This window comes from Pan troglodytes, chromosome 5, assembly GCF_028858775.2.
Source record: "Pan troglodytes isolate AG18354 chromosome 5, NHGRI_mPanTro3-v2.0_pri, whole genome shotgun sequence".
Classification (NCBI taxonomy): domain Eukaryota; kingdom Metazoa; phylum Chordata; class Mammalia; order Primates; family Hominidae; genus Pan; species Pan troglodytes.
The window spans coordinates 171,747,937-171,889,947 of record NC_072403.2 but is presented as its reverse complement, the minus strand read 5'-3'; the positions used below and the strand labels follow the sequence as shown (position 1 = coordinate 171,889,947).

The following is a 142,011-nucleotide window of genomic DNA, read 5'->3' as shown; positions in this document are numbered from 1 at the left end:
AGGAAACATGACACTGACAAAAGAACAAAATAATTCTCCAGTAACAGATTCCAAAGAAAAGGAAATATATGAAATGCCTGAAAAGGAATTTAAAATAATGGCCAGTTGTTACAAGAGAACACGGATAGATAATACAAGAAAATCAGAAAAATAATTCATAATCTGAATGAGCAATTGAACAAACAGATAGATATAAAAAAGAACCAAACAGAAATCCTGGATCTGAAGTGCTTCAACAATAAATTGAGCAGAAGAAAGAATTTTTGAACTTGAAGATAGGTCTTTTGAAATAATTCAGTCAAACAAAAGAAAGAAAAAAGAAAAAAGGAAAAAAAAAAGAATGAAGAAAGCCTATGTGACATTTGAGATACTGTAAACCAAACACATTTTCATAAAATTTGTTCTACAGGAAAAGGGATGGGAAAGAGCATAGAAAACCTATTTAAGGAAATAATCACTAAAAACTTCACAAGTCTTGGAAGAGATGAAAATATCCAGACAGGCAACTCAAAGAGTCCCAGATAGATTTAATCCAAAAAGGTTTATTGGAGGCACATTATAGTCAAACTGTCAAAAGTAAAAGACAAAGAGAACAGCAAGAGAAAAAAGTCAAGATATATTTAAGGCAATCCCCATCAGACTAGCAGCAGATTTCTTAGCAGAAACCTTACAGGCTACCAGAAACCTTACAGGAAAGAATGGGATGATATATTCAAGGTGCTGAAAGGAGGAAAAAAAAGGAAAAAAGGATAAACTTCTCCACACCCACTAAATCTATCCATTAGATATGAAGGAGAAATAGTCTTTCTTAGACAAACAAAAACAGGAAATTCATCACCACTAGACCAGCCCTATAAAAAATGCTTAAAGAAGAACATCTAGAAGAGAAAGGGCAATATCTACCATAATGAAAATACACAAAAGTATAAAACTCACTGGTGGGGATACACAAATAAGAACTATATAAAAACCAACTCAAAATGGATTAAATATTTAAACATAAACCTAAAACTATAAAACTACTTGACGAAAGCAGGGGAAATGCTTCAGGGCATAAGTCTAGGCAAAGATTTTATGGCTGAGACTTTAAAAGCACAAGTAACAAAAATAAAAATAGACAAATGAGACTATGTTAAACTAAAAGGCTTCTATACAGCAAAGGAACAATCAACAGGGTGAAGAGACTACCTACAGAATGACAGAAAATATTTGCTAACTGTTCATCCAACAAGTAATTAATATCTAGAATATACAAGGAACTCAACAGCAAAGCAAACAAAAAAACCACAAATAATCCAATGAAAAATGGGCAAGTGAGCTGAACAGACATTTCTCAAAGACATACAAATGGCCAACAGGTGTATGAAAAAATACTCAACATCACTAATCATCAGGGAATTGCAAACTAATACCACAATGAGATATCATCTTACCCCAGTTAGAATGGCTATATCGGCTGGGCATGATGGCTCATGCCTGTAATCCCAGCACTTTGAGAGGCCGAGATAGGTGGATCACCTGAGGTCAGGAGTTCGAGACCAGCCTGGCCAACATGGTGAAATCCTGTCTCTACTAAAAATGCAAAAATTAGCTGGGTGTGGTGGCACACACCTGTAATCCCAGCTACTTGGAAGGCTGAGGCAGGAGAATCGCTGAAACCCGGGAGATAGAGGTTGCAGTGAGCCAAGATCGCGCCACTGCACTTCAGCCTGGGTGACAGAGTGAGACTTGGTCTTGAGAAAAACAAACAAACAAACAAAAAACAAAACAAAACAAAAAAAACAAATGGCTACATCGAAAAGACAAAAAATAACAAATGCTGGCAAGGATGTGGAGAAAAGAGAACTCTTACCAGACTATTAGCAGGAAGATAAATTATTATGGACATTATAGAAAACAGTGTGGAATTTTTCAGAAAACCAAAAATAGAGCTACCATATGATCCAGCAATCCCACTACTGAGTATTTATCCAAAAGAAAGAAAATTGGCGTATTAAAGGAATACCTGCATTCCCACATTTACTGCAGCACTATTCACAATACTAAGATACGGAATCAACATAAATGTCCATTAACAGATGAATGAGTTAAGAAAGATTATATATCGGCCGGGCGCAGTGGCTCACGCCTGTAATCCCAGCACTTTGGGAGGCCGAGGCGGGCGGATCACGAGGTCAGGAGATCGAGACCATCCTGGCTAACACGGTGAAACCCCGTCTCTACTAAAAATACAAAAAATTAGCTGGGCGTGGTAGCGGGCGCCTGTAGTCCCAGCTACTCGGGAGGCTGAGGCAGGAGAATGGCGTGAACCCGGGAGGCAGAGCTTGCAGTGAGCCGAGATCGCGCCACTGCACTCCAGCCTGGGCGACAGAGCCAGACTCCGTCTCAAAAAAAAAAAAAAAAAAAGAAAGAAAGATTATATATCTAAGATAGATAAATAGGTGTGTGTGTGTGTGTGTGTGTATAATGGGATACTATTCAACCATAAAAAGAATGAAATCTTGTCATTCACAGAAACATGGATGAGCCTGGAAGACATTCAATTAGAGCACAATAAGAAGACATTATATTCAAGCAAAATTCTTGTACACAAGAATACCACATGTCCTCACTCATATGTGGGAGCTCATAAAAGTAGAAGGTAGAATTGTGGGCACTATAGAGGCTAGGAAAGGTAGGGGGCGAGGAGGATAGGGAGAGGTTGGTTAAGGAACACAAAATTTCAGCTAGATGGGAGGAATGAGTTCTGGTGTTCTGCAGCAGCATAGGGTAAATACAGATAACCAATGTGTTGAGTATTTTTTAAAAGCTTGAAGAGAGTATTTTGAATGTTCACAACACAAATGACAAATGTTTGAGGTAATAGATATGTTAATTACCGTTTTGATCACTCCACACATATACATATATCAAAATATCACTCTCTATCCCATACATATGCACAATTATATTGTGTCAACTAAAAATAAAAGGGAAAAATGAAGAAAAATGAACCTAATTAAAAATCAGGTCCACGTATATTGAGAAGATGGTGGCTGGATGGGACAGTGGTGTAGAGAGCAAAATGCTCATCCAAACTGGAAGTAGATAATGTTGAACATTCATTGTCAAAAACAGAAAAAGGCCTTGGAAGAAAAACCAGTGCCAGGCTTGAGTGAGAAAGTTGCACAAGCTTCTTCACCCCCAACGGCCTTCAGCTAGGATGTCCTTGGGAGAAGACTATTCTATGTCATCTCAGTGTGGGAAAAGATAACACTGTTCTGAAGTCACTTATCTATTTTCCTTCCTGGTAGCTCATCTAAGATTAAAAAAGAAATTCCTCAGTTCCTCCTAGGAATTAATAATTCTAACAATACCATACGATGTCCATGAGCTCTACTTTGCCATTGCTGGTTTTGCGAGAGCTGACATTTTTGAACACTTACTATATTCCAGGCACTGAGCTACGTGTTACATACGTTGTCTCATTTAATCTTCTTGACACTTGTGAGCCAATATTGTTGTTCTACCATGACATGAAGGAGTGAGGCTTAGAAAGGTTTAGTAAAGTTGCAGAGCATAGATGTGACGGAGCTATGCTAGGACCCAAGGAGTCTAACCCCCAAGCCCATGCTTACAAGCATAATGTCAAGGACAGTCCTTGAGAGGTAGCACTGTAAACTATTTTTCATGCTGCCTTTGACACCACTCCCCACTTTCTTTCACTTGTGTCTCCTTTTTAAATCTTGCACTGTTCATCAGAGGGAAACCATTTTTTTCCCCTTAGGAATAGGAACTATTGCTGGAGCACGAGAGTGCATATTAATAGTTATGGAAAGACTACAGGAATATCCTACAGAGATGTCCTTATTGTGCACTTGTTAAGAACTCATTCTGGGATGGAGTGGGAAATAGAAGAGATGTCCCAAAAGTCCTTTAAGAACGTCTCATCCTCTGAGGTGGGAGGATCACTTGAGCCTGGGAGGTCGAGGCTACATAAGCCATGATGCCACTACACTTCAGCTTGGGTGACAGAGGAAGACTCCATCTAAAAAAAAAAAAAAAAAAAAAAAGGCCTCCTATCAGAAGCTTCAAAAAGAATTATTGTAGCTTGACTTGAACATGGAAATTTTCACTTTTTTTCTTTCTGTTTGGTGTTCTTAACATGGAGTATGTATACATCCATGCATAAAATGTAAAGCACTGATAAACATTTTCTTTGCAAAATGTATAAAAAACAAAATCATGTATTTTTCTAGAGTATTTTGGCAAACAGCTATTACACAATCTCTCCAGCCCACCATCTATCATTCCTCAATTTATTACTGAGTAGCAGATTTTGAATGTTGCCAATTCTTTTTGGAATGAGTGCTTGATTTTTTTTTTTAATCACAAAGAAAACATTCTGCCACAGTCCCAAGGCACTACTGATGGACTTCACTATTTTAAGCCAGCTGAGTCCAAGGCACTTTCCAGGACTATTTATAGATTTTGCTCATTCTTCCATTTTCTTACTGAGATAATCTCCTGGTCCATCCTGATTGTCACATAATAAATCCTTCTTCAATTTAATTCTACTATGCTGGGTACAGTGGCTCATGCCTGTAATCCCAGAACTTTGGGAGGCCAAGGCAGGTGGATCACCTGAGATCAGGAGTTCAAGACCAGCCTGGCCAATATAGTGAAACCCTGTCTCTACTGAAATTACAAAAATAAAAATAAAAAAATTAGCTGGGCGTGGTGGTGCGCACCTGTAATCCCAGCTACTCGGGAGGCTGAGGCACGAGAATCACCTGACCCCAGGAGGCGGAGGTTGCAGTGAGCTGAGATTATGCTACTGTACTCCATCCTGGGCAACACAGTGAGACTCCATCTCAAAAAAAAAAATTTAATTCTACTCAACCAGGAATTTTACTGAATGTTCTATGATTTGGTGGTGTTTGGACAGTTCTAACACAAGGTGAGAATGTGCATTGTAAGACATAAATTAGAAAATATGACAATGGGTGAATATCCCTTAAAATATAGAATGCCCAATTAAATTAAGAAGAAAAACATTAGGACACCAACAGATTAAATAGGTAAAGGACATGGTAGGTAATTTATAACCCAAACGTACCACACAAACACACAAGCAAAACAAATGGCCTGCAAACATAAAAATAGTTGTAACTCACTAGTAATCAAAAATGTAAAATTAGAGTAACAGAACACAATTTTAACCTATACAAACAGCAAAGCCTAAAATAAACAAAATTGTGATTTTATAGCCAGCCAGAGGGTGGCGAGAAGGGCATTGACAAAAACTGCTGATAGGAGAATAAACAGCTACTTGGGCTGGTTCCTCTGTGTTGAGAAGAGAACTTTAACCTGCCTTTTGCCCGGCTGACAGAGTGAAGAGGATGTCTTCACAGCTACAGAGAATGTCCCCTCCAAACTCCCAACTGTGAATCCTACCTTGCACTCTCTGGAATCCCATCCTCGTCAATAAGGCAACGGGAGAAAGCAAAATCATAAATCCCCGCCAGAAGAACAAAGGCTCCATCTCTCTGTGCCTCCAGACACTGGAGATTTTACTCTGAAGGGAAATCAGGCCACTTCGGAGCTGAGTAGTCAGAAAGCACTGTGTCATTCTCTTGAAGGTTGCCTTTACAAAATTGCCCTTTGATGGGATGTATTTGGCTTGCCCTGAGAAACATGGTAAGAAATTGCCCTAGTAACTTTCCTGCTCTATTTGTCAATGAGATGGAGTTCAGAATGTCACCCATCACATCATGCGGTGTGTCATCTTTAAGAGATCTCAGGATCAGCCAGGAGCGGTGGTTCACACCTGTAATCCCAGCACTTTGGGAGGCCGAGGCAGGCGGATCACAAGATCAAGAGATCGAGACCATCCTGGCCAACATGGTGAAACCCCATCTCTATTAAAAAATATAAAAATTAGCTGGGCGTGGTGGCGGGCGCCTTTAGTCTCAGCTACTCGGGAGGCTGAGGCAGGATAATCGCTTGAACCTGGGAGGTGGAGGTTGCAGTGAGCTGAGATCACACCATTGCACTCCAGCCTGAGTGACAGAGCGAGACACTGTCTCAAAAAAAAAAAAAAAAAATCTCAGGATCAGGAAAATTATGCTTCTTCTGAATACCTATGAACCTATAAGTATAACCCTTAAAGCTAAGCATTTTTCTCTTTTTGCTTTGACTGCCAGGAAGCTCAGAAAGAAATTTATGAATTACCTCAAGTGACTTTACGTGACCATATAGTAATTGTGTTGTTTGCTAATATGGGTTTTAATTCATTGCTATAGTTACGCTTCCCCTGCAGTCTGCAGTTATTTATTTCAGCCTTCAGTATTCATCCTGTTTTGGTGAACCACGGCAATGATGGAAGTGGGTATAAATAAATGTAAGTTCACTAAAACGATTAAAAGAAACTCATAAGCTCCAACTGGATGTCAAAGGAGGCTTTTTGAAAGTTTGGAAATGAATTTTTGAAAAAGTTTGGAAATCCCAGATCAGATCTGGAAGCTCTTAACTGAGACTCTGTTCTTTTTCTAACATTCTATGTCATTTTTAGGTCAAATAGCTTTTGGGGGATATAAAAAACTTAGGGCATCTGGCTGGGCACAGTGGCTCACGCCTGTAATCCCAGCACTTTGGGAGGCCAAGAGGGAGGATCACTTGAGGTCAGGAGTTTGAGACCAGCCTGGTCAATATGGCGAAACTCTGTCTCTATTAAAAATACAAAAATATTAGCTGGGCATGGTGGCACAGCCTGTGGTCCCAGCTACTCAGGAGGCTGAGGCAGGAGAATCACTTGAACCTGGGAGGCTGGGTTGCAGTGAGTCAAGATCGCACCACCACACTCCAGCTTGGGCGACAGAGTGAGACTGTATCTTAAAAAAATAAATAAATAAATTTAAAAAACCTAAGGCATCTCTAAATGTATATTTTAATTTCTGTATAAGTAATTGCTTATTTAAGTAGCAGCTTCCATCCATAAAATATCTCTATTCCTTCTAGAAAATAATGATGGCAAACACTATTATTATATTATCGTTACATTTATATTTTTACTTATTCCACAAACTTATCTCAAGCACCTACTGTGAAAGGCATGGCTCAAGACTCCGGGAAGATGTCTAATAGCTTTGCAGGAGTCTGGGTCCCCTTGGCCCTGCAGGCTAGTGACCCTTGAGGCTAAGGCTATGTCTTACTCACCTCTGTATTTCCAGCACCAAGCAGTTTTGGGCACCTCAGAGGCATTCAGCAAATGTTATCTTATAACTCTTGCCTTCTTTTCCAAAATTTTTATTTTTAATTGACAAATAATAATTGTAGGCTAGGTATGGTGGCCATGCCTGTAATCCCAGTGCTTTGAGAGGCTGAGGCAGGTGGATCACTTGAGCCCAGGAGTTTGTGACCAGCCTGGACTACATGGTAAAACCCTGTCTCTACTAAAAATACAAAAATTATCTGGGTGTGGTAGCACTTGCATGTAGTCCCAGCTAATTGGGGGGCTGAGGTGGGAGGATTGAGTGAGTCCAGGAGATTGAGGCTGCAGTGAGCCATGATGGTGCCACTGAACTCCAGCCTGGATGACAGAGTGAGACCCTGTCTCAAAAATAAATAAACAAATGAATAAATAATCATATACATTTGTGGGGTATGATGTGATGTTTTGATACATGTATACACTGTGAAATGATTATATCAAGCTAATTAACATATCCATCACTTTACCTACCTATAATTTTTTATAGTGAGAATGTTTAAAATCTACTCTATTAGCAATTTTGACATACATAATACATTGTTATTAACTGGTCACCATGCTGTGCAATAGACTTTGAAAACTTATTCCTCCTGTCTAACTGAAACTTTGTACTGTTTGGCCAACATCTCCCCAATCCCTCCAGCCCCTGCCCAGACCCTGGTAATTACCATTCTACTCTCAGCTTCTGTAAGTTTGGCATTATTAGATTCCACATATAAGAATTTTGTAATTCCTGCCTTGCATTAGTCCGTTTTCATGCTGCTGATAAAGACATACCCAAGACTAGGCAATTTACAAAAGAAAGAGGTTTAATTGGACTTACAGTTCCACATGACTGGGGAAGCCTCACAATCATGGCAGAAGGCAAGGAGGAGCAAGTTCTGTCTTACATGGATGGCAGCAGACAAAGAGAGAATGAGGAAGATGCAAAAGCAGAAACCCCTGATAAAACCATCAGATCTTGTGAGACTTATTCACTACCATGAGAACAGTATGGGGGAACCGCCCCTGTGATTCAATTGATCTCCCACCCGGTCCCTCCCACAACATGTGGGGATTATGAGAGTACAATTCAAGATGACATTTGGGTGGGGACACAGAGCCAAACCATATCATTTCACCCCTGGCCTCTGCCAAATCTCATGTCCTCACATTTCAATACCAATCATGCCTTCCCAACAGTCCCCCAAAGTCTTAACTCACTTCAGCATTAACCAAAAAGTCCACAGTCCAAAGTCTCATCTGAAACAAGGCAGGTCCCTTCTGCCTATGAGTCTGTAAAATCAAAAGCAAGCTAGTTATTTCCTAGATACAATGGGGGTACAGACATTGGGTAAATACAACTGTTCCAAATGGGAGAAATTGGCCAAAACGAAGGGACTACAGGCCTCATGCAAGTCAGAAATCCAGCAGGGCCATCAAATCTTAAAGCTCCAAAATGACCTCCTTTGACTCCATGTCTCACATCTAGGTCATGCTGATGCAAAAGGTAGGTTACTGTGGTCTTGGGCAGCTCTGTCCCTGTGGCTTTACAGGGTACAGCCTCCCTCCCAGCCGCTTTCACAGGCTGGTGTTGAGTGTCTGTGGCTTTTCCAGGCACACAGTGTAATCTGTCAGTGGATCTACCATTCTGGGGTTTAGAGTACGGTAGCCCTCTTCTCACAGCTCCACTAGGCAGTGCCCCAGTAGGGCCTCTGTGTGGGGGCTCTGACCCCACATTTCCCTTCCACACTGCCCTAGCAGAGGTTTTCCATGAGAGCCCCGCCCCTGCAGCAAACTTCTGCCTGGGCATCCAGATGTTTCCATACATCTTCTGAAATCTAGGTGGAGGTTCCCAAATCCCCAATTCTTGACTTCTGTGCACCCGCAGGCTCAACACCACATGGAAGTTGCCAAGGCTTGGGGCTTGCACCCTCTGAAGCCATGGCCCAAGCTCTACACTGACTTTTTTTTTTTTCTGAGACAGAGTCTCGCTTTGTTGCCCAGGCTGGAGTGCAATGGCGTGATCTCAACTCATTGCAACCTCTGCCTCCTGGGTTCAAGTGATTCTCCTGCCTCAGCCTCTTGAGTAGCTGGGATTACAGGTGCACACCACCGCACCCGGCTAATTTTTGCATTTTTAGTACAGACAAGATTTCACCACGTTGGTCAGGCTGGTCTCGAACTCCTGACCTCGTGATCCGCCCACCTCAGCCTCCCAAAGTGCTGGGATTACAGGCATAAGCCACTGCACCTGAACTACATTGGCTTTTTAGAGCCACAGCTGGAGTGGCTGTGATGCGGGACACAAAGTCCCTAGGCTGCACACAGCTTGGGGATCCTAGGCCTGGCCCACAAAACCATTATTTCCTCCTAGGCCTCTGGGCCTGTGATGGGAGGGGCTGCTGTGAAGACCTCTAACATGCCCTGGAGACATTTTCCCCATTGTCTTGGGGATTAATGTTAGGCTCCTTGTTACTTATGCAAATTTCTGCAGCTGGCTTGAATTTCACCTCAGAAAATAGGATTTGCTTTTCTATCACATAGTCAGGCTGCAAATTTTCCAAACTTTTATACTGTTTCCCTTTTAAAACTGAATGCCTTTAACAGCACCCAAGTCACCTCTTGAATGCTTTGCTGCTTAGAATTTTTTTCTGCCAGATACCCTAAAGCATCTCTCTCAAGTTCAAAGTTCCACAAATCTCTAGGGCAGGGGCAAAATGCTGCAAGTCTCTTTGCTAAAACATAACAAGAGTCACCTTTGCTTCAGTTCCCAACAAGTTCCTCGTTTCCATCTGAGACCACCTTAGCCTGGACCTTATTGTTCATATAACCATCAGCATTTTTGTTAAAGCCATTTAACAATTCTCTAGGAAGTTCCAAACTTTCCCACATCTTCCTGTCTTCTTCTGAGCCCTCCAAACTGTTCCAAACTCTGCCTGTTACCCAGTTCCAAAGTCTTTTCCACATTTTCAGGTATCTTTTCAGCAACTCTACTGGTACCAATTAACTGTATTAGTCCATTTTCATGCTGCTGATAAAGTCATACCCGAGACTGAGCAATTTAAAAAAGAAGAGATTTAATTGGACTTACAGTTCCACGTGGCTGGGGAAGCCTCACAATCATGGTGGAAAGCAAGGAGGAGCAAGTCCCGTCTTACACAGATGGCAGCAGGCAAAGAGAGAATGAGGAAGATACAAAAGCAGAAACCCCTGTTAAAACCATCAGATCTGGTGAGACTTACTCACTTCCATGAGAACAGTATGGGGGAACCACCCCCATGATTCAATTATCTCCAATGGGGTCTCTCCCACAACACATGGGAATTATGGGAGTACAATTCAAGATGAGATTTGGGTGGGGACACAGAGCCAAACCATATCATGCCTTCTGGTATCTCCCATTACATTGCTGATTGATTTAGTTAGTGCCATATATTCATTTATTGTTTGCTTGTTGTTTTATGTGTGTTAGCACAGCCTCCTGGGTAGACAATAAGCTATTTGAGGACAGGAATCATACTACATCTACCTAGATGTCTATGTTTCTATCCAGCTGTCAAGTGCTAGTATCTGTCTACCTACCTGCCTACCTATATATCTATCACTGTGCTAGCAGGGGCACCACAAAATGTTACTGAGTGCTTTGTAAATATCTAACTCAGAATTATTAATAAACTTATTAGGCTCCATGAATAAATTAATTTCTACATCCAGTTTGTCACTACTAATGGTCATTAGCTCGTAACACTTCTGCGTTCACATATAATGAAGCAATAGTAATGTTTTGCATTGTATTCCCTGGAAGTCTCTGTCATTATTGCTTGTCTTATGTAATAGCTGCAGAGGGCAAGGACCATTTAACTTTCCTTTCCCCTCCCAGTGTGCACTTAACAAATGATTTTGGTGGCAGGTTACAAAGGTAAAGATGTTTCTAATTAGCCTTGCTTCTGGAGTCTGAAAAATACCCAGCTATAGCACCCAAAATCACACACCAACTGCAGAGCTCAGTAGAGGCCAATGTTCATACACTGCAGTTAGGAGCTACACTCAGAATCGATAGCCAACAATTGGATACACGTTCTCAATTCCAAAATTTCTGGAAACTATAGCGATGTAAGAGCTCCCATACAGATAAGTATTAAAATCATTGCATAGCTGTGTGCGGTGGTATGCGCCTGTAGTCCCAGCTACTCAGGAAGCTAAGGTAAGAGGATCCTTTGAGCCCAGGAGTTCAAGGCCAGCCTGGGCAACATAGAAGACCCTGTCTCTAAAAATGAATAAATACATACATAAGTTTAACAAAATACCATAGGAGATAAAAATACTGTCAAGTTACCACAGTGCAAACAAGGCACAGCACGTTAAGTCAGCATTGTGATTTTGTACCAGCCTGAATCACTGTCTTTCTGGATAAACTCACTTATTCCAACTGCCTAACCAGTCCTTGCCCCTCCTCCCATCTTTTTCCTCACTTCCACAATCCTATGCCCCAGTGGATACATGGTAGATTAGACAGAAAACATGACACCAACCCCACCGCCCTTGCTTTTCCCTTTATGAGAAGGTGCTGGCGGAGAGGTTGAACTACTGACCAACTGTTTAGAGAGTGTTCAGCACTTTTCAGATGTGCCCTCCTGCCCCCAACCGGCATGGGAAAGGAAAGAGCTGGCCTGGGCCTGTGTGGGTACTCCTCAGGTCCCTGTCCCTGAGTCAGGAGACACTGGCTGTTCTCGGAGAGGGCTGCTCCTCCGAGCGGAGACCCTGAGATCATGGAGTCCTGAGATCGAGAAGGTTCGGGACTGAGCTGCAGGGTGGGCTCTCGAGTGCCCAGTGGAAGCGGGAAGCCCCCATAAGTGCCTCTCCCACAGCCATTCGTCCATGACTCAGCCGCAGATACGCATTGAGAGCCGACTGATGACACATGCCACCCTAAGCCCTTGGGACACAACGATAGACACAGCAGAAATCCCTGCTTGCAGAATGATTCAACTCTAGTGGAAAGACAATTAAACAAACAAAAAAAGTGATGTTTCAGGGGACACCTGGGGAATCGTGACCGATTCATTGCAGTGCCCCAGCTGAAAGCCTAGGGAGTTCCTGTGGACACAGTCGGTGCTCAATAAATTTTTGTTGAATTGGGGAAAAAATCTATGGAGGAAGATATACCAAAAAGAAAAAGAAAAAGAAAGGATTAGATAATATAGGCAGCGTTGGGCTATGGGAAAAGCTAAAGAGAAAAAGCAAGGATGGGCGTTAGGGGTGTGCGGGTGCAGAGACGGAGGTGCAGTCTCCAGGGAGCCAGGGCACTCCTGAGCTTCCGGGCGAGAAGGAGGTGGCGTGAGCTGGGAACACCAGGACACTTAACACCTCACCTGCAAACGCACTGCCCAGGCCAAGGGACCGCCCTAGTGACCTCATCTTAACCGATTACATCTGCAAAGACCCTATTTCCAAGTAAGGTCACATTCACAGAGGGGTGGGATCAGGACTTGAACATATCTTTTGGGGGACACAGTTCAACTCCTAAGAGGGGGCATCTGCCAGGAATGCAGGCGGTGATTTCCTTTCCAGAGCAGCCCAGGCAGGGGCACCCAGCGGGGAGGGGTAAGAGGACTGAGCCAAGCTGGGCACAGCACCCCCAACTTGCTGTAAAGGATGCCTCCCTTCCTCTCAACCTGGCATGGAAAGGCGCCTCCAAGGGCAGCTGGGCTGGAGCCAGGAGGCTGCAGGCAGGGCCAGGCCATAAGCCCAGGGCTGAGAGTGGCGCCACTGCAGGCCTCGTGCCTCCCAGGAGAGCCGGCACTGGGCCTCTGCCGCTTGGATGGCACCAGAAGAGCCTAGGGGACAGGAAGGAGGGCTCAAGGGGAAGGCGGGGTAGGGAAAGGGTGAAGCAAACTCCTAAGGATCCCACAGCCTCATAGGAGAGAGAAGCCAAGAGCCCAACCATCCCCCTCCCTTAATCAGAGTGACACAGACGACCAGCATGCCCCCATCCAAGGCCCTGGAGAGACAAAGCTACCACAGTCAGTGACTGCCTGACAGAGAACAACTTTTGATGGCCAGCCCTGGGTAGGGCTGAGTGGGTGAGGGCAGGTAGACAGTGGTTCTGAACTTGAGAGGTGGCAGGTGTTGGAAATGGCTGTGCCACCCTTTCCAGATTGACTGCGGGCTGAACTGGGAACACTGTGACACTTCAAATGTAACCTGAAGCCTGCTGTCCCTGTGACCTAGTCACATACAGCTGCACTTAAAATCTAGCCTGGTAGCTTGCTGTCCACATGATCCAGTCAATACAGCTGTGGGACTGAGACACCATGGACTGCCCGCTGGCGAGCCCCGTCTCAAAACCTGTCCCACGGCCCCACCCCACCTCTCGGCCTGGGGATGGAAGGCAGAGGAAGCAAAGAGCCCCTCATGCCCTCAGTCTGCCCAAGACCCCTCAGGATCATCACCCAGAGAGGGAAATGCCACCACGCCCTGTCCCCACGCACCAGGGCAGCAGGTCCTGGGTTCAGATCCTGCCCGGCTCCAGACTCACTGGCTCTGTGGCCCTGAGGAACTCACCCAAGTGTGCAACATTTCAGTCCCTCCTCAGTAGGAGGGGACACCAACAGCATCTGCCTCCCCCCACCCCCCAAACCCCAGCACAGGGATCACATTTCAGTCCCAGGAAGGACTTACCACAGCCACTGTCAGTGAAGAGAGCTACTGTTGTCAACAATTTGAAAAGTTTTAATCTAAGAGCCTTATAAGAATCACAAGTGGTGGTTGTTTTTTGTTTTTTGAGATGGAGTCTCACTCTGTCACCCAGGCTGGAGTGTAGTGGCGAGAGCTGTGTGCCACAGCATCTACTCACTGTCCACCCAGGGCCCTTCTATCACCACTCCAGGCCTTGGCTTTGTACTCAACAGAAAGCAAAACCATTTCAGTAGTAGCAGAAGCATTCTGCATGGGTGGTAATGAAGGAAGGGACAGTGTTAATGGAAATCAAATGTGCCAAGTGCAGTGGCTCACACCTGTAATCCCAGCACTTTGGGAGGCCAACGTGAGAGGACTGCTTGATCTCAGGAGGCTGAGATCAGCCTCAGCAACATAGAAAGACTGTGTATAAAAAAATTTAACATTAGCCAGGCATGGTGGTACACACCTGTAGCCTCAGCTATGCCGGGGGGCCTAGGCAGGAGGATCACTTGAGCCTGGGAAGATTGAGGCTACAGTGAGCTATGGTTGCACCACTGCACTCTAGCCTGGGCAACAGAGTGAGATCCCATCTCAAAAAAATAAAAATAAGAAAATCAAATGCAAAGAAAAGTCAAATGGAAATGATTGAGGAGAAAGAAAGAAAATAATTCTGTTCTGTTATCTTTCTTGAAGATAATCTAGAAAGAAACCAGGCAGGAAAAATGAAACTTTGTGACATTAATATACCCACTGAATGTTTTTAAGAGGATATTGCTACAGAAAAGGTCTATAGAGGTCAGGAGGGGTGGCTCACGCCCGTAATCCCAGAACTTTTGGAGGCCGAGATGGGTGGATCACTTGAGGTCAGGAGTTCGAGACCAGCCTGGCCAACATGGCGAAACACCATCTCTACTAAAAATACAAAAATTAGCCAGGCGTGGTGGCGCACATCTGTAATCCCAGCTACTCGGGAGGCTGAGGCACAAGAATTGCTTAAATCTGGGAGGTAGAGGCTGCAGTGAGCCAAGGTCACACAATTGCACTCCAGCCTGGACGACAGAGCAAGACCCTATCTCAAAAAAAAAAAAAAAAAAAAAAAAGGCTGGGCGTGGTGGTTCACAGCCTGTAATCCCAGCACTTTGGGAGGCTGAGGTGGGCGGATCATGAGGTCAGGAAATTGAGACCAGCCTGGCCAACATGGTGAAACCCCGTCTCTACTAAAAATGCAAAAATTAGCTGGGTGTGGTGGCATGTGCCTATAATTCCAGCTACTCAGGAGGCTGAGGCAGGAGAATCGCTTGAACCAGGGAGTCACACGTTGCAGTGAGCCGAGATCGCACCACTGCACTCCAGCCTGGTGACAGAGTGAGGCTCCGTCTCAAAAAAAAAAAAAGGTCAGGGTGGTGGTGGCTCACGCTTGTAATCCCAGCACTTTGGGAGGCCGAGATGGGCAGATCACAAAGTCAGGAGATCAAGACCAATCTGGCCAACACAGTGAAACCCTGTCTCTACTAAAAATACAAAAAATTAGCCTGGCGTGGTGGCACGTGCCTGTAATCCCAGCTACTCAGGAGGCTGAGGCAGGAGAATGGCGTGAACCCGGGAGGCGGAGCTTGCAGAGAGCCGAGATTGCGCCACTGCACTCCAGCCTGGGCGACAAAGTGAGACTCCGTCTCAAAAAAAAAAAAAGGAACAAAGGAAAAAAAAGTCCTATAGATAACCCAAAAGAGAAAATAATTGTGTTTACAGCGACCGCAACATTGATCGGTGGAAACTTGCTTTTAGTTCTTTATTTTGGGTGCTATTATATGTCTTTTTTGTTTCTAATAAGTGGTTCTAATGATTATATTCATTACTGTATATATTGTTACCTTTCTACTCCTTCTGGAAGTAAATGAAATTACCTTTTCCTAAACTTTGATCTTAAAAGCACAGAATTTTTCTAGGAGTTAGCTATTTATTTTAGGGGTAGAGTTGTCATATGTTTAACAAAAATATTTGGTATACATTATACAAAGTCATCAACCTACTAGATTTTTTAAATGGCATTTCATTATTTGTTTCTTAGTCAAAAGTGCAAACACCAGAGTGCCTGATTCCAAGTCAGACCTACCTGACCATTCAATGTGGAGAGTCGTCAAAGTCTCCCTTTCTTTGTGTCCAGAGGGTTCTGGAACCTTCATGCAAATAGGCCGCCTAGTGGCTAGTTAAAATAGGTCATCTAGTGGTCACTCCAAAACCAAATGGTGAGAGTGGTTCTTTTCTGTCCGACTGTTGAAGAGGAGTAAGTGTTTCACCTGCCAGGCACATCGTAAGATAATGGGGAAGATTGAAGGAGGACATTGTCTGTAGGCATCTCTAAGGAATGTCCATAGGTGTGTGTTTGTTTCTTTTACTTGCCTTTATTTCACAAAGGATGCAAAGTGGCTAATACAAATAAATTAAATGAAAATGTGGATAGAGATAAAAGTGAAAAGCAGAAAAGCATAGGTAGAACGGGAGACGAAGGCTGTGGGGAAAATATAGGAGTAAATACGCAGACCATTGCACCAGCCTCTGGGCTCTAAGCTTCCTAGAGTCAAAGCAGAGGGAAAAACACAGCAGTGCTGGTGACTTGCATCACTATGGGCCCAGTCATTCCTGACCAGGAGACATAGTAGGAATAGGGAGGAGACACACAACTTCAGTCGGAATAGAATTTCTACGATGGATCTTCCTAGAGATGTAGTGAACAAAGCCTTCAAAATCAACTTTACAATAAGTGCAACTCTGGAGTCATCAGATGGTGTTTCTTTTTCTTTTTTCTTTTTTTTTTTTTTTTGAGCAGCAGCAAGATTTATTATGAAGAGCGAAAGAACAAAGCTTTCACAGCATGGAAGGGGACCCGAGTGGGTTGCCTGAGATGGTGTTTCTTATGACTCTTTTTTTTTTTTTTTGAAGACGAAATCTCACTCTGTTGCTGAGGCTGGAGTGCAGTAGCGCAATTCCAGCTCACTGCAACTTCCACCTGCTGGGTTCAAGCGATTCTACTGCCTCAGCCTCCCAAGTAGGTGGGATTACAGGTGCCCACGACCACGCCCAGCTAATTTTGTATTTTTAGTAGAGACAGGGTTTCACAATGTTACCCAACCTCAGATGATCCACCAGCCTCGGCCTCCCAAAGTGCTAGGATTTGGGATTACAGGCGTGAGCGACTGTGCCCAGACCTTTTTTTTTTTTTTTTTTTTGAGATGGAGTCTCGCTCTGTCACCCAGGCTGGAGTGCATTGGCATGATCTCGGCTCACTGCAACCTCTGTGATTTTCCTGCCTCAACTTCCCAGGTAGCTGGGATTACAAGAGTGTGCCACCATGTCTGGCTAATTTTTGTATTTTCAGTAGAGACGGGGTTTCACTATGTTGGCCAGGCTGGTCTCAAACTCCTGACCTCAGGTGATCCACCTGCCTCCACCTCCCAAAGTGCTGAGATTACAGGGGTGAGCCACCACGCCCAGCCTCTTATGACCCTTTTAAACATTTTTACTGGAATATAATTCACATATCATGAAATTCACCCATTTAAAATGTATAATTCAGTGGCTTTTGGCATATTCACAGAACTGTGCAACCATTACCACAACCTAACTTTAGAACATTTTATCATCCCTAGGAAAAAGCATGTACCCATTAGCAGTCATTCCCTACTCCCTGACCACCACACATTTCTGTCTCTATAGATTTGCTCATTCTGGAAATTTCATATAAATGGAATCATACCATATGTGGTCTTTTGTCACTGGCTTTCACTTAGCACAGTGTTTTCAATCCATGTTTTAGCATGTGTATACTTCATTTCTTTTGATTGCCAAATAATATTCTACCATATGGATTTATCTTATGTCTCTTTTAAAGTTACACAGAGAATACACTTCTAGGGGGGTCGGGGTGGGTAGACTTTCTGATAATCCAGCTGGGTCCCATGGAGTTAACAGAATATCTAAGAGATGAGATGTACAACAAATTCTTCAATTATGTTCCTAAACTTTTCCAGGGGAATATTTAATCAAAATTGAGTAGAGAGCAGCCCAGGTGTATACTGACTAAAGGCTTGGACAAGCAAGACACATGCTTAGCCAGACTGAAGGTTGACTCACAAACATCAAAAATTAACTGATCAGATGAGATGAAGAAAGAACCTTTTGTGAAAATTAAGAACCCTAATGAAGATTTATACTTAGAAAGACAACCATTCCATCTGTGCATGAAGGTAGGTCACGGGAGCCCTGGCAGGTCGAGACAGGGATTTACTTAGAAAACTGTTCTGAGGACCAGGCATGGTGGCTCACGCCTGTAATCCCAGCACTTTGGGAGGCTGAGGCAGGCGGATCAAGAGGTCAGGAGTTCGAGACCAGTCTGACCAACATGGTGAAACCCTGTCTCTACTAAAAATACAAAAAATTAGCCAGGCGTGGTGGCGGGCACTTGTAGTCCCAGCTACTCGGGAGGCTGAAGCAGGAGAATCGCTTGGACCAGGAGGTGGAGGTTGCAGTGAGCCGAGATCATGCCACTGTGCTCCAGCCTGGCGACAGAGCGAAACTTATCTCAAAAAAAAACACACACACAAAACAAACACAAAAAACAAAACAAAACAAAAAAAACCAACACACACACATACACACAAACAAACTGTTCTGAGTCTTCCACGGCTTGTGAATGAAAAATAAATTTGCACGGCTTAAAGCCCCGCTCAGATGACTTTGATCTTGAAGACTTTCAGAGCAGCAGTTAGCAGTTGCCTACCACTATCATAGAAAAACATTAACGCACCCATGAAAAGCTGGAATTTGAGAATGTAACTTCCAAATCAACCCACTAAAATGAATAGGTTGCAAATGAACCTCTCAGTGAATACATTAGTTTACTTACTGGATGTAGACTAACTAAATCTGGGCAAATGACCTGCCAAAATAAGCCGAGAAAGCTATTCAAAGCAAAATGGGGCCAGCTCACTCCTGTAATCCCAGCACTTTGTGAGGCCGAGGCGGGTGGATCACGAGGTCAGGAGATCAAGACCATCCCGGCTAACATGGTGAAACCCTGTCTCTACTAAAAATACAAAAAAATTAGCCATGCGTGGTGGCGGGCGCCTGTAGTCTCAGCTACTTGGGAGGCTGAGTCAGGAGAATCACTTGAACCTGGGAGGTGGAGGTTGCAGTGAGCTGAGATCACACCACTGTACTCCAGCCTGGGTGACAGAGCAAGAATCCGTCTCAAAAAAAAAAAAAAAAAAAAAAGCAAAATGGGAATTTGGGGCCCTCGTTTAGATTGTAATATAGTTAGGCCCTTTCTATGATCCTTCTTTAGATGGATACTCCAGACTTTAGAGAAGAGACTGCTGTCTTCTCACCTTAACTCTTATCACGGAAGTCCTAACTATGAGTCATCCCTATGAGTTGGACTGATGATATAGGGTGATTCAGAAGAATAAGATAATTTGAGGATCTCTTAATTTCTTTTAAGGGCTTTATGTTATCCAAGGACCCTTCGAATTTTCATACTGAGCACACAGTAGATCTAATAATCATGGCTACTATTAGGAAGTACTTGTGTGTGCTGTGTGGTGGTCTACCGGATTGTTTCACTTCATCTTCACAGTATCCCTATTCCTCCACTCATTCATTTCTTCCATTCAGCAAATATTAGGCACCCACGCTGTGTCAGGCCTGGGCTAGCACTGGGAATAACATGAACAACAAAATCAGCCAGGTTGCCACTCTCATGGGGCTTACGGTGGCAGGACAGGAGGGTGGAAGACAAACATCAAACAAACACACATGTCATTTCCAACACCGTGACAAACGCGGTGAAAGAAAAGCACAAGGTGCTGTCACAGAGTAGGATAATGGGAGTAATGCTGACCTGGGGAGGAGGGCAAGCCCTTCTGGGGAGACGACACTTAGGCTGAGACCTGGAGGTTGAATGGGGCTTTGCATGCACTGACTCTGCCTGGAGAGAAAAGCATCATAGGCTGTACTTGAAATTGAAACAGGTCCAATCTTCCAATAAGCTGGATGCCCATAGAACTGAAGCTTGAGAAACTTACATTTGCACAACAAGACACATCTGCTGCCTGTTGACCAACTCTTCCTTACTACTCCCTAATTCCTGATTTCCTACAAGTATCTACCATGAGAGGCTAGAGCCCCCTCCCCCAACCCATTCAACCACCTCCTACCTGTTAACCAACTCCTTTTCCTTGCCCTGCCTGTTTTTCTTCCTGGCTGTATAAACCCCTGACGTTAGTTGGGAGGGAGGGATGGATTTGAGGTTTGGCTCTGGATTCTACAGCTGGTATCATCCATAATACATTAGAGCCTTCTTCCCTGGCAATACTTTTTGTCTCAGTATTAGCTTTCTGTGCAGTAAGCAAGGTGACCTAGACTGAACCCCTGGTGTTTAGTAACAAACTCACACATGAAATATATTTTTAGTTGATTAGAAAGGGATAATAATTACCACTGTATGCACCTGTGCTGAGCATTTTTTTTTTTTTTTTTGGAGACAGGATGCCGCTCTGTAGCCCAGGCTGGAGTGCAGTGGTACAATCATAGTTCATTGCAGCCTGCTCCAACTCCTGGACTCAAAAGATCCTCCCACCCCAGCATCCCAAGTAGCTAGGACTACAGGCATGCACCACCACACCCATCTAATTTTTAAAATTTTTTGTGGAGATGGAGGTCTCATTGTGTTGCCCCGGCTGGTCTCAAACTCCCTGGCTCAAGCAATCCCCCTGCCTCGGCCTTCCAAAGTGAGCCACTGCACCGGGCCACTGTAAGCATCTCACATACACCATCTCACCAAACACGAAAACGGCAAGGTTGACATTAACACTACTGGCACTACTTTCACAACCACAGACTTGGATGTGAAGAAATGTCCCTTCATAATTTCTCCACGATTAAAAATAACTCCATTTCCTAGGTCGTGAGGTCGAAAATATTCAGTCCTACCAATTCAGAACTCAGTTTCTCAGGAGTCCCTTCCTCCGACGCTTCCCCGTCTCCCTGGAGGTGATGGCAGCCCTCTGGGGAGGGCTGATGGTTCCTGCTCCTGCCACAGGGAAGGAGCACCCGGTCCTCTGGCTTCCTCTGCTGGCTTCTGTGAAATCTGTTTCTTGCTGGTCCTCACAGTCATGCACTGCCTCCTTGCCGAGATCCTACGTCCTGGCGTGGGCTCCTGCTCGCGTGGCGCTCCCCTCCTACATCGTTGGTCCCCCAGAGCTGATATGGTCCCCTTGGGGCGAGCTAGTTCTGCGCCCTGAGAGCCACACCTCACTTTTCTCACGCTCTGTCTCGAGGCCCCCCGCCCCAGGTGACTTGCCAGCTACGGTCAGCTGGATTCAGTCAGTGGGATGCCCTGCGGGGAGGTGGGGGCAGGAGGAATGGGGGAGCCAGCTGATGTCATCCATTCTCACCCAGTCTCTTGGCTTCTCAGGCAGCACCTGCAGGACCTCCACAGCCCCCGCAGCACCCGCCTCCCTCCCAGCCCTCCCAAGGGGCCATGGGGACTTCGGGTGTTACTAAGCTCTGGGGCACCTCTCGTTCCCTGTGCAGCCTTTTGGCTCTTCCATCGTCTGTAGAACTGAAACAGCGCATCCAACTCCCTAAAGTGGGTTATGGTTTCCTGATGCGAAGCTGCCTGATAGAAAGTCGCAGGACACTTAGCAGCTCCTGCCCTCGCCCCACCCCCCCGCCACGCCTCGCCGTTCCTGTTTGTTGTGGGGTCTCACTCACTCCCTGGGAAGCACCCAGTAGCCTTTCTGCTCCGGGGTCCCTCCAGGCTTCTTTTCTACAGCTCCTCGGAGACCCTGGGCCTTCCAGCCCTGGCCTCCCCCGCGCGGCTGCTCGAGCACGTATCTTTTCTTGGATGGAAAACGGCTCCTTATCATCGTGCATTTTTCTACCCATGACTTCCCTCACAAACTGGGCAGCATCCAGGAGGCTCTGCGGGGGATACGCCATGCCAAGTTTTCAGCATTGTGAAAAACATGAAGTAAAACCTCTCTCAAGAGTCAGCTTTGCAAATCAAAAGCACTCTGGCTTTCATACAGTTGCCTCTGTTCTGTCTTCCAAAATCCTACATAGATTAATTCTTGGCTCAGAAGCCAAGAATTTGACTTTTTGGTAGAGGCTATAGCCTACCATCCCCCTGGGACAGTTAATATTCCTGATTATGGTGGATAAAGAGCTGTGATAGGAGGAGCAGGAACCTCAGCTTTAAAATCTCCAAAATGGCCAGGCGCGGTGACTCACGTCTGTAATCCCAGCATTTTGGGAGGCCGAGGCAGGTGGATCACCTGAGGTCAGGAGTTCTAGACAAGCCTGGCCAACATGGTGAAACTCCGCCTCTACTAAAAACTAAAATAATAATAATAATAATAGAAATAAAATCTCCAAAATGTATCCTGTTACATTATTGCCATTTTACAAATAAAGAAATAGAGAAAAGTTTTTCTTCTCTTGCCAACTGACTACTGGCAAATCAACAACCATTTTCTTTAATGTTTGAGCAAATTGTATCCCAATTCCTGATAAAGACAGTTGGGCATTCAAGAAAATTCCTGGCCAATGGCAATGAAATTGAGAGGAAAACAGACTGCCCAGGGCCTTCTCAGATACAAATCTCATGTATTAGCATTATGTGAAGATCCATTGATATATTCCTTCTCTCATGTGTTTACTGTAGGCTCCCCCTACCCCATCTGGGCAGCCAGGCAGGGGAGCAGCCATGGGATAATAAAGTGGATTATTCCATATTGAAGGCCTTTTTGGACAATTGTATGGTGGCCTTGAAATGTACTTTCTCATTTAGACGTGGTGAGCAATGGGCGAAGCAGAGAAACAAAGAAATCACTTATTGGCTTTTAGGCTAAAAATAAAACAGGAAAGATTTGCAAGTCTGTCCTATTCAACAAAACTGCTTTCCCTCCTCCTCTCCTCCAGGCCTCTTGGCTTCTCAGGCAGCACCTGCAGCACCTCCACTTCAGGTGGAGGAAAAAGGAGCCAGGAAAGAGTTAGGAAAACTTGGGTTTTTGTCTGTTGCTGGATCCCTGGCGTTGGGCAGGGAAGGAGTGAGAATGAAGATAGGTGCCTCCAGGCCTCGCAATAATGATGGGAACCAGTTTAAAGGGGAGGTGAGAGACTGAAGTGTGAATTGGTAAGTGAACAAAAACAACAAAGAGAATGCTAGAGGGAAATTGCAAAGCTACATATAGACTGATTAGTGTCCTATAGGACAATAAAACCACAGGTTTTGGGGTTATCGTCTCCTATGAGCAAGAACTATTTTCGTTGTTATTGGACAAGAATTATTTGTATCTTATCAGTTTTCAAAAAGTCAACACCTAACTTTACAGGATTGTAAAATGTTTGGCCTCTAATCGGTAGAAACTAATAAGCCAATCAAAGTTACATTGGCTTAAAATAAAACGACTCCAGGTGAGCTTGTTTGTATGACAATGAAAGTCATGTGGGTTGGGCGCAGTGGCTCACACCTGCAATCCTAGCACTTTGGGAAGCTGAAGTGTGAGGATTGCTTGAGGCCAGGAGTTTGAGTCCAGGGGTTCAAGGACAGCCTGGGCAACATAGACCTCATCTCTACAAAAAAAAAACCTAAAAAATTAGATGGGCATTGTAATGTACATCTGTGGTCCCAGCTACTTGGGAGGCTGAGATGGGAGGATTGCTTGAGCCCAAGAGTTTGAGGCTGCAGTGAGCTACAGTTGTGCCCCACTGCATTTCAGCCTGGGTAACAAGCAAGAACTTGTCTCCAGAAAAAAAAAAAAAAAGAAAAAAAAAGTCATGTGGCTTGTTTTTGCCTGACATCCGCATTTTGGATAATTTTTTTCTTAATAGATTCTCACGCAGAGCGTACCTGTCACCTGGTTGGTCTTTCTAGAACTCAGGTAGTTGACATGGCAGCCTCACCAGGGTCCCTCATGTGACATTCACAGAGAGGCTACAAGAGGTATCCAGAGTGAGCTGTAGGGGTGTGCAGGAAGCCAGACAGCCCTTCCACCTGCCACAGGAAATGGTGGGGGGTGGGGGAGGGGCGGCAGTGGGGAGGAGGGGAAGAAGAGAGAATATGAGGGACCTGAAGCACCTTTGGGGGCCTTTCAGCTGAGATAAGGGCAGCCAGTGGCAGAGACTGGGTGGCCCATCGCCACAGAGATCACAGAGGATGCCCCTGCCTCCCAGCCCACGTACAGGTGGGAGCATATGAAGGACACCCAGGTAAGTCACACCTCAAAGGCTGCTGGCTTAGAATCAGGACAGAGAGAAGTCCAAACTGACCCCCCACCCCTCTCCCCCCACTTCATGCCCTTTGCATCTGCCTCTCAGAGCTTAGCCTCTGTCTTAGGGTAGGGAGGAGGGTGGACACCAAAGGGAAACAGCCCTGAATGTGCAGCGTTTATCTGGCATTGCCTAAATTATGGGTTCTGCTTGGGCAGAATGGGAGCTTGCAGCAAGGAATTAAATTGAGTTAAAGGAACTTACACGTGCACATTTGAGCTCATGGTTTGTGAATTCATTTTGGCTGTATTTATAACCCTTTAAATCTCTAGAGTGAAGCTTTGTGGAGGTTCTCAGACTGGCCACTAGAACAAGCAGTGAGGCAAATTTCAGAATGTGCTTCCCATGGTAGAAATCTGGTGAGCAGGATCGTGGAAGCTTGGACTCTGACTAACCGCTGGAGATTTGCAGCTCCAATTTTTATAGAGCTGGACTTCCTAAGTTCCAGGGCCCTCTCCAATTAGGTCCTCAGATAGAACTGATTGAAATCTTATATTAAATATAAGTACTTTGGCTGGGCATGATGACTTGAGCCCATAATCCCAGCTCCTTGGCAGGCTGAGGCAGGAGGACTGTTTGAGGCCAGGAGTTTGAGACTAGCCTGGGCAACATGGCAAGATTCCATTTCTAAATTTTTTTCAAAATTAATAGGGAGCAGTGGTGGGTGCCAGTAGTCCCAACTACTAAGGAGGCTGAGGCAGGGAGATCACTTGAGCCCAGGAGTTGAAGACTGCAGTGAGCTATGATCATGTGCCTGTACTCCAGCCTGGGCAACAGACTGAGACCCTGTCTCTAATAAAATAAGTGAATAAATACTTTGAATGCTTTTTTCACGCTAGGAGTGTCCAACTCTGCCTTCTGATAGGCTCCAATTGTTTCCTGCCTGCTTGCACTGATTAGGCATGATGAGTGTGCTTTATGCTGCAGAGGGCCTTCCTTCCCTTACTGCCAGCCAAAGAAGAGAGGCACCAGCTGTGAAGTATGTGCAATTTCACCCGCCAGTTAAACCTCTTTTCTGCTCCACCCAAAAAATAGCTGAAGGGAAGACGGCCAGGATTGAGGGTGTCCCTTTCAGGAGGTAGCGTCAGACTTCATCAGATCTTGAAGACATTGTGCCTACAGGTCTGGGTGTGGCTAACCATGGACCAGCCTCCAAGGCTTCTCATAAATCCCTGTCAAACTCCTCATGTTGATGTTGAACCCAGGGAAATTACTAGAGCAAACGGTCTCCAAACTATTTCAATCCTGTTTCCTTATCACTGAAACAAAGCTGAGGACAAACCCTGGCTATGCACATGTATTAATAAGGTACATACATGTATTCCATGTACTAATATATTGCATACATGATAAAACACACAAAATAAGAAATTTACTATTATTACATTTTTAGACATGGAGTCTCCTTATGTTGCCCAGGCTGATCTCGAACTCCTGGGCTCAAGCAATCCTCCTGCCTCAGCCTCCCAAAGTGTTGGGATTACAGGTGTGAACCATTATGCCCATAAAATAGGAAATTTAAAGGGAGGGGTGTGCATTGTTAGGGAACCCAGGCACCCTGGCCCTCAGCCTGGCCCTGCAGCTCTGGATGAGGCTCTCATCTCCTTCTTCCACCTTTCTGCTTTCCGTTATCCCCAATAAAGGAGAAACAACAGCATTGTGTCATTCACAGGCACAGAGATAAAACAATTTAGATACAACCAGATGGCAACTCTGATGCATGACAGGTGAAGCCCAAAATTGGGACTTAGCCCGGGAGGGTTCTTGGCTTCCCCCAGGAAAGAATTCAAGAGGTACCCAGTGGTGTTCAACAGCAACTTGTATTGAAGCCACGGCATCCAGGAGCAGCAGAGGCACTGCTCCTTGCGGTACAGGGCACTCTCCAGGAAGTGTGTCCAGAGGAGCAGCTCAGATTTAGGGCTGCACTAATATTTATACCCACTTTTAATTATACATGAATTAGGGGGCGGTTTATGCAGAAACTTCTAGGATGAGGGTGGTAACTTCCTGATCACTAGGTCATTGCCATGGAAAGGGGCAATAATTTTTGGGTGTTGCCATGGCAATGGTAAACTGACATGGCACACTGATGGGTGTGTTTTCTGGAAAACTGCTTCCCCTATAACCTGTTTTAGCTAGTCCTCAGTTTGGCCCGGTGTCTGAGCCCTGCCTCCGGAGTCAAGTCCCACCTTCTACCTCAACTCCACACCTTGGCTCAGGCCAAAACTTTATCATTCTTGACCCCTCTTTCTCTTAAATCCACATTCACTCTGTCAGGACATCATAACAGCTCCACTGTCAAAATACACCCAGATCTAGAGCCCCTGCACACCTCCCCACTGGGCCACAGCCACCTCTTTGGCCTTCCTCCTTCCCTAGTCAGCCAGACCGTATCACCCTGAGCTGGCAGCCCCTCAATGGCTCACACCTCTGCTGAGAAGTCAAAGCAATCACCAGTGCCTTCTGTGCCCCACCTGACCGGCCCTCCACTTCTTCCCTGGCCTTGGCTCCTGCCTCACCCACCCAAGTTCTCTCAGCCATCCTGGTGGCTGGAGCCTCTTTGCAGGGCCAGGTGCTTCCACTGGGCCCTGGGCCAGACAGCGCCTGGAGCTCTGTCCACAGCCGGGCAGGTGTCTCAGCCCTGATCTCTGCCAGGTCTCTGCTCAGGCATCCCCTTCTCTGCGCACCCTGCCTGAGCACTGGAAGGCAGCACCTGACTTCTCCTCCAAGTTTCTCTGTAACCAGCACTTGATCACCTCACAGGCACTCTCATCTCGTTGCTTGTCTAATGACTCCACACAAATGCAAATTCCTGAATCTTTGCTTTAATGGCTGCAGCCGGGGCATCTGGAACAGTGCCTGGTACAGAGCAGGTACATTTGCATGGAATGAAAGCCTGCGCTCCAGGGTCTTCCAGTATAAAACACATGCAGATTTTAGAGACAGGAACAAGCCCAAATTGATCAATAAGGGAATGGGAGAATGAGTGCTTCCCTTCCTTTTCTGTTTTACACAATACAATATTCCTTTTTTAGTCTTTAAAAAACTATAACCTCTGGCTTCCAGGAGTTCAGAACATCCCATCTGACTACGAGCACAGGTCTCAGCAGGGTCACGCAGGCAGCGGCCACTGCTGCTGCTCCACTGGGCTGAGGACACGGCCTCAGCGGCGAGGAAGGTTTGGGCAGCTCCCTGGAATGGGAAAGAAAGCATCTTTACAAGCTCACATGTCAAAGCCTCTGTGCCCTCCACAAACCCAGCCAGAGCCAACTTGAGAACAACTTTATCTGGCTTGTGCTGCCCAGAGAATACTTGTTTTTGGATCTCCACTTTCTCACGATCTTTGTCAGAGCCACATCACACACTGGGGGAGCTCTTCTGAGGATTAGGACTAAGTCTACACCAGGGATTCTCTCCCAGGGGAGAGTAGGGACAGAGTAGGCAGCTGTGTGCCAGAGAGCTCTCCTACTATCTTGCGCTCAGAGCAGGCTCGGCCCGCAGTTCCCCTCACAGTGTCTCCCTCAGAAACACTATTGCCGGCAGGCAAATGTTTGAATCTGGTTCTTCTTGTAGGAAAAAGGGATAAAGGCAAACAATAGCAAGAGCTGGGGCAGGGATGGGGCAGAATGAGGGACCTCTAGGGGAGCTTCCGAATGCTGAAATCGGGCTGAAGCCATCCAGCACCGCGGCAGAGCTTCCAGAACAGCGACGCAGGAGACTGTGTGGATGGTGGGTGCTGGGTCACCGTGGTGGCCACGCAGTCTGCAAGGCCTGTAACCAGCTCAGCCGCATCAGACCCTGCTTTCTGGGCAGGGCTAACCCCACTCACTGCGCAGGGCTAACCCCACTCACTGGGGAGTACGAGGTAGGAATAGCACTTACCTGGGCAGGTGCTTCATCAGTGTGTCGCTGGAGAATGTGGCAGGCAGAATAATGGCTCCCCAAAGATGCCCAGTGCCCACAGCCTAACCCCAGAACCTGCGAGTATAGCACCTGATGTGGCAAGAGGGACTCTACAGACATAATTAAGGGCTTTGAGATGGGGAGATTATCCAGGGTCATCCGCGGAGGAGGGTCCGCCTAATCACACGGGTCTTAAAGCATGGCAAAGCATTCCCTGCTGTGGTCAGAGGAGACGAAGCTACAGAAAGATCGATCAGAGAGATTCCACATTGCTGCTGCTGAAGATGGAGGAACAGGGCCACGATCCTGGGAATGTGGGTGACCTCTAGAAGCTGGAAAAGGGGAGGAAGCAGCTTCTCTCTGAGGCCTCTGGAAGGGCACACAGCCCTTCCGCCCCGACGTCTTGATTTTAGCCCCGAGAGCTGTGTTGGACTTCTAACCTCCAGAAATGCAAAATGGTAATTGTGTGCTATTTTAAGCCACTACATTTGTGATGACTTGTTACAGCAGGAAATAGGAAACTAATGTAAAGAAGTAGGCGTGACTGTGTCCAGTAAAATGCAATTAAATAAGAACTAAAAATATTTCACAGGGCTGTTCCCACAAGCAGGACAAGAGAGCTCTATTTTCAACAAAAAAATTTTAATGCATTTTCATGTTTAAAGTGATAGAAATACATCCTCATTGTAAAAAAAAAAATGGTAAAAAGATCCCTAAAAATACAGAAAATAAAACCATATGGTCCACCTACTCTGGGTAGCCCCCACCAAGACTTCTGTGCATTTTCTTTCAGCTTTAAGTTCACTTTTTTTTTCTTTTTTTTTGGAGACAGGGTCTCACTCTGTCAGGCTGGAGTACAGTGGTGCGTGATCTTGGCTCACTGCAACCTCTACCTCCCAGGCTCAAGTGGTCCTCCCACCTCATTCTCCTGAGTAGCTGGGACCACAGGTGGGTACCATGATGCCCGGCTAACTTTTTGTATTTTTGGTAGAGATGGGGTTTTGCCATGTTGCCCAGCCTGGGATGGAACTCCTGAGCTCAGGCAATCCAGCTGCCTCAGCCTAAGTGCTGGAATTACATGTGTGAGCCACTGTGCCCGGCCTTTAAGTTCACTTTCATTTTTTATTTTTTGAGATGGAGTTTCACTCTTGTCGCCCAGGTTGGAGAGCAGTGGCGTGATCTCAGCTCACTACAGCCTCCGCCTCCTGAATTCAAGTGATTCTCCTGCTTCAGCCTCCTGAGTAGCTGGGATGACAGGCACTCACCACCACACCCAGCTAATTTTTGTATTTTTTTTTAGTAGATACGGGGTTTCACCATGTTGGCCAAGCTGGTCTTGAACTCCTGACCTCAGGTGATCTACCTGCCACGGCCTCCCAAAGTGCTGAGATTACAGGCGTGAGCTACCACGCACGGCCAATTTCACTTTTAAAATATAACTGTCGTCACTCAGATGCTAAGTTCTGTGTACTAATTTTTTAAAAAGAGTACATTTCTGGTTTTGAAGGGATGCACACTCAAGATTTTTATAGTACAGAAAAATATATGACAAAGAAATTCGAAATCACCAGGAGCCCCTCGAGAGATAACATTTTAACATATTTTATTAGTCTTTTTAAAGGGTAACTGAGAATACCTTATATAGTACACCTTTTCTTGCCTACACAGGAATAATCACAGGTGTTAGAAGAGGGGAGAGATGATGGATTACAGGTTATTAGTGTTTCCTGCCAACCACCACCATCCCCCAGATTCCATCACAGAACAACAGTCCAAGTTATTTAAAGGTCAGCAATCCAAAGATCCAGATCACTCGAGTTCTTTGGCCATAAAAACAGGCAGCAGACGATGCTTGATATGGTTTGGCTCTTTGCCCCGCCCAAGTGTCACGTGGAATTGGGATCCCCAGTGTTGGGGGAGGGGCCTGGTGGGAGATGATTGGATCCTGGGGGTGAACGGCCCCCTGCTGCTCTTGTGCCAGTGAGTTCTCTGGTTGTTTAAAAGAGTGTGGCACCTCCCCCTTCTGTCTTCCTCCTGCTCCAGCCATGTAAGATGTGTGGGCTTCCCCTTCGCCTTCTGCCATGATTTTGTTTCCTGAGGCCTCCCCAGCCATGTTACCAGTACAATCTAGGGAACCGTGAGTCAAACCTCTTTTCTTTATAAATTACCCAGTCTCAGGTATTTTTTTTTCTTCTTTTTTTTTTTTTTTTGAGAGAATCTTACTCTGTCGCCCAGACTGGAGTGTAGTGGCACGATCACAGCTCACTGCAATGTCCGCCTCCTGGGTTCAAGTGATTCTCCTGCCTCAGCTTCCTAAGTAGCTGGGATTATAGGCTCATGCCACCACGCCTGCTAATTTTTACATTTTTAGTAGAGACAGGGTTTCACCATGTTGGCCAGGCTGGTCTCGAACTCCTGACCTCAAGTAATCTGCATGCCTCGGCCTCCCAAAGTGCTGGGATTACAGGTGTGAGCCACCGTGCCTGGCAGGTATTTCTTTATAGCAGTGCAAGAAAGGACAAATACTCTATAGCTCTGTTCCTATGGAGAAGAGAAACAGTCTTTTGAGAACCACTCCTCCCTCCATACCTGGAGTGCTGCAGCAGCTCAGCACCAACTGTGGTTTCAAGAGCTGGACGAGTCTCAAGATGACAGGTGGGACACAAGAGCCACACGGCTGCAGCTGGAACAGAAGCCGCAGCCAAAGAGCAGCCCGGGAGAGCCCCAGGGCCCCACTCCGCCAGGAGGCGCCGGGGCTGAGCCTGAGCCTGAGGCACGAGCTGCAGTCCTGTGGATGCTGCCTGACTTGCCTTGTTTTTTTAAACCAGTTTGAAATTACACCATATATATTCACGATAGACAACTCCAATATAAAACAAAAAAAAATAAGAAAATTGAAATAACTCATGACCCTGCAGGCAGTGTGGCATCAAGAGAAGCTGCCCACCGCTGGCCGGGGCGTGCCAAGGCCAAGCACCCGCCCTGTGGGTGTCAGGCGTCTCCGTCCTATGCGGGCACAGTGACAGTACTTGGAAGGTCACTGGGCAGTGAGAGTACTTACTTGGAAGGTTACTGTGAGGAGCACATGAATTAATAACTGCAAAGGACTTTATTCAGCATCGGGTGTGCAGTAATTGCTCAGCAATGTCATTCCCTAACATTTTGGGGTGCGCCTTCTCAGGTTTTTCCAGTGTCCTCATGACCACACTGTACGTGGTTGATACAGTTTGGATATTTGTCCCCCCTCAAATTTCATGTTGAATTATAATCCCCAATGCTGAAGGTGGGGTCTAGTGGGAGGTGTCCGGCTCACGGGGCCAGAGTTCTCATGAACAGCCTGGGCCATCCCTTGGGTGATGAGTGAGCTCTGGCTCTGAGTTCACCCGAGATCTGGTTGTTTAGAAGTGTGTGGCACCTTCCCCCTCCGCCTCCTCTCTTTCTCCTGCATCCACTATCTGAAGCCTGTTCCTGCTTCACCTTCCGTCATGAGTAAAAGCTTCCTGAGGCCTCCCCAGAAGCAGATGCTAGCACCACACTTCCTGTACAGCCTGCAGAACTGTGAGCCAATCAAACCTCTTTTCCTATAAATTACCCAGTCTTGGGTATTTCTTTATAGCAGTGGGAGAACAGACTAACACAGTGGTTTTCCGGTGCTCATGACAAAAACATCCTCCCTGTCGCTCATCCTTAGGAATTGTTCTGGATTAGGTGCCCTTGGCGGGGACGCCCCAGCCCCTCCCTAGCCAGGACATGCTGACCTTTACAGCCATTGCTTGTGTACTGTCGCCTCACTAGACAGTGGGCAGGGACTGGGCCAGCCCCAGGCCCTCAGTGGTGCTGCCAGCCCACATGAGCAGGAGGCACCCCGCTCTGGAGAGAAGCTGCATTGTAGGGAAGGCACACTGGGGAGTTAGGGACACAAATCTACCTCTCTACATTATGATAATCACTTGAAAGTACAAGGGGACAGAGGAGGGCCGATGGCTCTAACCGACGTGAGGAGGCGCAGGAGAGGACGAGAGTCTGCAGACCACCCGGCCCCAGCGCCGGCTCCTGCTTCTCGTCCACCACCACCAGCAGCATCCTCGTAACCCCCTCAGGGTAAACTGCCAAAAACTAGAGTAGCAGTTGCAGTGGCAGCAGCAAGGCCACCCCAGTTTTGCCAAAACGGTCCTGCAACTAACCCACCGTGACAATGCTTGCTTCCCATGTTCATGTAGTTTTGGGTGGTTTTTAGATTTTTGGTTGTAAGTAAGCGTATTTTTCTGTATTTCACCCATTCCAAGACGTACTTTCCCTCCATTTCAACATCTTTGAGATCAGGGTGTATCTTAGGATGAGGGACAAAAACCTCCCTGGCAGCATTTATCCCTTAGTGGAACACAAAACAGTGGTCACTCTCCAGTGAAGGATGTCTCAGACAACATGAGACATGGTTGCACCAAATCAATCAACTATTTAATTACCACTTGAAGCTTTTGTTTCATGCTTAGAAAGCCCTTCTTCATCCCAAGATTAAATCGTTTTCATTTCCTTTTATATGATTTGCCTTTCTTAACCTTAAATATATGACATGTCTAATTTATTTTGGTGTAAGGACTAAAGAATTGGCTTTTTTTCCTAAACGGCTCTTTGTCCCAGATTTAATATGGTACCTTTATCACAGCAAAATTCCCAGATGCACTCAGTCTATTTCTTACCTAGATTCTATTACTATGCCAATCTCACAATGTATTAATTATAACTTTATGCCATAGTCTTATCAACATGCAATTACAAAGGCACCAATTTTGTGCACATTAAGAAAACACCAATTAAATTAACACACACCATTGACTGTAAGAAATAACCCAATCTCAACGATGTGAAAATGGTAGAAAATGCACAGCTTGGATCAATGTACTCCCATACGGCAGGTGGGACAAGTCATCTTGGTCACTTATCTTTTTCAGAAGTTTCCTGATTGTTACATTTTCCCAAATAATTTTTTTTTTTTTTTTGAGATAGAGTCTCACTCTCTTGCCCAGGCTGGAATGCAGTGGCACGATCTTGGCTCACTGCAACCTTTGCCTCCCGGGTTCAAGCGATTCTCCGGCCTCAGCCTCCTGAGTAGCTGCGAGCACAGGCATGCCCGCGCCTGGCTAATTTTTATTTTTATATTTATTTATTTATTTTAGAGATGGAGTTTCTCTGTTGTTGCCCAGGCTGGAGTGCAATGGCGCGATCTCGGCTCATTGCAACCTCTGCCTCTTGGGTTCACCACGTGATTCTCCTGCCTCAGCCCCCTCGAGTAGCTGGGATTACAGGTGCCCGCCACCATGCCTGGCTAATTTTTTGTATTTTTGTAGAGACAGGGTTTTACCATGTTGGCTAGGCTGGTCTCGAACTCCTGACTGCAGGTGATCCACCCGCCTCGGCCTCCCAAAGTGCTGGGATTACAGATGTGAGCCACTCCACCTTGCTTCCAGCTAATTTTTGTATTTTTTGGTGGAGATAGGGGCTCAACATGTTGCCCAGGCTGGTCTCGAACTCCTGACCTCATGTGATCTGCCCACCTCAGCCTACCAGAGTGCTGGGATTACAAACGTGAGCCACCATGCCTGGCCCCAGATAATTTTTAATTTGGCAAGTCACCACCATACAACAAAATGAGGTTTTAATTAGTCTTACAGTGGATTTTCAGACAAACTTATAGAAAATTACACAAAGGATTTTAGTGGTTAGAAAGTAACAGCCTTTTTTTCCCCTTAGAAAGTATCTCAAAATTTACAACCTCTACCACATACTTCATGCCAAGAAAATTAGTATTGCTGTCTCATGAGCTAAAAAGACCACAGAGAAAGAGAAAAGCTTTCTGTAGTAACAATAAATGATATGAACCTCTGTATCTTTCAGAGAAAAGGAAAGATACTTGCTATGGACTGAATGTTTGTGTTTCCCCCGAATTCCCAGGTTGAAATCCTAACCCCTAAGGGGATGGTCTTAGGTGAGGCCTTTTGGGAGGTGATGAGGTGATGAGGGTGGGGCCCTCTTATTGGATTAGTGCCCTTACAAGAAGAGACGTGAGAGAGATGTTTGCTGTCTCTGCCACGCCAGGATGCATCAAGAAGGCAGCCCTCCACAAGCCCAGGAAGAGAGCACTCTCCAGGAGCCAGTTCAGCTGGCGCCGGCTCTCAGAGTTCCCAGCCTCCAGAACTGTGAGAAATAAGATTCTGTTTTTTAAGCCACCCTGTCTATGGTATTTTTGTTACGGCAGCCTGAACTTAGTACCTGAAGGATGTAAAGAGAAAGATTAGCTAATTTTAAGATCATTTAAGGCTATTTCTAGTCACTTTCTTTCTCATACCAAAAATCTCACAGAAATAATTTAAACCACAAACAAGCACCAAAATTGTAAGAACAAGGACATGAAATCACATCACTTCTAAGTGATCAGGTCGTGTGGGTCAGTGAGAACACCCTGGGCTGGGCAGATTCGGAGGCTGCCATTTGTCTTTTCCCTCTGCTGCAGAAGCACATCAGTTACTCAAGGCCATTTTCAAAGCACCTCACCTGAGCAGCAGCAACAAACTCAAATCCCTGTCGAAAAACACAGCAGAGCCTCCAGCCATGGGGAGCACTGGCTTGTGAGGATACTGAGAGCCCCTGCAGGTTCCAGAACTCCACTGCCCACCTGTGCAGGGCCAGGCCAGGGGACACTGCCACACAGCACCAAGTGCTCTAGCAGGGACAGGCAAGAGGCACTCAGACAGGTTGAGCCCCCGACACCTGACAGGTACAGCAGGCAACAGTGACCTAGAACCTAGAGGAGATGTCCACTGAGCTGGGTCAAGTGGTGAGTGGCTCAGAGAAGAGGAAGAGAAACAGTGATCCCAAGGACAGACACCCGTGGGGGACCAGAGATACAGCAGGGCCCCAAATACAGAGAGAAAGGGCTTGTGGACTTGGGGCAGAATCCACAGAAGGAGCTTGGGCAGGAGAGATGACCAGATTTGCCTTCTGGAGCCCACTTATGTCCATGAGGGCCACAGCAGAAAAGGGAGAAGAGGAGGCAGGCAGGGCTCTCCCAGAACTGAGGAGACCCTGAAACTGTCTAGGTAATGTGAAGGGGGTCTGGACAGCCAGGAGGACTGCACGAAGACAGAAGCTGCCAGTGAGTGGCTGCTCAGAGGAGGGGCAGGGATCGGGGAGAGTCTAGGAGCTGCAAGTGAGTGGCTGCTCAGAGGCGGAGCAGGGAGGTGGGGAGAGTTTAGGAGCTGGAAGCTACAGCTGGGGAGGTGCTCACAACCTCCATCGAGGCAGGTGAGTTGGAGGGAAAGTGATCCATCCTGCCTGTGTGGAGCTTGGCGTGTCTGTGGGAAAATCTAGAGGCTCAGTAGGTGAACTAGGACCCAGGAGAGAGACGTTAGCTGAGAACAAACTTCAGAGTCATGCTGGGGCCCGGCACTGTCACGGCGGATGGTGCCAGGTCCTTGAACACCAACATCTAAAGGGCCAGGGGAAGAGTTGAGGGCAATCGAGAAGAGAGTGACCAGAGACTTGGGGAGAGCGTCCAGAGGAGCTGCACCACCCAGGGCCGTGGAGGAGTGAGAGGGAAGCCAGGGAGCCCTAATGACTGGCTGGGCCCCGGACAGCAGGGGCGGGAACGATGGAAAGCACGTGCTCGAAAGCCTGGGTGGAGAGGGAAAGACCAGCTGGGCCACAGGGAGAGGGGATAGAGTTAGGGAAGGAGAGAAGAATGGCTGGCTTTTTGCCTTGTTTCGGTTTTATTCATTTACTGATTGGAGGGAGACCTGCAGGTAAAACACAGCCTTGAAGAGCTAGGGGAGCGGGGAGAGCACCTTGGGAGAGACTCAGAGCCTGCCTCGTTCCCTCACCGCCATCTAGGCAGGGCAAGAGCTGCTAACGGCAGGAGGCCCCGAACCACTCAGCATTTCTGAGCAGTGCCCTGGTCAGCAGCGCCTGAGCACTGCTCAGAAAGTAAACTTGATCAGCAAAGCCTGGCTGTGGCACAGCTTCCAGCTCTTCCAGCTCAGGGCTGCCCTAGGCAACAGCAGGCACGACACAGGGCTGTGGGGTCAGCCAGGTCACCATGGACATGAGGACCCTGCCCATAGCATGGTGCACCGAAGGGCATGCACCAGGTGCCCAGTGAAGACACGCTGAACAGAGAAGAGGTGAATGAACAAGGCCTTACGAAAGTGCTGTGTGCCTCCAACTCCAGAGCACTGTGGAACAGCTTACAGCGCCCGGCCCTGCTCCACCGCTGGGATGCCAAACAGCCCTCAAGACAGGCAGCTGAGAGGGGCTCGCAAGAGTACTTAAAGCAGGGCTTACCCAAACACAGTCAAGCCCAAAGCCCATGAAAGAAAAGTGGAATTCTCAGCGAAGTTACGTTCAATCAGCCTGGCGTGGTGGCTCACGCCTGTAATCCCAGCACTCTGGGAGGCTGAGGCAGAAGGATGGCCTGAAGCCAGGAGTTCAAGATCAGCCTGGGCAACATAGGGAGACCCCATCACTACAAAAACAATTGTTTTAGATTAGTCATGTGTGGTGGCATGTATCCGTGGTGCCAGCTACTCGAGAGGCTGAGGTGGGAGGATTGCTTGAGCCCTGGAGGTAGAAGCTGCAGCCGCAGTGAGCCACAATTGTGCCACTGCACTGCAACCTGGGCGACAGAGACCCTGTCTCAAAACAAGTTACTTTCAATGAAAAAAAACCAACCAAACAAACAAAAAAAATACCCAACACCCTGACACTGCCCTGACAATGCGGTTTGAGCAGATGAGGAAACAGCTGCTGTTCCGAGTGTGGCGTGGCCGGTCAGATCATAAGTCGCAAAGGATCCTGTAGGGCCACTGGGCCCCTCACCCCTCAGGAAAGGGGTGCGACCTCTGGAAAAGCAGTTCCCAAACCCCCCTGTGGACAGCTACCACCACTAACGCTTGTTTCTCTAAAGGAAAAATGTCTCCCAGGCTAAATTTCAATCAGCTTTGCAGAGCCCGCAAGTGAAGCTCCAGGTTGAGCAAAGAGCCCAGCCGAGTCGAGATCCCCACAGAGAAAAGTTACCGAGAAAGCTGAGTGTAGTGCAGACCACTGCGGAGGACACAGTGTCCCATTGTGCCAACATCGAAGGTGCACACCGTGGCTGCGGGTCATTGTTTCTAAATGCACGTGGATGTCTTACGGTTTATAACACTTGTCAAAAATGTCCCCAGTGCACACGACTTCCCCTCTTCCAAGCTTCACATCCTTCCTTTACTAAACTTAGGAAGGCCATTTCTCAGAACTAAGTCAACAACAGCCAATAATAAGCCATTAGTTTTTCCCCCAGAAATAACGTCCCCTTTTCTTCATCTGGTGTCCAGCTCCTAGCACAATGACCTGCTCCTGAGACATTAGCTTAAATCTCGAGGTGCTGACTGCTCCGCCTGCATTTATAGCAAGAAAAGTTCTGACTACACATACAGGTACGATATCTAAGGACTGATTTATCATTGAGAGTGTTGACAGAATTTCACGTTCAGGACATAACAGAATTTCTAGAAAATACCAAACAGATCCATCTGCAAACAGAATCTGATTTACACGAACACACCCAGCACACCTCCCAGAGAGCATGGGGACCCGAGGGTGGCCGCAGGAGGCCTCGCTGCGCTCAGGGACCAGATCTTCCAAGGATGAACGCGAGAAGGGCCCAGGCAGTCACTATGCCACAGACTCTGCAAGACAATGACACGTGTCAGTGGCCGGGGCACCCAGCAGGCCGAGAGGCACCGACACAGGCTTGCCCCTCCTCCTTCCCAGCCCCGTGCACTCAGATGTTCTTTCTCTCTGTCACTCTCCCGATGACAACACTGAACTTCTGCCTCTCGAGGTCAGGCTGGCTCTGGGATGCAAACCGCAGGTTGAAAGAAAAAGGGTTTGCCTCGGAGCTCACTGTGCTTCCTCAGCAATGCTGTTTTCTAACGGATGTGCCCCTAACCCGCAAGCCAGAACCTCACCCAGCTCAACTGACAGCAACTCTGCCTTTCCAGCTTGTTCAGGACTCAAACCCTGGATTCGCACTTGATCCTTCTCTGGTCTGTCGCTGACTCCACCCCGCTGCCCCTGGCTGCACCGAGCTGTGACCCAGCTGAAGCATCTCCTTCCTGACTGCTCTCACAGCGTCTCGCCTCCACAGTCTACCCCAACACGGAAGACAACCTGAGTCGGGTTATAGACCTTCTTGCTGTAACTTCCGCGATTCCCTCTCTCCTGAGAGAAGCCCACGTCCTCCCTGGGTGGCCCCCAGCTGGGGGGCACTGGTTCCTTCTCCTGCATCCCCCTCCTTGCTGTTTTGCTCACAATGGCCTCTCCCCGTGACTCTCCGGGCGCCTCCTGACTGGAAGGCTCCGTCCTGCTGCCCCCTCCGCCTGGCTCACTCCAAGTCTCTAATGAGGACCCCCATCAGCTCCTTTGAACTGCAGCCTGCCACCCACTCCTGACCCTTCTCTCATTTTTAATAAACACTTGTCACCCAACACATTATAGGGTCCATTTGTTTATCCTGTTTGTCTCCCCCAGCACGTGAGCTCCATGAGAGCAGGGATTTTCTGCTTCACTGACGAGGCCCTAGAACTACGATGGTGCCCAGCACAGCAGGTGCTCGACAGACACGCGGCATCACTGAAGGACATTCAGGGCACCACACTCGTCAACACAACCCCCTTGGCAACACACACCAGCAAGTGAGCTGTGCTCGAGTCAGACCACGCTGGGATGCTGGGACCCCCGGCACTCCAGGACCCCAGGACAGGCAGGTGGCCTCAGCCTGTCACTTACTGGAGCAGGCAGTTGACGTTTGGGGAGTGCCTCCAGTAGCGGTACAGGGAGATGCACAGGGTCGGGTGGTCCCGGTACTCCTTCAGGATGTTCCGCGCACTGCCAAAACAAGTTTGCTGTGGTCAGCCAGGCAGCAGGATGGCGCTGCCTGCTGTGATCAGGCGGGTGGAGTCAGAGAGATACAGGGATGAACGCAGGAGGGGTGGGGGACGCGGACTTAGAGGCACCTACTCCTTAAACTTATTGGTCAGGAGTAAGAACTGGCTTCTTGTGAGTCGCCTGACATCAAACTTGCAGAGATTCTGAAACGTATGGTAGACTTGCTGCTCGCTGACCACAGGCCACCTTTTGACGCTGAGGATGAGGATGGGAGGTCGGATACTGGGATAATCTGGACCAGAAAAATTCTAGAAAACATGCAGAACACAAGAGATTTTCCACAGTTCTTCCTGACTTCTTATCCAGTCCGAAGATCTCAAAAGAAACTAGGAAAGGCTCTGCTTGGGGCAGGGAGGGGAAGAGAAGGAAGGATGAGTCCATGTTGGCTTTGGTGGAGAAACATGAGAGGAAAGAAAAACCCAGCTCTCATCTCAGCGACCACTGAAATCCCTCTCACGAGTCCCAGAGAGCACTGGCCGCTTCCCAGCAAAGCCTCTGAACTCTGAATGGGGTGAGGGGGCCAAAAGAGATCTACTCACGATCTTCGGGACCCCCGCTCGGATGAGGTTCACTTGGTTCACGTAAGGAGCCAGCACGTCAAGGTACTGAGGAAAGGATGACTTGGGCACGGGGTCGATGCTGCAAGGACAGAAAACCCCAAAGCTGTCGGGCGCACGGAAGTTCATCCACTTCCTCGGCCACAGCCAAGAATCCGGTGACAGAACAGGAGAAGGACACTCCCTCGGACGGCTCTCCCTCCCTCCTGCCCTCACAAGTCTTGGGGCTCTGGTTGGGTGCTTCCCCAGCTGGCAAGTCTAAAAGCATTCTCCGTGGCCACATAGAAGAAGAGCTTCCAGACAGTCACCATCTGCTGGTGATGGTTTGGTGAGGGTCCCACTGGTGACAAACAGCAATAGGCTCAGAGAATCAGCGCGAGGCCATTATTCAGAGAAAGCCCCATGCTGTCCCCCCTTGGTAAGACATTACCTTTGATTCCAAAAGGGCATCCCTCATCCCACAGCCTCCTCCCACTGCCAGTGCCCCCTCTGTCCAGGGAGCACACACACCTGAGCGTAGGGCCCCAGCAAAACCACGGGCCACACAGACAGGCAGGGAGGGCTTTTAGGCCATGAGGATTAAAAGAAATAAAAGATGTGTGACACCAGGCACTGAGGTGCCCCACTACTGCTAGCTCCTTCACTGTCCAGCACACACGTACTTACCAGGGGGCCCTTTAACAGTCAAACCACAAGAGAGGGGGTTAGGCTGGCACATTTAAGAAATAAGCTTCCCATCCATGTGTCACAGAACTTTTGTATTTATAACATCCACTGCTAAAATGGACAAATATAGGCAGTACCCAAGTTAATAGATTATAGTCCAAAAAGATATTTCTACATCAATCCCAAAGCACACATTAGAATTTTGATGGGCTCCTTCACCTGGCTGGCTAAGTCCTACTTAACTAACGTGCATGCCAAGGACGGTGCTGTAGCGTGCACGCTGCTAATGTGTTTCTGGTGCCTACGTGCCCAGGGCTGCAGGCATCAAAGATGGTGTTGCCATGGGGAAATGCACTGAAGATTCCAATGTGGGGTTCCACTAATCTCTCCCTAGCCTATGTGCCCCCAACAAAGGATATGTCATTCATTGACCTGAACACTTTCTCCTCATACCTCACTGTTGCTTACATGGCTATAAGAAAGCAAGTGAGAGACAATCAAGCACACACCAGGCTGGGAAGGACTGAGACAGGTGTCAGAACCTAAGCCTAACCCCACTGCCTTGGCCTCCTGACATCTGCGGGGATGAGGGGGCCAGGACCCATACAGGCAGGCACAGGGGTGGTAGGAAGGGCTACTCCTGTGGCACAGGGCCATTTGTGGGCTGCTGCCCAGTCAGGGACAAGATTTCTATACCAGTGACACCTCACATTCTCCCTCCTTTGGTAGAACCCTGGGACTGGAGAGGTGTTGGCTTCCAGCAAGGGCTCAATAAATCCTGACCACCAATTGAATAATAGGATGAAAAGAAAGAACACTTACTGGTATATCTTCTGTAGAAGCAAGTGTGCCACTTTCAAAAGAACTAGGAAGGAAAAAAGACAGAAATGCAATAGAGCTTATCAAAATGTGCATGCTTATGCTTTATCTCATTATGTGCAAGCCAATCTGAAATAAATGCAGAATCTAGGGACGGCAGGGGCATACTGCCAACAAAAAGTGAGTCTCCAGCTGGGTGTGGTGGCTCATGCCTGTAATCCCAGCACCTTGGGAGGCCGAGGCGGGTGGATTGCTTGAACCCAGGAGTTTGAGACCAGCCTGGGCAGCATGGTGAAACCCCATCTCTACAAAAAATACAAAAATTAGCCAGGCGTGGTGGCATGCACCTGTATTCCCAGCCAGGCATGGTGAAACCCCATCTCTACAAAAAATACAAAAATTAGCCAGGCGTGGTGGCATGCACCTGTATTCCCAGCCAGGCATGGTGGCATGCACCTGTAGTCCCAGCTACTCGGGAAGCTGAGGTGGGAGGATCACCTGAGCCCAGGAGGTAGAGGCTGCAGTGAGCCGAGATCCTCACCACTGTACTCTAGCCTGGGCAACAGACTGAGACCCTGTCTCAGGAAAAAAAAAAAAAAAAAAAAAAAAAGTGAGTTTCCTTTTAAAGGAACCGCAATCCTTACCTGACCCACAGAGGAAGGCATCATACGCGGCTTCGTGGGGGCACTTTGTCTCAACTGAGGCATTTTCCACCAGGAGGAGAGAGAATTGAGTAGTCATTAGAAACACGCCCCATCCTAGCTCACCATCCACAGTGGCTGCGGCTCATACAACCTCCCATGGTCCTGCATACCCTTCTCCAGGCCCACACACCAACTTCACCTTGGTCCTCCCCACGGTGGAGAAAGCCCCAAGATCAGAGCTGCCTTATAGACTAAGGACCACATTAAGGAGGAAACGGACAACTCCCAGGGCTCTTGGATGCATTCTGGGCTTGCTCATTTGGGGCAGGAGTTACATGGAGTAAGCAGAGTGAAGGAAAACCCCACACAAACCTCCCCTCCCCTGCTGTCTGGGGTGGGGCAGGGGGAGAGGTGGGGGGAAGGGGAGGGGTGTGGGGGGAGAGGGGAGGGGTTTGGGGGGGCGGGGAGGGGTGTGGGGGGCGGGGAGGGGTGTGGGGGGGCAGGGAGGGGTGTGGGTGGGGCAGGGGGAGGTGGGGGGGAGGGGAGGGGTGTGGCGGGGGGATGGGGAGGGGTGTGGGGGAACCAGGGTCAAGGACAAGCTCAGCTGAGCACCTCAGCACTCTGCCGACTGTGCAAGGATTATGGGCTCATGGGAACGTACCATATTTCTCACACCTGCTCGCGTGAACAATCTCTGGTCCAGAATTCTTGGTGGGATTCAAGTCACTATTGGAAAAGAAAAATAGAATAAAAAACAATTTGCTGAAAGTAATCCCTTCTTGTATTCCCCCTCAGTCCCTTAAGTTAATATAAATTTTTTAAATGTACTGAGGACATATCTTTAAGGTGCAAATCTAAGCATGGACAGGTAAGATCTTAGTAACTGGACAACAGGAAAGGGGAAAGAACAATGGTGCAGGAGGCCCCAGTGGAGTTACTCCAGGCATTTATCAAATGCTTCACTTGAGCCCAGGCACCAAGATAGACAAGATACTGTCTCTGTCCTCCGGAGCTGTCTAGTGGCCTGTCTAGCGACAACTACAGAGACAATTATGCCTGTCTCTTGTAAACGCAAGGCCTGAGGCATGACAGTCACGCCAGGACCCTGCAGGCTTCTGGAGGCAGACAGCACTCATGGAGAGTCCCAAACCACATGATCCAATGGAGTTCAAGGAATGGGGAGACGGCAGGCATTTCGAGCAGGCAAAGACAGTGAGGAAAAGGAGGAGGTCTGACCCCAGGAGCGGTGAGCTGAGAAGTGGGGCTGAAGCCTTTGTGTGAAGGGAGGGCCAAGAGGGTGGGGAGGAGCCCCTACAACAGGCAGGGGCTTCAGAAACCACAGAAAGACTGATCAGAAAAAAGAGCCCATTCAAATTCACATTCTAGATCATCACTCAAGGGGCGGTGTGGGGTATGAAGAGGGCAGGCCACAAGGCTGGGACACCACTCAGGGGCTACTACCACAGTTCCTTGGTTGGAATGAAAAGACAATAATCCTGAGAATGCAGAGAAAGGAGAGGTTTGAGAGACTTACAGGGTCAAGTCCATAAAACTTGACTCAATAGATGTGAGCAACTCAGCTCTGTGACCCCTTCTAGGTCTTGGCTCCAGGACCTGGGTGAATGGAGATGGCGTGTGACAAGGAAACCTTTGCTTCACTGGTTTTCAATAAGATGTTCTGGAACCTCATGTGCTTAGCCTCCTGACCCCTAATGTCCCCATCTGTAAAACAGGCATCGTCGTCGTGGGTGTGCCATGAGCTGTCCTTTAGGATTGGGATAGTTGTCAACAGCAGCTAAGGTTCAACAGACCTGGACTACATGCAAGGGGCTGTTCTAAGTCCTTCCACATCTACAAACTCATTTAATCCTCACAACAACCTTGGAGTTACACACTATTTTCTCATCTCACAGATAATCTCTCTGTGCCTCAGTTAAACTAAGTAATTCTCTCAAGGTCACTCACAGAACCAGTGAGTGGCAAAGCTGGGATTTAAACCCAGGAAGCCTGGAATCAGAGCCTGTGCATTTACAACAAAGCTCTCTCCCCGCTTTGCCCTCTCATGCACACACAGTCCTCAGTATCATGCCTAGTACCATCAAGACTTCTGAATTTGCAGGCACTAGAGTGTGCTTGAGGGACAGAGAGGAGGGTCAAGTTGAAGGTGCCCATAGGTCATGTAGGGTGGGAACATCAAGAAGACAGCTGGTAAACGCAGTGTCCTAGATGCTGAGGTCTGGACCGCAGCCGTACACAGGAGCTGGGAGTTGAAGCCCAGGGGTTGGACGAGGCCACATGGGAGCCTGGGAATGAGCAGGAACACGGTTGAGGAGGGGCCCTTGAGAGAAAACTTAGGAGACAGGTAGAGAACACGAATCACAAGGAATGGGTTTAAAAAAATCGCACACACACATCCAGAACAGGGTGCCATCCCTGTTCCAAACGCCTCTCGGGCCTCGTCCTGCTGACTGGGGACAGACCGGCGGCTCTGGGTGCCCCTGCGGAGAGCAGAGTGAAGGAGACAAGGCCCTGCCTGCCGTGGGCTGAGAGAAGAGGAGCGTGGAGAGTTCAGGAGGCTTTGTCGTTAAGTTGGGAGAACACTTGTTGATGTGGAAGGAAATGAGAGGGAGACAGAAAGAGGTGGAGACACCCCGGGAAGGGGCAGGTAGGGGTGGGGAGTTGCTGAGCAGGGGTGAAGGTGACGAGTAGGTGGCAGCTCCTCCTGCCTGGCCTTGCACAGGGAAGGTGCTCCATTTGCTGGTGACGGGGGCGAGACAATGAAAAAGGGGACAGTAATCACGCAACTGTTTGAGGGGCAGGGGTTGAGAGATTTCCTGTCTCTGGCTTCTCTCTCTTTGGAAACGGAGGCAAGAGGGTCATGGGAGGAAGGGGGCCATGAAGCAGGAGGAGCTGGAGGAGACCAAGCCCCAAGCAGGCATCACTGTGAATGGTGGGCGCGCCTAGAGAGCCCGAAGGCCTGCGGGGCACAGGGAGGCCACCAAGGCCGCTCCAGCAGTAGCGTCAGGAATCGCCGTCCTCACCTGTTCAGGACTTCATAGACTTCCGAAAGATTCGACACCCTCGGGAAATTCATCTCCTACAATGATGGAAAACAAACCAGAGGAAAACATTTAAGCTTTTGTTTATTCTCTGTTTCAGGCAGTACCAAATGGTCATTAAAACAGCCTGGAAAATGCTCACTCCTACAACCTCCTCTTTCTCTTCAAATGGTGCAACCATCCTTATTCCTTAGTTAGGATGTCAGGGTACGCAGTATTCCTGGGTTTCCTAGAAGGACTCTCAAAAACCCAGGCTAGAAAAAAACTCTACACACACTATCTCCCTTAGAAAATGTGTTCAACAGATTACCCATAAACACAGGAAAGCAAGGCACGAGGACAAAGGCCAGGGACATACATGGAGCATACAGGCATTCTAAGGCCTAGAGGGCTTTGGGGCAATGCCTGGTTACTAAACCCTAAAAGTTCATAGTAGCTGGAAATATGCCAACTACAAATAATAACAGCCTCTGGGCAGAGACAGACCACACACCCCACTCCCATCTGTGTGGCTCCCTTCCTGGATAATTCACTTGTAAGGGATCACTCTAAGGCTTCACAAGATTGATCTGATGCCCCCTTCTCTGTTCTTCAGTTGTTGTTTTTTTTCCCCTTGAGACAGGGTCTTCCTCTGTTGCCCAGGCTGGAATACAGGGGTGCAATCTCAGCTCACTGCAATCTCCACTTCCCGGGCTTTAAGTGATCCTCCCACTTACGCCTCCCAAGTAGCCAGGACTGGAGGTGTGCACCAACATGCCCAGGTAATTTTTGTATTTTTTGTAGAGATGGAGTTTCACCCATGTTGCTCAGACTAGTCTCAAACTCCTGGGCTCAAGCCATTCACCTACCTCAGCCTCCCAAAATGCTGGGATTACAGGTGTGAGCCACTGTGCCTGGCTATTCTCAGCTTCGTTTCTAAGCAGCATTTAAACCAGTCGGGTCGCTTTTCTCTACGCATAGTACACAGCCTCGACTCCACAACAGAATCACCCGGGGAGCTTTAGAAATACCACCTGGCCCCACTCTAGGTCAGACAAAAAGCTGCCAGTGCAGCCTGGCTATCAGCATTTCCAACTTTCCACCTGATTCCAACATGTTGTCAGGACTGAGAACCCATGACTGGAGGGCTCAATGAAGAAGAGGTTTTCTCAAGATTCTTCAGGAGGGAACCCCCTCCCCCCAGTGCTCTGTACACATGTTGCAAATATTCCTAAGGCATGCATCAAGTTCTAAAATAAGTTGTTCTGTTGTCTGATCTAAATAAGCACAAAAACTCTATACAAATAAGTCAAAATGTGGAAACTGGAGTGAGAGAAAGGGAATAAGTCATATATAAGCTAATACAATGATGCACAGGTGCCAAAATACAAAAGGAAACTGATACTGGTTTGAAGAGAGAAAAGCATTCAAGGAACAACTTTAAAAAACACAAGTGGCAGGCCGGGCGCAGTGGCTCACCCCTGTAATCCCAGCACTTTGGGAGGCCGAGGCGGGTGGATCATGAGGTCAGGAGATCAAGACGATCCTGGCTAACATGGTGAAACCCCGTCTTTACTAAAAATACAAAAAAATTAGCAGGGCATGGTGGTGCGCACCTGTAATCCCAGCTACTCAGGAGGCTGAGGCAGGAGAATCGCTTGAACAAGGGAGTCAAAGGTTGCAGTGAGCTGAGATCGCACCATTGCACTCCAGCCTGGCTTTGAGAGCAAGACTCCCTCTCAAACAAAACAAAACAAAAAAAACAAAAAAAACACAAGAAAAAAAACCCCACAAGAGAAAGCTAAGTGTTACTGGTATGGAAAAAGCAGTTCTTAACCCAAAGCAGTTCTATTCATTACCTTCCAGATATCCTTTGTTACGCTCTTGGTATCAATGAGAACAGGAAACAGGCTGTGGATATTCTGCTTAAACTGATTGTAGCTTTCTGAGGGGAAAAACCCAGGTAGTCAAGAGTGAATTTGTTTGTTGGCAAAAATGGGAAGGAACATTCTTGAACCTAGCTTGCCACTGGCACTGATTAATAAAGCAAACTGAAACAAAACAGGAATTGAAAACACCATTAATCCTAGCCACTAAGGATTTCTAAACTCAGATCAAGCTGCCATCACCACTTTTAATAGTAAAGGCCGAACGGTTTTCTATTAAATTCAGGATGCATTCTATTGCCAACCTTAGTTAATGTAGTTTTCGAAGCTCTAGCCGATGGGATAAGACTTAAAAATAGAAGTATTATCAGAAAGGCAGACATGATATCATTTGTAAATAATTGCTCAGAGAAAAATCCAAGAAAAAAAATCAAAAATTATAACTAGTAAAGTGTCCTGATAAAAGAAAATTTATGCAAGAACTCAGTTGGTAAAGTTATCAGTTATACCTGCACCTAAAGAGGTTTATTGCAAAACACACACACTAAAAACAAAACCCTGTGATCTCTTCCCGCTACTCTCCCATTTCCTACTCCCCAAAGGCAACCACTCGCAGTTCTTTTCCTTTTGGTATTTATTCCCATCTCTCTCGCACATGCATGGTGTGGTGTTAGACACCTCACTCCCGACCTCCCACCGGCTGAGAGGGTGATGACCCCTCTCATTCCACCTCCACACACATGCCCGTATCGCCCCACGCGCGTCATTCACAAAAGGCTCTGTGGTGGCTACAATGACTTCTCCTTTCTTGCACAGCTTTTGTTCTCCCAGCGCTTATTTTGTTGTACTTAGTTTTTTGGTGAATGCGTATTATTAATTTCACTGCTAATTCTCCAACTCTCTCAATATGCCCAAACTCAGGTGTTTCATTGTTTCTGGGGGAAATGGCTCCTAAAACTTTCTTACCCCTTGTAATCTAGACTAGTGTTCTTTGTACGTTTGTTAATTCATTTAATCTCACAACTCTGATATTGGCACTATTATCCCAATCTTACAATTAAGGTAATGTCAACTCGCTGGAGACTACGCACGTAGTGAGTGTGGGATGGATGAGATCACCAAGGCTCGAGGCCCCACTTTACCCACTAGGCTGCACCACTGAATGTCCAATAATGGAATCAACCATGAAACAGTAGGGGACAGCCAGAAGACAGTGTCACATGACACTGAAGCAGCATTTATTAGGTTTTTAACAACATAAAATAATGCTTTGGGTAAGTGGAAAAAAAGCCAAACAAAAATCAAATAGTGTAATCAAATATATAAAAATTCAGGATACTAGCTGATTAAAGGTGACTTCTGACTTCATGCATTTCTGATTTTGCCAAGTTTCATACAATAACTCTGAACAGCTTCAGTAATGGGGAGAGGGGTATCAATTCAAATTTAAATTTTTTCCCCCTTGACAAAGTCTCCTGGTTTTCCACTCTGGGGAGACAGTAACAGATCAGAGTACAGGCCTCTGCCCGAACTCTCCAGAAACCTGCAGACACTGGGGAGGAATGGGCATTTTAGGAGCTGCCTCAGGGGTATGATTGTGTACCAATCCCTCTGCCAGATGGCAAACTAGCGTGAAGGAAGAGAAATGACAGGTTTGCCCCTACCTGGGAGGGGTCTGAAGAACTTCTCATGGAGGTGCAGCAGGTCCATCATCATATTATGTCCCACTAAGGGCTACTTGGAGTAAATCAACAGGTGAGAGAAAATAAAAAAATGTAATCCAGACACTACAGACTAACAGTTTCTTGCAAAAGATATAGCGTTAGAACCCACTGCAATTCTCATCACTTGACAGTTCCATTCTAACCTTCCTTTGCCTCCGTGAAAGGTAGTTCAACCGCTTAAACGCCAGCAAAAAGAAAAAAGAAAACAATTCACAAGTAGGAGGCACGTAAGGCAGGGTCTGCACTGGAAACCTATACTGTGAAGCAGGCACTTGCAGTTTCCCCAGAGAGTCTTAGGTCAGTTAGTACTGAAATTCCTGTGTTACGGAAAGGAGCAGAGAAGTCGTACTGTTTCTTATGGATACTCTTGCCCCAAATTAACCTATCATGATTTGGTGAAAGCAAGGTTAGATCCAGGAAGCTAGTTATAAATGAGAGGGAAGGCCAGGTGCAGTGGCTCATGCCTATAATCCCACCATTTTAGGAGGCCAAGGCAGGCAGATTACTTGATCCCAGGAGTTCGAGACCACCCTGGGCAACACTGCGAGATCCCGTCTCTACCAAAAAAAAAAAAAAAAATTAGCCAGGTATGGTGGCATGTGCCTGTAGTCCCAGCTACTCAGGAAGCTGAGGTATGAGTTTCACTTAAGCCTGGGAGGTCAAGGCTGCAGTGAACCGTGTTCATGCCACTGCACTCCTTCCTGCCTGGGTGACAGGTGAGACGCTATCTGAAAGTAAAACATGAAAAAATTCATGAGAAGGAATCACTTATCTCAAAGAATTTTATCTTGTTGTTGAAGGAGCCTTTAGTATCTATGACCAGAAATACTAAAGACTGCCTTTAGGCCAAGAAAAGAGACATGTTTTCCTACCTTCTGGGCTTTCACCAGCATTTGGAAAAAGACAGAAAAACCCCTTGCTGAGAGAAGAATATTTTCCTTCCAACAGCTCTCTCGGTCACAAGAGGTGTTCTGAAGATACCAACGATGTTGTTTACTCACTTTCTTCACTACCACCTGAAAAGCAGGGACAAATTCCCTGAATCCTGGGTTACTAGGAATGAGGCCTAAAGAAATGGCTCTGCATCTCTAAACAAAAGGAAAGGGGGAAAAACTAGCAGCATGCAAGATAAAAGCTTTTCAGAGGCCAGATTTGGCCAATTATGAGAGAGAAACAATGGAGCCACTGATGCCCCGTTCTCAGTGAGAACTCACCCCCTCATCTTTCAGCACCGTCCAGATGTTGGGGAGAGCCTGCCTCAGCACCAGTTGGACCTCAAAGGCCTGGAAGCCTGCAGCAGGGAAACACAGGGGCACACAGCACCTGGAACCGTGTGGCATGTTCCCCACAAGAGAAGCCCCGGAGGAGAAGCTGAGATGGAAAGGTCAAGTGGAAAGGCAGCTTGAAGGGTGCCCAAGCCCATGAGCCATGTGGCAGGGCCTGGCCTGTCATGATGGGATCTGGGGCAGCATTCTAAGAGTTTTTTTTTTTTTTTTTTTTAATCTCAGGGCCACTTTTAAGTTGGGGATGCCATAGAGCTTGTGTTTATGTGAGTTACAGCTATTGATATTAAACATGTTAGAAATTAAAACTCTTACATTTAAAGAAGTTTTTTAAGTAACAAAAACCCATTATACATGAACAAAAATAACACTTATAAAAAATAACTATTTTCTAAAACAAAAACTTAGCGAGAAGAGTGACACTGTTCTACATTTTTGCAAATCTCTAACATTTGGCTGGAATGTTGTATCGGCATTTGCATCCAATCTGTTGATATGTTGTGATCACTGAAACATAAGAAAATCCAGCCTCACGGCTGGGCGCGGTGGCTCATGCCTGTAATCCCAGCACTTTTGGAGGCTGAGGAGGGCGGATCACCTGAGGTCAGGAGTTCGAGACCAACCTGGCCAACACGGTGAAACCCTGACTCTACTAAAAATACAGAAATTAGCCAGGCATGGTGGCAGATGCCTGTAATCCCAGCTACTCAGGAGGCTGAGGCAGGAGAATCCCTTGAACCTGGGAGGCGGAGGTTGTAGTGAGCCAAGATGGTGCCACTGCACTCCAGCTTGGGCAACAGAGTAAGACTCCTTCTCAAAAAAAAAAGAAAAAAAAAATCCAGCCTCAAGCAGATATGTAGGTGGAAAAGGGAACAGAATTACTAGCCTTATCAAATGACTTTGGATATTCTTTAAAACTGTACCAAACTCAACAAGTCGTAGTTTCTTAAAGATTAATTGCACTGTGGAATCTGAAACCATCATTAATGAGTTTTATTGTACTGCTACATTACAATCCACTGGCCTATCTCACACCTAGAATAGATCTCTTATCTATGAGATAAGATAGCGCACAATAGTAACATTATGTGCTAGTAATCTGGAAAATGCTGGTTGGCAGGGTTATGTAGGTCTCCCAAATGTTTGCACATTTTATTACACAATACCAACAGAAGACATTGGAAAATATGATCACTGATCTCATCAGAAAGGTTGTGGTACTGGGAAGCTGTCAAGCTTACGGTGGCACATGTAAATTCTTCAAAATTCCAGTTGATTGAAAGCTGTAATTTTATCACTAGGAAATACTGCAAGTTATCTTCCTTGAAGTGACAGGCTTTTTTTTTTCCTTTGAAACAGAGTCTCATTGTGTTGCTCAGGCTGGAGTGCAGTGGCATCATCTTAGCTCATTGCCTTGGCCTCCCAAAATGCTGGAATTACAAGCATGAGTCACTGTACCCGGCCAACAAGCTCTTTTCATTGAGAAAATGATTGTGAAACCTTCAAGTCTAAGCAACCAATCAGTTCTTTCCAGTAAAAATGATATTTCATGGGGCCGGGTGCGGTGGCTCATGCCTGTTATCCCACCACTTTGGGAGGCCAAGGTGGGAGGATCACCTGAGGTCAAGAGTTTGAGACTAACCCGGCCAACATGGTTAAACCCCATCTCTACTAAAAATGCAAAAATTAGCCGGGCATGGTGGCGGGCACCTGTAATCCCAGCTACTCAGGAGGCTGAGGCAGGACAATCACTTGAACCCAGGAGGCGGAGATTGCAGTGAGCTGAGATCGTGCCATTGCACTCCAGCCCGGGCAACAAGAGCAAAACTATATCTTCAAAAAAAAAAAAAAAAAAAAAAAGGCAGCTAATTCAGCTCTCAAAAGACTGCACAAGCACTTTTCCTTGACACTGTATTTTGGCACACACCTAAGGAATGTTTTATGCATACTTATTTTTTACATACCTATATTGACATATATTTAAAAGATGAGTAATCAAAAGATTGAGATTTAATACAACCAAGAATATTACTTTTTCATCAAGGAGGCTGCTAGTAAGATTGGCCTTTCCATTTTTAACTGAGAGTAAGTGGTAATGAAGAACACGGTATGATGCTCCTGCCTTAATGTGTGCTGAGATGCCAGCAGCTTTGTCCGACATCGCTTGGGCACCAATGCAAATGGCACAATGACAACAGCAAGTACAGCTGAGGGATACTTGGAAAACCATTTTGACCTCACATACCCATTGGAAAGGGTCCCAGAGACTCTAGGATCCATAGACCAGCCTCTGAGAGCTGCTAAGCTACGGCGTGTTCACTGTGGCTCCACACCACATGGTGGGGGAAAAGCTTAGTGATTAACAAAAGTCAAGATAATACAGGGCACCCAGGACTGAGATAAAAGGAATGGCTCAGGAATGGAACTTGACCTTCTCAGCCTTGAAACCCAAAGTATGTCAAAAGCCTTCAACGTGTGAATGCAGGTCAGAACTTTAACCACAAAGACTCTGTAACTGCCAAACAAATGCTGGCATCAGACTCAGTCATGAGGCACTTGGGACCAGGATCCCAAGAAAGGGTGTGTTTCCCCCAACTCCTGGCAGGTGACAGTGACCTGTCCCAATGCTCCTGCGTTGGGAGGAACAGCCCCTGCCTACCAGTGATCCCAGGAAGAGTCATCCAGTCGCCTTCCTTGGCCAGCTCCAGCCACCGCGTCACTTGGTCAATCACCACCTTGATTTGGTCTTTATCCGGAGAGCTGAAAATGGGCGCATGAAAGTGAACATGTCAGAGAAAAACACATCAGAACCGCAAGACTATGTTAACATGAGAGCAGTTTCTGAACCCTCTGGTTTTCATGTTGCAATCTACAAAGAAAATGGACCAAAAGAAGACGATTTCTTCTCTGAAGCTCTTATGCAATAGGAAGCCAAACAATTGGAAGAATAGCCCACAACCTTCCATAGGATCCAGGCATATATTCAATCCCCTCCTGCTTCACTAGGATGTATGGAGGAAAAGCTATTGGTATCTAGCCAATACCAAGCATTGCTATCAGGACCGTCTTCTTTATTCAGCTTTCAGGGGTGATAAAGTCTCTATCTGGGATAATCAGGAAAAGACAAGGACTTTGGTAAACACATTGCCTCTTGCATCAGAAACAGAACCTAATATCATTTTGAGATAAGGAAAGGCCTTTCTCCAACTCTTGAAAATGAAAGAAGGTTAAAAATTCAACTTGTTTTTCCCTTACAAAAAGCTACATTTTTATATGAAAACCAGCAGGAAAAATACAAAGAGACAAAAATTCCTCCAACATAACAGAATTATCTGGAAGAGATCATCACTCATCGCATTTCAGATGTTCATTTAATCTCCCCCTTTCCTGATAAAGGCAAAGAGCTTCCATACCTTGTTCAAACCCACACCTAGCTGACAGCACTTGGCTCCAGGTGAGGGTACCAGCCCCAAGGCCCCCGGTCCGTCTACCCACAATGCTGTTGCTCTCGCTGTGGTCACTCCTGACCCCAGCTCTACAGGAATACGAGGTTTTGGAGACTGGGGCTGGCACAGACAGCCAAAGTAAAAAGGCAGAGGTCCCGGCCTAGGGGAGCAGGGTCAGGCACAGCAGTGCAGACACAGCCTAACCAAGGCACACATCTGAAGTCAGTGCCCAGTATGACTGGCACAGTCAAGGTTGCCCGAGAGATATCCTTGAAAAATCCCTCAGAAGATCACATGGGGGATCAACATAACATCTCACAGCAAGTCCAACAGAACGATTTCTTCTCCTCTAGCACTGGAATGGAATTCTTGTTTCTTTGAGTTCCAAATTAGGAGTCAGTTTCTTTTTCTTTTTAAACACTGAAACTCACACTCAACGCAGTGAGAGGTTCATGAGGGAGTGGAACATGATGGAGACAGGTGAAAGCCATTCTCAGTTGGGGCACAGGGAGAGCAGTGCCAGCTGCACAGGCAGCTGAAGCCATCCCTGCCAAGCATGGATGGAGGTCACCACACTCCTGGAAACAGCAGGCCCGCCCACGGGAAATGCAGACAACAGCAACAAGGAAACAAAAAGGCACCTGGAGAAACAGGCCATACCTGCGAACTCTCCAGTTCCCAGTCAGGATATCGTGTCTAATTTTCTTCTCCTGTTCTTCATTCATATATGGGATTCCGTTTTTGAGAAACTTAAGACAGAAACAGAACAAGAAACAGAACAAGGAGACAAGTCAGAGGGATCCTCTGTGCCTGATTTCACGAGGACAGGTAGAAAGGGGAAAGGAGACGGGCTGTATAAGCCAGTTAGTCTAGATCACTTGTAAGACATTCCCAGGCCGGGTGCGGTGGCTCATGCCTATAACCTCAGCACTTTGGGAGGCCGAGGCAGGTGGATTGCTTGAGGCTAGGAGTTCAAGACCAGCCTGACCAACATGGTGAAACCCCGTCTCTACTAAAAATACAAAAAGAATTAGCTGGGCGTGGTGGCGGGTGCCTGTAATCCCAGCTACTCGGGAGGCTGAAGCAGGAAAATCACTTGAACCCGGGAGGCGAAGATTGCACCACTGCACTCCAGCCTGGGCAACAGAGCGAGACTCCATCTCAAAAACAAACAAAAGACATTCCCGTTCCCTTCCCCAATGCCATACCTTGTTATAGTTGAAGCCATACTGATTCAAAAACTGAACACTGGAAGCCTGGAAGGAGAATTCTGAGTCCAAAATCCCAAACGTTGTAGGGAAGAGATAGAAGTTACACGAATGGGCTATATACCTATAATAAAACAAACATACAGAGAAAAAGCCACAACCATTTAAAAAACTCTGGCTCCCAGGGCCGGCTTCAGGGTGGGCTCTTTCTTTTAGGCAAGAAGAATCTGAGTGTGCCCGAGTGTCTGCTGTGTTTCAGGAGCTATGATTGGCACTGGGGGTGCTAAATGAAAAAGGCAGAGAGCCTGCCTTCAGGGCCAGGGTCTACCACAGAGACAGTCCCTCCACAAGCTGCCCAGGGATGTCAGGTTAGGGCGTGCAGGCTGGCACCCTCAACTGCTCATGGGGGGTGGGGAGGCATCCTGATAGTTGGGGCATCCTTTCTGCCTACTGTGTCAGGTAGTTTAAACATCACTTTCATTACACCACACTGTGTCAGGCGCTTTTATTAATATAAGTGCACACTGGAGACAATGGAAATGGGGAAAGGAGCACTTAAGGTACAGAGTGAGGCTGGCGGGAAAGGTACTGCGCTTCCAGAGAGACATCAAAGACAAGCTGGAATCCGCAGAGGGCAGAGCGAGTGGAGGAACAGACACAGGAGAGAATACGGAACATCCAGGGCAAAAGTGATCAGGACACCTGAGGCAGAATTTGAAGGGGGCAGCTGTGGAACATAGGTGGGAAGCACCTATGTTTGCAGAAGCTCTTGATACGTACTTGTTTGCCTCTCCTTCAATAGCGGAAAACACAGACAATCCTGGAAGAATGACCGTAGAGGGAATGAATGCCAAGGAAAAGCAACCTGAATTTCACTACAAAGACAAAAACAATTCAAACAGTACTTTGCGCCCACAGATACTATGTGGGCTGTACAACAGGATAACATCTTTAATGACAAAAAAGAAAAGACAGACTGGAAACATGAGAAATGTCAAATTGTAATTCACACTGAATTTGCTAAAATCTAATTGTGGCCTGTTCTTCAAATACAGAAGTAAATATTAAAATGACATTCTCATAGTTTTAAAACTAACCACAGAAAATACCAAAAACCATTAAGATTTATATATTTAACTCATTTAAAATGTCTATTCCTCCCCCCTCAAAGAAAACCATATGCAAAGTTAAAAAAAAAAAAAAAAAGACTTCAGGCCAGGTGCGGTGGATTATGCCTGTAATCCCAACACTTTGGGAGACCTAGGCAGGTGGATCACTTGAGGTCAGGAATTGGAGACCAGCCTGACCAACATGGTGAAACCCTGTCTCTACTAAAAATACAAAAATTAGCTAGGTGTGGTGGCGCACACCTGTAATCCCAGCTACTCAGGAGGCTGAGGCAGGAGAATTGCTTGGGCCTGGGAGGCACGGGTGTTGCAGGGAGCCAAGATCGTGCCCCTGCACTCCAGCCTGGGCAACAGAGCAAGACTCTGTCCCCCTTCCCCCCAACCAAATTTGGGTACAACAATGGAAACATAACTACAACTGTTTCCTATACTTCTCAGAGAGGTCTTATAATTAAAAATAAACAAACGAACAAAAAAAAAACCATAACAGAAAAGTAGCAAAGGATCAGGATAGAGAGGAAAACACACACGTTCAGCATCATTCATAGTAAAAGCAGGGGTTGGGCATGGCAGCACTCCCAGCTACTTCAGAAGCTGAGACTGGAGGATCTCCAGAGCCCAAAAGTTTGAGCCCAGCCTGGGCAACACAGCAAAAACCCAATGGTGCGGGAGAGGGCACAGACAAACCCAGAAAAGTAAAATCTGGCCCAGGGTCTGTTTCTGTAAATACAATAACATTTTACTGGAATGGAGCCATGCTCATTTGTTCATGTATTCCCTATAGCTAATTTCACATTATAAAAGCAGGATTGAGTAGTTGTAAAAGAAACCGCATTACGCAACTGTTAACAGCTCTGTCTTGACCAGCCTGGCCAACATGGTGAAACCCCATCACTACTAAAAATACAAAAATTAGCCAGGCCTGGTGGCAATTGCCTGTAATCCCAGCTGCTCTGGAGGCTGAGGCAGGAGAATCACCCGAACCTGGGTGATGGAGGTTGCGGTGAGCCCACATCGCGCTACTGCACTCCAGCCTGGGCAATAGAGCGAGACTCCAACTCAGAAAATAAACTAATAACTAAATCAACAAATAGATCTGTATGAACCAATACAGAAAGATCTCCAAATCCCATCAAGGAAAAAAAAAAACTTTCTGAAACTGAGATGACCTTAAAAAAAATTATTTTTGTGTGTAAATTTTCTTAAGAAAAAAAAAATCACAGGCCAGGTGTGGTTGCTCATGCTTATAATTCTATCACTTTGAGAGGCAGAGGCAGAAAGATTGCTCGAGCCCAGGAAGTCAAGACCAGCCTGGGCAACATGGCGAAAACCCATCTGAACAAAAAATTTAAAAATTAGCTAGGTGTGGTGGTGAGCCTGTAGGCCCAGTTTACTCAGGAGGCTGACGTGCTAGGATCACTTGAGCCCAGGAAGTCTAGGCTGCAGTGAGCTAAGACTATGCTACTGCACTCCAGCCTTGGTGACAGAGCAAGACCCTGTCTCAAAAAATAAAATAAAAATCGCACACACACAGTTTTACTTGAAAGAGTAACAGTGAGTGTTCCTTAATACTGACTTATTTAAGCACGGAAACAATGCTGCTAAATTTGGTTTGCTCTGAAGTGTTGATTCCATATGTATAAAATGGCCCAACACAAAACAAGCATACAAAACGATACTCAATATCCTTGAAAAATCTCAGAGCTGTTTTTACAGTAGGAAATCCAAAGACAATAAAAATACCTTCTTGAAAAACTCTAACAGCTGGATATTAAACTCACCAATCTGACAGATTGTAAATTGCTGAACACTCTGACGGGTCTTCAGATACCACTCCGATGGCAAATCAAAAAGACTGTGAACAAACAGGCATCTCATTCCACGAGCAATGACATCCCATCCCGGCACTATGGCCTCCGCGGCAGGACCACCACTCGCAACGGGGGAGGATTTTTTCCTTGTTACAACAACTAGGGAGCACTACCATCATTTAGTGGACAGAAAGTAAGGTCCTCCAACACGTAGGAGCAAGCCACACAAAACGTCCTGCCCCCCAAATGCCAACAGGCTGCTGGCCAGAAACAGTGCTGGTCTGGCCAGGATCTTATACAGAGGGGACACAGCTTTAGTTTTACCTGATCTGCTGGGGCCCAGACAGGTTAGAACGAAGGCCCGTGAACTCTATGTCCAGACCTGCCAGGAAGGCAAAAAATAGCAGTCCTCGGGTGCAGAACATCGCCAGCACTTCTCACACTGTAGATCTGCAGGCGGCCAAGGCACCCGCGCTCACCTCTGCGCTCAAGAAGCCAAGTGAGGTCAGGAAGGGAAAATGGAGGAACCAAGGCAAGGAGCAGCCAGGTATCTGGGCGCACGGGGCTCTGGCCAACAAGGGACTGGGGCTCGGAGTGTACTTGCTGCTCAAAGTCCCACTGCCCCGGGGCTGGAGAAGGAAGCCCCCCTGTCCTTCCCGAGGCCCTCTCTGAGGCCCTGGGGCCTGGCAACCGTCCCGCCACCCCCTCCCCAAGCTCGCCCGGGGCAAGGGGCTCTGTCTGGCACAGCCGCGAATCCCAGGCTCCTCACCCACGAAGTCGGCCTCCTGGACGAGCTCCTGCAGCAGAGGGAGGCTCTCCTCGAACTCGTCGGCGCCCACGTCCATGGCCGCGCAGCTCCGCGGAGTCGCCCAGCGCTATCACGTGCTGCCCACGCGCTTCGGTCGCGCCGCCGGGTCTTAAAGGGCGCACGCATGGAAACCAGGCAGCTGCCTCCGCCCCACGTGCCCAGCTTCCCCGTGTGCCGCTGGCGTCGCCCACACCTGCCTGCGGGTGTTTTAATTGTACGATTTGCTACAGAGGTTTGATTGCAATTGCAATCAAAGCCTGTTTACCTGGCTCCTCAGCAATTTCTTTGCAGCCCTTAACGTGAGAATGTCATTTACATGGACTTAGAATGTTAAGAGGCGTGGCAGGAGAGGAAGACAGAGTCCCCAGAAAGGGTGAAATCAGAAAAGCGGAGCAGGAACAACACCGGACGCAACTGCAATAAGCAGATCCTTTGCTGCGGCTCACGGTCTTCTAAATCACCTCTTCCCAACTTCTCCATCACTGCCAGTCTGTCTGTCCCCATTCCCTCTCCCACGCCCCTGGACATCTTTTTCCTCATTCTGCTGTCCACCTTACCACTGTCTTCACACCTGCAATCAAACTTTGCAAAGCCTCAAGAACTGCCCATTAAATTGAAGGAATCCTTGTTCCCCAGGGATTATCTCGTGCACTCACTCCTTGCGGAAATCCCTACCTACACCATCACATACATGTGAGCTTAATTTTTACTTTTGTTACTGTTTCCAGTGCAACTAGTCCATGGTCTTCCTTACAGTGTCCTCCCTTGAATTCTAGGCTTCTACTTGAACAGCGTTTTGGAACTATGGTCCTCAAAGTGAGGTGCTCAAATCAATCTTTAAGGTTAGCAGAGAAAACATTACCATTATACTTTTTTATTTTTTCCTTTTGAGACAGGGTCTCACTCTGTCACCCAGGCTGGAGTGCAGTGGTGCCATCTCGGCTCTCTGCAATCTCCACCTCCTGAGTTCAAGCGATTCTCCCGCCTCAGCCTCCGGAACAGCTGGGATTACAGGCATGCACCACCACGCCCAACTCATTTTTGTTTTTAGTAGAGATAGGGTTCAACCGTATTGGCCAGGCTGGTCTCGAATTCCTGGCCTCAAGTGATCCACCTGCTTCAGCCTCCTAACGTGCTGGGATTACAGGTGTGAGGCACTGCATCCGATCTTCAATTATACTTTTAAATGCCTCTCCGGGACATTAATTAAGCAAAAGGGGACTATTAAGCCATTTGATTCTGAAGACCTCTCAGAACAAATCATACTTCATACAGATTTGTGTTCCATTTAAAATAACACATTGAATACTCAAATTGGCAGAAGTAACATATTTCACTTCTAAACAAACGTTTAATTGGGGTATACATTAAAAAAACTGGAAAACAATGCTCTAGAAGCCACCTTAACTGCCTACAGGTTTTTCCTCACATTTATCAAATAGCCAAAAATTAACACCTTAATCAGCTCCTTTCAGAGAACTGCCATGATTCCCATCTACCCAAGCTCAAATTTTAGATTAACTTGCATGCATTTCAAGTTCCATCTCCTATCTAATAAAATGTTCACTTCATGGCAAATTGAGCGCCCACTAACCCCAACCATTTCCACCTCTGCTTTCAGCTCCTGATGCCACCTCCTTCCTCTTTCAAATTTGTTTCTCTTACTGTTGGGAACCAAGAGTCCAAGTGAGGTTGGCATTTGGTCCTTTCATTTTCACATACTGACTGTTCTATAATAAGCTTAGACTGATACTGACATTTCCTATTTTAAAAAACACCCCACAATCTGAGCAGCAAACAACTGTCATTCACTGAGATCACTCGCCATGAACTAGACACAGTAATAAGTGCTTTACATCAACCTCATATGTGCTCCACTGCCACAGTGAGCTCAATGTCATATAACCAGAAAATAAGAGTTCATAATATGCCTTTATTTTGTAATTTATAAACAACTTCTGACTTGCCCTTTGAAAGTTAATTATAATTGATGACTGCTTTTCTTAGATGCTTCTGAAGCCCAAGAGAGGGGCAGAACGTAGTTCTTGATTTAAAAAAACAGAAAGGGGAGGAGGATGACCTTAACTACAAATAATATTCCACTGCAACATTATTGCTGTAAAACTTCCAAGCTGGCTGTTCTTCCAGATGCTCTCTTTTGATGGCTGTAGTGGCTGACAGATTTATATTTACATGTTCAAAACAATTAATGCTTCCATTTATTCATAGATTCTCTGAGGTTCCCGTAGAACCACACCACCTTCTGTCATGGCACTTTGTAGTCGTTTCATCTGGTTTTGAAAATCAGAAAAAAAAGGAAAAGATTAAGTCAGCAGCACGAGTAGGCTGAAAATACTTTCACCTTCCAAAAGACAGAAATAAATGGATTTGTTCTTGCTAACTTCCCAGCCTACAACGGTTTTTCAGAAAGTGATCTTAATTATGATGTAAGTAAAAAGGAAATGTAGAGATGTCAAGGTTCAGCAGCATTTCAAAATATTATATGGACAAGATGTCAATATATGAACAGGAAATACAGTGGCTGACATCATGGACTACAGAATCAGTCACCCTGGGTTTGAAATCCACCATACACTGACTCTGGGCAAGTAAGCCTCAGTTTATTTCTGTATAGAATGATAGTACTAGTCCCTACCCTATGGACTGATGTGAGGATTAAATGAAGTAACACTGTTGAGTACTCACCAAAGGGTCTGACACATGGAAAGTATTTGGTAAGTAAAAACTGTTATTATTATGTAAGTTATCTAATGCCAAGAATTAACACAATACCTTTTCAATAAGTACATGAAAGCAAAAATACCGAGTCTGAGGCTGCCTCCCACGGGGTTGGTTGGTAGACCATGAAGTTGATTCCCGCCTCTAAGCATCTCTGTGCCAGCACTCGTCCTATACTCTCACAAGCCACCACATTTCTGGTACTATAAAGGTGCTTTTTAATAGCCCACTCACGAGTGGAGGCCGAAACCACAACCTTGCCATTCTGATGCTCCACAAGTGCTTCTACATGATGCTGAGTCCTTATAACTCGCAACCTAAATGGGGTAAGAAGATAATAAAATCACAGAAGAATCTGTATCCTAAAGTTACATTAATTGAGGTGAATAAATGACTAAATATTTTTCAACAATCCAGTGTTTGGTTAATTTACTTCAACATATTTAACTTGGATTTTGCTTGGGAAAAGTGTTTTTCCTCCGCCTTTATGAGAATATCCTCAATAATAACAAACTAAATAGTTCAAGTATCATGAAGAAATTTGTTTCTGAAGAGCTGAGTTTTACTTACAGATCTACTTCAAAAAGAGATTTGAAGAGACAGAGCTAAGTTACTGAACATATGCATGATGTGGATATACTTACTCTTTGCTTTTATTTATAGCTAGCACCAAAATAAATATAAGATGGAGCAAAAATTTAAATGCAAAAACTGAAATCATAACAGTACTAGAAGAAAACATGAGAAATTTTTTTATAATCTCAAGGTATGCATATTTAAATATGACATCAAACCATGTCATATGGCTTTTATTATTTTTCAGAAACAGGGTCTCACTGTCACCCAGCTCGGAGTACAGCAGTGCAACCACAGCTCACTGTAGCCTCAAACCCCTAGGCTCAAGCAACTCTCCTGCCTTAGTCTCCCAAGTAGTTGGCATTACAGGTGCATGCCACTGCACCAAGATAATTTTTATTTTATTTTGTAGAGACAGGGTCTCCCTATGTTGCCAAGGCTGGTGTCAAACTCCTGGCCTCAAGTGACCCACCCTTCTCAACCTCCCAAAGCACTGGGATTACAGGCATGAGCCACTGTGTCCAGCTTCATATGGCCATTTTTTTTTTTTTTTTTTTTTTTGAGACAGGGTCTGCCTCTGTCTCTCAGGCTAGAGTACAGAGGCACGAACTTGGCTCACAGCAGCCTCTGCCTCCTGGGTTCAAGTCATCCTTCCACCTCAACCTCCCAAGTGGCTGGGACTACAGGTGCATGCCACTGCACCCAGCTAATTTTTGTATTTTTTTGTAGAGACAAGGTTTGCCATATTGCCCAGGCTCGTCTCGAACTCCTAAGCTCAAGCAGTCTACCCACCTCAGCCTCCTAATGTGCTGGGGTTACAGGCTGAGCCACCATGCCCAGCCCCTCATATGGCATAAAAAAATGATGGACAAAATTTGCTGCATGGTTAAAAAAAAAAAAAGTAAAATGAAGTCAAAAGAAAAGCAATGAAACAAAAAATATTTTAGGCTGGGCATGTGACTCATGCTTGTAATCCCAGCACTTTGGAAGGCTGAGGCAGGAGGACTGCTAGAGCCAAGGAGTTCAAGACCAGCCCAGGCAACACAGTGACACTCTGTCTCTACAAAAAATAGAAAAAATCAGCCAGGCGTGACGGTGTGCACCTGTAGTCCCAGCTACTTGGGAGGCTGAGGTGGGAAGATTGTTTGAGCCCGGGAGGTTGTGGCTGCAGTGAGCCGTGATAATGCCCTGCACTCCAGCCTGGGTGACAGAGTGAAACCCTGTCACAAAAATATAAAAAGGAAAAATATTTTAAACTCATATATTGTTCAAAGAGCTAATTTACACAATATGTTAAAAGCCTCCTATAATTAACAAGAAAATGATCAATAACGTGGGGAAAAGCAAGAGAGATCAGATTGTTACTGTGTCTGTGTAGAAAGAAGTAGACATAGGAGACTCCATTTTGTTCTGTACTAAGAAAAATTCTTCTGCCTTGAGATTCTGTTAATCTATGACCTTACCCCCAACCCCCTGCTCTCTGAAACATGTGCTATGTCAAACTCAGGGTTAAATGGATTAAGAGTTGTGCAAGATGTGCTTTGTTAAACAGATGCTTGAAGGCAGCATGCTCCTTAAGAGTCATCACCACTCCCTAATCTCAAGTACCCAGGGACACAAACACTGGAAGGCCCCAGGGACCTCTGCCTAGGAAAGCCAGGTATTGTCCAAGGTTTCTCCCCATGTGATAGACTGAAATATGGCCTCGTGGGAAGGGAAAGACCTGACCGTCCCCCAGCCTGACACCCGTAAAGGGTCTGTGCTGAGGAGGATTAGTATAAGAGGAAGGCATGCCTCTTGCAGTTGAGACAAGAGGAAGGCATGCCTCTTGCAGTTGAGACAAGAGGAAGGCATGCCTCTTGCAGTTGAGACAAGAGGAAGGCATGCCTCTTGCAGTTGAGACAAGAGGAAGGCGTCTGTCTCCTGCCTGTCCCTGGGCAATGGACTGTCTCGGTATAAAACCCGATTGTACGTTCCATCTACTGAGTTAGGGAAAAACCGCCTTAGGGCTGGAGGTGGGACATGCGGGCAGCAATACTGCTTTGTAAAGCATTGAGATGTTTATGTGTATGCATATCTAAAAGCACAGCACTTGATTCTTTACCTTGTCTATGATGCAAAGACCTTTGTTCACATGTTTGTCTGCTGACCCTCTCCCCACTATTGTCTTGTGACCCTGACACATCCCCCTCTCGGAGAAACACCCACGAATGATCAATAAATACTAAGGGAACTCAGAGGCTTGCGGGATCCTCCATATGCTGAACGCTGGTTCCCTGGGTCCCCTTATTTCTTTCTCTATACTTTGTGTCTTTTTCTTTTCCAAGTCTCTCGTTCCACCTAACGAGAAACACCCACAGGTGAGGAGGGGCAACCCACCCCTTCATAACTTAATAGGCAAAGCATTATCTGAACAGACTGTTCACAGAAAAGAAAAATATTAATGACTCAAATTCACAAAAATATGCTCAATCTCACTAACAAAATGCATGGACAAGACAATTTGATGCAACATTGTAATCATAAAAGATAATCACCCTCTAGGAGCGAGTTAAGTAAAATCCATGCAATAGTATTCCATACAGTTAATGAAATGAATGAAATAATGCTTTATAATGATGAAGATAATAGTTAACATTTACTGAGCACTTAGTATATGCCAGGCCTGTCTTAACGGTTTATAGATAAAGCTTATGTCTCAATTCTATTATTTTTTCTATATTTTTTTTAGCTGCAGAAACTAACACAGAAAGGTTAAGTAACTTGAAAAAGATTAAAACTAGTAAGTAATGGAGCCATGGTTTAAGTCCCAGTGTCTGGCTCCAGAGTCAATGCTCTTAACTGCCATGAAGAATCTCCAAGATGTATTTTTAAGTGCGTGCTTGGGGTGGTTGAGGGTGGTGGTGAAGAAAGATGCGGAAGTGTTTATCGTATGCTAAGATTTATTGTTTTTAACAGTTTTTGCTTATATGCACAGACAATCTTTAGAAGGACACACAAGAAACTGTACTCCCTTTGGATTTTATAACATATGTATATGTTATACTTTAAAAAGTCAAGTTTAAGTTAAAGAAAACACACCCAAATCAGAAGATTCTCACTAGGATTCTCAATGTGAAATAGAAGAGGCATTAGATTTGGAAATATGGAGTCTACTCCTGGTTTTCCTGGTGGCTCTAGTAAAAAATCACAATCTCTTTTTTTTTTTTTTTGAGACGGAGTCTCACTCTGTCGCCCAGGCTGGAGTGCAGTGGCGCGATATCTGCTCACTGCAAGCTCCGCCTCCCAGGTTCACGCCACTCTCCTGTCTCAGCCTCCCTAGTAGCTGGGACTACAGGCGCCTGCCACCATGCCTGGCTAATTTTTTTGTGTATTTTTAGTAGAGACGGGGTTTCACCGTGTTAGCCAGGATGGTCTTGATCTCCTGACCTCGTGACCCGCCCACCTCGACCTCCCAAAGTGCTGGGATTACAAGCATGAGCCACCGCGCCCGGCCAAAAATCACAATCTGTTAAACCAGGAGTCAACAATCTTTTTCCACAAAGTGCCAAATAGTAAATATTTTAGGCTTTCTAGGTCCAATAGCTTCTGTTGAAACTGTTCGACTCAGCCATTGTAGTGCTAGAACAGCCAGGTGATGCGTAAACAAATGAGAGTAGGTACAGCTATGTTCTAAGAACCTGGGCAACAAAATTTGATTTTCATTTAATTTTCCCAAGCCACAAAATATTCTTTTGATTTTTTTTTTTTAACTTAAAAAAGTAAAAACACGTTTTTAGCTCACAAACTACCTTTGGCCCACGGGCCGTAATTTGCTGACACGTCTTAAACCATTTGTTCAATGAAGGGCCCGATTCATTATGTCAAAGGTCATTTCCTACTATAATATTCTGAAATTCTCTACTTTTAATATTGCGAGTAAGGCAGACAGAGAAAAAATGAGGAAATACATCTTTAGTTATTTTTAATGATCCAAATATTAAATCAAAGTAATACGTTGGGGCCGAGTGCAGTGGCTCACGCCTGTAATCCCAGCACTTTGGGAGGCTGAATCAGGCAGATCTCTTGAGCTCAAGAGCTCGAGACCAGCCTGGGCAGCGGCGAAACCCCATCTCTACAAAAAAATACCAGAAAAAAAAAGAAAAAGAAAAAGAAAAAAATTAGCCGGGCATGGTGGTGTGTGCCTGCAGTCCCAGATGCTCAGGAAGCTGAGATGGGAGAATCGTTTGAGCCTGGGAGGCAGAGGTTGCAGCGAGCTGATACTGTACCACTGCACTCCAGCCTGGGTGACAGAGCCAGAGCTTGTCTCAAACAAAACAAAACAAATTAGCTGGGAGTAGTGGCATGCGCCTCTAGTCCCAGCCACTCAGGAGGCTGAGGTGGGAAGATTGCTGGAGCCCAGGGAAGTCAAGGATGCAGTAAGCAGATATCATACCACTGCATTCTAGCCTGGGCAACAGACCCAGACACTGTCTCAAAAACAAAGAAAAAAGAAAGTAATAGGTTGGGTGTTTCAAAAGATTTTTAGCCTTAAGATCCAGATTATTTAAAAAGTGAACTGCCTACTCCCTTTCTTGGACTCCCTCCTCTATGAGTAAAAATGTATCACAGCAACTGTAACACATCATTATCCCCATTCCACTTTCCACTATGAAACTTAAGACTTTTGATGACAGGGATAACATCTACTTTATCTTTGTAACTCCTGCCTCTAACACAATGCCTAGCAAGTGATACAGGTACGATGCTTGTTCAATAAATAAATAATACATCACACAATAATGATTTCCAATTTACTCTTATAACTTTATATAGTACTTAAGAAGTCCTTAAGAAATTCTAAAAAATCCTCACCAAGCAGATAAGCAGCAGATAAACCTGATAAACACTTACATGCTGTAGTATAGTGGTAGTAACTTAGCGTCCTGGCTCTGAGGTCAGTTAAAACATATGTAAATCTTAGCTCTGGCACTTACTAATCATGTCTCCCTAAACCTCAATTTCTTTGATCCTGTAAAATGGGGGAAATTATAACTGCTTCATGATGTAATTTTAAGGATTAAATGAGAAAAAACATATAAAGCAAGTAGCATAATTCCTGGCAAATATAAGTGTTCATTAAACAACCACCTTTATAACAAAGTATCTCAAATCATACTAGACTCCTAACTGGTCTTTCTTCAAGTCCTGCTCCCTCAAAAATTTAATCTTCCAAAAAGCAGCTAGAATGATTTTTTTTTTTTTTTGAGACAGAATTTTGCTCTGTCGCCCAGGCGCTCAGCTCACTGCAACCTCCGCCTCCTGGGTTCAAGTGATTCTCGTGCCTCAGCCACTGGAGTGTAGCTGGGATTACAGGCGTGCACCACCACGCCCCTCTAATTTTTATATTTTTAGTAGAGACGGGGTTTCACCATGTTGGCCAGGTTGGTCTCAAACTCCTGACCTCAGATGATCCGCCTTCCTCGGCTGGCTCCCTAAAGTGCTGGGATTACAGGCATGAGACACTGCGCCCAGCCAGAATGATCTTGAAAAACCAATTCGGGCTCAAGCTTTAAATCCTCTCGTAGTTTCCCACTATAATGAAAATAAAGTCTAAAGTGCTCATCTTGACTTACAAAGCTAATCATCTGTCGCCTCCTTACCCCTCCATGTTCATCTTGGGCCATTCATCCTCTGCCCATTGAGCTTCAGATCCACAAGCCCTTCAGTTCCTCACCCCAGCAGTTTCCTTTGCTAGGACTGCTCTTTCTGGCAGATGACTCGGCTTCTTCCTCTTTCAGATCTCACCTTCTTAAATGTCACCTCAGACAGGCCTTAGCAGGTATCCTGTCCGCTACTGTAACATCCTCTTTAAATAGCCCCCATCACACCTATTTGTTGTTTGTTCCAGCCCCTCCGCGAACCCTGCCTCTACCCGCCGCATGGCAGCTACCTGGGAGAGTGCCTGGAGTTGAATGAATGAAAATAGTCTGTAGGGTGCACTGCCTTTGTCAATCACAAGCAGATTTAATTACCTGTGCCAGAACTCACGGGAGGGAAACACCGTCCGCCAGCCCCGCTCTTTCCTGGCTACAGATAAAAGCTCCAGGTTCCGGGGGTTCCGGTTGGTGAATTCTGGGGCGACAGCTTCATTTTCCACAGGGTCCACTTCAGGTTTCGCTGCCGGCTCGGAGCTGGTTGACAGGGCTGCGAACCTGCACCCTGGACAACGGGAAACAACCGCACAGGGCTTAAAAATGACGGATACGGACAGCGCACGAACCCGCTCTAACGTCTATCCGCTTTTACACCCCCAATCTTTAGGCCCGAGGGGACGAAAAATACGTATGCCCACAGGGTGGAGTCAGCACTGACCCCGTCCTTAACTTCCTACTGTGGTCTTCGCAGTGCCGCGAGCTCTATTTCGATCCGGCACGTCGAATACAAAATAGAACCCGCACGTTCCAATGTACTGTGCAAGCCCTGGCGAGTGAGCTGGGAGAAGGGGGGCAAGACTAATTACCAGGGTTCCTGCAAACCGAGAACAACCCCCAAAACCGCGACCGAAGCGCCATCGCTGAGACGATCTCGGAAAAGCCTCGCCTCTTTTTCCTCACGGACGACTCAGTCGCTCGCCAGGCGCAGCCATATGAAGTCAGGGACAAGCCTTTGGCTGCTGTAGATCCCCAAACTCTCCACGCCAGACGCCGCCGACCCGGAAGTAGCAAGTCCCCTGCCACTGAGTGGCCAAGAGGGCGATCTGTTATCCTGCACCGCCAATCATCGCTCACGTCGAGGGGCACGCAGGCCCTGGAGCCCACCAACCACCTCGTAGCTACGCCCAAGACCACGCTTTTTGCTTAAGTCCGGGGTCAAAGGCACACACCCCACAAAACCATGTTTGGGTTTTCTACTCGGAGAGCTTGGGCGGTCATTGACTGGTCCACACACACCCCACCTGGGCACCGCGTAGGAATGAGGCAGGGCAAGATGCAGTTTTCTCCTTAAAAAGGGTGGTTGTCTTCCTCGAACCAAAAATTTTCCCGTATGGCCCGCTGGAAAAACTGCCCCGTCCCACCCAGGTTTGCGCCCTTAAACTTACACTCCTGAGGCCTGGAGCAAAGCCGGCCGATCTGCCTCACGCTCCCCGAGCAGGGACAAGGAAAAGACACTAAACCTAAAACGCACGACTCGCTCAGAACCCCAACTCTAACTTGGAGAAGGGCCCGCCCCTCCAGTTACACCCCAGCTCCAAGCTCCACCCTTCTTACAACCTTTTCTAGAAGGCACTAGAATGGCCCACTGCGTCTGCGCAACATCGTTTGAGGCGAAGGTTCAACCTCTTCCCAGCGGTCCAACATCCGACTTCCGTTCTCCGCTTTCGCGCCCTTCCCATCGGCTATCTAATTGGACAAAAATGCCGAGCCCGCCCCTTCCCCGGAGCCTCACTTCCGTCACAGTCCCGTTTCTCTCCCTGTTGCCCCTGCCTCTTTTTCCTTCCCGCCGTGCCCCGCGGCCAGGCCGGGGCAGCCGGGAAGCGGGTGGGGTGGTGTGTTACCCAGTAGCTCCTGGGACATCGCTCGGGTACGCTCCACGCCGTCGCAGCCACTGCTGTGGTCGCCGGTCGGCCGAGGGGCCGCGATACTGGTTGCCCGCGGTGTAAGCAGAATTCGACGTGTATCGCTGCCGTGAAGATGGAGGGGCCTTTGTCCGTGTTCGGTGACCGCAGCACTGGGGAAACGATCCGCTCCCAGAACGGTAAGGGCGGGCCGGGCCTGGGTCGGGTTTGCGGCCGGGGAGGGCCGAGTCCCACCGCGACCGGACCCCGGCTGCCCTCGTGCCTCTCCTTTACCTCCGCAGAAAGGGCCTCGGGGCCCCGCAGCCGGACCCAGCCCACCCGCCGTTCTCTGGGGCAGGGCGCTGTGGCCCCACTTTTCCCACAGCGAGGAGGAGCCCCGGAGCGCGCGGCAGGGTTTTGAGACCGGCAACGCGTGGATGTGGTGTCCGGGGCGGCGTTGGAAACGCGCCCTCCGCGGGAAAGCGGGCCACGCCTCGCACCCCTTTTTGTTTCAGGGCGACCCCCTGAGTGTCCATGTTAAACGCCAGGTTTCATTTTAGGACCATTTACCAGAAAAAGAGTAGGTCCATCCGCGCGCCCTCGGATGAGCCCGGTGCCCTGTCCGCCCGCAGCTGCATTCGAGGTCGGGCGCCCGGCGTCCAGCTGTATCCGGGTTGACAGCTTCTAACAGTAGAGTTAGCCCAGGAAACGCCACTCGAGTGCATTGACCCCAGGAGACGGCAGCGCTAACTTAGCAGAGCGTTTGCTGTCGGGCCTTTGGATACCTACAGAGCTTACTGTTTCTTGATAGATTCCTAATTTTTTTCGTAAACAAATCTGAAAGTCACCACCTTCCCCGTTGACTACCGATTTCTCTCCTCACAGATAAAGAGAGTTTTAATGAGCAAAAAACTTGCAGAATCTGAAGGAAAAGGCTGGTATAGCTGTACGAAGTGGCAGAGCATGAAATTGGTGGTTATTACTTTTTTTTTTTCCCCGCCATCAGATTCCACCCCGCATCAAAGCTGTGCCAAATAGGCTCGCTTTGTTTAGGGACAGGGTCCCACCTGTTGCCCAGACGAGAGTGCCATCATAGCTCACTGCATTCTCCAAGCACAGGCCCGCGCCGCCGCATCCGGCTTTGTTTTTATTTTTTGTAGAAATGGGTTTTGCTATGTTGCCCAAAGGGGTCTCAAACTCCTGGCATCAAGCGATCCTCCTGCCTCGGCCTCGCAGTGTTGGGATTACACCTGTGAGCCACAGTGTCTGGCCCCATTTACACTCTTAGTAGGTGGTTTTTAAATAATTAACACAGATTTGTAGATTTGGGAAATACGGGGGCTGTTGGATGTCATTTACCTTTAGGCTGAAATTACTGTCTTTCAGAGTTGTGGCTTATCCTCATTTCTTTTTTATTTTTAATTGATTGTCTACAGTTATGGCTGCAGCTTCGATTGCCAATATTGTAAAAAGTTCTCTTGGTCCAGTTGGCTTGGATAAAATGTTGGTGGATGATATTGGTGTAAGTACACATAACTGTTGTGTTAGTTTCCTTAAAGTAAAACTATCTTCAGTGTTTTGCTATGTTCTTTCTTTGACTTTATCAGAATCCACGTACTGGAAGGTGATATTAAAGGTGAACGTGTATTATAATGGGGCTGTGTTGATTTCTATAAGTGGTTCATATTTTTTCCTGCGAATTTCTTAGGATGTAACCATTACTAACGATGGTGCAACCATCCTGAAGTTACTGGAGGTAGAACATCCTGCAGCTAAAGTTCTTTGTGAGCTGGCTGATCTGCAAGACAAAGAAGTTGGAGATGGAACTACTTCAGTGGTAGGTAGACTGGCTAAAGAATGATCATTTTTCTAAAAACGACCGACTTTCAGAAAGTTGAAGCCATAAGTGGGTCATTTGTGCTGTGTCAGAAATAAGTTACATATTCTGAATGCCCAGAAGATTGAGCAAGAAGAAAAAACAAAAGAAGTTACACATTTAAGAGGGGAAATAAGCTTCTTAGGTACAGATTCAGAAACAAAATTTGTAAGTTGATAGTTACAGCTAGTTTGTACAGTTTAAGTAGGAAAGAATTTGAGTTCATTTGACATAGCCCCATTGTTTTAAATGTTGGTATTCACAAGTTTTGAGGGCTTATTTTTCCTTTTATGGCAGTATTCAGACATCACACAGATTTTTTTATGGTCTCTCAAAAGTCTTGTTTCCTCCCCCATCACCCCTTGAGACTTGGAAAGCTCTCAACTTTTCTGATTATTTGGAGGATAAAATGTTACCAATCTGGGGGAGAAACAATGTTTTTATATTATTATTTTTAGAGACCATCTGTAGCACAGTCTGAAGTGCTGCAGTGCTGTCATATCTCACTGCAGCCTGGAACTCCTGGGTTCAAGCAATCCTCCTGCCTTAGCCTCCCAGAGTGCTTGGGATTGCAGGCATGTGCCACCACAAGCAACTAATTAAAAACCTCTTTTTTTTTTTTTTTTTTTTTTAGAGACAGGGTCTCGCTATGTTGCCCAGGCTGGTCTTGAACTCCTGGCCTCAAGTGATCCTCCCTTCTCGGCCTCTGTAGTGCTGGGATTACACACATGAGCTGCATTCAGCCTGTTCTATTTTTTAAATCCTGACAGGTAATCTCAGGAATTCAAAATGGGAGTGTGAGAAATTAATAAATACATCATGATATGACAGTGTGATCTTACCGAGTCAGTAAATGTGATACACAGTATAAACTCTTCATAGATCATCCAGCATGCTGGTATAGTAGAAACACTATTGTTTGGTGAGAAAGATGTTAATTCTGGAGAAACTAGATAGTTTGTGGGGAAAATGTATTTCTAGATTAAACTTTAGCCATGAAAGAATGGAATCTACTCCTAAAATATGAATGTGATCTTTGTCTAACTTACAATAATGTGATTTAACAAATGTAGTTTTCCTCCCATAAGAAGCTGACAGTCTTTTTGCTTTAAAAATATTTCTTAGTGTTTTAACAACTTGAAGAACTATCTTTTTTAAATAAAATAATAGCCTAATATAGGTCATATGAATAGTCACACTCGGTTTAGCTTCTGTTGAGCACTGTCTCTAAAGGTAATAGATGTGTTGTCTTTTACGGTTGTATTGCTGAACTAGTTTCTTATTGCTGAACTAGTTTCTTAGAACATTTTTCTGGCTCCTACCCAGTTTTGGCCATTTGCATTTATAATACAATAAGACCTCACTGAACATCCACAGTGGCTTCATGGAAACTGACTTTAAGAGGAAAGATGATGTATAAAAAAACAAGTTTTCCTCCCCCCATCAGCGTTACAATAAACAACTGTATTTGAGAAATTGCTGTCCATTGTTTTGCTTAAAGTAGCAGTTTCCAAGAATTTATGAGTAACGTGGAGGACTTAGAGTGTTTTGTAGCGTTCTTCTCCCTTCACCCCCAGGTTTCTAATAACCAGTTAATTCATTTCATCACTACCATTTTGGTTAATAATATATGGCCATTTTAGTGTCATTTCATATGTATTGCACATGTTGAATATCCGGCACACTCAGATCAGTGAATGTTTTCTCAACAGGTTATTATTGCAGCAGAACTCCTAAAAAATGCAGATGAATTAGTCAAACAGAAAATTCATCCCACATCAGTTATTAGTGGCTATCGACTTGCTTGCAAGTAAGATTGTTTGCATTCAGAGAAATTTTTTTTGATGTAATAGTTGTAAACTGTGTTGTCTTAACGTTCTGATTAATAACTAAATTTTAATTTGAAAACCTTCAATTTAAATGTTTTAGCATTTAAGTAGTAATATTTGAAGTTAAAAACTTGGACCAGTATCTTTTTTCCCATTTGACTACCACATTTTCTCCTAATAATAGATTTTAGTGGCTATGCTTATGGGATAGATTAAACTTGCCATGATCTGAAGAGGGAGGGTTTTTTCATGTCCTCCTCCTATATGAAATGGCTGAACAGATATTATTACTTACGACATTTTGGCTCTGTGTTAAGCATGATGAATGCAAAGAGTTTGAGTAGTGACTTTATAAGCATTTTTCTCCCCCACACTTTTAAACAGGGAAGCAGTGCGTTATATCAATGAAAACCTAATTGTTAACACAGATGAACTGGGAAGAGATTGCCTGATTAATGCTGCTAAGACATCCATGTCTTCCAAAATCATTGGAATGTATCCTTGTGGTTGTCAGATAAAATTTAGACTTTTTAAAGCATAAGACTTTGAGATGGGCATGGTGGTATGTGCCTGTAGTCCCAGCTACTAAGGAGGCTGAGATAGGAGTATTAATTGAACCCAGGAGTGCCAGTCCAGTGTGGGCAACATAGCAAGACCCTGTCTCGGGAGGGGGTGCGTGTGTGCGCATGTGTTGCACGCACGCGTGCGTAGTAGCAGCAGTATCAGTTTTGTGAAATAAAATTTTGAATAACCAATTTTATGCAAATTGATATCAATAGAGAGGAGTAATGCTGTATTGAAATTACCTGTTGCCTTCCCTGCTTTTTTAGGGTGAAAAGGTGATAAAAAGCATGTCTAAAAGTGATATGAATTGCAGATAGTGATAATGTTATAACATTTTGGTGACAAGTAATGCTTGCTTCTTTAATAGATTAGATTACTAAAAGGAAGTCCCTTGAAATTACCCTTGATTTTTCACGTGTGTACCCTTTGTCCATTCCAAACCTGTTACTGTCCTTAACTTTTGGCGTAGAAATGGTGATTTCTTTGCTAACATGGTAGTAGATGCTGTACTTGCTATTAAATACACAGACATAAGAGGCCAGCCACGCTATCCAGTCAACTCTGTTAATATTTTGAAAGCCCATGGGAGAAGTCAAATGGAGAGTATGCTCATCAGTGGCTATGCACTCAACTGTGTGGTGGGATCCCAGGGTAAGGTTTGGGATTTGGTTTATAGAATGAGATTGCTACAGATTAAAACTAGCTTTTCTTTTGGCTGGGCGCGGTGGCTCATGCCTGTAATCCCAGCACTTTGGGAGGCCGAGTCAGGTGGATCACGAGGGCAGGAGTTTGAGAGCAGCCTGTCCAATATGGTGAAACCTCATCTCTACTAAAAAATACAAAAATTAGCTGGGCATGGTGGCACCTGCCTGTAGTCCCAGCTACTTGGGAGGCTGAGGAAGGAGAATCACTGGAACCTGGGAGGCGGAGATTGCAGTGAGCCAAGATCACACCACTGCACTCCAGCCTGGGCTACAGAGTGAGACTCCGTCTCAAAAAAAAAAAAAATGTTTTTTTGTGGATTATGTGCAGTACATCTTTTTGTAATTTAAAGCACATACAACATGGTAGAAGGAATGTGAATTAAAAGAAATTACGTGCATTTAATGCCATAAAATTTTTCTAAGATAAAATGCAATGAATTAGTCTAAATTTGTGTGTTTACATCGATTATAGGTACTCTTTATTATGCTTTTAAGGATAGACGTATTAACTTAATCTTATGTTCAATTGTAGGCATGCCCAAGAGAATCGTAAATGCAAAAATTGCTTGCCTTGACTTCAGCCTGCAAAAAACAAAAATGAAGCTTGGTGTACAGGTGGTCATTACAGACCCTGAAAAACTGGACCAAATTAGACAGAGGTATGTTGAGAGATTATTTTTGGCCTTTTCAGTGTGAGTGTCTTGGTGGACTTTAACATTTTTAGCCAAGTCAAACTATTTTACTTCCAGAAAAATTAGCCTGGTGGTGTTTTTAGAGGGATTTGGGGTTATACAACCTATATGAAAATCGGCCTTTTTGTGGAATTTTGATTGTATGAGTCTATTAATATTAAAGACGTAAAAGACAGGAATCTAATTTCCTCAAAGCAGTACAGAACTCAGCAGTATAGTATTGACTGTAACCTACTGTTTGCTAGATACTGGAGGTGCAGGTGATATTAGTGGTTGGCATGCCAGAAGAGCTAATGGTGGAGGTAGTGTGACCATTGCTATAGATTTGACTGCCTGACAGTCACTTAAAACAATAAATTGTTTAGGCTGGGCACAGTGGCTCATGCCTGTAATCGCAACACTTTGAGAGGCTGAGGTGGCAAGAATCTGAAGCCCAGGAGGTTGAGGCTGCAGTGAGCTGTGATTGTACCACTGCACTCCAACCTGGGTGACAGCGAGACCCTGTCTCAAAAAAAAAAAAAAAAAAAAAAAGAATAGTTTAAACAGTAGTTAAACCAGACCTACAAGAAAGCTTTGCCAAGAGTAAGAAATGTGCTGTCATCTTTTAAATCAGTCTGCACGGGTATTCTTTTTTCCTTCCTTCCTCATACAACAAAGTGTCCTTTCTTCCATCAAAGCCAGTCCCTCTACAGTAAGTGTTCTAGAGTCTGTTTCCTTCTGCTCTAGAGCCTTGTCTTTGATTCTTGTTTCATACTTGTATCTTCAACTAATTATGCTCTTTCCTGGATTCTTCGTGTGGCTCTTTTGTCCTTCAAGCTTCTTCGTACATCCTTGTGCTATAGGTACTCCCTATCGTACATCTTTTTTTTTTTTTTTTTTTTTTTTTTTTTTTGAGACGGAGTCTCGCTCTGTCGCCCAGGCTGGAGTGCAGTGGCGCGATCTCGGCTCACTGCAAGCTCCGCCTCCCGGGTTCACGCCATTCTCCTGCCTCAGCCTCCCGAGTAGCTGGGACTACAGGCGCCCGCTACCACACCCGGCTAATTTTTTGTATTTTTAGTAGAGACGGGGTTTCACCGTGTTAGCCAGGATGGTCTCGATCTCCTGACCTCGTGATCCGCCCGCCTCGGCCGGGCGCGGTGGCTCACGCCTGTAATCGTACATCTTTACAGGCAGATGTCATGAGTGGTTTACTACACAAAACTTCTCTGGTGCTTTTCTTCTCATCCCTTTTCAGCCCTGTTCTCCATTTGAGGGACTGCATGTTAAGGTCTCTAGTGTGAAATTCGGAAGACATTTTCAGCCTTCCTCTTACTTGACCTTTAGCAACCCTTTGATTATGTCCTTCTTGAAATGCTTTCGGGGATGGAAGGCTTTGTGATGCTGCTTTGTCTGGACCATGTCATAATACTCTCCAGGATAGCCTCTTTGTTCCCATGACTTCATGTATTACCTCTCTATGCCAGAGACTCTTTCAGCTGTTTCTCTAAGCTCCAAACACACATACCTCTATCTAGGAGAATGCTTTTCAAGCATCTCAAAGTGAACATGTCTAAAACTGAACTTGTGATAATACCGCAAATCTGCTTTTGACCATTTTAGTGATGGGGAGTCCTTCACACAGGCAGAAAACTAGGAAATGTCCTTAACTCCTCCTTTTTACCAACACTTTTTCTCCTAATCTGTCACCAAGACCGCTTGATTTCTACCTCCAAATTAAATTTACCTACTTTTCATTTGCTTGCCTAGACTGTTGTAGAAACACACCCAAGCTAGTCTCTTAGAGAAGCTTTTCTTTCTTCTTCAATCTAAATTATATTCTGTTGTAACTTCCTGTATTTTTTCTTCCTGGGGCTTATTACAGTTTTTACCATGAGTTTATATAACAGTGTGTAGCACACAGTACTTGTTTAGTAGACAAGCTGCTTTTGAGGTTGATCTGTAATTCATTTTACTTTAAAAATTCTTCGAATGATCTATTCACATGGCTTCACTCATATTGACTCTGCAAATCTGATCTCCCATAGTTTATGGTTTCCATGATGTAAGTGACTACCTCCTGGGAGCTTCACCTGAGTAACAGCAGAGACTTCAAACTTAATCTTGTCCTCAACTAAACTCTCATTTCCCATCCTGCCCCCAAAACTCTTGCTATTTATTTTACTCCAGGAGTCACCCAAGCCATAAAATTTGACTTTTCTGTTTAGGTTGTCTTTCAGCTTATATCTCATGTTATTATCTTCTTGTCTTCAGCCATTCAGTGCAATTTCCACATTGATAATCAGGGAATCCTTTTGAAAACACAGATGATATACTAGTCTTGCTTAGAGATATTAAGCTTAGTATCTAGATTGTTTGGTGTAACCTGCAAGGTTTTTCACTTTTCTGGTTCTACCTTCTTTTGTGCTTTCAACTCTGGACTCCTGTTTTTGTTTGTTTGTTTGTTTTTGAGACGGAGTTTTGCTCTTGTTGCCCAGGCTGGAGTGCAGTGGCACGGTCTCGGCTCACTGCGACCTCCGCCTTCTGGGTTTAAGTGATACTCCTGCCTCAGTCTCCTGAGTATCTGGGATTACAGGCGCCCGCCACCAGGCCCAACTAATTTTTTGTATTTTTAGTAGAGGTGGTTTCACCGTGTTGGCCAGGTTGGTCTCGAACTCCTGACCTCAGGTGATCTGCCCGCCTCAGCCTCCCAAAGTGCTGGGATTATAGGCGTGAGCCACTGTGCTTGGCCTGGACTCGTCTTCATTGTCCACCTCCTAGGCTAAATTTATGTCTTTTATGTGCTTGTAATCTCTGCATACCACTTTAGTGACACTTGCCCTGGAGTGTGATTGGTAATCCCTTTCCCGACTAGATCCTTGAAGGCAGGACCTGTGTTCCCTGTTTAACCATAGTTCTCAATTAGTAATTCAAATTTGGGTTGGGGAGAGCTAAGTGGTAATTTTTAATTCCTTCAAATTTTCCATGAATTGGACTAATTTAAATTCTGGTCAGAGATAACAAAGGATAATACAATTTGATCTATGATTATCTTGTGATAAATACTTAATGGAAGTTAAATTATTTTTAAAAATCACAGAAGGTAACTCAGGTTACAAAAATACTTTTCAGAGAATCAGATATCACCAAGGAGAGAATTCAGAAGATCCTGGCAACTGGTGCCAATGTTATTCTAACCACTGGTGGAATTGATGATATGTGTCTGAAGTATTTTGTGGAGGCTGGTGCTATGGCAGTTAGAAGAGTTTTAAAAAGGGACCTTAAACGCATTGCCAAAGCTTCTGGAGGTATGTCTTGTGCTGGCTGTCACATAAAATACTTTTATTATACCTGACCCCATCAAAGGTCTTTTTACATTGGAATATTGACAGAAAACAGCTCAAAAACATTTATATTCTCTTAATGCTTTGTGCTACCAACACATTTATAGAGCCATTTTTCATGTAACTGGAGAAATTTTGTTGGAAATTCATGAACTGAATTTGTTCATTTCTAAAATGACATAGTTCCATCTTAGGATAAAAGGAGTTACCGTGTGCTGCCTAACTAAATTCTAAACTTGTAATATAGCACTTTTATCACAAATGCTACTGAGTCCAAGGATATTAAAATCATGAAAGAGCAATATTCACAGATGCTTTGTAACTCTCTTATTAGCAACTATTCTGTCAACCCTGGCCAATTTGGAAGGTGAAGAAACTTTTGAAGCTGCAATGTTGGGACAGGCAGAAGAAGTGGTACAGGAGAGAATTTGTGATGATGAGCTGATCTTAATCAAAAAGTAAGAGCTACTTTCTAAAATTGTAAAGTTATACCGATTTTGTTAAGTAAAAGTAGGTTTTCTTCCCATTTATTTGCTGCTTGTAGTCTCACAGTGATACGAGCAGTTATACGCATGGGATAAAATAACATTGGGCCACTGTAAATTGAGATGAAGTAACCATTTTCATCTCTTCTGCATGGACTAGACATTGTTTCTGTATAGTATATCTAAATATCCTGTGTAGGCAGGACTTAAGGGAACTTTATGTAGACTTATTTTATTAAAATGCCATTTTTTTGAGAAATTGATGATCTTGGCAAAAAAATTTTTTTAAAAATGCTATTACAAAAATTGCACTTTTGTTTTGAACAGTACTAAGGCTCGTACATCTGCATCGATTATCTTACGTGGGGCAAATGATTTCATGTGTGATGAGATGGAGCGCTCTTTACATGATGCACTTTGTGTAGTGAAGAGAGTTTTGGAGTCAAAATCTGTGGTTCCCGGTGGGGGTGCTGTAGAAGCAGCCCTTTCCATATACCTTGAAAACTATGCAACCAGCATGGTAAGAACAGTCATTTCTTGTCTTAGAGGCCTGAGAGCAGTAGCTGTGGACTTTAATTTTTTTTTTCCCTTTTGTGAAGTCAGCTAATTTTCTTCTTTTCCTAGGGGTCTCGGGAACAGCTTGCGATTGCAGAGTTTGCAAGATCACTTCTTGTTATTCCCAATACACTAGCAGTTAATGCTGCCCAGGACTCCACAGATCTGGTTGCAAAATTAAGAGCTTTTCATAATGAGGCCCAGGTTAACCCAGAACGTAAAAATCTAAAATGGTAAGCATACAGTTTCCCGCTCTTTGTTAACTTCTGCAGAACAGGTTGCATTAAAAAGGATAGTAGTCAATTACATGTCAGCAAACATAAGTAACAGACTTGTCAAATACTTAACATGAAAAACTTCACAGCAAGCATTTGTTGTTCAGTCACTAATTCAAGGGATAATGACTAATTATTAGCACTGGTGTGTCTTAGTTAACTGTGATTGCTAATCTCTCCCTGCTTCTTTTGGTAGAAAGACTACACACAAGATTTCTAGTCTGATTTAAAAATCAAGCTTAATACTTGAATGAAATGCTGGAGTTAATAGGCCACCTAATGAAATTGTAAGCGGCCGTTTAATAATTCTTTCTTAATTGCAGGATTGGTCTTGATTTGAGCAATGGTAAACCTCGAGACAACAAACAAGCAGGGGTGTTTGAACCAACCATAGTTAAAGTTAAGAGTTTGAAATTTGCAACAGAAGCTGCAATCACCATTCTTCGAATTGATGATCTTATTAAATTACATCCAGAAAGTAAAGATGATAAACATGGAAGTTACGAAGATGCTGTTCACTCTGGAGCCCTTAATGATTGATCTGATGTCTCTTTTATTTATAACAATGTTAAATGCAATTGTCTTGTACCTTGAGTTGAGTATTACACATTAAAGTAAAGTACAAGCTGTAAACTTGGGTTTTTGTGATGTAGGAAATGGTTTCCATCTGTACTTTGGTCCTCTGATTTCACATATTGCAACCTAGTACTTTATTAGTTTAAAAAGAAATTGAGGTTGTTCAAAGTTTAAGCAATTCATTCTCTCTGAACACACATTGCTATTCCCATCCCACCCCCAATGCACAGGGCTGCAACACCACGACTTCTGCCCGTTCTCTCCAGTGTGTGTAACAGGGTCACAAGAATTCGACAGCCAGATGCTCCAAGAGGGTGGCCCAAGGCTATAGCCCCTCCTTCAATATTGACCTAAGGGGGAGAAAAGATTTAGATTGTTTATTCTTCTGTGGACACAGTTTAAAATCTTAAACTTGTCTTTTTCCTCTTAATGTATCAGCATGCTACCCTTTCAAACTCAAATTTTCATTTTAACTGCTTAGGAATAAATTTACACCTTTGTGAAAATTCATCCCTGCCTATCTTACCTCGTTCCTTTTATGCCAAGTAAGCTAATGTCTTTTTTTTTTTTTTTTACCTTGGGAAGTAATGAACTCAGTCCTAGTAACTAGTATTTCTTTAACTATTACCCACATGGCCAACACCTAGAAGATACTATCTTAAAATTGGATTGTGAAATTCACTGGTAAGCTCTCAGGGTTACTTGTGCATCTTTACCTTCTCTGGGTTTAATCCAAGTTCTTTAACTATTGCAGCAGAGACGGCTGCAAAGGCTTCATTGATTTCAAATACGTCAACATCTTCCAGTGACCAACCTGCTTTTGTAACCTAGAGGAAAGATTCATAGAAAACAGGTCTAAACTTGGGTGGAAAGGCTAAAGTTAAACCATTCTTTGTCAACATAAATATATGCTGCATGATACTGGTAACTGCTACTTTGGTTTGTTCTTAGGTTAATATAGTGACATTCTCACACATTTTTGCCTTAGTGACATCCATTCCATCCAAAAGGTTAAGGATGTGATCTAAAAGATCCCTTAGAAATTCTAAATTGTCTTAAATTTTGAACCAGTAGCATCTGTTATGTGTACCTAAAGCTAATGTAACAGAATCAGTTCCCCTAGAAAGCATGTGATCCAAATGCTCTCAGTGGCTGGGGGTAGTGGCTCACACCTGAAATCTCAACACTTGGGGAGCCTAAAGCAAGAGGATCAATTGAACTCAGGAGTTCAAAACCTGCCTGGGCGACATAGACCTTGTCTCTACGAAATGAAGAAGGCGTGGTGCACCTGTAGTTCGAGGTAACGGGAGGCTAAGGCAGGAGGAATATTTGAGCCTAGGAGTTTTGAGGCTGCAGTGAGCTATGATGGTGCCACTGCACTCCAGCCTTATCTCAAAAATAGAAATAAATGCTCTTGGTTACTCTTCTGGTAGGGAAAGACTAGAGCTAACTACATGAATAAGCTCATTTAAGGCTAACAGGAAGACAAATTTCATAAAAGGGAATAGGATTATACTCACAGCTTGCTTTATGGCTGGAATTGGTCCTATTCCCATAATGGAAGGCTCCACACCCACTTGGGACCAGGAAACTATCCGTGCTAAAGGTGTAAGCCCACGTTTATCAGCTTCTGACTTCTTCATAAGAACGACAGCTGCAGCACCATCATTTATTCCTGTAAAATATGAGTGACTTAATTTCTACCATGCTTATTAACCTCAGTTACATATCTGTGGCTTCTTTACCACCTGAAGACATGAGTTAAATGATTTTACCTGTTGGCTAAGGCATTTACTATAATTCAACAGACTTTACAGTATACATAGAAATTATGTTTGGCAATATATTGACCACAAAACTTTCCAACTAGAGAAAGTGGTAGGATTACAGTAGTCGGGGCTGGGCGTGGTGGCTCACGCCTGTAATCCCAGCACTTTGGGAGGTGGAGGAGGGTGAATCACCTGAGGTCAGGAGTTTGAGACCAGCCTGACCAATAGGGTGAAAGCCATCTCTACTTAAAATAGAAAAATCAGCCAGTGTGGTGGTGTGCGCCTGTAGTCCCAGCCACTCAGGAGGCTGAGACAGGAGAATTGCTTGAACCTGGGAGGCGGAGATTGCAGTGAGCCAAGATTGCACCACTGCATTCCAGCCTGGGCGACAGAGTGAGGCTCCGTCTCAAAAAGAAAAAAAAAGGATTACAGCATTTGGGGAGGGGAGATATCTTGACAGGAAATGGAAGAATAAGCCTGGGCTTCACAAGGAGGTATTGGGAGTTTCTGGTACTGGAAAAATACAAAGGTAGATAAACTGAAGTTCCCTAATTTACTTCTTCATTTGTATGTCTAGTTGGGATGTCAAGAAACCAAATTAATTCTTTCAGTATAGGTTAAGTCAATGATCAAATACAGAGAAATGACATGTTTCCTTAAACTGTTTTAAGAATAATTTTGTACATAAATATTGAGTTGGGTGTGGTGGCTCATGCCTGTAGTCCCCCAGCTACTTGGGAGGTTAAGGCAGGGGGCTCACTTGAGCCCAGGAGTTTGAGGCTGCAAGTGAGCAATGATCATATTGCTGCACATGAACCTGGCTGGCAGAGTGAGTCCCTGTCCCAAAAAATAGTACTTTTGTATATAAATAAAGAGAAAAATATTCACTCGGTAGACATTATAGAACATAGTATTCCCCCAGATGTCCTTCAGAAAATCTAACCTGAAGCATTGGCTGGGGTGACTGTTCCCGTTCCATCAGTAAGAAAGTAAGGCTTTAGCTTGGACATGGCTTCTATGTTGCTCCCATGGCGAGGAAACTCATCTGTTTTAACTTCAATAAGACCTAAGCAAAGGAAAACCAATTACTCAAGATTAGTCCAGAGACAGAAGTAAGTGTGCTGGGAATGGTGGGTTCTCTGCCATTAAACATGAGGATTCATATTTAGCAGAAAAGTTTTAATATGTGACCACTTTGATGACAACAGGAGGAAAGTACACACAAGAATTATTGTACATGAAAACAATTTATGAGTATGTCCTTATGAGACACCTGTGTTTTCCAAATCCATAGGCCTTCCTGAGGAAAGTAGCTACCAGGGACCTGTTTGTGCCAAATTCTGCTATAGTTTGGGTCATAGTACTTGGCTGGTTACGAGTGAGTGGATCAGGGAGTCTCAAAGCCAATCGTGCACTGCTGGCAGGACATAAGAGATATCAGTTATCAATAAGGGAGCTTGACGGGAGCATTCTGTATTAGAAAATAGCAAGTGACCCCAAAAGATCCACCCTTTAGAAATGTGAAATGGAGATCACACAGAAACAGCGAGAAGTAATGGGTGTCCACTTCTGAGGAGGTTGAGCCTATACAGGAAACAGGTCAGCTGGTGCCTCCTAACAACCATGAGCCAGTGCTCCACCTTCTCATGAAACCTGCTGTGTGTGCACAGTGGTCATGGACGCTCTGGAACCAAGAGTGCTTGAGTGCTGACATAGGTCCCATGTTACCGTGTCCTGTAAACCCAGCATATCCCCTCCCCACATTCATGTATCCAGGACATATATTTGCAACCTGAAAAACATAACTAAGATATAATTTCTAAAGATTCCTATGTATTACTCTTTTAGATGTTACTCTTACCTATAAATAGGTTGATGTTTAAACCACTATGATATACTCACCTTTTCTAGTTGACACCAAAACTGGTACAATCTCTTTGTCAAAATGGCCAGCTTTCTGTGCATTCTCTGTCCTGTTCTGGGACAGAACTGCAACCTTGTCCTGATCTTCTCTACTCACTTGCCATTTTTTGGCTACATTTTCAGCTGGGAAAGGAGAAAAACAGCAAAAAACTAACATTTTCATGAACTGGCATTTGATAGCTCAAGTCGTCCACATTTGACCAAGCACTGACTGACCACACATGCTAGCAGGCTCATGGTGGCCTGTGCAATGCTGTGTGGGGTGGCCCTGCCTGCCACTGGCAGTTGGTTTGGAAATGTTGCAGTGACTCTCAGGAGTCATACTTCTCTCCTTCCCTTTCTATATAATTGTAAACTTACAGAAATTTCCTTCACCCAGAGTCACCATTTATATTTTCCCTCCATTTGCTTTAATATTTTCTTTCTGAACCATCTGAGAGAAAGTTGGAGATACAATGCCTTCTTACTCTTAAATTTTAATTTCAGTGTATACTTCCCCAAAACAAGGCCACTTTCTTACATAAGCACAGTTATAAAACTCAAGAAATTGGGCCAAGTGTGGCGGCTCACACCTGTAATCCCAGCATTTTGGGAGGCCGAGGTGGGAGGATCACTTGAGCCCAGGAGTTTGAGACCAGCCTGGGCACAGCGAGACCCTGTCTCCATTAAAAATAAATTTAGCCGGGCATGGTGTGTGTGCCATGTAGCTAGTAGTCCTAGCTGCTTGGGAGGCTGAGGCAGAAGGATCACTTGAGCCTAGGAGTTCAAGGCCGCAGTGAGCCATGATTGTGCCTCTGCACTCCAGCCTGGGTGACCCTGTCTCACAAAACAAAACAAAAATCAGGAAATTTAACATGAATCAAACACTATTATCTAATCCTCGGTCCACATTCAAATTTCACCTATATTCCAGTAATGTCCTTCTAGCTCCTTTATTTGAGCCAATAAAGAAGCATGCATTGTACAACTATCAATCTCTCTAGTTTGCTTTTGTCTGTAACAGTTCTTCAGACTATGCTTCTTAAGCTTGATATTTTTGAAGAACATGGGCCAGTTCTTTTGTTAAGGGTCATCAATTTTGATTTGTCTGATGTTTCCTCAGAATTAGATTAAGATTCTGCCAAAAGGCAGGTATACCACTGAATGATAGTATGATTTTTCTCAGTGAGTCTTATTAGGACACAAATGACAATCAGTTTATCCCAGGTGATGTTATCTTTGATCACTTGGTTAAAATGGTTTGGTATTCACCAGGTTGCTAGCTTTTAAAGGTACCATTTTTTCATTTATAAGTAATCAATAATTTATCAGAGGTTCTTTTTGGATTATCAAAATATCTTCTTCTCCATCATATTTTCACCCACTAGTTTTAGCATTCATTCATGACTTTCTAACTCCAACATTCCTTCTATTGGTAAGATATTAATTGGCATTTTACCATAAAGAAAACCTTTTCCTTTTCTCCCATTTATTCAGTTATTTATATCAGGATGGACTCATACATTTTCATTTTATTGAATAAGTTATAACTCATTACTCTCATTACTTACTTTGATGCTGAAATTTTTCAATACTTGGGCAGTTATAACCCATTACTATCATTACTTATTTGCACGCTGAAATTGTTCAAAATTTGGGCAGTTACAACCCATTACTATCATTACTTATTTGCACACTGAAATTGTTCAAAATTTGGGCAGTTACAACCCATTACTATCATTACTGACTCTGATGCTCAAATTGTTCAAAATTCCACTACAGGAAAGTGGAAGCCCCGTAGGCTGCCTCCTGTGTACTTTCAACATGTCCCTGAGCATGTCCTTAATTTTTTAGCATTTTTTCCCTAGCCTTGGAAAGGGCCATTTCTCCAAACAACCTTAGTTCCTTTTAGTGGATAAATGTATTTAGAAGATCTGGGTGTCAGGACTGCTTGTTGTTACTGGTTTGTCATTGTTTCTAGGTCTGTTCAGTAGAAACTTCCATATGTATTATTTATAATTTTACATATACACACACACTCATGGTAACACCTTGAGTTCATACTGCATTTTGAGTTCTCCAAAATGCAACCTAACACCACAAGCTACATTCTTCTCCCTTTCCGTATTTGTAACTCTCTTCTACAAATGTGAGAATTGGCCAGGTTTGGTGGGTCACACCTGTAATCCCAGCACTTTGGGAGGCTGAGGTGGGAGGATCCCTTGAGCTCAGGAGTTTGAGGCCAGCCTGGGCAACATGGTGAAACCCCATTTCTACAAAAAATACAAAAAATTAGCCAGGCATGGTGGTGAGTACCTGTGGTCCCAGCTACTCAGGAGGCTGAGGTGGGGGTTGCAGTGAGCCAAGATTGAGCCACTGCACTCCAATCTGGGTGCCAGAGTGAGACCCGTCTCCACAAAAAAAAAAAAAAAAAAAAAAAAGTTATTGCTTTGCTTTCTATGTCTTGTCTTTACTTATCAAGCTGTTTTTCTTTTTTTTTTTTTTTTTTTTGTTGGATGATGTCTCACTATGTTGACCAGGCTGGAGTGCAGCAGCTACTAACAGGCAAAATCAACCATAGTATACTATACAACCTCAAACTGCTGGCCTCAAGTGATCCTCCCACCACAGCCTCCCTAGTAGCTGGGACTATAGGCACCTGCCACTGCACCCTGTAAAAGCTATTCTCTTATATATACTTCTAGAAGCTTTACATTTTTTGCTTTTATTTTTAAATCCATGATTTATCTCAAATTAGCTTTTATATAGGGTGTGAGGTAGGGATCTAGGTTCATCTTTCCCATGTGAGTAATCTGTTGTTCCAGCACCATTTGTTGAAAAGACTTTAATTTCTCCATTTCATTCCATTGATGCCTTTGTTGAAAACGAGCATAAGTCTGGGTCTATTTCTGAACTCTGTTCTCTTTCTCTGTCCTTATGCCAAAACCACATTGTCTTGTTTACAACAGCTTTATAGGTAATGTTAAAATCAGAGCATGTAAGTGCTATTTTCTGACTTCAAAATTGTTTTGGCTATTCTGAGTGCTTTGCATTTTATACAGTATTTATTTACACTATTTATTTATTTATTTATTTAGAGATGGAGTTTCATTCTTGTTGCCCAGGCTGGAGTGCAATGGTGCAATATCTCAGCTTACTGCAACCTCCGCGTCTTAGGTTCAAGCAAGTCTCCTCCCTTGGCCTCCAGAGTAGCTGGGACTACAGGCGCCTGCTGCAACACCTGGCTAATTTTTTGTAGTTTTAGTAGAGATGGGGTTTCACCGTGTTAGCCAGGATGGTCTCAATCTCCTGACCTCATGATCCGCCCGCCTCGGCCTCCCAAAGTGCTAGGATTACAGGCGTGAGCCACCGCGCCCGGCTGGAAGCTATTCTTTTGTTGTTGTTGTTGTTGTGTCACTATGTTACCCAGACTGGAATGCAGTAGATACTCACAGGTGCAATCATAGTAGACTATGATAGCATTGCCCAGGCTAGACTCAAACTCTTGGACTCAAGCAATCTCCTGCCTCAGCTCTTGAGTAGGTGGGACTACAGGCACATACCACCATGCCTGGCTCCTTTAGTATTTCTTGTAGTGTAGGTGTGCAGGCAATTCATTTTCCTTCATCTAAAAATGGCTCTTCACTTTCACTCTTGTTTTTTTTTTTTTCCTTTTTTTTTTTTTTTTTTGAGACAGAGTCTCACTCTGTTGCCCAGACTGGAGTGCAGTGGCATGATCTTTTTTTAACTTTTTGCTACAATTTGCTAAGGTGTAATTTTTCCCTTGTCCATCTTGGTCTTTGAACTTCTTTTCACACCAAATGTGGAAATTTTCTTCAGTTTTTTTCTGCCCCATTCTCTTTCTTCCTTATGTATGAGATTCCTATTCCATGCATGCTAGTCCTATTTATTTTGTCCTGCAGACCACCAAGGCTCTGTTCATTTATATTTTATTTTTTTGAGACGGAGTTTCATTCTTGTTGCTCAGGCTGGAGTGCAATGGCGTGATCTCAGCTCAGCGCAACCTCCGCCTCCCAGGTTCAAGCGATTCTCCTGCCTCAGCCTCCCGAGTAGCTGGGATTACAGGCATGCGCCACCAGCCTGGCTAATTTTGTATTTTTAGTAGAGATGGAGTTTCTCCATGTTGGTCATGTGGGTCTCAAACTCCCGACCTCAGGTGATCTGCCTGCGTTGGCCTCCCAAAGTGCTGGGATTACAGGCATGAGCCACCACACCTGGCCTATTTTTTAATTTAATTTAATTTAATTTTTTGAGACAGAGTTTTGTTTGTTACCCAGGCTGGAGCGCAATGGTGTGATCTCAGCTTGCTGCAACCTCCACCTCCTGGGTTCAAGCTATTCTTCTGCCTCAGCCTCCCAAGTAGTTGGGATTACAGGCATGGGCCACCACATCCAGCTCATTTTTGTATTTTTAGTAGAGACAGAGTTTCCCCATGTTGGCCAGGCTGGTCTTGAACTTCTGACCTCAGATGATCTACCCGGCTTGGCCTCCCAAAGTGCTGGGATTACAAGCATGAGCTACCGTGCCTGGCCTGTTCATTTATTCTTCATTATTTTTCTCTGTGTTCTTCAGGTTGTGTATATGATCTATCTTCAAACTTCCTGACCCTTTTTCTTCTGTCTCCAAGATGCTGTTAAGGCCATTCAGAATTTTTTTTTCTTTTTTTTTAGAGATGAGGTCTAACTATGTTGCTCAGCCTAGTCTCAAACCCCCAGCCTCAAGTGATCCTCCCACCTCAGCCTCCCAAGGTGCTGGGATTACAGGTGTGAGCCACCATGCCCGGCCCCATCCCAGTGAATTCTTAATTTCAGATTGTGTACTTTGCAAGTTCTAGAATTTCTATTTGGTTCTTGTTTATATTTTTTCCTTTTACTCCTGAGATGTCCACATCTATTCCTCTATGAAGATTGTATTTTCCTTTGTATCTTTAAACATATGTAAAATAGAGCCTTTAAGATCCTCATCTGATAATTCTAGTATTGCAGGGTCTGTTGACTGTTGTGGTTTTTTTCCACCCTGGTTGTAAGCTATATTTTCCTAATTCTTTGTGTATCTAGAAAGTTCTCATTGCATGCTGAACATTATAGTTGCTACATAACTGGACATAGAGATTTTATTATCTTTAGAGAATATATTGAGTTTTGTTTCCACAAGCAGTCAAAATACTGGCAAATCACCTTGATCCTTTTGAGGCTTGTTTTTAAGCTTATTAGTTTGGGTCTAGAGTAGCTTTTACTCTATGGCTTTGGCCCTACCCCTAAACTGTGGTCTTTCTGAGATGTCAATGGAGTGTCCAAGGGGTTCAGTAAGGTTTCCACTCGCTTGTCCAGAACTTTTATCTCCTAGTAATCTATAAAATCTCCAGTTCATCTCTCCCTTGCAGCTCTTTTCTACTAGGCCTTGTAAGCTGTTATCTACAAGCTTAGTATTTGATCAAAGACTTAAGGGGAGCCTTTTGCAGATTTCTGGAGCTCTTTTTTTCTTCTCCCCCTTATTCTGCCCCACAAACTCCAGCCATCTCAGAAGCCCCAAATTCTCTGCTTCTTCAGATCACTGAGACCACTGTTTCCAGCTTAGGCTCTGCCTCTCCATAACACAGTTTGGGAAGTGCCCCGGGTAGAGACAGTGACAGTGGGGTTTTCCCTTCTCTCAAGGATCTCAGTCTTACATGAGTATTAGTCAAAACCTGACATATATAAAACAGTGGCTTTATATATTTTCACAAGTTTTATGCTTGTTTATAGTAGGAAATCTAATCTTTGTCAATTACTCCATCGTGACCTGAGCCTTTTTTCTTTTTCTTTTTTTCTAAAGAAGAGCAATTTATTTTCTTACAGTTCTGGAGGCTGGAAGAGTACAATTCAATCCACAGTACACCTTGGAAAGGGCTCGGGATCTGAATTTTTAATGACCACCTCTAGTTATGGTTGAGGCAGTTGGTCACACAGTGTCTTCCATTGTCTGCCTGTGTTTTTATAGCCTTCTCTGTTGTGGCTCTAAGTCGAGAAGTGGTCAAGATGCCTTGAGCTTCTCATTGCTTCCCATATCCCTAAGCCCTTCCTTCCTTCCTAGCATTCATGCACACAGTTCCCTCTTGGAATCTTGTACTTTTCCCCATTACCTTTTTCACATATTTATGTGTTACATAAAACCAGAGCCATTGCTGCATGCATTTGAGCAAGGTGCTTAACTTCTCAGGGTTTGATTCTTTAACTCTAAAATGTCTATTCTGTTTCCTAAGTTTTACATGTATACTAAAGACAAGAGTGCTTTTGATTTCCCAGTTGCTTTGCATTAAACTTAGACCACAGGACCCTTCAGCATGAATGACCAATAACCCAATTGTGTAGTACAAAAAGTACAGCTAGGTACCAAAAAAACAACTGGTTTATCTCTGTTACTACCTCTGCCACACAAGCACTATTTGTGGGCCCTGTTTCTTCATTTGGTAAAATGAGGGGTTGATCCAGAAGAACTCTGAGGTACTTCCCACTTCTAACATTCTCTGATAATCAAGAGTTCACAAAGAAGAGAATACTTACTTCACTTCAGTTAATCAAAGAAGAGATATAAAAATCCTTAAGACAGTCTCTGGCCATAAGGACGAAAGCACCTAAGAAGCAGATTATTATATGGTCTTTTTAACCTTTTTAAAGCTAATACAGTTTCAGCCATGTCTGCCTTACCTGTAATACCCATATGACAGTTGTGAAATGCATCTGTAAGACCATCACAGAGTATACTGTCAGTCAGTGGCATCTCACCTATCTTTACTCCTGTTCTCAAGTAAGCCAAGTGAGGAGCCTAGAAGTCAGAAATAAAAATGGATTTAGGCTTAGTTGCAATTAGTCTTCTCCCCAGAATACAACTCAAAATTATCTAGTATTTCCTAAGTCTTCATCTAGGCCCCTTTGCAGCCCTTCTCCCCAGTTCTAGGTCCTCAGCCAGGCCAAGGTCTAAAGACCCCTGGAATTAGCAGACTTCATCTTTCCTATTGTTGGGAACCATTACTCTCCTACCTACCCATTTTCAATTCTCCCTTAAACCTACCCATTCTGTGTCCTGTTTCCTTAAGAATTCCATTTATTCTTTCCATCGAGGCAATTAATTATCTGTTAAATGAAGAAATCTTCTAAGGGCTTAAGTAAAGCTAACAATGTGTTACCTATTTCAATGGATGACATAATGTCTACAGTGAGAATAATCAGGCTAACTAAATGATGGGGAGGGATTTCTGAGTAGCGGCCAGTCTTAACTCTCACCAACTCAACAGCAGGTATATTAGAATGGAAAGAGTCATTGATTGGACTTAGAGTCGGAAGAGTTGTATTTGAATGCTGGCTCTGGTCCTCAGTTTCCTTACCTGTAAACTGGGAATGATATCATCTACCCTATATGGGGCTGTTGTGAACACATGTACAAAAGCACCTGGTAAAGTACTACACAGATGTCAGTGTCATCCCATCAAAATCACTCCGATTATTTTTGTTACCTTTAGCCTGCCTCCTCCTGAACCTCAGCAATGGCTGGGCTGAATCAGCTTCTATCTAGGGAATCTGCACCTCAGCCCCTGAGCTGCATCAGCAGGAAGCAGGGGATATAGTTTTTCTTTCAACCACTATGCCAATTTGAGGTATGGAACTTGGTGAAACAAATCATGCCTGGCAAACCTACTGGAGAAGGGCACCACTTGGTGGTCCTCTTTTACATGTTCTATACCCTGAAAAGGTCAAAAAGTCTGGTCCCCAGGATCTCCTTGTCATGTGCAGGAAGGTAAGTGGCAACATCTGTTTTTTGCCTTTTACTCACAATGGGAAAGAAATTTAAAACCAAGGACATCAAGCAACTAATATGAATTTAATTCAGAAAATATTACATGCTTCATTAATAGTTTAGAAAAAGTATATTCGGTTCCAATCACACTGGTTGATAAACTTCTTATCAACCCGGATCTCCCACCCAAACTGAAGAATACTTCACATTCAAGTAGGGATCAAGGTTGTCATTTCTGTGTATTTGTTCACTGTTTGGTTCCAGCTCTGCTATGCATCTGTTTACTCTGTTCTGGCATAGACATGAGTTTCTCAGTGTGAGGTCAGTGAAAGCCACCTCATCAGAGAGGCCTTACCTTGCTCATATTTTCCATGCCTCCTGCAACCACAATGCTGGAGTCTCCTATCCCTATTGACTGGACTGCAAGGCACACAGCTTTTAGGCCTGACCCACAGATCATCTGGCAGCTCCATGCTGGAACAGAGTAGGGAATTCCTGCACCCACACTGGCTTGTCTAACAGGATTCTGCCCACAGCCTAGAAAGAGGAACACAGAGGACTCTTAGCAATCAAGGAGAAAGACAAAATGTCACAGTGAAAGTGTGTGGAAAATTGCCAGTTGGGTTACCTGCCACTTCTGAAAGCCTACAGGTCAAGTAAGTGCCCCCTGGAGGCAAAAAGGCCTGTATACACTCTCCACCTGTCACAGTCTAGCCCTTGAATATATACTGCCTTGTGCTGCTCTGTAGGTATTTCATAGATGTAAGCTTTCTCCTCCATAAAGAAGTCATTAATACATTAAGAAAGAAGTGTCATCCTCATCTTTTGATATGGCTTAAATAGCCGGGTGCGGTGGCTCATGCCTGTAATCCCAGCACTTTGGGAGGCCAAGGAGGGCAGATCACCTGAGGTCGGGAGTTTGAGACCAGCCTGACCAACATGGAGAAACTCCGTCTGTACTAAAAATACAAAATTAGCTAGGCGTGGTGGCGCATGAGTGTAATCCTAGTTACTAGGGAGGCTGAGGCAGGAGAATTGCTTGAACCTGGGAAGCGGAGGTTGCGGTGAGCTGAGATCACACCATTACACTCCAGCCTGGGCAACAAGGGCGAAACTCCGTCTCAAAAAAAAAAGGGGGGGGGGGGGCTTAAATAAGCATCATCAAACCTATGTCTAATAAACACAGGATATAACCTAGGCATTATCAGTGTTTCTAACTAGGGCCATTTGCTCCCAAGATCATGGCTTAAGACACTTGAGAAGAAAAAGAGTTACTTAAAAAGGAAAACCTTTGATAATAAGCAGTTCTGTTCTTGCTTAGTATTCATTACACTATGCTTAAATGGTTATATAACAAAATATATACAAACTCAGAATTCACAAATACCTTTTTTTCTCATTCTGAGTACTGAAACACAAATATCTTTTCATAATTCAACTATGGGACTTCCTTTAGTTGGGAAGAAATACATAATTTACTTAAAGTAGCACAGAAGAGAATGGAGTTAAAAGTTTCAAATATTCTCAATCGCCATTGTCTGTTATCAGAGTCAATGGTAAATGTTTATAAAGTGGTTACTCTATTCCCAGTTTCAGATATACTCAAACCTACCACCCTTCCTTGGTGAGTTTGTGGGGAAGAACTAGCAAATAAGTCGCTGATAAAAACTTAGAGATTATATTCATCACAATGTTATCAATCTGGGATTAGGCTGGAAACTAAAAACGGGTAAGGTTACTTGAGACTGAAAACATATGCAGGATCATATACATATTAAAAAGACAGGCCCAGTGCGGTGCCTCAGGCTGTGAGCAGTGGCTCACACCTGTAATCCCAGCACTTTGGGAGGCCGGCGGGGGGGGTGCGCATTACTTGAGGTCAGGAGTTTGAGACCAGCCTGGACAATACGGTGAAACCCCCCCTCTCTACTAAAAATACAAAAATTAGCTGGGCATGGTGGTGCACGCCTGTAATCCCAGCTACTCAGGAGGCTGAGGCAGGAGAATTGCTTGAACCTGAGAGACAGAGGTTGCAGTGAGCCGAGATTGTACGGCTGCACTCCACCAGCCTGGGCGACAGAGTGAGACTCCATCTCAAAAAAAAGAAAAAGAAGAAATGAGGTACAGGGCTGGGCATGGTGGCTCATGCCTGTAATCCCAGCACTTTGGGAGGCCGAGGCGGGTGGATAACTTGAGGTCAGAAGTTCGAGACCAGCCTGGCCAACATGTTGAAACCCCATCTCTACTAAAAATACAAAAATTAGCTGGGCACAGTGGCAGGCACCTGTAATCCCAGTCACTTGGGAGGCTGAGGCAGAAGAATCACTGGAACCCGGGAGGCAGAGGTTGCAGTGAGCCAAGATTGTGTCACTGCACTCCAGCCTGGGCAACAGAGTGGGACTCCATCTCAAAAAAAAAAAAAGAAAAAGAAAAAGAAAGAAATGAGGTGCTAACACAATTAATAATGCTAGCATTTAGCATACTACGAGCTTCATGAGAATGAGAATTTCTATCTGATATGAACATTGCTTATCTCCAGCTGCTAAAATGGTGCCTGGCACAAACTAGGTGCTCAATAAACATTTGTTACATGATTGTAGAAGGTATCTGGCTCAAGGAATAGGACAGATCTAAGTTCAAGTGCTAGCTCCACTTCAAACTGTGACCCTGGTAAGTCATTTAACCTCTTAAACTCTCATTTATTCATTTGTAAAATGAAGATAATAGGATATAACAGACTTCTGAGGAAGATTAAATGAGGTAATGAAAGGAAAGCATTTAGCACAGTGCTTTAAAAGCCTTAAACTTAGTAGACATGCACCGGTAGTCCCAGCTAGCTCAGAAGTTCAAGGGCATGGTGCACCATGATTGTGCCTGTGAACAGCCATTGCACTCACGCCTAGGCAACAGACAGACTCCACTTCTACAAAAAAATTTTAAAAATTAGCCAGGTGTGGTGGCCTGCTCCTGTAATCCCAGCTACTCCAGAGGCTGAGGTGGGAGGATACCGTAGAGCCCAGGAGTTTGAGGTTATAGTGGGCTACGATTGATTACACCACTGCATTCCAGCCTGGACGACAGAGTAAGACCCTGTCTCTTTAAATAATAATAATAATTAATTAATTAATTAATTACGAGTGTTCAAACCCAAAGAATCAGAAGATGGGGGCACTCTCAGGACTCAGCTATATTCCTCTAGGGAGTGATATGCCCCATTTGCAAGGGGCATGATGTGGCACCTATTTTCCAAGCTCAGAACTGAGCCCTAAGAGGGCAGGGAACTTACCTGTATTGTTGGAACCATACTCCCAGCACTAAGCACAGTATGGGGCACATAGGAGGAACTGAATACATTTTTGTTGAATGAGTGACACTTTGAGGTAGTAAGGAGGAGCAGGCATACTTTCCTATGCATCAGGCTGGCCCTACTGCTTCTTCTTCTTTTTTTTTTTTAAAAGGAGTCTCACTCTGTTGCCCAGGCTGAATGGAGTGCAGTGGCACAATCTCAGCTCACTGCAAGCTCCGCCTCCCGGGTTCACGCCATTCTCCTGTCTCAGCCTCCCAAGTAGCTGGGAATACAGGCGCCCGCCACCACACCCGGCTAATTTTTTGTATTTTTAGTAGAAACGGGGTTTCACCGTGTCAGCCAGGATGGTCTTGATCTCCTGACCTCATGATCCGCCCACCTCGGCCTCCCAAAGTGCTGGGATTACAGGCGTGAGCCACCGGGCCCGGCCGGCCCTGCTTTGTAAGAATGAAAAGGCAGTGGGCCGCCTGTAGTCCCAGCTACTCGGGAGGCTGAGGCAGGAGAATGGCGTGAAACCGGGAGACGGAGCTTGCAGTGAGCCGAGATCACGCCACTGCACTCCAGCCTGGGCCACAGAGAGAGACTCCGTCTCAAAAAAAAAAAAAAAAAAAAAGGAAAAGAAAAGGCAGTGTAGGTAGTGTAGGTCAGTGGTCTAAGTTCATTCACAAAAAGCATATTAATGAAGCTAAGTCTTTTTGTTTGTTTAGAGAAGGGGTCTCACTCTGTCACCCATGACGGAGTGCAGTGACACAATCACTGCAGTCTCAAACTCCTGGGCTCAAGTGATCCTCCCACCTCAGCCTCTCCAGTAGCTGGGAGGCACAGGCCATCATACCTGGCTATTTTATTTTTTGTAGAGACGGGGTCTTGCTTTGTTACCCAGGCTAGTCTCAAACTTCTGGACTCAAGTGATCCTTCCTCCTCCACCTCCCAAAGTGCTGGGATTACAGGCGGGAGCCACCCTGCCTGGCCAAGAAGCTGAGTCTCAAGCTAGATAGAAGCTACTGACAGGGCTGGAAGAAGGGGGCCAACAGGAGGAATCATAACAGAGGGAACTCTGAGCAAAAGCAAGGAGGCAAGAACTTGAGTGAGTGAGAGAGTGTGTGAGTGTGTGTGAGAGAGTGTGTGTGTGTGTGTTTATGGGCTGTTTCTAATAAGCCTGACTTCTCCTGGAATCACTGAGAATTACCTGCTGCCAAAACATGTCCAAAGATGACCTCAGACACATCTTCCGGAGCCACAGTGGCCCTCTTCAAGACTTCTTTGATGACAGTGGAGCCCAGGTCCTGGACAGGAACAGCAGCTAAGGCACCACTGAAGGAACCTACAATAGAAAGGCGGAGAGCGTGGACATCACAAGCCTGCGGGTAATACAGAAACCACCTACGAGCAGGGGGGCCTCATGACCCTGTTTGGCAAGGCCACGCGAGGAGGCAGTGCCCTCTCCTCCCACACGTTCCTACACCTGCTGGTCTGAGCAAAGGTCAAGGTGGGTGCCACAACTCGCAGCAGCCGAGGGCTGGACAGGCGACCTCCAGAACGGCCTAGGGACGCCGCTGTAGCCCTTCTATTCCCCAAATCCGAAGGACTGGATGCGACCCCATGCTTCCCAAACAAAAGGAACCGGCGGGTCAAGGGCGTTGAAAACCATGCGGCACGAAGGAGACGAAGTCACGACTTCTAGCCATTGTGTGACAGCCCGACCCCAGCCCAAAGCCGGGCTCAGACCACCTAGCAGTTCCGCCCCTGCCGCAGGCATTACCGATGGCGCCTCCCGGAGCCGGCCAATCAGGGGTCCCGGAGGAGAACACCTCCCTACGCCAACCAATGGGAGAGGCAGGCCACGCGATGGCTCTATCCCGGGAGCCAATCCAAGCACGAGGGACGGAGTGCGCACATCGGGAGAGGAGAGGGTGGGGCTGTAGCACCAGGTCAGGGAACGCGGGAGGCGCAGGGTTCCAGGGATCCCGCGGGTCCTCGCGGCTTGGCCTGACCGGCTTCCTCCACATACGCCCCTCTCCTACACAAGTCCGGCCCTCGGCGCTCCTGCCGAAGCAGCAGGCGCCTCGGACTCTGCGCGGCTCCCGCCGGCCACTCACCTATGATGGTCCGCGCCGCCGAGACGATGACCACGGGATCTGAGCCTGCATTCATCTTGCTTCTCCTGCCGCCGTCTGCCCTGCGCTGCCTGCAAGCTAGGCAAAGCTCGTCCTCGCAGCCCACAGGCCTGCGGCGGGCGGGACCTGAGGTAGCCCCGCCCCTCGCTCTCCACCTCCCCGCGCACCACCTCCCCGCGCATCCCACTGTGCGCAGGCGCAAGGCCGGAGCAGGGGCGGGCGGAGGCGCGCGGGGCGCGGGGCGCGGGGCGCGGGGCGCGGGGCGCGGGGCGCGGGGCGCGGGGCGCGGGGCGCGGGGCGCGGGGCGCAAGTGAGGCCGGGGTCTGGGCCTGCGGGCAGAACCGCGGACCCCGGACGCATTTACAGAGCGCCTGAAACCCCAGTGTTTCTGGACACCCCAGTGTTGGAGTTCCCCGACTTGACGTTTTGGGCTTTTTTTTTTTTTTAATCTTAGGGTTTCTCGAAACAGTAAAGACTGGGGGGTGACAAAGACTTATCTCTCGTTCAGCTCAGGACTGGAATCCCACGGGCGAGAATCTCGAGTGCGAGCCCGGCCCGCGGCGGGTCTCAGCACAGCTCTGATGGGTCCTTTTGCTCTCGGCGGCTTCGGGAGGTCCTATGCGTTTCGCCTGGCGCCAGTCATTCGCTCGCGTGAGGGGCTTGCTAGGAGCGTCTCGGTGCGAGCCCCCTGCCTTCTAAGATCAACTCTGGCTGTGAACGGGTGAGGACGCCGGGAGCGTCTTAGCGTCACAAAAGTTCCTTTGGTTGACGTTTGGACAGTGAAAGGAGCATGTAACAAGTGGGATCAGTTTTGTTTAAAACCCTTTCTGACTTCCCAGCCTCTTACTGGGCAAAGTTCATAATTTTTCTCAGCTTTCTACGGTTTCCAGGCAAGCTTATGAGGGGCTACCATTACAGCAACTTGTTGGGAACACCTGGATAGTGGAACAAGAAAGCTTTGTCACAAAGTCATGAAGGGGAAAACTGTTGACGGACCTGGAGAATCTTCCTGAAGAACTTTAAAGTTGATTGAAAGAATCATTAAATCCTGGAAACCTACATTAAGACTTTGCAGAGATATGCGGATGGGTCAGATAAATCAGAGAAGATAAAGAGTGTAGGCCCCAGAGGCGGGGCAATAGAGAAGGAAAAAAATTGCATAACAGTGCAATTTCAGGAGAAATCTTTAGGGTCTGGAATAGTGGTGAAATCAGCCGTCTACTCTGCTAAGAACTCAGCAGCACACTTAAGTCTCTTCTTTTCAGTTGTCTTCAATGTGTTTCCTGTCCCCTAACATATCTGAGTCCAAGGAATTCAAGGAATGCCTCCCGTGGCTTTTGCTCTATTCTATCCCATTTTCTCCTTACTCCCTGGCCACTTCTGAGTCTTTGTGGGCTTACTCTCACATCCCCTTAACATATTCCCCAAGGCTCCTACTTTGCACCAGCTCCCTGGGTAATACCAGTCATTCCTACGGCATCAATCACCACCTGTATACTGACAAGTCTGAAATCCTTACATCTAACCTCGTCTTCTAAGCTGACTGACCCTCTTCATTTAAATTCTTACAAGCACATCAGGTCGGGCACCTTGGCTCACACCTGTAATCCCAGCACTTTGGGAGGCCGAGGAGGGCGGATCATTTGAGGTCAGCAGTTTGAGACCAGCCTGGCCAACATGGTGATATCCCGTTTCTACCATAAAATAGAAAAATTAGCCGGGCGTGGTGCCGTGCGCCTGTAATCCCAGCTACTGGGGAGGCTGACATGGGAAAATCGCTTGAACCTAGGAGGCAGAGGTTTCAATGAGCCGAGATCACACCACTGCACTCCAGCCTGAGCGACAGAGAGAAACTGTCTCGAATAAATAAAATTTCCTGTAAGCACATCAAATTTGACATATTGAAACCAAACTCTTCCAGCCTGTTTCTTCTGTAATCTCAGTGAGCAGTGAAACTATCTTCTGTTAACCAAACCAGAAATTTATCTCTGAAACTCCCCCTAAATATCACTTCTTCCAGAAAAACCTTCCAATCTCCTGCATTTGGTGCAGCATCTTACCCCTAACTTCCTCTTTCAATTTACCATGTAATTCGTAGTTTATCTGTCTCCTCTACTGACTACAGAAGCTTTCCAAGATGATCCTGTTACACTGCTTTATGCACAGCTCCTAGCACATTATAGGCAGTTATGAATGAACACCAATATTCTTTATGGCCAGTGCCTGGCACATTTGAATGAGTATGAATATATTCTTCTGGAGCCAAGGGATATAGAGTTTCCTGCCTGAAGGCTCTATCTAGAGTAAGTTTAGGAGCCAATCTTGAGAAGGTAATTGCATGCTTCTGCTGAGTGGCCAAACAGAATCTGTCCCCTGAGGAGTCCTCATTATAGCTACTCATGATTATCTACTCATATGAGACAGACAGGGACTAAGAATAATGAATGAAGGAAAGAAGAGGAATTTTTTTTTTTTTTTTGAAACGGACTCTCGCTCTGTCACCCAGGCTGGAGTGCAGTGGCGCTATCTCGGCTCACCACAACCTCCACCTCCCGGGTTCAAGCGATTCTTCTGCCTCAGACTCCTGAGTAGCTGGGATTACAGGCCCGTGCCACCATGCCCAGCTAATTTTTGTATTTTTAGTAAAGACGGGATTTCACCGTGTTAGTCAGGCTGATCTTGAACTCCTGACCTTGTGATCCGCCCACCTCGGCCTCCCAAAGTGCTGGGATTACAGGCGTGAGCCACCGCGCCCGGCCAGCTGGAAGATAATTTTTAAAATTACGTCTTGGCCGGCCGCGGTGGCTCACGCCTGTAATCCCAGCACTTTGGGAGGCCGAGGCGGGCAGATCACCTGAGGTCGGGAGTTCAAGACCTGCCTAACCAACATGCAGAAACTCTGTCTCTACTAAAAATACAAAATTAGCTGGGCGTGGTGCCACATGCCTGTAAATCCCAGCTACTAGGGAGGCTAAGGCAGGAGAATTGCTTGAACCTGGGAGGCGGAGGTTGTGGTGGGCCGAGATTGCACCATTGTACTCCAGCCTGGGCAACAAGAGCGAAACTCCATCTCAAAAAAAAAAAAAAAAAGAAATAAAATAAAATTACATCTAGATCTCAAATCATAAACTACCTGGACTGGTGAGCAGGGTGAGTGGGCAGGAAGCCACAAAAATCTCCAAGTGCTTACTCATGAGGAGCCACCATTACAGCAGTGCTATGGAGCCAGTTTATCCTGAAGGGGCCTTCTCAGCATCTTCCCCCGCTGGAAGATGCAATCATTCTTGGTTAAGTTTCATAAAGAGTTGCAGGAGTCCAAGCCAGGTCTTTGCTACAGGCTGGATTCACCAACCTACCATGCAGCAAATTCCTCCTTGGTCTCCATGAGGGGAACAGTGAATCACCAAAGTGGAATTGTCATAGGATGGAGGTCAGCAGTGTACTCCTTACCACTAGGGGCTAGCTCAACACTCCCTCAGCACAGCCACCCCATGATGGGTCCAGATCAGTTAATGACATTACCTGGGATTATGAAAGTGTTCACTATAACCACAGGGATAGGTGAACTCCCAAGACAGTGACGTAGAGCAGCAGGCAATGATTTGAGTACAGGGCATAACTACTCATGAAAGAGGGAACCTCTGAGAAAGAAAGTTGTCAGAAGGAATGGCTTTACATTGTTTTGCAAAAGTGTCTCAAAAACTGGAGTAGTCAGTTGTATCCAATACACCTGAGGAGCCAAGGAAACTGACATCTATTGCGCTCTCTGTATGAGGACTCCTACCAGGAACCAAACTGGGGCACCAATCAGGGGGCACAGTGATCTTTAGACTTCCCAGCCTCCAAAAACAGTGAGGAATGCGCGTGTAAAGCCACCCAGTCTGTGGTTTTTTTTTTCACAGCAGCCCAAGCTAAGACAGCAGTGAGTGCTCTTACAGGGGAGAAAAACAAAACAAAATATCGAGCCTCGAGGATACATTTGCCCAAATCAGTTAAGTGTAACACCAGGATTCAAACCAATTAGATGCAGAAGCCACTCTATCACCTCTCTTATCACAGGCATACCAGAAAATAAAGCATCCAATTCCAGAAATGAGAAATACTGACTCTATGTACCACAGAATAAGTGCTCTGAGTTATTCATCAAGGCAGACTCAACAGAAACATGAAAATGTCACATTAACAGGTCCATATTAAATTCAGTCATAAAATTGTATCACTGGTTGAAAAATTAATTTCCTATCACAAACTCTTGATTACATTACACCAACAGGACAGAGAAATTACATTTTTGTTTAAATTGGTCAAGTTGAAGGATGTACATAACAAAAGCCAAACACAGTATCTGATATATCAAACACCAAAATGTTTAATCACATGCAAATTAAAAATCGTATAGGATTTTTTACTCACTTGAGCAGACTGTAGAAAAGGTTAATCAAGGTTGGGCGCGGTGGCTCACACCTGTAATCCCAGCACTTTGGGAGGCCGAGGTGGGTGGATCACAAGGTCAGGAGTTCGAGACCAGCCTGGCCAACACAGTGAAAACCCATCTCTTCTAAAAATACAAAAATAAGCCGGGCATGGTGGCGCACGCCTGTAATCCCAGCTACTCAGGAGTCTGAGGCAGGAGAATTGCTTGAATCTGGGAGGTAGAGGTTGCAGTGAGCCACGATGGTGCCACTGCACTCCAGCCTGGGTGGCAGAGCGAGACTCTCGCAAAAAAAAAAAAAAGAGAAAAAGAAAAAGAAAAAAAAGAAAAGGTTAATCAAGAGACAGTGCAGTATTTAACATACTGCTGAAGACCGGATATACCTGTATCAGCTAAACAAGCAAAAGCAGCAATTACTTTCAAATAAGTTGTACCTCAGTTTTCAAGTATTATAACTCCACTCCCAAGGTTCCTTGATTGTATTACAAGTTATGTGTCTAAAACAATACTTTGCTTTTAGCAGAAATGGAATTTCATTTCAACCATATATGAAAGCTACACATTTGAAGGCCATTCAATATCATACTTTTATACTTAATTACCTCTGAGAAAATGGAGCAAACTTTGACATTCTTCCACCGTAAAAACATTTTCTCCTACCTACATTCTAACACCCCTTACTCATATAATATTACCAGATATGTTGTTAGTAAAAATCAGTAGTACTGGCCAGCGTTTTAAAACAAACATCACTGACTACAAAGATACTCTACTTGAAATCAGGTCACAGAAAACAAACCCTGCTTTTCAAACAAAACTCAAAAAGGACCAGGAGCTGTAGCTCACTCCTGCAATCCCAACACGTTGGGAAGCCAAGGCAGAAGGATCCCTTGGGGCCAGGAGTTTGAGGCCAGCCTGTGCAACATAGCGAGGCCTTGTCTCTACTAAAATTAAAATAAATGTAGCTGGGTGTGGTAGTATATGCCTATAGTCTCAGGTACTCGGAAGCCTGAAGTGGGAGGATCACTTGAGTCTAGGACTTTGAGGCTGCAGTGAGCCATGACTGCACCACTGCACTTGAGCCTAAGTGACAAAGCAAGACCCTGTCTCAATTAAAAAAAAAAAAAAAAAAAGCCTAAGAAATAGATGACTATTTTCTTTATACTTTTCTGTATTTTAAAATATTTTGTAACAATTATAAATCAAGAAAAAATTTTAAGTGTAGCCCTAAACTCCAGCTCCGTTTTGCAAAATAAGGCATAAATTAAAAATTGTGTGCAAAATCGTCATCGATGCTTGGTCTTAAGTTTGACTGTTGTGGTACTTGAAGGATAATGAGTAGAAATCCAATGACTCAATGAAAATGACAAATGCTAAACATACACCCAAAACAAAACAAAAAAGCTAATTAAGGAGTTACAATAAAAATCTTTATTTAGGTTTGGTCAGTACAGGTAAGATATACTGGAGTCACAGAGCAATATGCATTAACAGGATACAACAGTTCATAAAAACTGAGTAACTATGCACACAAATTTCTTAAACAGTCACCTAAAGAGAAAATGCACAGATGTATGGTGGAAAAAACTGTATCTAACACTGAAACTACTACAGGACTCCATCAATGAGTCCAACTTTTAGTGATAAAAAACTACTGTACTGGGCAAACTTGGCAGTCATAAACCCACATCTACTCTAACAAGTCTGAATGGTGCATAAGTACAGTAACAGCATGAGTACGAATGCCCTTACACAGCACAGATTCTAAACAGACATAGATTTATACAGACATCATTGTGTTGTATTTTAAGGAAAAATTTCCATTTACAATTTCACATTAACTCATATAAAAATAACTTGACCCTACACAAAATGTCCTTTTAGCAACATTCAAATTAATTAACTGTTACAATTTCCAAAGCGGCAGAAGTATTGAAGCAAAAAAAAAAAAAAAAGAAAGAAAGAAAAAAAAAAACAAAGAAAAAAACAACAAAAAAAAACCAAAACGTACACCCACAAAAAGGCAAATTGTGACAAAAGTATGCATTAATTTTCTGGACAGTATCCTCTCCCAAATTAAATGACACTGTATAAAAATTTGCTGAAAAAATATTATAAAACTGAACCCTGTACATTTACACTTGAGTCCAAGCCATTCTGAACGTGGCGGGAACCCACAGTTCGATTACCTTTCCCACTCACTGCTTTCTCCTCTTGAGGGTCATGACTGGAGTCTGTGTCATTTGATTGGTGTGTGAGAGAGTTTTCACTGCCCGTGGGAGAGTCTACACTTTCATACCCCGCACTGAGTTGATTTACGTAACCACTACCTCCTCTGCCAGTTCTCTCCTCTGAGCTGTTGGAGGACTTATTACCATTCCCTGGAGAAGAAGGAAAGTCATCTTCGGTTGTGTTGCCCTCCCTGTGAAATCCAGACCCAGACGTCCTCTGGCGGGAGGAGCTACCATTACTTGGTCCGTTTGTCAGACGACTGCAGTCTTTACTTGTGGCCTCTGACTGTTCTACAGGTTCAGAAGCTGTAGTCCTGCTGGTACTTGGGGCAGAGGCCTGAGACTGCTGCTGCTGGTACTGAGCCAACTGCTGGCGTGTCTCCTTCAGCTGCTGCTGCAGAACTAGAATGGTACTCTGCATACCCTCTACTTCTTCATCAAGCTGGATGATGAAGTCATTCAGTTCTGTGCAAAGGAGAGTCAGACCAACTTTAATATCGTTTATAACATTGAAAAATGTTTCTTTAGTGCCTGCCACAAAGCAAGGGAGTCAATAAACGCTCAAGTAAACAAATACAATTCTAAAATCACACTACATTTAAAAATTTTGCTTGGAATCTTAAAATATGACTGAGTTTGTTTTGGGGGAAGTCAGATACTTAAAATAATATACAGTTGGCCCTCCACATGCAACAATGAATTCAACCAACTGTAGAAGGAAAATATTCAAGGAAGAAAAAACTGGGTCTATACTGAACATGTACAGATTTTTTTTTCTTGTCATTATCCCCCAAACAATACAGTAAAATAACTATTTTCCTAGCATTTATATTGTATTAGGTACTGTTAATCTAGAGATGGCTCAAAGGGGAAGATGTACATAGGTTTATATGTAAATCTGACATCATTTTATATGAGGGGCTTACTGTGGGAGGTCCTGACACCAATCCACCATGGATACCGAGGGCAACTGTATTAAGCAACCAAGTTAAAATTGTTTTGATCCATCTTGCCATATGCCTGATTACAGCCCCAAAGTTTGACTCACGTTTACCTATGGGCCCACTATGGCCAATCCCCTTATTCCTGACCCAGTGCCTTAGTTCCATAGCAAGTCTGATCCTTAAGGATAGTGTGGTCCTCTATAACACTCCAAAGAGGCCCATGTTCTCAACCAAGGACTGTTACATATAAAACGACAAAAGTCACAGGAAATAATTCCTGAAGATTTTGAAAAGGTAGGTAGTTCAGAAGAAATTACTTGGCTACTGATCATCTTTGCAATTAACCAGAGACACTAATTTTCAATTTAAAATTTCAAAGAATTTGGATATTTTCCTTATTAATAATGCACCTTACAAAGAAGAGAAACAGAGATACAGCTACACTTGCACTAAAAAGGATGGAGGCTGACAAGTTTTGTTTATCTCAGCAAATTTAAAGATTAAATCTCTTATTCACTAACAAAACCTTCACAGATACAATCAACTTTATTACTTTCAGATCGCTGAAAACTGCCCATGTTTCTAAGATTTACACTTAACAAGAAATGCTTATTCTCCCTTTCAAACAATGAATACAAATTTGTCCATCTTGTTAAGTAATACAACACCCTTTTATCTTTTACCAAATCCTACCCCCAACTAAAAACAAAAACGTAAGAAATTTTGAACAATAAAGAATTAGGAGGGTGGGGATAAACAAACTAAAATTATATGGCTTTGTTTGCGGACTCAACTAAAAATGCTTCACTCACAATAATATACAATCATAGGGCAGAGGTTAACAATGTACAGAATCTAACCTATAATATTCATGACTGGCAGTTTTAAAAAGCCAATGCAAAGTTGAGAGAACGTTCCAAAAAGAAACAAACCCCTTACCATCCTGACTGCTTTTAAGCTCCTCACTGTATTTCTTCTGTAAAGCCAACTCTGCTTCAAGTTGTGCAATACGTCCCTGGGACAGCTGCCTTCCAAGCTCTTGATTCTCCTGGATAAGCATTCGACACTTCGCCATTAACTTTTTCCCTGTTTGGCTGCAAAGGAAAGAGCCATCCATCACAAAATGAAGACAAAACTCTCTGTCTTTGCTTACAATTATTACAGTGATAGATGTAACACATACAAACATAACTATATCACAGCAGATGCTTCCCCATAATTACCATCTTCTTTTCTGGGACACATCCATCTTCTGCATTTCAGTATTTTGCCAACACAGCAGCAAAAATAAACCCTAAACAAAAAGTGCCCAAACAGCTACACCTTGTTTCTATTACATCAATAATCAATTCTGAAATCCATCTATTTTCATCTCAAATTATCATTTGAAATGGAAACAGAGCCAGTTAATTAACACACACCTTGGCTATACCAATATTATTACACTAAGGAATCTAGCGCTTTATCAGAAAAGTTCTTGAAAAGGTACATGCAACATCAATCACAAATATTTATGAAAATCAGTACCTACAAATAAAAATGAATGAGAGTATTTATTCTTGCTAGAAAAACATTTAATAAGGATTTTCCTTAACAGGAAGTCCTCCAGCATGGGCAACATAGTGAGACTCCAACTCTACAAAAAAATTTTTAAAAAGTAGCCAGGCACACATGCTTGTAGTGCCAGCCTCTGGAAAGGCTGAGGTGAGAGGACTGCTTAAGCCCAAGTGGTTGACGCTGTGACCATGCCACTGCATTCCAGCTTCGGAAACAGGGACCCTGTCTCAAAAAAGAGGAGGAGAGAGGGAAGTTTTCTGGTACATCCATCTTCCATAACTCTCAAGAATATTATCTATTATATTAATTGAGGCACATTCAGCAGTTAAGGTTTTTTTTTTTTTTTAAAGACTTAAGACTTTATTGGAAAAGATCATCCTTTTGACACAAAAATAAGACCAGTGGTCACGTATCACAATTCAAACACGCAAATATCTGCCAATCTAGGAGTGTCACACTTTCCACAGATTATAGTTTCCAAATGCTAGTGCAACATACTATAGAACCTATGTGCACATACATAGCAATTGCAAATATGTAATGAAAAGCTCAAATGTTTCCCAATAAAATTTTACTGCTTTTCTTTAGCCTCAGCAATAAAAGGAGAAATTATTTGCTTGTTCTTGTAATTATTTATGAAGACAAAAAAGAAAAAAAAAAGAAATGATCACTTTTAAAGGGATCTAAGTAAATAATTGTGATATTTACCTTTGAGACTTGGATAAAGACAGTGTGACATTCTTGTCCTTGGGGTAAGTCCAGGATGACCTTATGGGTTAAAACATTTTTAAAATTCTAGTCTTTCCTTCTTCTAAGTGAGGCTTTCACTTGCCTGATACACTACTTCAGTATGCCATATAACTTTAAAAATGAGAGCATTTTGTAAATATTTTATCAATCTTTGAAGTGTTGCATGGTTCTTTCACCTACAGCATTTTTTTTTTTTTTTTTGAGATGGGGGTCTCACTGTGTTGCCAGGCTGGAGTGCAGTGGCGTGATCTCAGCTCACTGGAGCCTTGACGTCCCCAGGCTCAGGTGATCCTCCCACCTCAGCCTCCGGAGTACCCGGGGACTATAGGTGTGCACGAGCACCCCCAGCTAATTTTGGATTTTTAGTACAGATGGGGTTTCGCCTTGTTGCCCAGGCTGGTCTCAAACTCCTAAGCTCAAGTGATCTGCCTACATCAGCCTTCCAAAGTGTTGGGATTACAGGCATGAGCCACCGTGCCTGGCTGCATGTTTTCTAACCTAATGTAATTCAAGGAAAAGTCTGTAATTAAGCTTCCTTCCAGAAAATACGTGAAGAGTTCAACCTGTGTTACTACTGCTCAGAGGAGCCCGAGGGTGAAAGCCACCAGTGAGCATGAGGTAAAGGCTTTATTCTTTGACATGATAACTTTATTAGCTGGTGTTCTTGTTCACTGCTACTGTAGCTCCTGATTTCCACCATTTCCCATCAGCACTCTCAGGCGTTAGCCTCCACTGAACATCCACTTAGAAATTAAACAATGGGAAAATGAGAGATATGCAAGATTGTCAAAAACAATGGAATTCCTTCCACTTTACTGCCTATGCTCTCAAAACTGTCTTCTTGCAAAGTATATATATTTCACTGGTGTTTACAACTAACCTTCTTACTATATGAATTTTAAAGAGTAGAAAAAGACAACTGTAAGATACATTAATTTGTGACCTGACTTAACCCCATATAAAAATGTCACAAATTCTAATGCAAAAAAGGTTTCGTTTAAAAAGTCATACCTTTTAATAAATAAATGTCCAAGCTAAGATAGTCATATCACATTTAAAACTAGTGATTAGTAAAATAAATTTTAACAAAATCAGTTTTGAAAAAATAATTTAATTACAAGTAGTTGTTTTTGAAATAATTTTTTAAAATTACAAACAAAAAAATCAACCCATTCCTAAAATCGATTAACCCACAAACATAATAGAAAGCACTTTGAAAGATATACCTCTAAACACTCTAAAATGTGTGCATTCTCACATGAATGAAATATTTTAACTGAACTGGACAGGTTATTTCTGGGAATCTTTCTTCCTCAAAATTAGAACAGAAAAACAGTAAAGCGAAGACACGCACGTGCGTGCGCGCGCACGCAACCCAAAGCAAAACCCATTCCACCACTGGAAATATTCCAGACAGGGGATTGCCTGAGCCATTATTTGTTTCAAATTAGTGATGTATTTATAGTACCTGATATACTCTGGCTTACAGCCAATTTTATAGAAAAAAAATCCATTTATAAGTGATTCAAATAAATTATGATTCCTTAATATAACGGAAATATACTATGTAACCATTAAAAATGTAGTTGTCTAGATACATTAAAAAATGGAAAAATGCCAAAGAGACCAAGTAAAAAAAAACAAGGTGCAACTCATCTGTTTATGGTATGATCACATTTGTTTAAAACAATATACATAAAATAACTGTATATGCATAGAAATTATCTTGATGATACCCAAGAAAAAGTAATAGCAGTTACTGCTCTTGGAGAAGAGAATGAGGATGTCAAGGTCACATCCGGGAGTGACACTCACTTTTCATCTCCCCCTTTCTCTACAGTATTTCAATTTTATACATAAGCATGTATTATCTTATTAAAAGAGAAAATCTTAACAATGACAAGAAAAAAACCATAGAACTCATGACTGTTATCTAAGTGTCAAAGAAAGATGCCTGCTCAATTTGAGTACATGTTAATAATACATTTTATGGATTACTCTTCTACTAAAATCTACTAAAAAGATACTTAGGCCATTTCTACTGTGAACTTAAATGGCATAAAATATTTACAAAAGCCTTAATGCAAGCACATAAGCTAATTTCAAACAGATCTGGTTACTTACCCTCCAACCCTCACAAATAGTGAGAATTTTAGAAGCAGATTTCTTGCTGAAAAGTCACACAAACCACTTCTTCAACCCACCCTCTGCCCCACAATCAGTTCCCTAAAGCACAAACATATGATACTTACAATTGATTTGAATGATTAAGAGAGAACTTAAGTCACCCTTGTTAAAACTGCACTTAAACGTTGGGACAAGCTGGAACATTTATCTTCCACTCATCTTAGACTCCATTATCACCAAGCGAAAATTTGAATTGGTGACTTATAGAATGATCTGACGGAAAAAATTCACCTCCAGGATTGGATGGAAGCATGAAGAAAATAATGCCTCATTTATCTAAATGATTAAATGAATTTGCTAGAAATGATCACTATACCTTTTTTCAATTCACAAAATGTCTTACTTAGGCCAGCCCACAGTTCCAACACATTATCTTCTGGCAGACACCCTGTGAAGCTGTCCCACATTACTTTCTACTGCAATACCCTGGGACAAAGTGTCATAAAAGTAACAAGTGTCAAGTCTCCTTGTCTTTTATGTAGGTCTTTTAAAAATGAGGCACAGCGCCTTTTCCTTCACTTTGAAGAGCACAGCAACAGTATTTCCAAAATGAATCTGCTCTCAACAGGCCCTCCCCGCCCCAAATTAAAATGTTAAAGAGTACAACAAAATCATCATAATATTCTTTGAACTTAAAAAAAAAAACCAACTATTTCAAGGCACATTTAATTTAATATCAAGAGTGCAATACAAAAGGCCCAAATACAATGAAGGAACACATTCCCCCATTAACACCAACGACAAAGCTCTTTTAAACATGTGCCTGTTGAATGGAACGGGGATTTCATAAAATTCACTAAAAAAAATAATGCAGTGAGTCTCATCACAGCTAATATCCTTATACAATCTAGTTGTGAAATGAATGTTTATAATGCTTCAAACAGTTTCAACCTGAAGTTTGATACCACACCTTCATGTTTGTACAGTCCTCAGTAAGATTATCTACAGTTTTTGCAACCATTCAAAGAACAAACCATTGAATAAAACCACATTGATTAAGGCTCAAGCAAGTAATATAGAGCCCCAAACTAAATGGTTAAATATATGCGCTACTTGTACGGACATCTATTATTTGATTCTCTCATGACTATTGAAAGTTGGTTCTCAGCAAATAAACCCTTTAAAGGCAAAATTCACCTCATTTGAGTTTTGACCCAGAAGTTCAACAACAATCATGAAGTCCACAGTCTTATTGGCAAAACTGATACACAGTGTCTCTAAGTCACTATGCTCAAGGTTAAGAGCGATGCATATTCCGTTTTTACATTTTACTGGAATTTTACATGTTCAATTCATGATTTAAAATCTCTAGGTTTTCATTCCTTCAAACTGTCTGAAGACACAGTGTGCCACAGACTTAAGACTTCTGTTTCTCCCTCTATTTTCTTCAAACAGAAACATTTCTCAAGTGTCTACATGTTCTAGAAGGGGAATTTTTCGGAGGTGGCCACTTCTTCGGAATAGTCCGACGCCATCAGGCCTCTGAAGCAAGGGGAAGGGGAAAAGAAAAAAGCTGAAACACAAGGTTCATCTGGTAAGTTTTACATTAACCATTACAAGCTGGACAGTGTAAGAATGTGGCTTTTTTTTGGCTCAAAAAGTCTGAGTCTTGGTGTGGAAACGAGTACTTGGCTGTCCCACCACAGCTTTCTCGTAGTGGGACTGTCAGGGAAGTCTTGACTGGGGAGTATGATTTGTTTACCTATCAGGCGTAAACTTCCAGGCACTCAGTTCATTTTGGGCTTGTTCCAGTTTGTCTTTAGTCTGTTCCAGTTCACCTTTCATTTTTAGGAAAAACAAGTTGATCGCTGGGTCTACCATTGTTGATCTCAGTTGGGCAACGCTCGGCTGCTGGACTTGCTTGAGGTACTGGATTTGAGTCTGTGCAAAGCAAAAGAAACAATTACGACCAAATCAAAGGAAACATACATAAAAAGGTGGGGAAAACTCCCTCCATTCACTTGATTTACCAACTCTTTCATTAAGCTCCTCCCCTCTTTGATCCTGAAATTCTCTAGAAAAATCTTAAAACTTTCTAGAAAAAGTACAGACTAAAAACTATTTGATGAATATGCTAATTACCCCGATCTGATCACTATACATTATATGTATTGAAACATCACTATGTAGTAGTCCTTGAATATGTAAAAAACTTATTTGTCAATTAAAAAAATAACTATTTATTTAAGGTTACTCACTTAGGAATTGAGGCCATTTGATTACATCTCCAAATCTGGGACTTAACTTTAAAGTGGCTACATACATTTTACTTTACAATCCAAACATTACCAAAAAACAAACAAAAATCAACATTATATTTACTAAAAATGCTGACAACCCACTGGAAAAAAGCAAAGTTTAAAATATTAATTACCTAAGAGTTAATGAAGTCTTTTGGTTTGCTTAATTTTTTACCTATGGAAATTATTCTATGTAAAGTCCCCTAAAAATACATCAGGTGCAAGATTATAACTTAAAATACACATTTGAATTTCTAAAGGAAAAAATATACAATACTTAGAGCTACAAGAGTTGCTGTTACAGCTTTATAAAAGCAAAACTCTATAGGACCTTAAGCCAAAATAAAGTATAATTCATATTTTTCCCCTTCTGAATAGATCCGAATCATAGAATTGTAAAGCTGGAAAGTAACTAACCTAATCCAAACTGCTTATTTTGAGATTAAATAACCCAACTGTTTAGTTCAGTGCCATAGCGGGACTACAATTCTAGTTCTCCGGCCTTCTGATTCCCAGTCTAGAGCTTTTTCCACCATACCAGAACCCTTCTACTTACATATGAAACCTTCAATTTCGACTTCAGTTGTGCTATTTACTAGCACACTAAAAATACATTTCTAAAATATGAAATATAGTTATTAGCATTAAATTCATCATTTTCTTCATACTCAAAGTAGATCTGGCCCAAGATCTAACTCCATACTAAGGCTTAAACAGGATTAGAGTTAAAATTTTCTAATATAAATTTAGTAAAAGGAACAAATATACTAAGTGGTTTGGGAATATATTTGTTTCACTGAGCAAAAATCTAGTACAACTGCATAGTCAATGTGAAGCCAGCTGCTAAGATAACAGAGCGAGAATAAACCATGACTTACAGTGCACTCCATGTACTGACACGACTGATTAAAACAGTCTACAGCACTGACTGAGACTCAGTTACTATTTAGCTTTACAAAGACCCAATAGTCAACACTTTCATTCATGAAAAGAGAGGTGAATCTGACTAGAATAAATTCCATGTTCTAGGGAAGAGAACACTGAGTAAAGTGTTTTCAAAGTTAGTTTTATTCCTAAATCTATTTTGAGTTGATTGGCAAAAGACTAAATGAAAAACAGAAATACCACTGAGGTGAACAAAAATGACAGATTTTACTTACCAACAAAATAAAATATAGTTAAGAATACAGTATATACTTAAGAATATAGTAACCACGTGGCTAATTTATGCCTTACGCTCAAAACCAAATTGACTACTGATGTACTTGGCAAAGACTGCATGTAGACAAAGAAATAAAGCATTATTATTAAAAGATCAAATGGATGAGTTAGTATGCTGGACAAACAAAAGATCCACACAAATAGATTCCTAAGGATGTATATTTTATTTTTTCTAAGCTTAGCTTAATTTGAAACACCAAGGGTAAATGCAGCAGCTCTGTTTTAAAGGACAGGTACCTAATACAAACCTTTCCACTATTTTTCACTCAAGAGGGTAAGAAACCCTCCTTCTCAGGGCCAATCCTTTCAACCATTCGCTTAACCTATTCCCTCCAAACTCCTATAGTACATCACTCCCATTCTTTCTACTCTTTAAATTCAGTTTCTCTCACTTCCCACTTGACAGTTCCTCTAGAGCAGGGGTATCCAACATCTTTTGGCTTCCTTGGCCAACCACCTCTTAACTGCCAAATCTAACGAACAATTTTAAATTCGTATTGTACAGAACTTTATGTATGCCTTTGTTTGAATCACTTTGTATTTTGGGGAAGGAGGAGGGAATGCTGGATTTCCTGTTTTCCTAACACCACACTCTACTCTTCTTTTAAAATTTGATCTTTGTAGGATCTATCCTAGTAGCATCGTTACTCAGTCAAACAAGACAAATCTGAAGCTGTGATTCCTCCCTAGATTTTTTTCATTCCTTCCACAACAGCATCCAAACTAAACAAGTCCCATTGATTGTGCCTCCAAAACACCTATTCTGTCCTGTCTGCTACCACCAGTGGCTTCATGTATTTCATGTGAACTATTTTAACAGCCTCACAATTGGTTTTCTTGCTTAAAGTCCTGTTCCTCTCAAATCTGTCTTTCATACTCAAGTCAGAGTGATCTACCTGAAATGTAAATCTAAATCTGATCCATCACATACATCTCTTGCTGAAAAATTCTTCAGTAGTCCCCTCTCTTCTAGAATACCCAAGATTCCAGGCTGACCTCATCTTTTTTCACTCTCACCTGAAACTTTATCCTCATCTGCCATATATAATCTTGACCTTTCCTTGTGATTTTGCTCCTGCTGCCCTGCCCTGTCTGCAAAACCTCACTTGTATTATAATTGGAAGAACAGGAAGTTGTTCAGCTGGCGTATGCAGGTGACAGCTGTTTTAAAAAAAAAAAAAAAAAAAGCTGGAAAAGGTTAGGTTCCATTATAGTTGAAATAACCTTAAAATCCAGGTCGAGGAGACAAGAGTGATGAGGTATCACCGAAGGCCTTGACCAGGCGTAATATGATCAAAACTGCCAGCGCATAGAGGACAGATGGAGAATCAGATGTGCATGAATAGCACAAACATTGTGATGTGCACACATCAACTGTGATGTCAAGAGTAGGAATCCGGAAGAGAAATGGAATTCAAGACATTCTGATCCTATGAGATATTACCATCAACACCTTCTATTCACACTCTATCTCCCAAGTGCTAGCAGTCTAAAGGTAAGATCCATTTTTCGTGTAAAGGGAAATTTGTTAAAACATTCATTAGTAACTATGGAGAAAGAAGTATCAGTGGTGGTAAAGAATTACAACAAAACTGATAAAAACAAAAGGACAAAATGTGTTAAGAAGGTAGAGAAAATGATAATGGGCCAGGTGCGATGGCTCACACCTATAATCCCAACAGTTTTGGGAGGCCAAAGAGTAAGGATTGCCAAAGTACAGCAGTTCAAGACCAGCCTGGGCAACATAGGGAAGACCTCATCTCTACAAAAATTAAGAAATTAGCTGCGCTTGGTGGCGCACACCTGAAATCAGTTACTCGGGAAGCTGAAGTGAGGTGTGATTACACCACTGCACTCCAGCCTGGATGAGAGAGAGGCCCTGTCTCAAGAAAAGGGCGGGGGGGGTTAGTGGGAAAAAAAAGTAAAGAAAATGATAAAAGCCAGCCTTTAGCAAAGTAAAATGTGAAGAAGTCATTTAGTAACAAGTGAAAGAAGAGTAAATACGTGCTTTTGTGGAAATTTAAACAATCTCTGTAAGGGAAGTAAAAGGACTGTGACTGAACCTTAAGGAACATTCTATTGGCAAAAGAAACAGGAACAGGACTGTGCCCATAGATTTTTGGTGTCTCCAATGACCAGAATACTATCTTAGAAGACTTTAATAACACATAAGAAGACTTCTATATGTACCAAATGAATGGAGAGTACAAAAAGAATTGAAGAAACATTCAGATTTTAAAATCAGAAACAAGGATACAGCTGCCTCTAATTATTTTGTATAATTACACCGTAAGATTGAGCCTAAACTACCAGAGCTGGATGATCAATTATGTCACTAGATTTCAGATCTACGTAGACATAGTAAATACTACACAGTACACATCAAAGTTCTAACAATTAAAAAGGAGACACTAAAGAGGTTGCTGACACTAGGAAAAACAGTTCTATACACAGAGGGGACAAGAGAGCAGAGATAAAGTCCTCAGATGGCTTTCCTAATCAGTGAAAGTAAAGCAATAAAGAGCAAATGCTCTTTTATTGATTACATCCTCAGACACCAAGGTATCTGAAAAATGTCTGGAATTGATGAACTAATACTTATAAGGCATGAAAATTTCAAAAAAAAACTTAAAACTTTGCCTTCTTGGCCATAAATAACAGTCTAAATGAGACATTATCAAAATTTTTCATCTAGTATTCTTAAAGCTCAAAGCGTACGTACCTATAAAAGATAAGCTCTTATATTTAGCATTAAATGTTTAAAATTAACATGTAATAATGTGGACTAAAAACCAATTCCTCAACTAAAGACATTTATATAACTTGAAATACTTACAGTACACTCTTGCATCTCTTGTTCCTTGGTTGCTAGTCGCATTACAAGGATGTTTTCCCTGCGTGCAGACTCCTGCTGTTGTTGCTTTAGTTTTTCTTCAGACTCTCTTAGGCCAGTTACATCATTAGCTGATGATTCAAAAAAAAATTATAAATACAATTTTAAGATCAAGTTCTAAATACCTCTGTCAAGAACAATAAGAACTAGGGTCAAAAAATTAATCAAGTCTTTAGTTTCCATCCTAACTACTTTTATAACAGGCGAATTTTTTCCTGGTCATGAGAGCTCCTTTAGGAGACAATGGTGTCATAGTGCTCCATGACTACTAACTAAATTATGTTTTTATAGTTTCATCTATTCCCAACAGAAGACAGAAAACATCTGTGTTATACAGTATTCACAAAATCCTGATTAGTATGTTTTAACCTATTTAATATAAAAATGCTGTCTGGGCAGAGAGGCTCACGCCTGTAATCCCAGCACTTTGGGAGGCTGAGGCAGGTAGATCACCTGAGGTCAGGAGTTTCAGACCAGCCTAACCAACACGGTGAAACACCGTCTCTACTAAAAATACAAAATTAGCCAGTCGTGGTGATGCATGTCTGTAATCCCAGCTACTTGGGAGGCTGAGGCAGGTGAATGACTTGAACCTGGGAGGCAGAGGTTGCACTAAGCCCAGATTGTGCCACTGCACTCCAACCTGGGCAACAGTGCGAGACCCTGTCTCAAACAAACAAATAAATAAATAAAATAGTAATAACTGCTGGACAATTCGTATTTTAAACTTGAGGCAGGATCTTATTCTGTTACCCAGGCAGGAGTCCAGTGGCACAATCAGGGCTCACTGCAGCCTTGACCTCCCGGGCTCTAGTGATCCTCCTGACTCTTTTTTTTTTTGTAGAGACAAGGTCTCCCTATGTTGCCTATGCTGGTCTCAAACTCCTGGGCTCAAGTGATCTTCCCACCTTGGCCTCCCAAAGTGCTGGGATTATAGGTGTGAGCCACTGTGCCTAGCCTTAAACTTTCATAATGTTCATGACTTCTATGGGTAACACAGTCACGCAAAATTAGAATTTCAGGGTATTAACCCTTCTGAAGTTAGAAAACAATATATATTGGTTTTTATACTCAACAAATAGTATGTGATTCAAACAGTAAAAAGTGAGATTAAAATGGCTTAAAATGATAAACGCTGTTATTTTCAGCAGATTTAAAAAAATCTGTATATATTAAATTAAGTTATATGTATTGATTTAAGCTGTCATAAATCTGTTACTGGTTGCTTCTGTTTATTTCTCTTCTAGACTAGTAACTCATGCTTCAAGTCAAATTCCTATGCAGAAGGGGTTAGGGACAAGTAAGAAAAGTTTCAAGTAGTTCTGAGTTACTGCATCTATACTCAGAACCTTGCATATAATTTTGCTAAGTCATGCCATTACATGAGTATTACACCTCTGTCTTCTCCAATGACTGAGACTGTGTCTCATTCATCTTTATATTTTCTTGCACCCAACACAGTGCCTATGTACAGTTCTTATAATAAAACACGAGAAAAATTACATTTGCTTTAATAAAAACAATTATCCTTTTGATTTTAACAATCAAAAGGAGATTATTCAGTCTTTAGGAAGCTAAAACTCAAACTTACAGTTAAGATCTGTGTACTTGCCCTCCAAAGCTTGTACATATGCTTCATATTGTTTCCATCTAATAAAAAAAAAATCCATACATTAGTTGTTACGATAAAATAGTTTTTATTAAATAAACTAGAAGATATCTATAAACTCACAGATTTTAGTAATACTGATCATTCTTCTGGATTTTTCATTTTAAATCTAGTTTTTTTTAGACAGCGTCTCGCTCTGTCCCCCAGGCTGGAGTGCAGTGTGGCGCAAACAGGGTCTGGGCTCAAGCGATGTCCCTGCCTCAGCTTCCTGTATAGCTGGGACCAAAGGCACATGGCTCATTTTTTTGTAGAGATGGGGTCTCACTATGTTGCCCAGGCTGGTCTTGAACTCCCGAGCTCAAATGATCCTCACACCCTGGCCTCCCAAACTGCTGAAATTACAGGCCTGAGTCACCACACCCGGCCTAAATCTAGTTTAACTGATAATAAAATAGTCCCTCATTATTCCTTCCCATTTTACAGGAAACAGGTAAAAGGAGATATATAGAGAAGGTGTTTTCTGCTGAGAACATGCCAAGCATGCTCTGGGTGAGATCAAACCCCAGATTCACTTTGATATCACTGATGTTCAGGATAATCCTGGATTATAGAAGCTGAAAAAAAAATCCTACTGCTGCTTTCATATGTTGTCCACTTAGAACAAAAGGCATATTAGAAATGTGCCTCATTATGTAGAATTGAAGGTTCTTTATCTTGGCTCTTTTGGGAAAATACCATGTGACTCTTCTCAAGGTAGTATCAATTTCTGCCTGTAAACACAGGGGGAGAATATAACATTTTTCAAGACTGTAATTTAACAATCACATCTAACTGTCAGAAACCTGCATAAATGCCATATGCTATCAGAATACAAGGGGACCGTTGTTCTTCATTATACTTCTCTACCCTGAATATATACACTGCTAGGTCCTCTTAGCAATAAAGATTTTTCCTAGTCTTATTAGGCAGTTCCTAATGGAAAGCACCCTGCCCTGAATGTCTGCTATCCTGCATACTTAAGAGCCATGTTTTCAAGCTGCTCTTCAGGTACAATTAATTAAAATTTGGCTTTAGAAAACCATTTTATAATCTTAAAAACAGGCTTGTCATGAGTTATTAATATTACAACATAATGAACAAAAAGGCTCGTGCCTGTAATCCCAGCACTTTGGGAGGCCGAGGCGGGCAGATCATGAGGTCAAGAAATCAAGACCATCCTGGCCAACACAGTGAAATCCCGTCTCTACTGAAAATACAAAAAAATTAGCAGGGCATGGTGGCGCATGCCCGTAGTCCCAGCTACTTGGGAGGCTGAGGCAGGAGAACCGCTTGACCGGGAGGCGGCGGCTGCAGTGAGCCGAGATCGCGCAACTGCATTCCAGCCTGGTGACAGAGCGAGACTCTGTCTTAAAAAAAAAAGAAAAGAAAAGAAAAAGAAAAACCTTCCTAATACCAAACTAATCCACTTTCTATGTAAACACTGATGTTCAGCCAAGGCCATGCTTTATTTTTATGGCACTTACAACCTAGGACACGTACAGTTTACCAAATATTTGGGGATGTATAGAGAAAGATCTTCAGTGGAGGCTATAAAAGAACGATTTATTTTAGAAGTACAGAAAAATATAAAAACTGAAGCAAGAACATGTATATCACAAGGATAGAAGGCACAGACTAGTTAAATAAGTAGCAGCTGGTTTAAAATCTCCAAGGGAATCAAAGAGAAAAAACTCACCTAAAAGTCTTACATGAATTCCCTAAGGAAAGATGTTAAACTGACCTCAAGGAAATACACTGCATATGATTTAGAAACCTTAAAGGTATCTTAAAATAAAACATTTCTATGATTCTTTATTAAGATTACTGATTTTTCCCCTCCTACAGTTAAATAAAAAAAATGACTGCACAGACTAACCAGAGCAATTATGTAAGAAGGCATTAAAAAAAGTATACAATGCCAGAGATAGGGAAAAAAAAAATCATGGCCAGGCATGGTGGCCCATGCCTGTAATCCCAGCACTTTGGGAGGCCAAGGTGAGAGAATTACTTCAGGCCAGGCATTCAAGACCAGCCTGAGCAGCACCTCACCTCTATTATAATTTATATGCACATTAAAACAAACAAACAAAAAACCCAGCATTGAGTAGTAGTGTCTCTTAAATATATACTTCAGCATAAGACAGAAGTGTTTTAGAATAACAAAAATTTAAATTTTATGTGCAGAAAGACAAAGGTATGCAATGGAAACTGTCCTATGTATGAGATTATGGCAAAAAAAAAAAAAAAAAAAAAAAAGGTAAAAAGTGTGTTCATAATACAGTAGCTGTCCAAAGGTGAAAGTAGGAAATTGTCACACTCTAGGAAACAACAAAATCTGTGTTAGCCTATCTCACAAAACATCTTTTCTCTCCTCCGCTTTCAGCCTGTTAAAATACTCATTTTATTTTTATCTAAGTTATCAAGAAACTTACTAACCATAGCAATAAAATACAGAAAGAATATATTTAAATTATAAAACACAGAACATCCTACTTCCTGATTTCTTACACAATCTAAAAAGATTATACGTTGTACTTGACAATCTGCTTTTGTAAGACATTTACAAGATAACCGCAGAAATTCAGAACTGGAAGTCACCTTTAACAATAACTTAACCCAACCTCTTCAACTTACAGATGAGAAAATGAAGAGTATGAAGTTATATGAGCTGGTGAAGGTCACACTAATAAGAAAAAGTAACCTCACTTCATTAGTAAATTATGTATTTCTTCCATAAATATAAGTGCATCTTTTAGGATTACATTTCTTTTTCAAATGTTAAAACACGAAAGGAAAAACTACACAAAACAAGCCATATATTTGTTAAACTTATAGCTTCCTAGTAGTTCTTTAAAGTGTTACGTTTTCCTCGGTGTTAATATAAGAAATAGGTCATAGTATGCTCAAAAAGTACATTAAATTATTTGAGGATAGAACAACATTAAAAACAGTATCTGGCACAAAGACAATTACAGTGTAGAGTCACAATATAATGTTCTATAGAAAGACTTTGTTTTTGAACAGAGAACATTTTACCTTAGAATTAACTCATCTCTTGCCATAACTTTGAAGTCTGATTCACTCAATCGAACCTATAAAGAGAATTACAATATGAATTTAGTGATCTTCCTGAAGACACAAAGTTCTATAATGAGACCTATGAAACATCTCCCAAGTGTGAGATTTAAACGGCTCAGTACATATTATGATTTTTAAAAAAAGTATTTTATTACAAAAGTTTTTTTTTTTTAAGGTAAACTATTTGGTATCTTAACAATGGGCATCATCATTAGGAAAATGCACATTAAAACCCCAGGTATCACCACACACTGATTAGAATGGCTAAAATAAAAATTAGTGGCAACACCAAACGCTGGTGAGGATTCAGAGAAACTGAAGTTTCCTACACTGCAGGTGAGAATGTAAAAATGGTATCTGAAGAAGTATAGCAGTTCCTTTTATTAATACAACTAAAAATGAATGTGCCATATAACTCAGCAGTTGCACTCTTAAACATGTATCTCAAAGAAATGAAAACATGCAAGCAGCTTTACTTGTAAAAGCTAAAAAACTGAAAACTATCCAAATGTCCTTTAACAGGCAAATGATTAAACTATCATACAGCCACACCATGGAACACTTTAAGCAATAAAAAGAAACAGGACTACTGATACATGAAACAATTTGTATAAGCCTTAAGGAAACTGTGCTAAGTGGAAGAAAAAAAATAGTCTCAAAAAGATGCATACTACATGATTACATTTATATAACACTCTGAAGTAACAATTATACAAATGGAGATAAATTAGTGGTTGCCAGGGGTCAGGCATGGAGAGGGACGGGGTATATGTGGCTATAAAAGAATAACTCGATGAAGCTTTATGGTGATAGTTCAGATATGTATCTTGATTAATGATGGTTACACAAAGCTAGACATGATAATAGTGCATATAGCTCTTCCCCACTTCCCCCAATAACAGTGCAAGTATAACGTGAAATGTGAATAAGCTCTGTGGATTGTACCAATGTCAATTCCCTGATTTTCATAGCTATTAGAGATGTCTGCTAGTCACGCAAGATGTTAACAATGAAGCAGGCTCAGTGAAAGTTGCACAGAACCTCTCTGTACATTTATTTGCAACTTCCTATGAATCTATAATTATTTCAAAACAAAAAGCTGAAAGAAGGGCATAAGCTAACATGCTTCAAAAATTGAGAAACAGTATATTCACTACACCAAATAAAGGCTGTAAAGGTGAGATACCTCTCCTACCTCAGTATAAAATTAAGGCTTTGGCTGGGCATTGTGGCTCATGCCTCCTGCACTTCGGGAGACTGAGGCGGGAGTATATCTTGAACTCGGGAGTTCAAGATCAGCCTGGGTAACATGGCAAAACTCCATCTCTACCAAAAAATACAAAAATTAGCCAGGCGTAGTGGCACACCTGTAGTCTGAGCTACTTTGGGGGGCAGAGGTGGGAGGATCGCATAAGCTGGGGTATGAGGCCACAATGAGCCAAGATTGTACCACTGCACTCCAGCATGGGCGACAGAGTGAGACTCTGTCTCAGAAAATAAAAAATAAAAATAAAATAAAGGCTTTATTAGTATTCCCTTACAAGACACTTAAATTTTTTTCCTTAAAAATGTTTCAAATTATAATACTAACCAGTAAAATAGTATTATCATAAAATGGAATGAGGGAACTATTATAATGTAATATATTGAAAGGCTGCCAGAGGCAGCTCATGCCTATTATCCCAGCACTTTGGAAGGCAGAGGCAGGTGGCTATCTCTTGAGCCCAGGAGTTCGAGACCAGCCTGGGCAACATGGTAAAACCCCATCTCTACAAGAAATACAAAAATTAGCTGGGCGTGGTGGCACGTACTTGTAGCCCCCAGATACTCAGGAGGCCGAGGTGGGATGATCGCTTGAGCCCAGGAGGCGGAGACTGCAGTAAGCCAAGATTGCACCACTGCACTCCAACCTGGGCAAGAGAGCAAGACCCTGTTCCAAGGGAGGAAAATCAAAGGGTACCAGAGGGAGTACACAGTAATTCTCAGATTATGAAAGCATAATACAATCCTTTATTCATTTTATGAGTAATCTGACTCCACAATAGGAAACTTCTGTAATATCTAAATTATTCACTTAAATATTAAGTTTAGTAAGCTTTCCCAATTGAATCACAAATTCCTCCTAGAGACGATGTTACCTCTTTTATAACAGCCACTGTGTGTGTGTGTGTGTATGTAAGAGTAATTAAACTCAAGGTAGGAATGCACAACAGGGGGAGATTTGAGACTAGACAACAAAACTTCAGAGAAAAAGAATTTGAAAATTAGCTATAATCATTTTTTTAATAAAGTAGTTTTTAATTACAATCAAAGGGATTTACACTAGGAAAAGAATAATAATATACTCATAATGTCCATTTTTGACATTATTTGTATATATGTACCTGGAAATATTTACATAATGAACATTAAGAGTAGACCATGGGAATATTATTATAACTAAAGTTTTCCAAAATCTGAAAATATTCTAAAAAATATACTGGATATAAGATACAATATCTGGCACACTGTACAACTCCAATGCTATTATTGTTATAAAGGCAAATAAATGAAAAATAAGCAAACAACGATAATCCCTTCAAGTCTATTTTTTTTAAAAGTGCTTAAAAAAACCCCCAAAAAACCCAAAACAAAACAAAGAAACCCAAAACCAAAACCCATACCTTCTTAGGAAGAGGTTCTTCGTTGGTCATCTTGAATCCTAAAAAAAAAAAGTTGCGGAAAACAAGTTCAATTGATTTTCTTCCAGTGAAAGTAGGAATAAAAAATACTGACTCTTTCAAATCAATTTATTAGTGAACTAAATTACTGTTGAATAATTAGAATTTAAATAAACAATTTTAAAATAGTTTTAGATTTACAAAAAAGTGGCAAAGATATTACAGAGTTCCTATATACTCTGTACCCAGATCTTCCTTTGTTAACATCTTCCATTATTATAGTTATTGGGTAGTTTTTAAAAATTCCCTCGTAAAAAAGCTGATCAGCCATTCAAATCATTTGATGTCGCCATAAAGGGTGAAGAGAAATATAATGACCTCAAGTAGTATCCTATGCATATTGCTAAGGAGCTATAAAAGGGTAATACCAGTTTAAGTCTTTCCTTTTATAGCATTATGTTGTTAAAGTAAGGTAGTACCTACCACAGCCATAATTTACTACTGCCCAATAGTTTTTTAGACATATTATATATTTTATTTTTATTTTTTTTGAGACACAGTCTCACTCTGTCGCCCAGGATGGAGTGCAGTGGCGCGATCTCAGCTCACTGCAACCTCCGCCTCCAGGGTTCAAGCAATTCTCCTGCCTCAGCCCCCTAAATAGATGGGACTACAGGTGCGTGCCACCACATCTGGCTAATTTTTGTATTTTTAGTAGAGACGGGGTTTCACCGTGTTGGTCAGGCTGGTCTCGAACTCCTGACATTGCAACCCGTCCGCCTTGGCCTCCCAAAGTGCTGGGATTACAGGCATGAACCACCACGCCCATCCTATTACATATTTTAAAATATATGTTACACTGGTTGGGCGTGATGGCTCACGACTGTAATCCCAGCATTTTGGGAGGCTGGTGGGTGGATCACTTGAGGTCAGAAGTTCAAGACAAGTCTGGCCAACATGGTGAAACTCGGTCTCTACCAAAAAATTAAAAAAATTAGCCCGGCGTAGTGGCACACGCCTGTAATCTCAGCTACTAGGGAGACTGAGGCAGGAATCGCCTGAACCTGGGAGGCGGAGGTTGCAGTGAGCCGAGATGGTGCGCCACTGCATTCCAGCCTGGGCAACAGAGACTCCATCTCAAACAAACAAACAACAAAAACTCACATACACATGTATGTCACACCTTAATAAAAATATTCCTACAGTATTTAATTTTATGCCAAATATTTTGTATCTCAAAATTAGCTTATTATACAAAATTCACTTAACCCTGTTTCAAAGATAGGTTAATGAATTCAAGTAGGGAACACTTTATTATGCTGTTTTTTAGAACGAATGCTAATAGCAGCTATTATTCATTAAACTACAAATCCACACACTAAAAAAAAAAAAAGACAAAGAAAAAATGTGTAATAAACATGAACACCACATTAAAATACAAGGTTGGAAAAAAAAAGTATACGACATGAAGAGCTAACCTGACAAACATAAAATCTTTATATAAAAATTCTATGAGGATTAAAAAATTGAATCAGGGTTCTGAGTACCAGTGCTCTTTTGAAAAAGCATCTAAATTGCATTTGGCATATTCATAACTTATACAAATTAAGTAATTAGTTCTTATACTAATTTAGTTTTTCCTATTCTTTCTTTCTTAAGAGATGGGGACCCACCATAGTGCCCAGGCTAGTCTTGAACTCTTGGGCTCAAGTCATACTCTCATCTCAGCCTCCCAAGTAGCTAGAACTACCTGTGGAAGGATCACGCCCAGCCCTAGTTATTATTTCTAATAGTATACTCATGAATCTTCCCTTACTTTAAAGTGTTTATGGTTTATTTTAATTACCCATACTTATTATAAATTCTAAACTACTAGAAATTTGACCAAAAGCTTGGTATGTTAAACTGAATTTTTTTTTTTTTTTTTTGAGATGGAGTCTCACTCTGTTGCCAGGCTGGAGTGCTGTGGCGTCATCTCGAAAGCTACTTGAGGCTGGTGTGGTGGCTCACACTTGTAATCCCAGCATTTTGGGAGGCTGAGGCAGGAGAGCTGCTTGAGCCTAGGAGTTTGAACCGAGCCCGGGCAATGTGGTAAGACCCTGTCTCTCATTAAAACAAACAAAGAAAACACACACACACCAAGACTACTTGATTTCTCCCACTTGATTTTGAGATTCCTCAAAAGGAGATAATCTTCCAACAGCATGTTTTATACTACGTACAATCTCAACTCCACTTTATAAATGAAACATTCTAATCATACTGTTATTAAACCCTGGTTTTCAGATTAAGTAAATTGTGTTGAAGAAAGCAGAATTTAGAGGAAAAATCATAAATTGATCTTAGATTACTGGCTTGCTTCTTTCTCTGTTTAATCTTCTTTTTTTTTGGAGATGGAGTTTCGCTCTTGTTGCCCGGGGTGGAGTGCAATGGCGCGATCTCGGCTCACCGCAACCTCCGCCTCCTGGGTTCAAGCAATTCTCCTGTCTCAGCCTCCCAAGTAGCTGGGATTACAGGCATGCGCCACCACGCCCGGCTAACTTCCTTGTATTTTTAGTAGAGACGGGGTTTCTGCATGTTGGTCAGGGTGGTCTGGAAATCCCGACCTCAGGTGATCTGCCCACCTCAGCCTCCCAAGTGCGGGGACTACAGGCATGAGCCAGCGTGCTGGGCTTTTTTTTTTTTTTTTTTTTTTTGAGACAGTCTCGCTCTGTCACCTAGACCACAGTGCAGTGGTGCGATGATGGCTCACTGCAATCTTGACCTCCCAGGCTCAAGTGATCCTCCCACCTCAGCCTCCGGAGTACCTGTGACTACAGGCATGTGCCACCACACCCAGTTAATTTTTGTAATTTTTTTTGGTAGAGACAGGGTTTCACCATGCTGCCCAGGCTGGTCTCGAACTCCTGGGCTCAAGCAATCCAACTGCCTTGGCCTCCCAAAGTGCTGGCATTACAGGCGTGAGCCACTGCACCCTGGCCTTCCCTCTTTAATCTTTCTCAAGGGATACAGCAAACAGATAAAAACCTCAGTATTTGTTTCTGAGCTAATTGTATACAGTCTGTTTCACTGAGCAAGTCACTCTGTCCTATGAAGACATAAACCATATTACTGTGATATAAAATGTATATTATTCTTTTTTTCTTTAAATTGGTTCCTCCCTTGTTGCCCAGTTTATTATCTCTGCTGCCATTACAGAAAGCTGCTTTGTAACTACCTCAACCTGGTGGCAGTCATTTTAATCATCTGAGAAACCATCACCATATTTAACTCCACATGTCTAACTACTTCTATTTTAGCATGACACATGCATTAGGCTGCAAAGTCTTAGAACCCAGATATCAAATCTGGCATTTCCTTGTAATTTCCCATTTGTCTGGAGCTAAATATCAATTTTACACACACACACACACACACACACACACACACACAATATATATATATACAGAAAGAGAGAGAGAGAAAGAAGCAGACAGAGACACTCCCCCTCCCCCTGCGCCCGGTCTCTGTTGCCCAGGCTGGAGTGCAATGGCGTGATCTCGGCTCACTGCAACCTCCACCGCCTGGATTCAAGCGATTCTCCTGCCTCAGCCTCCAGAGTAGCTGAGATTACAGGTGCCTGCCACCATGCCCGGCTAATTTTTGTATTTTTAGTTTCACCATGTTGACCAGGCTGGTCTCGAACTCCTCACCTCAGGTAATCCGCCTGCTTTGGCCTCCCAAAGTGTTGGGATTACAGGTGTAAGCTACTGCGCCCGGCCAAAAACATTTTTAATTTAAAAAATCTTAAAGACAATTTTAGCTATTTGAGCTGTACATATTTAACCGGTATATCAGTATCTGTATCTATGTATATACGAACATAAAATTTTGAGAACCAACCAGGAACTTCATGTAACAGGTACTGTGGTAGAGATCTGTGAATGACAGTTTGAAAACAGCTATATTTATCACTATGGCTAGGTGGTATACCTTTTATCTAGTTACTAAGGCATCCTACCTACTCAGTATGTACAACTTTAGTTGTAATACTAAAGTATCATGGATGCTATTCAATATAAATTCCAGCTTATAAAAGTTATTATAGTTGGTCCTTGAACAACCCAGGTTTTAGCTGCATGGGTCCATTTATATGTGGATTTTTTTCAATCAAACTCAGATTAAAAAATACAGTACTCGGATCAAAAATACAGCATTCACGGGATGCGAAACCTGAGTATGCAAAGGGCAGACTTTTCATACACCAGGGTTCAAATTCCTATGCCAGGATTTTGGCAAGGATCATCGGTATGTGGTTCTACAATCTGATACTTTCCCTAGGTTTACTTGCTTACTCTCTTCTTAAAGACAGGTATCCATATTCTTATTCCACTAAAATAAAATTAACTGTAAGCTTAGCAAAAAATGAGATGATAATCTGTTTTTAAAGGGCATTAAAAGGACTGAGAAACACATGAAGAAAGTTCTGATAACCTTGGTATTCTGAAACAGGTTGTCAACTTTGCAAATACAAAAGTAGCAAAATCTCTGCACCTCAGTTTCCCCATCTCAAAAAGAATTACCACAACCAGGGCCCAAATACTGTGCTATTTCTGAAGACAGACATTAATCTTTAGCATGGTAACTGGCACAAAATGGGCATTTAATTAATAGTTTCTTCTCCCCATCAAAAACACAGACTCAGTGTTTCTTGAAAACCCTGAAGAGATAACCCACAGGTTGAGGATAATAATCATACTGTCCTCCCGACTGTTTCTAACACTTACTGCAGAATTCTTTGGCATCTCCAATATTTAGGATTCTAAACAGAAGTTACTTAAATTTTCTTTTTTTTCCTCTCTTTTTTTGAGACAGAGTCTCACTCTGTCGCCCAGGCTGGAGTGCAGTGACTCGATCACAGCTCACTGCAGCCTCCATCTCTTGGGCTCAACTGATCCTCTTGCCTCAGCCTCCTTTGTAGCTGGGATCACAGGCATGAACCACCACGCCCAGCTAATTTGTTTTTTTTTTTCTTGTTAGTAGAGATGAGGTCTTGCTATGTTGCCCAGGCTGGTCTTGAACTCCTGGGCTCAGGAATCCTCCTGCTTGGGCCTCCAAAAGTGCTGGGATTACAGTTGTGAGCCACCATGCCCAGCCTGCAATTATTGAAATTTCTTTTCCTTTTTTCTTTTTTTTGAGATGGAGTGCCCAGGCTGTTGCCCAGGCTGGAGTGCACGGGCATGATCTCGGCTCACTGCAACCTCTGCCTCCCGGGTTCAAGCGATTCTACTGCCTCAGCCTCCCAAGGAGCTGGAACTACAGGCACGCACCACCATGCCCAGCTAATTTTTGTATTTCTTTTTTTTTTTCTAGTAGAGACAGCGTTTCACTATGTTGGCCAGGCTGGTCTCCAACTCCTGACATTGGCTTATGTTCTTTTTAAAAAGTTTGATGGTGAGTAGATTTTAATTAAATGGTGCTTTTTATTGAAATTTTCTTTAAAAATAAAATTCTGTATTTGTAATGTAAGTCAGGAGTAAATACAGATTTTGGATAAATGTCTACACTTCCTAAGTCAACTCTCAGAGTCACTTTTAAGATCACTCTAGCTGTCTGGGGTATCCAACTTGGGAAATTCAGAGCCTCAGTATTTGGAAAGAAAATCCTTCCTCAACTTTTATCTGATGAAAAGTAAATCTTTCCTTGAAAGTCGATGATATGCCACAAAGTTAAATGCGCCATCTGGCAAAAGGCAAATTAGAACAGGTTCAAAATTTACAACTGTCTACAACATTCAACTATTTGGTCAAAATAGAACCTAATTGGCAATTTTGACTTTCACACCACACGAATGTACCGAGAAGTTTGGTATTCCCCAGGGCAATTTTTTTTTTAGCGCAAATGACAAACACAATAACCATTTAAAGTCAATTCTAGATTCATAAAGGCAATGAATATTCTAGGTTCTCAGAACAATCTATTCTAGTATCAGAAAAATAGAATGACCATAACATCATTAGGAGTCAAAGTTGAATCCTGAAGGAAAATAATAAAGAAAATATGCTCAGTTCTTATGAATCACACATTTAATAACAGCACTTTTCAAAGTCAAAGTTAGTTCCCATTTTCCAGGATGAAAATGACTGTTAGTCATTAGGTGATCAGCTATTAGGTGATTAAAACAGCTATTAATTAATAAATTGGGGGTAAGGGTCTCAAATTTGGTGCCCCTCAAAAGGGTGGTAACATGATTGACTAGTTTTAAAATTACATAAAGGTTTCAGTTATTTATGTAGATAATTCAGAGATAATATATCTCAGAAAATCAGGACCACCATCTACTCTTGATGCCTTAACACAGAAAAACAGCTTAGTATGGAGTTCAGTCTAGACTGGTTAGGTGCCTAGCATCCCAGATCCCAGTACCTTCCTGGCTCTTAGCATCATAAAGTTAGGTTCCCAGTTCCCTCTGAACGGAGGCAAGCGCCAGCCAAAACAACTTCAGTAAGAAGACACGGTACCTTGGTGAAACAAATCATAGCTGAATGTAAGACACCAATCTTCAGACACTGTAGTAGCAAGGTACTGATGAGGAACTGAAAGGCCATCTTTTCCTTATCCTCTATCTGCCATGTGTGATTCCAAGCAAGTCTTTTAACTCTTGCAGTTTCCAAGTCAGCAAAAAGATAATTTTGCCTGTCTCACAAAGTGCTGCAAATATTAATGCTTTCAGCACAATAAAAATGCTATACAGATTTTTCAAATAAAATATGAACATAATATGAACATAAAAGGCAACTTCAATGTGCACTTAGAAAATATTAAATTCTATTAACTACATCTTCAAAGGCAGAAAATATTTACAGCAATATATTTTAGTCAGATGGAACATCTTGTTATACACAATACACAATGAAGTATACTATTGTGGAGATACTGAAAAGTTTTTCTGTGTTAAGCTTAGTAACTACAAGAAACAAAATATTTAGAGGCAGAAAATTTGGAGACAACTAAAAAAATTAAAAACAAGAATAAAACCAAAATACTATCTTCAGTCTTCTTTTGCTGAAGGACCTACTAACTAACATACAATTTTGAGGAGCAAGAAGCAAATACATAATGATCAAAACTGCTAAACAATATATTCAAGGGGATTCAATACTACATACAAGACCATAAGAGACCTTGAACGCTTTAATGTACTGTACAAATTGTGACAATGCTCATCTCCACATCACAGGGCTTTTTACACATTGCGTTTCATCTCTACCAGCTTATTTCTGACAAACAATACACAAAAATATTTTCAGCAAACATGACTCAACGTTGAATTCGAAAAGCTAGACATAAAAGAGCCATGTAAAAATAAGCAGTGCCTGGGACACACTATTATTATTACTTTTATCCTTTAGGAGTTAGCAATTCTGGTAGCTTGTCCAAATTCTGCCAATAAAAAAGTACTAAAAATACTGAACTTTTAAACCATGTGTCTGCTTAAGATACCTTAACATATAAAAGCACTGTAAGAAACACACCTACCCAAACCCTTAAAATGTAACCTCAACCTTATCACAAGCCAGCTTGCGGACTGCAATCTTTCCCCGACTTGGCTAATCAGATGCTACTTGAATGAATTAAAATGTATCCACCTTGAAAAGATTTTTCGCTCATAGTTTTAAATTACGGTTTTAAATGTCCACAACATGTTTATCTATCGTAGAAAACTTAATGGTCAAAATTTTAAAATCCAAAAAACGAGAACTTGTGATGGATCTATGACGTCCACTTATCTTCCGAAGCAATGGAATTAACTAAAACTAGATAAAATAGGCACAAATACAACTTCCAATTGTAACATACTCATAGAAGTATTTCTCTACCAGACTAAATGTTTTTTGGTTTTGTTTTTGTTTTTGTTTTTGTTTTTTTTTACATAATCACAGTTATGCTAGTCCTTGATAATGTTAAGCTAATCCTTTGGGATCAAACAACCAAGTGACTTTCTTATCAAAACAAGAACTCGGGCTTTTCCATTACGTGTACACAGACTTATGAAAAACGGTGAAAAAAAAATCTAGTAACTGTCTCACAGGGATCCAAGGTAAGACTTGGATTTCACAAAAATCTGCAATAATTCAGTTTCTTTCCTCAGAATGCTCATACTCATTTAAAAATGGAAGTCTACAAGAGAACGTAGTAACATCCTACTGCGTGACATGAAATGTAGGGAACGAATGTTTCTTTTTTTCCTTGCTGAACTCGTTAGTGCCGCCAGGTCCTCGGGAGAGGCCCAAGGGAGGTGAAGGGGGCGACACCGAGGCGAGGAAAAAACGAGCGCCGCCGCTCAGCCCGGGGAGGGCATCCTCCGGCCTCCGTGAGTGGCCGGTCTCTCCGGCCGCCAGAGCACCCCTCTCACCCCAGGCCTTGGGGACGGAGGACGGAGATAAAATGGCCTCGAAGCGGCGGAAGTGTTCCCCGCAGGCGGGAAGGTAGGGCGGCTCACGAGAGACCGGTGCCGCACCAGGCCCGTGTGGCCTTTCGGGCCCTGCCCGCCCCTTACCCGCCGGGGACGGCTGCGCATCAGCCCTCAGGCCCCGGAGGTCCCCCGCGTCCGCTCCCGCCAGCCGGCCCGCACCTACCTCTCCAGGCGGAAGCCGCGCCGGCGCCACCGGTCGCATAGGCCGAGGCCGCGCTGCTTGCCCTGCCGCCCGGGCCCCCCGGGCCACCGCGCAGCCGGACAGCTCTGCCGCCGGCCCCGCCGCGCTCCTAGTCCCGCCGCAACCCCTGCGCTCCCCTTTATTTGTGGGTCTCGCTGCCACAAAATGGCGCTGAGGGAGGAAACCAGGCCCCGCCGCCTGGCCCCGCCCCGCCGCACGGCTCCGCTCCGCCCTGCCCCGCCCCACAGCCGGTCCGAACGCGCCGCAGGCCAGCGCCACTGCCTCCCGCCTCCCGCCTCCCGCCTCCCGCCTCCCGCCTCCCGCCTCCCGCCTCCCGCCTCCCGCCTCCCGCCAGCCTCCCCGCTCCGCCATGTTCGCGTTCTGGCCCACTCACAGGAGAGTCGCCTTTCAGGCGTGGCCGCAGTCACTCGCCCGCCGCCGAACCCCGCCAGGAGAGGAAAGGTGAAGGGAGGGAGGCCGTCGGCCTAGCCCGATCGGGGCCTCGAGGCACAATGGAGCAGCTGCTCCCCGGTAACACTCCCCGTCCTTTCCCAGGAGCCTAGCGCGAGCTCCGCGGGCCCCGGAGCTCAGCAAGCTCAGTAAGGGAAGCGGCCGAGGGGAGGGGCGGGCCAGCGAGGTCGGAGGTCAGCCCCGGGGCATCACGGGAAGGGAAGGTGGAAGTACTCGCCGGGGCCACCTGCGGCTGCGGGGCTGCCTCGTGCGGAGGGATCTGGGCGAAGGCGGCGCGTGATTGGCCGCTCTGCCTTCGTGACGCTCATCCGTGATGCTTCCGCGTGTCGGAGGACCAGGTGCCACCTCAAGAGAGAGGCCGTGGGCGGCGAGCCGCGGGCGTTTACTCTTAGCAGAAGCTCACCTGTAAGTTTTGAGAACTTAGAAACCGATGCCTTCTCTCTCATCAGTCGTGAGGTGCAGTCTCCTGGCCGCTGGGTTCGTTCCTCCTTGACATCTCTGGAGTCGCATCGAGGAGCTATTGTTCTCTGGCGTCGGAGGTTGCGCTGTGTCCGCGGCGCTGAGGGCCCCTTGCTAACTGGAACACGGGGAAGGCGGCCCTGTGAGGTTTAGTGAACTCAATCAAAGAGGTCCTGCAAGTGGAGTAGACTCCCTGAAGCAAGACTGCCATCTGGACCGCCGAGTGATGGCGGTGTTACCTGGAGAACGTGAAACAGTCTCTAAACACTTACTAGAAGAGCACATAATTCTTTTGATTGGTCTGTCCTTAGCCGGCTTTATCAAACCTGTTCATCCCCAAAGGAGTGTCTTGTAGTAAGGTGATTTATTAGGATAAGATTAAAGTACATTCCAGATGGTCGTAGTATATTTCCAGTGAATCAGATCAGTCTGGAGAAAATCTTTGCAACTTGTATCACAAGAACTCTCAAAAACTGAAAACAAAAAGTGCAAAAGCCAAAGGAGAAAATGGGGAAGGACATGAACAGATGATTCTCGGAAAAAATACCGTAATGGTCTTTAAACATAGAAAGTCGCTCCACCTCACTTACAATGGAAATACACGTTGAAATTACCTTTCCTGGTGGGAGTGGAAAAATGGTTCAAGTTCCGCGGAGTACAAAATTACTTGTGTTTATTCTTATACCTTGCAGTTATACTTCTAACCCTAACCTTATTCTGAAGGTGCAGCTCCACACATGGAAACAATAGGTATACAAGGTTATTGCAGTGCTATTTGTCATAGCAAAAGTTAGGGATAACCCAAATATCCGTTAATAGGGAACTGATTGGGAATGGTGCATCCATACAGTAGAACACAATGCAACCATTAAAAAGATTCAGAAAATAATCATGTGTTGCTTTGGAATGAGTCTCAGGTTGTATTAAGTATTCACTTAAATATTTAAGTGTAGTAAGTATTCACTGTATTCAAAAGCAAAAATAAGCATATATGCTTTTATGTATTTACTTAAATACATAAAAATATATATTTATATTTAATATGAATATTTATGTATATATGCTTATTTTCGGGGAGGAATTGGAAGGATATCCTGGAAACTTAACATTTTTAGTTGCCTATAAAGAGTGGGGGGTGGAGACAAGATTTCTCTGTCTTTGAACTTTTAGTTTTACATAGCCAAAAAAGTAAATAAAAAAGGAAACAAAGTAAATCCTAAGGTTGAAAGCAAATTGAAACAAATGAACTTAACTGTTAACTAATATAACTAAGATACACAGAAAAAATAATTATTCTTTGGGTTTTTTTTTTTTTTTTTTTTTTTTTGAGACAGTCTTGCTGTGTTGCCCAGGCTGGAGTGCAGTGGTGCAATCTCAGCTCACTGCAACCTCTGTCTCCTGGGTTCAAGCGATTCTCCCAGCTCAGCCTCCTGAATAGCTGGGATTACAGGCATGCGCCACCATCCCCTGCTGATTTTTGTATTTTTAATAGAGATGGGGTTTGACCATGTTGGCCAGGCTGGTCTTGAACTCCTGACCTCAGGTGATCCGCCCGCAGGTTGGCCTCCCAAAGTGCTGGGATTACAGGAATGAACCACCACCACTGGCCCCTCCAAGCTTTTGAACACAGTACTCTAGTAGTGTATCTGTGTTGTGATAGTGTAGTCTTTCCTTATATGCAGGAGATTGGATTTAGGACCTTCTGCGAGCATATACAGAAATCTGCATACTAAAGTCCTGGAGCTGAGCATAGGGAAAGTTGGTTCTTTGTATAGGTGTGTTTTGCATCCCACTGTACTTCTGTTTTGTTTTCTTCCTTCCCTTTCTTTTTCTTTTCTTTTTTTCTTTCTCTCCCTCTCTTCTTCCCTCCCTTCTTCCCTCCCTCCCTCTCTTCCCCCCTCCCTTCCTTCCCTTCTCTTGCTTTTCTTTTTTTTTTTCTTTTTTGAGAACAGGGTCTAACTCTGTCGTCCAGGCTGGAGTGCAGTGGTACGATCATGGCTCACTACAGCCTTGACTTCCTGGGCTCAAGCAATCCTCCCATCTCAGCCTCCCGAGTAGCTGGGACCACAGGCATGTGCCAGCACATCTAGCTAATTTTTTTCTATTTTCTATAGAGAGCTGTGTTGCCTAGGCTGGTCTTGAACTCCTGGGCTCAAGTGATCCTCCCACCTAGCCTCCCAAAATGGTGGGATTATAGGTGTGAGCCACCGTCCCTCGCCCCACCGTATTTTTCATCTGTGTTGGGGTGAAAAAAATCCACATATAGGTGGACCCTGGCAGTCCAAACCAGTGTTGTTCAAGGGTCAACTGTGTATTCTAAGGATGAAAAAAGTGCACAGGAGCTTTCAGCTTCACTGATTTATGATTAATGGTAACATTGTTACTGTGGTTTTAAAACTCTGTACTGTATATGGTAGGATAACATAAGTATTTTAATGTTACTATATACAAAGATGTGCAGTGTATGAGAGAATGAGATACAAACGCAAGATCAAAGAAGTTCAGAAAAGGGCCGTGTGGCTGATGCCTGTAATCCCAGCACTTTGATAGGCCAAAGCGGGAGGATCACTAGAGTCCAGGAGTTTGAGACCAGCCTGGGCAACATAGCAAGACCCTGTCTCCATTTTTTAAAAAATTTAAAACAATTTTTAAGAAGTTCATTCATCCGGGGGTGGGGGTGGAAACTAATATAAAGAATTTTAAGAAGTTCAGAAAAAAAAAGTCTGTAGTATTGAGTTTAAACTGGAGGGCTGGGTGCAGTGGCACACACCTGTAATCCCAGTGCTTTGGGAAGCCAAAGTGGCTTAGGAGTTCAAGACCAGCCTGGGCAACACAGTGAGATCTTGTCTCTACAAAATACAAAATAATAAAATAGCCAGGGGTGGTGGCCTGTGCCTATAGTCCTAGCTACTTGGGAGGCTGAGGCGAGAGGCCCAAATGAGCCCAGGAGTTTAAAGTTACAGTGAGCTGTGATCTCACCAGTGCACTACAGCTTGGGCAATAGACCCTATCAAAAAGAAAAAAAAGTTTAAACTGCAAAAAAAAGTCCTAGTTCTGTGGACTGAAAGGGCCTAGAAGCACTAGGGTGACCAGTTGTTCTAGTTTGCCACAAACAGAGGGGTTTTCTCTGGATGCTGGACTTTCAGATTAAAACTGGAACAGTCCTGGCTGAACCAGGATGTACAGGCATGGTCACCCTACAGTAACAGTGAGCACATCTAACACCAAGATCTTGGTTTCTAAATTCCATTTCCCACTAAAAAGATCCAGAGCTCCTTTGGAGAACTGGCTGATTCCAGCTCTGGGACGGGAAAGGTACAAGATGAGCCAGGTATTTCGTTGTGCCTGAATGCAGAGGAAGTGCTTAGACCAATGAGGCTATGCCAACTGTAGTTAGGAGAACAAACAACACTAATCCATAGTGGTAGATAGCAGATCAGTGGTTGGTTAGGAGGGGAAGAGAGAAGGAATTGACTGGAAAGGAAAATGGGAGAACTTTTGGGGGTGATGGAAATATTCTGTGTCATGGTTAGTGGGAATGTATACGTTTGTCAAAATTCATCAAATTGTGTCACTGTAAAGAATGCATTTTATTGCAAACCAAATGAGAAAAGCAAAGTCGATTGAGAACTTGCTGTAGCAAGGGAGTCAGCCATCATCCCTTATGTTTTAGCAGAGGTTCAAAGGCATGCAGAGGAGTGGGAAAGCTTTACAGTGGACAAAAGGAAAGGTTTCACAGATATGCCTGATTGGAAGCTGTTGGCATGGGGAAGCTGGAAGCTAACTACAAGTTGGCATCCTATGGTCTTGGTTAAAGGAGCATATTTGGCTTTCTCTGGATGGGCATAAGCTAGAAGTGAGGACAAAAATTAGGGAAGCTGTCAAGTTTTAATCAAGTCCTGGCCATTTTGAGCTGATTGTCATAGAAGTTATTATTTAGCTTCCTGGATTGCTACCAGAGATAGCAGTCTGACTTCCTACAAGTCTAGTTGATAGCAGGTTTGGCTTTCAGGCTGAGAGTACACTTATGGTAAATAAGTGGTTGGTTTACTGGGCTAGTTGTTGTAGGTAATGGGTCAGAATTCTGTTTTTATGTATATTCTGGCCATTTACCATTTGTATTTTCAGTCTCTCAAAAATAAATTTTAGAGACATGGGAGCCAGCTTGAAGGATCTCCCAGGGGGCAAATTTAGGGCAATTTTAGCGTCAAAAAGAAAATGAATACAATTGATTGCAAATACTGAATAAATAAAAGTCTACTCTCTAGTACAGAGAAGAGAGAATGAGAAGAGGGAAACTATTTTTCCATCATTGGTAGTGTCTATTACACCAATTTGATACTCTGAAAATTAGTTATTAAAGGGAGATAGCATTTACCCTGTTGGTTTTTTGTTTAATTTGTTTTTGTTTTTAAGACAGAGTCTTGCTCTGTCATCCAGGCTGGAGTGCAGTGGCACGAACATGGCTCGCTGCAGTCTTGACCTCCTGGGCTCAAGTGATCCTCGTGCCTCGTCAGAAGCTGGGACTACAGGTGCCCGCCACCATACCTGGCTAAGTGTTTTTGCTTGCTTTTTTGTTTTTTTAGAGATGCGGTCTTGCTATGTTGCCCAGGCTGGTCTTGAACTCCTGGGCTCAAGTGATGCTCCCACCTCAACCTCCCAAAGCTCTGGGAGTACTGGCATGGGCCACTGCTCCCAACCTACCCTGTTTTTTTTTTCTTTTTTTTTTTTTAATAAAGAATGTGGTTTATACCCAGTTAATGAGGGAAAACTCTTCTTTACTATAGGATGCCAGCTAATAAGTATAAAATAAAATATAGAATTAGACAATAACCATGATGCAAACCTTAATGAAATAATTGACTCAGACAAGGACTATCAATGGACTTCAAAACCTTTAGATGAAAGATTGCTGGGAAATGCCATCAAAGTATCACTCTACAGGCTACTTACCTAATTGTAAAAGAAATTACAGGCTGGGTGTGGTGGCTTACGCCTGTAATCCCAGCACTTTGGGAGGCCGAGGCTAGCAGATCACGAGGTCAGGAGTTCAAGACCAACCTGGCAACATAGTGAAACCCCATCTCTACTAAAAATAAAAAAAAAAAAAGGTCAGCCGCAGTGGCTCATGCCTGTAATCCTGTAATCCCAGCACTTTGGGAGGCCAAGGCAGGCAGATCACCTGAGGTTGGGAGTTCGAGACCAGCCTGACCAACGTGGAGAAACCCCGTCTCTACTAAAAATACAAAATTAGCTGGGCATGGTGGCACATGCCTGTAATCCCAGCTACTCAGGAGGCTGAGGCAGGAGAATTGCTTGAACCCAGGAGGTGGAGGTTGTGGTGAGCCAAGATCGCACCATTGCACTCCAGCCTGGGCAATGAGAGCAAAACTCCGTCTCAAAAATAAATAAATAAAACGGCTGGGCACGGTGGCTCATGCCTGTAATCTCAGCACTTTGGGAGGCCGAGGCGGGCAGATCACGAGGTCAGGAGATTGAGACCATCCTGGCTAACATGGTGAAACCCCATCTCTACTAAAAATACAAAAAATTAGCCAGGCGTGGTGGTGGTCACCAGTGGTCCTAGCTACTCGGGAGGCTGAGGCAGGAGAATGGCATGAACCCAGGAGGCGGAGCTTGCAGCGAGCTGAGATTGTACCATTGCACTCCAGCCTGGGTGACAGAGCGAGACTCCGTCTCAAAAAAAAAATTAAAAAATATAAATAAATAAAAATTAAATAAAAATAAAAATACAAAAAAAAATTAGTCGGGTGCAGTGGCATGTGCCTGTAGTCCCAGCTCCTTGGGAGGCTGAGGCAGGAGAATCACTTGAACCCAGGAGCAGAGGTTGCACTGAGCCGAGATCGCGCCATTGCAGTACAGCCTGGGCGACACAACAAGACACTGTCTCAAAAAAAAAAAAAAAAAAAAAAGATAAAGAAAATACACCTGTATAGTGGAGCCATCTGGTGGTCACCATTTGAACCAAACCATCAAATTTAGTATCAGTAATAGTGGGACAACCTCCAGTTTACAGAGAATACAAAAGAAAGGGTTGTCATGCAAATCTGATAGTACTAGCAAAGATAGTTATTCTAAAAAAAAAGTCGTAAGACTATAAGCAATAAATAGTTATTGAGCAGCTGAGTTAGGCATACTATAGTCTCAGTTTCAGTATCTAACCAGCTTCAAGTCACCATTTCAAATGAAATATCAACGCATGATGAAAGTTAACTTACTACCATCCTTTTCTTGGGGTTGCACTACTGTCCAATGGGTACCTAGTGAGGGCAGTACTGCTAACTCCTGCACAACACACCGAAATCAACTAGAGCTTTGCTTTGCCTTGGTGCAGTTTTTGGAGAAATGAAAAACAGCTTTACCATACACACATAGTTATTTACTTATTACTGTATTAAAAAGTACATACAGGCTGGGCACGGTGGCTTACGCCTGTAATCCCAGCACTCTAGGAGGCCGAGGTGGGCGGATCATTTGAGGTCAAGATTCGTGACCAGCCTGGCCAACATGGTGAAACTCTGTCTTTGCTAAAAAAATATATATTTATATATACACAAAAAAATTAGCCGGGCGTGGTGGCGGGTGCCTGTAATCCCAGCTACTCCAGAGGATGAGACAGGAGATTCGCTTGAACCCGGGAGGCAGAGGTTGCAATGAGCTGAGATCGTGCCACTGCACTCCAGCCTAGGAGACGGAGTGAGACTCTGTCCCCCCCACCAAAAAAAAAAAAGCAAGGCTGGGCATGGTGTCTCATGCCTGTAATCCCAGGACTTTGGGAGACCGAGGCAGGCAGATCACTTGAGGTCGGGAGTTCGAGACCAGCCTAGCCAACATGGTGAAACCCTGTCTCTGCTAAAAAATACAAAAATTAGCCGGGTATGGTGGCACACATTTGTAATCCAACTACTTGGGAGGCTGAGGCAGGAGACTCTCTTGAACCCGGGAGGCGGAGGTTGCAGTGAGCCAAGGTCGCGTGACTGCACTCCAACCTGGGGGACAGAATAAGACTGTCTCAAAAAAAAAAAAAAAGAAAATAAAAGAAAAAACCATAATACTGAGTTAGATTAAGTGAATTGGCCACTTCTTTGCCATCAGCCTAATACTTAGCCTGTAACTTTTTTTTTTTTTTTTTTTTTGAGAAAGGGTGTTGCTCTGTTGCCCAGGCTGGAGTGAGGTAGCATGATCTTGGCTCACTGCAGACTCCACCTCCTTTGCCCAGGTGATCCTCCTGTCTCAGCCTCTCCAGTAGCTGCGACCACAAGCACAAGCCACCTCTCCCGATCTCGGCTCACTGCAACCTCCGCCTCCTTGGTTCAAGCGATTTTCCCACCTCAGCATCCTGAGTAGCTGGGATTACAGGCACATGCCACTGTACTCGGCTAGAGACATGAGTAGAGACATAATAAAGACAGAGTTTCACCATGTTGGCCAGGCTGGTCTTGAACTCCTGACCTCGTGATCCACCTGCCTCGGCCTCCCAAAGTGCTGGGATTATAGGCATGGGTTACCATGCCAGCCGACTTCTCTTATCTCTTATGTGGTGAAAACAGGAAAAGAGAGCTCTATGGGATCCCTTTTATAAGGGCACTGATCTCATTCATGAAGGCCCTACCTTCATGACCTAATCCCCTTCCAAGGGCCTCACCACCTACCTCCACATTAGGGGTTAAGATTTCAACATGAATTTTGGGTGGACGCAAACATTCAATCTATTGCAGAAGTACAGAGGAAAAAAAAACAGTAAGTCTAGCTTTTGTTATTGGCACCCAGAAATCCAGGGATCCTGGAGAGATTATCAGAGTTGTTGGTTAAAAATGTTAATGTTAATCCACGATGCTCTCAAGAGCTCACATCTGGTGTGACTATGACCATGTCATGCTGTTTCACCAGTTAGTACCTCTGCTGAGTCCATTCTTTCTGCCTGGAATGCTCTTTCTACTCTTCTATGCCAGGTTATCTCCTATTCACAGTTAGCAATTAGCCTAAGACACATTATTTATTTACCTTAGTTTGTGTCAAGCATAGACAGTTGTGGTTTTACAGATAGGGAAGCCAAACCAAACTTCCTAGCCTACTTTTCTTTTTCTAATCTAGTGGATTTTATACTGACTTACAAGATTTTACTGTGAGCAGCAATGCAACATAACCCAATATATCTAATCTTTCAGATTTAGTGAACATTTAGATTTTTAAAATTATAATTAAAGCTATAATGTTTAGTCTTCATTTTCTCTGCAGACCACAAAGACTTCTGACATTCTAAGTTTTTTTTAAAAAATAATTCAGTAGATTGTTATCATAATTTTTACTAGACTATTATTAAAATATTATTTCAGAAATTCATATGTTGATGAGATATCTGCGTTCCCATGTATATTGCAGCACCATTCACAATAACCAAGATAAAGACTCAGCCTAAGTGTCCATCAACAGATGAATGGATAAGGAAAATGTGGTATATATGACCAGGCATGGTGGCTCATACCTGTAATCCCAGCACTTTAGGAGGCTGGGAATTTAGAAGTGGGAGAATTGCTCAAGGAGGGTTTGAGACCAGCCTGGGCAACAAAGTGAGACCCCACCTCTACAAAAAAATAAAAATTAGCCAGACATGGTGGTGTGCGCCTATAGTCCCAGCTACTTGGGAGGCTGAGGTGAGAAGATTTCATGAGCCCAGGAGTTCAAGGCTATAGTGAGCTATGAATGCACCTCTGCATTCCAGCCTGCGTGACAGAGGGGAGAGACCCTATCCCAGAAAGAAAGAGAAAAGGAGAGAGAAAGAAAAAGAAAAAACAATGTATGTGTGAGTGTATATATATATACATATATACACACACACACACACACACACATATCCATACATATATATGTATGAATACTATTTAGCCACAGGAGGACATTATATTAAGTGAAATAAGCCAAGCACAGAAAGAGAAATACTGCATGTTCTCACTGATAGGTGAAAGCTAAAAAAGTTGATCTCATAGAAGTAGAGAGTAGAATAGCGGTTACTAGAGGCTGGAAAGGGTAGGGGTAGGGAGGGGACAGCCAGAGGTTATTAACAGATACAAGAGTACAGCTAGATGGGAGGAATAAGTGCTAGTGTTCTACAGCACCACTGGGTAACTATAATAACAAACAATTTATTGTATATTTTCAAATAGAAGAGCAGATTTTGAATATTTTCAGCACAAAGAAATAATAGATATTTGAATTGATAGATGTGCCAATTACCCTGATTTGATCACTACACATTGTATACATATATGGAAATATCACAGTGTACACCAGAATATATACAGTTATTATGTGTCAAATAAAAATAATAATTTTATGGTTAGGCACAGTGGCTCATGCCTATAAGCCTAGAACTTTGGGATACTGAGGTGGGAGAAGTCCTTGAACCCAGGAGTTCAAGACCCTCCTGGGCAACACAGCAAGACCCTGTCTCTAATTCTAAAATAATAATAGTAAAAAAAATAAAGATAGAGTTAGGTTTTAAACATTCTGAACTCCTTGGTGGGAGTAAGGAGCATCTGTTAGTCAACAGAGGTAACAGAGGTATGGGTAGCTCAGAGTCAATTATTCTTGGAAACAGGCTTGTCCAGCTACTGGAAAAAAATCCCTTCATTAGGAAAAATAAAGGCACCTTTTGCATGTAATTTCCCTGTCCTGATCCCTGTAATTCTTTCCTAGTTGCCCATTCAGTACAAATAATAGCAGCTTTCTGAAAAGGATTTAGCATGCCAGAATGACTAGGCATTGCTGTACTCCTTCCAACATCTGCTGGGGTATTGTGGCACACACTACTGGGAGCCA

The 142,011-nt window shown here is 43.8% G+C and overlaps 6 protein-coding genes, 1 long non-coding RNA gene and 3 other non-coding genes across 27 annotated transcripts; 6 read left to right on the top strand and 4 right to left on the bottom strand.

Moving 5' to 3' along the window:
- Positions 1-37,618: 37,618 nt before the first annotated feature.
- PNLDC1 (PARN like ribonuclease domain containing exonuclease 1) lies at positions 37,619-58,237 on the bottom strand. Of its 7 annotated transcripts, none has more exons than XM_009452295.5 (19): positions 58,109-58,237; positions 57,664-57,820; positions 57,310-57,383; positions 55,182-55,221; positions 54,402-54,525; positions 53,854-53,942; positions 52,407-52,507; positions 49,679-49,755; positions 49,337-49,480; positions 48,405-48,474; positions 46,714-46,799; positions 44,858-44,913; positions 42,478-42,542; positions 41,817-41,870; positions 41,176-41,218; positions 39,670-39,769; positions 39,203-39,378; positions 38,972-39,070; positions 37,619-37,869 (listed from the first exon to the last, which is right to left on the bottom strand). In XM_009452295.5, exons 2-19 carry the CDS (start codon positions 57,762-57,764, stop codon positions 37,806-37,808), a joined length of 1,563 nt encoding a protein of 520 aa, XP_009450570.1. In that variant the 5' UTR covers positions 57,765-57,820; positions 58,109-58,237; the 3' UTR covers positions 37,619-37,805.
- Positions 58,228-68,096, bottom strand: MRPL18 (mitochondrial ribosomal protein L18). Of its 3 annotated transcripts, XR_010158234.1 has the most exons (5): positions 67,965-68,096; positions 67,477-67,663; positions 60,972-61,203; positions 60,228-60,438; positions 58,228-58,344 (listed from the first exon to the last, which is right to left on the bottom strand). XR_010158234.1 is itself a non-coding variant. In XM_009452330.3 (4 exons), the coding sequence occupies exons 1-3, from the start codon at positions 68,014-68,016 to the stop codon at positions 60,945-60,947; spliced, it is 498 nt and encodes a 165-aa protein (XP_009450605.1). In that variant the 5' UTR covers positions 68,017-68,096; the 3' UTR covers positions 60,061-60,438; positions 60,941-60,944. The 3 variants fall into 3 exon arrangements, 2 of the variants coding, with proteins under 2 accessions (XP_009450605.1, XP_001150906.1); XM_009452330.3 differs by lacking the exon at positions 58,228-58,344 and having other exon boundaries at positions 60,061-60,438; positions 60,941-61,203; XM_001150906.6 differs by lacking the exon at positions 58,228-58,344 and having other exon boundaries at positions 60,061-60,438.
- A 612-nt stretch (positions 68,097-68,708) lies between these two features.
- On the top strand, positions 68,709-79,932 carry TCP1 (t-complex 1). Of its 4 annotated transcripts, NM_001246572.1 has the most exon segments (12): positions 69,002-69,199; positions 70,436-70,521; positions 70,708-70,836; positions 72,588-72,685; positions 73,089-73,199; positions 73,738-73,919; positions 74,505-74,631; positions 77,773-77,948; positions 78,319-78,442; positions 78,797-78,989; positions 79,094-79,257; positions 79,623-79,932. In NM_001246572.1, coding segments are annotated over 12 exon segments (1,671 nt in total). In that variant the 5' UTR covers positions 69,002-69,135; the 3' UTR covers positions 79,840-79,932.
- On the top strand, positions 72,852-72,991 carry LOC112209665 (small nucleolar RNA SNORA29). The gene has a single exon (XR_002944488.1). It is a non-coding gene; the product is annotated as a small nucleolar RNA SNORA29 (small nucleolar RNA).
- Positions 78,504-78,635, top strand: LOC112209661 (small nucleolar RNA SNORA20). Its single transcript, XR_002944484.1, has one exon. It is a non-coding gene; the product is annotated as a small nucleolar RNA SNORA20 (small nucleolar RNA).
- ACAT2 (acetyl-CoA acetyltransferase 2) lies at positions 79,833-96,886 on the bottom strand. The gene is made up of 9 exons (XM_009452331.4): positions 96,747-96,886; positions 95,837-95,971; positions 91,696-91,877; positions 90,254-90,371; positions 83,547-83,690; positions 82,588-82,710; positions 81,396-81,550; positions 80,592-80,702; positions 79,833-80,225 (listed from the first exon to the last, which is right to left on the bottom strand). Exons 1-9 carry the CDS (start codon positions 96,799-96,801, stop codon positions 80,055-80,057), a joined length of 1,194 nt encoding a protein of 397 aa, XP_009450606.1. The 5' UTR covers positions 96,802-96,886; the 3' UTR covers positions 79,833-80,054.
- LOC134810387 (uncharacterized) lies at positions 96,328-98,671 on the top strand. The gene is made up of 2 exons (XM_063813636.1): positions 96,328-96,895; positions 97,273-98,671. Exon 1 carries the CDS (start codon positions 96,412-96,414, stop codon positions 96,787-96,789), a length of 378 nt encoding a protein of 125 aa, XP_063669706.1. The 5' UTR covers positions 96,328-96,411; the 3' UTR covers positions 96,790-96,895; positions 97,273-98,671.
- A 3,933-nt stretch (positions 98,672-102,604) lies between these two features.
- WTAP (WT1 associated protein) lies at positions 102,605-132,344 on the bottom strand. 7 transcript variants are annotated; one of them, XM_063813631.1, is made up of 8 exons: positions 132,116-132,344; positions 122,609-122,646; positions 119,904-119,959; positions 116,811-116,869; positions 115,163-115,290; positions 110,568-110,746; positions 105,311-105,465; positions 102,605-103,892 (listed from the first exon to the last, which is right to left on the bottom strand). In XM_063813631.1, exons 1-8 carry the CDS (start codon positions 132,156-132,158, stop codon positions 103,309-103,311), a joined length of 1,242 nt encoding a protein of 413 aa, XP_063669701.1. In that variant the 5' UTR covers positions 132,159-132,344; the 3' UTR covers positions 102,605-103,308. The 7 variants fall into 7 exon arrangements, with proteins under 7 accessions (XP_063669701.1, XP_001150774.1, XP_518837.2 ...); XM_001150774.8 differs by lacking the exon at positions 132,116-132,344 and adding an exon at positions 131,636-131,990; XM_518837.9 differs by lacking the exon at positions 132,116-132,344 and adding an exon at positions 131,224-131,467.
- On the top strand, positions 131,496-133,060 carry LOC129144346 (uncharacterized). The gene is made up of 2 exons (XR_008548723.2): positions 131,496-131,772; positions 132,162-133,060. It is a non-coding gene; the product is annotated as an uncharacterized LOC129144346 (long non-coding RNA).
- A 5,351-nt stretch (positions 133,061-138,411) lies between these two features.
- On the top strand, positions 138,412-138,537 carry LOC112209675 (U4atac minor spliceosomal RNA). The gene has a single exon (XR_002944498.1). It is a non-coding gene; the product is annotated as a U4atac minor spliceosomal RNA (small nuclear RNA).
- Positions 138,538-142,011: the final 3,474 nt, after the last annotated feature.

Coding starts and splice junctions, on each gene's coding strand:
- TCP1 (XM_009452299.5), top strand. Junction 73,920..74,504: donor CTGTGTGGTGGGATCCCAGG/GTAAGGTTTGGG, acceptor GTTCAATTGTAG/GCATGCCCAAGAGAATCGTA. Junction 77,949..78,318: donor CATTGCCAAAGCTTCTGGAG/GTATGTCTTGTG, acceptor CTCTCTTATTAG/CAACTATTCTGTCAACCCTG.
- MRPL18 (XM_001150906.6), bottom strand. CDS start 68,016: ATGGCGCTTCGGTCGCGGTTTTGGGGGTTGTTCTCGGTTTGCAGGAAC. Junction 67,664..67,964: donor CTCGGTTTGCAGGAACCCTG/GTAATTAGTCTT, acceptor CCCGTTGTCCAG/GGTGCAGGTTCGCAGCCCTG. Junction 61,204..67,476: donor TCCCGTGAGTTCTGGCACAG/GTAATTAAATCT, acceptor TACCCCATTTAG/GTTGCGAGTTATAAGGACTC.
- LOC134810387 (XM_063813636.1), top strand. CDS start 96,412: ATGGCGCCTCCCGGAGCCGGCCAATCAGGGGTCCCGGAGGAGAACACC.
- PNLDC1 (XM_009452295.5), bottom strand. CDS start 57,764: ATGTTCTGCACCCGAGGACTGCTATTTTTTGCCTTCCTGGCAGGTCTG. Junction 48,475..49,336: donor TGCTGGTGAAAGCCCAGAAG/GTAGGAAAACAT, acceptor TACTCCAAGTAG/CCCTTAGTGGGACATAATAT. Junction 37,870..38,971: donor AACGTCAACTGCCTGCTCCA/GTAAGTGACAGG, acceptor ATTGTCTTGCAG/AGTCTGTGGCATAGTGACTG.
- WTAP (XM_063813631.1), bottom strand. CDS start 132,158: ATGAGAGAGAAGGCATCGGTTTCTAAGTTCTCAAAACTTACAG. Junction 116,870..119,903: donor AGAGATGAGTTAATTCTAAG/GTAAAATGTTCT, acceptor TTTTTTTATTAG/ATGGAAACAATATGAAGCAT. Junction 105,466..110,567: donor TGGAAGTTTACGCCTGATAG/GTAAACAAATCA, acceptor TTTCCTTTGCAG/CCAAACAGGGAAAAAGTTAA.
- ACAT2 (XM_009452331.4), bottom strand. CDS start 96,801: ATGAATGCAGGCTCAGATCCCGTGGTCATCGTCTCGGCGGCGCGGACC. Junction 95,972..96,746: donor GGCGGCGCGGACCATCATAG/GTGAGTGGCCGG, acceptor TTTCTATTGTAG/GTTCCTTCAGTGGTGCCTTA. Junction 80,226..80,591: donor TTGGATTAAACCCAGAGAAG/GTAAAGATGCAC, acceptor TCTCCCCCTTAG/GTCAATATTGAAGGAGGGGC.